A 144,179-nucleotide genomic window follows, 5' to 3' on the forward strand; every position below is an offset into this window, starting at 1 on the left:
AAATGAGTATTAGTTAAAAAAGCAACTTCACCAGGTTTAGATTTTATTTTGGGAAAAAACCACCAAGCAGAGCTGGCTGACCCTTTTTTTTATTTTGGTCCTTTAGTGATTAATAATTAAGTAGCTGTATTTCAGAATGTAATGTATTTCTGAGACAGAGTGGAAGCCACTGGATGGATATTAGAACATAAGTGATGTGCTCAGCCCTCTCAAGAGGAGGCCAAACGACACAGTGCCAGCCAAAAAAAATATGTCCAGTAGCCGGGGGGTGTTCAGACATTTGTCTCTTTATTATGTGTAGCATATAGTTTCGAAAAACAAGCAGTTAGTTTTAGGGCTGCCTTCTCATGCCAAGTTTGACAACAGTTATGACATGCTCCCTGTTTGTTGATATTCTTTCAGTCTTTAACATTTATCTTCAATGTGATTTAGGTGGGGAAAGATCAACAAATCACATACTGTTGGAGCCATATTGAACACTTAAATATAATTTGAAAATAAGTAAACTTGTCCTAAGTTAATTGTTATTTTTTATTTGTAAAATAAATTATTTCTGAGGAAAGGAACAAAATAGGGAGCCAACCTAGTTTAAAACTTCTAAAGGAACTTAAAGACAATTATTTTATTTGTATTTGTATGGTGACGTAGTAATGCGCCTCCCACAGCCAGGTGTCTATTTAATTTTTGTGAATTAAATTTTTGGAGGGTTAGGAGGCGGAGTGTAAACAGTTTTCCGACCGCACTCACGCATTAGAAAACACATTTAGAAACCATCGCATTAAGTGAAAATGTTTTTTTTTGTATTGAAAATAAGGAAAGTCAACCGGAGTTCTGTTTAATAAATATCAGAAGTGGATGAGCGTCTCTGTGCGTGCTTATTATAATGTGTGTCGGCACCTCTGCAACCTAACCTCAGCTGGCTAAAAGGACAAAAGGGATTAGCCACTTCACATACAGTATATGAAAGGCTCACAATCTTTTTCAAGCCAAAGACCCCTAACAAGATAGAGAACATACTGGGGACCACCTTGTTTCCCTTGGAATGATCTCATCTATTTTTTTAATACTTCTATCGTCTTAGTTATGTCAAAGAACAACAGAAAATGAATGTTTAAAGCACAGAACAAGTGAATATTCGCCTCAGGTTAACTTCCATTCTATGCCAGTGAAAGTTATAAATAAAACATGCATTTCCTGTGGCGAAGCAAATTTGCACTGTGTGGTTTCACATTTGATGAACTCTGACTGGTGATGTTGTAGTTTTAACCAATAGCCTCAGCCTCAGCAGGCAATGGTCAACTGCCCGCGTTCGCCCATATCTGATTGTGCCTCATAGAAGTATGTTTAATACATGTATTAAACATACTTACAGATTGAGTTCTAGATGTGTTAAACTAAAATGTAATCTATGAACTGTATTTATGATTTTAATATTGTTTGTTGAACTGTGCCCCAGGGCCTACACGATAAAGCACTTGGTTAAGGTTATGGAAAGATCATAGTTTAGCTACATAAATAAAGAGACGCATGAGACAGGAAATGAACTCTGCATAAAATGACCCCCACCTCCACACTTTTACTTTTGGTCTTGCTTCAAATACTTTCTGCACTGGCATTGGTATTGGACAGAAACCCTGATGTGAAATTGTCTAAATTAGATGTAATCAATAGAAATACTGGTCTGAAAAAGACTGCACACATACTGGTCAGGGTTCAATGTGTTTTCTGATCCGTCTACAATCATCTAATCTGACGTTAATGGTCCTAAAGTGTGTCTTTGTTGTGTCTTGAGCAGAGTGTTCTCTGAATGATTTTTAGAGAGACACGAGAAAGCAGAGAAGAGCCTCCATCACTACAACTTAAGTCACTGGACACAGTTTTTATTATTGTAATCAACAGGGACGGACAGAAGTGTTTAGAAGAACTCACATACTTATAGTGTTGTCTCTTTTGGAGTTTTAGAGTGTCTTCCATAAAGTTTGAATGGCTTTCTGCAAATTAAGACAAACCATAAATATTCAGTGTCATCTTGTCTGAACACATGCTAAACAAAACACTTTAAGTCACCACAGCAGGATGTAAATCCTCCCTCCTTTAAGTATTCATTTAAAGACTCATAAATTCAGCATTTAGTCAGACGAAAGCAGCCAGCCAGCAGATCACGCTGTGCGTTGTGTTAGGGGGATGAAGGCAGCACAGCGACAGCTTGTCATTGTTTTTTTCTCTTCCTAATTGTGGCTTGCTGACTGATATGTAGAATAGGCATCTCTTGCTCGGCCTTGCTTTTGTTTTTCAAGGAGGTGAAGCTATGCCTCGGATGTAGCTCAATAAATCAACTGACGTCAGTTAGAAGCTCTTCAAAGTGTCTTAATGGGAAAAAGAAATAAGTAACACGATGTTTAAGAAGTCTGTAAGTGTTTTCACTGAAAGCAGCCATGTTTTCTGAGGCCCATGTGTTGTTTACATATGTCACTGTGGTTATATGAGCAGGTTTTTATTAGTATTAACATGGAAAAAGAAGAAGACTTTAAAAAGGTGGAGGGGTATGAAGATGGGTGTCCTCAGATCTTTCTGGGTCCCCCTCAGGCAAAACAGAAATAAAGGTCTACACAGGCAGAGCCAGCGTATGATCATCACTTTTTAAGAAACTGTCACCGTTCTGATGATTAGTCAGGCAGATTTAGAGCCTCTTTGAATATGCCTGAGAGGGAGCGAAGCACAGCGGTGACAGATGCATGCCTGCCTTTCCCATCAGGCACTGTTTTAAATTGTTTACAATGAAAAGTGCCAAAGGTTGATTTGAGGGTGTTTATGTGGTTATGAATTCACGCTTCAATGAGGTTTATGTGAACCCTATTTCTGCATGTGATGCACGAACAGAAGCGGAATTGAGCTCTAGGCTTGATTTCCTTTTGTCATCGCTCATCTCTGATCCCTGAACTGTGCGTCTGTGCAGCCTCCACCTTCTGTGTTTCTCCTCGGGGCTTTTGCAGCAACAGCAACAACACAGGCGGAGGGATAAATATAATAATTGCAGCTCTTAAGGTATTTGCAATAAAACCTCTGGAGAACCCAAAGCAAGTCTCATTGAAATAAGTTGATTCCAAAGGCACCCACTTCAAGTAGCTGCCTTTTTTTTTCTTTCTTAGAGAGTGTGAAGGTGAAGGGGAAAAATATTCTTCAAACACTGTTGCTGAATGTGTCAGTATTTGAGAGTCAGCACAGCAGTAGTCGCTTGGAGAGGGAAATAATTGGCTGCACTGTGCAAAGGCTTACACGTCAGTCTTCCTCGGTGCAGCTATGGATGTGATAACGCCTATGAATTGTGCATCTTTCAACACTGGCTCTGTTTATATGTGAGTTTATATACAATAAATCCTCCTTAATGAAGGTCCACAATCAAAGAGCTATCATCTTGACGTTTTCACGCTGCAACTCAACAACTTCTTCTTTTAATCAATGCCTGTTCTTGTTTGCGACTACTAATGGCTGCTCAGTGTTGTGATTTGCACTTTTGTCATTAACGTTTCTATTATGTTAATCACTTGAGAGGACTTCAGAAGCCAGAAGAGTGGCTGAGATGGTAAATGACGTCTTTCACAATTTTGGTCCCAGTTGGTTGAATCGCCCGTTTGCACGTTTTCCCTTACTCGCTTCTTCTGAACTTGTTTTATGCCTCCATGGTGGTTCTCACTTTAGCAGAGAGAAAAGAAGAGGAATGGCTGATAACATTTTTAATAAAACAGGAACTGCATGTGTGTGAGAGTAAATGTGTACATTGTGTATAAGCTTCTGGCTCTTGTTTTGCTTTAATAGGGACGAAAGACAAATGCATTGTGACGCACACATTAGTTTTCACAAAATTTAACTTTCCTTTCTCTTATTACAGCAACTTGAAATATGAATTTAAGCAGCCTTCTCCTTCTTCCAGGCAAACTGTCAGTAGATACCATCTTTAATATCCACCTACACATTAATAATACAAATTACAATAACCAGGGGTATTGGAGCATAAATGAAGATATGGCCCCATAGGCTTCACTAAGTGCAGAATTTATTATTTTTCAACATAGTTCTCATCGCTCCTCAATGACACTTCCTCACCTGAAAGTGCCCAGTGGCGTTCCACAGCTTGTCAGATTGTCATATATGGAAAGTACCCAGAGCAGCAGCAGGACAGGAAGACACTAATAAGGTGACAAAATACAGAGCCAAGCATTTTCTACAGGGAGAATGCTGCCACCATGATTTTATATGGAAAAGAAAATTAATGTGCCGCGCTACTCCAATCCTGAATCTTATCTGTCCCCTCAGAATTTTTCAATAGTTATTGCCACCAAAATTGTTGGATTTCTTCAGGCTTTTTAGGAGGAAAAAAAAGTCGGTGATATACTCTCTATTTGCAGCTAATGCATAATGATTCAGAAAAATGCTGGCACTGTAAAATTAATCTTTTCATGACCAATGGCTTTTTCGCACTGGTTTATTTCAGGAAAGTGATGGAGAATTAGGATGCTGAGCTTTACAGGAAACTAAGCAAATGCTTAAGTAAACAAATATCCTAGAAACTCATTTGTGAATGAAATTAGATGTGTGTGTTTGACTTAAACATGCAAATATATCATAAGGAATACGTAAGAGTAGCTTTAGAGTGTAAATTCTCCCTGCCATGGTTAAAGCTATTATCCATGGTAGTTATAAATGGATTTTTTTTAATTGCTGCATCTTGATGTCAATTAAGAATCCCCAAGAGACACAGATGTTGTGAAATGTATTCATTGAAACAGAAATGACACGTGTGGGCCAACAGATAGAAGTAGCAGATATCTTTTTCTGTCTCTTGTCATGAACCGCTCCATTGTGCTAATGAACCTGTTTTCACTCTCGGCTCTGCATACACGGGAGAATCATTCCTTACACTGTACCCTCTCATCAGCGCTTCATGCTCTTCCACCCGCAGCTGTCAGTTTGATTCAAAACAGTCACTGGCTTGGCACAGAAAACATAAACGCTGCCCATAAATGTATGATTCAGAGGAACACGATACCACTAGATGAGCTATACATAGGAAAGCTTAAGGGAGAACTTCTCGAAAGGCTATCTGAAACACCTGCGCAGCCTCCTGCACCATCCATTAGATATAAGCTAGTCTCAGATGGCCTATTCTCAATTGGATGAGATCATTAGTTTTGCTTGAGCCCCTATCACTACATAGACTTAACTGTTATCTCACATGGGACTCCTACCTGCAGTCCTGTGCATCGCTCTCCCAGTGTGCCTCCTCCGCCTTTCCCCATTCCTTCTCTCTATGATGCCCCATCATCCTTTCCTTCCCTGCTGCAGCCTTTTCTTTCCATATGCATTCCATCTACACCGCCATTAGTTGTGCATTCCTTTATTTTAATCCTCAGTTCTCCCCCAACTTTCCACTTCTCCACTCACTCCTTTCCCTCCTCTCACCCCGCATACACTATGTCCATTTGTTCTCCTCTCTATCATCTGCCTCCCCCTGTTTCCACCCCTCCTCTCTGCTACTTTTCTAACCCATCTACTATTTTCTCCTGTCCTCTCCGCCTTGCTAAACAGAGCCCCACATTATCCCCCTCCTGCTTCTATCAGGGGTAGCTAGCCTGTCAGCCCCAAGCCTTAGTTAATCACTCAGGCAGCCAGGCAGTCGGGCAGCTCGCTGCTAGCTCCCTGGACACTAATAGCAAGACAAGCAGAGAGCAAGAGCAAGGAGGGGGGGCGGGGTGGACTCATTAGGAATACAGGTATTTAAGGAAATGGTCCATTTCAAATCAAAAGATAATTTGTCTCCTGCTCAAGTAAAGGCTTTTTCGCGAGACAGGCTGGAGTTCCATTAGGTCAGCTACAAATGTGAAGTGGCTGGGTTGTGCTGCTGGCTATGCCGGGCTGTTGACATTATCAATTTGAGGCTTGATAAATACTTCTTGTGTTCAGATGGCATATTTTATTCCCAAAAGAGCGGTTGGACTTGCTACCCGAAGGCGCTTTTTTATGCTGACTCCATGTTGCTGCCGCGCCGATGGGACAAGACTCGATAAAGTTGAAATATGACCTCGATTTGCACAATGACATTACTTCAAATAAAAAAAAAGGTTGCTGTCAGGCCTCTGAGGTGATCAATGCCTTTCAACAAATACCTCATCGCCCATTTTGTGTTTGCATGGCCAAATCAATACGCGTGCGAATAAAAGATTTATACTGTAGCTAACAGGCAAATGAAACTAAGGTGAATGACAACACTTTTTATCCATCGAGACGTAGTCCACATGACAACTTCTTGTCTTTTTTATTTTATATCCATTCTTTATATTACAAGGGGTGAACACTCACCCATGAACTGGGTTATACTGAAAGGTGTAAAGTGAGACTATGTAGCCTTTGAAAGGAGAAATAAAACAAAATAACACAGCTTAATCTTACTCCCTGCATGGAAAACACAGCACCCTAAATTACTGGAATGAGGCCAGTCCATGGACCCGTAGTGATGCAAACACAGATTCCACCAGCTGAAAAAAACTGCTTGTTGAACTGCTATGATTCGGTCAATTTAATGACTTCTCCAATGGAGCGGCCACAATCAGAATGTTTTTCCATGCATAATCAGGACAAGCAAATATTTAGGTAACACTTTACAATAACCATCATTTATAAATGGCAAACAGATAGTTTATTAATGTTTAATCATCATTTATAAACCATATATAGGCCATTTAGAATGGAAATACATAATTTATTAATGTTTAACTAACATAATTTAGAAAATGGCAAATAGATGGTATATTAATGTAAGTTTATAGTTACTTCACCATTAACAAACAATTAAATTATAATTAATAGTTTATTAATAGTTTTAGTTGCACTCATTTTAACATTTTTAACACCATATTAAGTATGTTAATGGTTCTTAAATGATTCATATACCTTTAAGAAATTGGTTAAAAACATTTAAAGATTAAATATTTATAGCACTTTGTAAATAGTTAATAATTGGTTTATAAACCATCTATAAACATTACTTAGTTGTTATTGTAAAGTGTTACCAATATTTATTGCACTTATCAAATCTGGATACGAAAAAGACAGTAAAACATAAAATACAAAGGCTACACAATGTAAGAGTCATAGATTAGGTTAGATAAAAATACAAAAAGAGCCATATCCAATTGATTTTGTGTAAAAGTCATGTGTGTGGAGAGTCAGCCAGAGATTCTTATGTTCATGCTCTGTGGGCCCAAAAGCATTGATGCCTGAAGAACTTTTTCAGTGTGCAGCTCGGTCCCCTTGTGGTCGCCCCTTCCACGCACTGTCAGTCAGGTGACCTAATGATGACATCTTTAAAGCAGCTGACTCAAGAGAAACTCTGGAGACAAAGAGAATGTGGCATTATTCTGTCAGTCAGTATAGGAGGCTCGGCTTTGCAAAAGTTACTCCGTCTTGCTACATAAAGGAATCGACACCCCAAATCAGATTTTGGACACTGTCACTGTTGACATGATACACTTGGGTGTTGTTATGGTGCACAGGTGTCCACCTCATACATTCTAAAACATGTGTCCATTATCAATTAACAGAATGAATAAGACTTGCAGTACAAAAAAATGCACTAGCACAGTGGGTGCAGAGGAGGTGGACCTGTCACCATGTTGACATCCCTGCTATTAGAGGAACATTCTCAGGTGCAGTGGCTGGCAGTCTCCAGTGTTTACCGAGGAGCATCATTAGCCCGGCGTCTCACAGCCTTAAAATGTCATATATCCACAGTAATGAACTGTGAGAGTGCACACTATTCCCAAACTTCCCCACTGCAGAGCCCACATTAATCCAAATGCTCAAACTCTGCAACTCGAGTCCCTCCACTCATTAACAGTGGCAGATATCAAGATAGGAATAATGAGAAAGTGCCCGCAAGTCAGGACATATATTAAAGAAATAGAAAGAGCAAGAGAGAGAGGGAGAGAATAAATCCTGTCATAAATGGGAAAATACCCCAGAGGAATGGCCCCGGCTTGGATGACAAACAGCATGCATTCATATTGTTTGGAGGCGGTGACAGCTTCTTCTTCTCGTGCCAGAAACATAATCATAAGACTGTTAAACTCTAATGTGTAGTCTAACCAAATGTATGTACCAAAGACTGCTTTCATACAGAGCAAGAATGTGTAACATACAGCTGTAGACGCTCAGGCAGTTGTTTTAGAGGAAAAATAAAAAATGTATTCAACTGCATTTCCATGTCCTGGTACAATATTTAGCTTGGTGCTGTGTATAAAAATACAGGATTGTTGAATATAGGTTATAGTACTAGTTCTGGTAGAAGATTTACACGGTAGCCCATAATGTTGTTTTCAGACACAATCCTCTGTTAATCAGTCTCTTCCAAACATATCACAATGGAAACCAAACCACAATGAATAAGGTTTTGAGAATATATACACTTTATCTGTCAAGAATAAATCATATTGTTACAATCTTTTCATGGAAAGAGGTAAAAAAATATATAAATATATTCCTACTGTATGGGCGACCATGTATTTCCTTTTTTTTTTTTTTTACCTGTCCTGGAAAAGTAAACAAATATTGTTTTTAATCCTGAATAACTATTAATTTGGACAAATTAGTTGTGATGGCCAAATTAAGCTTTATGAACCAGTTTCTTTAATGTTTTGATCCCGTTAGATGGCATTCTCTGTTTAGCAAAGCATACTGAATTTCCTTTACTTGAGCCTTTCCTTTAAATGAATTGCGCCATCTAGTGGAGTCAACGCATGTTTCACAAAGCTTAATTTGGACATCACTAGAAATCAGTAGGGTAACCTGAGGGATAAAGGCTACTCCTTCAAATAGCTATTCCTTTTTCTCACAATCTACTCTCACCAGCCACTTTAATACCTAATGCTTTAGTACCTAATAAAGTGGCGGTCTGTTCTTCATCTGCTTCAAGGTTGGACATGATGTGCGTTCAGAGATGCTCCTCTGCAGACCTTGGTTGTAACAAGTAGGGCTGGGCAATATGGCCCTAAAAGAATATCACAATATTTCAGGCTATTTTTGCGATAACGATATTCTGATATCTCTCCTTACCTCAAGGCTTTTCATCTCTCTAACCACCCATCCATTCATCCATCCATCCACTCATTTAGCCAGCAAACAGCCATGCATCCATTCATTCACCTATTTATAGATGCCACTAAGTCCCCACCATCCCATCTAATCATGCATTCGTCTTTCTATAAAGATATAGAAAATATGATTTTTTTGTCTGTATAAATATATGAAAAAACAAAAACCAAGCATAAATTTAAAATGTGGTGTAAAAATTGCCAGTCTCAACAGTTGCCAAATACATTTTTTTTTACTTTTGTCTCATGAGTATTAGTAAATAATTAAATATAACCATCTAAAGGGCACACTGATCTTATCATTGTTGATTTGAATTAAGTATCGTAAAGGAGAATAAGGGTTCTAGTATGTTTTATTTAAGGCATCTTATTTTGCCAGTCTGCTGAGGCAACGGCAACACAACCCAAAATAACTTTATATTATGAATAGTGTAGATATACTTTCAGTAGCAAACGTGACGTTAGCGCAGAACATGAGACTCTGGAGTCTACGTCATTAATGGAAACCCTTACGCCACTACGGCTAGAAGCAGGAATGTTGCCAATATCATGATATGCATTTTTATACTCATAAAAAAAATAGGTAACGCTTGAGAATAAGGTCCTTAATAACCATTAATTAACAAGTAATAAGGCATTGTTCTCGCTTTAGATCCGGTAGTTGCAAAAAGCATAGTTAACTTATAATAGATGAGCAATAAAGTATATTTTAATATCAATAAGCAAACAAAATAAGATTAATAAAGGCATATCAAAGACATAATGGGTGGGTCATGGGTGTTTGTAATGCCATTATTAACACTTATATAAGCTTATAAACACAAATAATAATTAAACACAAATAATAATTAATAATAATTAATGTTAATAAGCATCTTGTAAGGACTTACAAGGACCTTATTACTTGTTAATTAATGGTTATTACAAGGACCTTAATATAAAGCGTTACCAAAATATATACCGATATTATCGTGAACGATACGATATGGCACACCCCTAGTAACAAGTGGTTATTCGACTTACTGTTGCAGTACAGTCTGGCCATTTTCCTCTACCTCTAGCATCAACAAGGCAGCAAGGCTCACTGGATATTTTGTCTTTCTCTGACTATTCTCTGTAAACCCTAGAGATGGTTGTTTGAGCAGCAGTTTGTGAAATACTCAGACCAACAACCATGCAACGGCACCTTTCTTCCCCATTCTGAAGCCCGCTTTGAGCTGGGGTAATTTCAGAAAGTAAGGGTCCTGATCACTGATTATGGTGGTTTAAGTTTAATTTAAACCAACTGAAGGCTTCTACATTGCAGACAGGGCATTTAGGGAAAATAAATCATGTGTAAGAAAATCAAAAGTTTATACTAATACTAATATTCTTTGTCACTTTTTTCTTTGTGAAATAAATCTGCTTTATTTTTTAAAAATCACAAAGAATCCCCGTCTAGCAAGAACAAATATGTCAGGACATTTAACAGCTACACATCATGAATAATCATTTTGAAACTTCTAAGTGTCCTCGGCTGCACGGACTGATTACACGTCCATCCATCAACTGCTGAGATTATATCAATATGAAATTTTGCCAAAGCATTACTGTGCAGATATTGACTGAATATTGTTTTTCATTTCGGAGCATCACAATTTATTGCAACTCATTACACTTCTCCATTGTCAACACAATATGTCATGCTGCTCAGCGTTTCAGAATTATGGAAGCCAAATGGCCAGGGTCCATCTGTGACTTCAAGATTTATCACAAGTCCATTTTGTGCAACACATTTAAACAGACTATGTCACCTTTTAAAAGACTTTCAAATTCTAGTTTGACCAAGCAGAATTATGAATAAATGTTTCCTCCGTATCAATCTGGCAAAGTTTCATGTCCTTCTTCCCTCTGGCTAAGGAGGTAAAATTCAGGCAATAGGCCTTCTTTATTAATTTTATTATTAGAAAATCATATAAATAAAGAAGAATTGTCAGTGTGACATAAAAAATATTACTCGCATGCCTTCAGGAAGAGCTGAAAGTACAACATTTTCTGACAGTAGTATATTTATCATATTTCTAGAGGAAGCAGGACCATAATAAAATGATGATGTGCATTCATTATGAGTCTCAATATGTATTTAGACAGAAAACAAAGTCAATTCTTTGCCTTCTGTCTTCTCACAGATTTGACCACCAGACTGTTTGTGTTTCTTTTCTGTCAGCGTAACAAACATCAGTCCAGACATAACTAGTAATTAATACACTGTGTTCAGCTCAGCTGCTGAATGATGGCAGAAACCAGTGGAGTTGTTTTCATTTCCATCCAGTCTAACTTTTTCTTCTTGTCTTTTAGGTTTATGAAGCAATTTTACAAAGATGTCCCCATACAATTAAACTACATTATCAATTATGCAGGAAACATATTTTCTCCCCGATTGTGTTGACATAACACAAATTGTTATGAATCAAAGTCTGTGTTGGCAAGAGCTTCACCCAGGAGATTGCTGTTTGTGTCCCATGTGAAACCAAGAGTCATTGAAAAGTTGACTCATTTAAATAACTTATGTAACAAACAACATTTTAAAACTAGGACCTCTTCCTAAACCTTACCAAATGGTTTTGTTCCCCAAAGCTAACCAAATTGTGACTGTTTCACAATGTTGACCTCATGTTTGAAACTGCTTCCATAATCCAGGAGAAAATAAGTTTCCCTCGAACCGTAATAACTGTAAAAATCAATGCCTCATCAATTTTATTGTATTAGTAATGTCTGCCAGTCTCAAAATCTCTGTTCTCCATGAAGGCATGATAAGAACATTAGAACCAATGTTCATTTAAATTCAACATCAGTAGGATTTATGAAAGTAAAATCTAAAATAGGTAAATGTTAGGGTCATTTAGATAACCTATAGCACACGGTCTAAAGTGCATGGTGCAAGTGCACTAACTGCAAAAGTCACTTTTGCTAGTTACATGGTGCAAAGTAAGGCACAAGGGGCTTGTATTTAGCCTCTTCATTTGTCAAAGGTGTGTTCTGGGACATGAATTAAACCAATCACAGTGTCATCTCCCATTCCCATTAAAAGCCAGGTGTGCCTGCACCTGGTGGAGTCGTCAAACTGTAAAAGCCAGCAGACCCTCTGCCTCCTTGATGTATGAGGGGTTGGATGAATCTGTATGTTATTTTTTATGACCACTTGCGGTGCCTATGATTATAACTGCACTCCCTGTCACACCAGTGAGTAACAAGCAGTATACGTGTGCAGGAAAATACTGTGCCTTGACTTTAGACCAGGTTTTTGGTCAGTGTAAATAAATCAATCACTTTCAGCAGTCTCAAGAACAACCAACAAGTACATGGGTGCACTGATGGGCGCATGTGTTGTGCCCTTAAACAAGGGTGAGAGATGAATAAGAGAAACCAAAGATGCTCCGTTACTCACTCTTCTGTATTGAATGTTTTTCACATTATTTCAACACAAACACTCACTTTAACCCTAACATTAAACATGCTTATTCTGTGACAAAATAACCATCATCCACATATTTTAAGACATATTTCACAATCATCATTGTATTCAACATCAACATTTCAACATTCACTAGCTTAGATGGCGGGGCCGAGGGAGCGTGGCCATGCCGTCTCCAGGAGCTAGCTTGCATGTCGGCTAACATTTACAGGAAAATCTTTTAACAATAACAAGTCCAACATAACACAAAACATAATCTCTTTCATACATTACATTAACACAAAGAGGGCTATTGATAACAGATGTGAAAGACTTATGGTGCTTTGTACAGTAATGACCTTAAACAAGGGTGAGAGATGAATAAGAGAAACCAAAGATGCTCCGTTACTCACTCTTCTGTATTGAATGAGAACTTGGACCGCGATTCCCCCTACCCGAGTCCAAAGGCATTACTAACAGATCACCGAACAATCAACCCACTCATACTAAATCAACTATAAGAACTACTGGTACACTCTGACAACAAACAATGATAACAAATGGCATGAACAGATTATTCTGACAGTAATAAAGAACAATTAATATTAACCTGTCACACATGAGCTTCTTAAACCGCTTGGACACTGTGTGTTAAAATAACCACTGTACTGGTTTGAAAATGGTCTGAAAATGTGATGTGCACTGCGCCGGTTGTAAAGTGGGGCCCTTAATGCTAGACAGAAATAATGGTAATTATATCCTGTGAATGTCATCTAAAAACTTTTCTACCTGCAGACTTTGCAAAAAATGTCACATCGCACACAAAGAACGTGACAAGAAGACTGGAGTGTACAAACAAACTATGTTTGGGTTTCTCTTCATGCCGTCCAACTGATTGTGAATGACAGCAACTACTTATGCAGACCATTTTTACATCCAATCTAGACTCCAATCAGTTTATCTCCTCACACTGACAACTTGTTCCTCTTATCTCCTCGACACTCAATCTTCGGTGTCTCATGTGGCTGGAGTAAAAGGCTTACACTAATTTACATCCAGGACAGCGCTCAATCAGTTTGCTTGTTTTGATCACCGTGCTGGATTATTGTGATTTTCAGAAGAAACGCATCGCTGAAAAATGGCCTTGAGAAAAAGCGACACAAGAGTTTTTGGCTTTAGATACATTTCAGAATTGCTGACATACACTCATATTACCTTCTGCCTTCATTTGTTGCCCTGACACTGTGTGAGTCTCTGTATATGAGCACTGTTGTGTGATTCAACCTGCAGCAATGATTGACCAGATTTTTTTTGAAAGTCACAGTGCCTGTGCTCTGTCTTGCTCCAAGATCTCCACATCCCACGGACAGATGCCCAATTGTAAGTCAGGCAGCATCCCCCACATTACTCACTCCATTAGCTGCAGTCAGACCGAACTCATGGAAGTTTCAAAATGTTATCGACAAAAACACAAATGTTTAGTAACAATAAATGATGGAGATGGTGAAGGAGAGAGTGAGGAGGCGGAGAGGAAGCAGGAAATAGGGGTCCAGGGAGAGAGGTGATTGCTGATTAGGGCTGGCCGCGAGCAAAAATTGATTCTGCTATATTTTCACATTTCTATATTCCCATTTAACTTCTATCTTTAAAATGCTAGAATATCCGATTTTTACACCTAATTTCCCATTGTTAGAATATAGAACATAAATATATATATATGCCTGCTTTTATTATAAAAGATTTTCTGTGTGCTATCCCCAAACCAATTTACTTTAGAAAGCCTGCAACACCCATGGGTCTCAGTAGATGGTTGCTCTTAATAATAAAATCATTGCAAGAAGAAAGTTGATTAGTGATTTATCACAAGAAGAGCATTTATCATGATATTAATTAAAGACGAGGTCATTTATTGGATTTTACAATGCAGAGAGATTCTCTTCTGCCAGTAAACTTACTTTCACACATACACAAGTGTTATGGAAGTCTGATGATGCTTGATTTTTTCCCCCAGAAGGATCTTGCATTTAAGCTAATTCTCCTTTTGATGCTCTAATCTTCCATCCAAGATAGCGGATGAATCGAAATAATTTTCTTTGAGCATTTTTAAAGAGCTGGATTCAGTGCTCTCAGGCGACCGAGTTGATTGAAACTGACAAATCCTGACGACCAAAACCTCAGAACACGACGCATGCTTTCACCGCAGCTTAAAACACTTGAACTTTTCTCATTAAATGCCACCACAGCACCGAGAGTTGAGCTATAGTGGGGCATCGGCTCTGATTGCTCCCTGGCCTGGAGTGGAGCTGCAGACTCACACAGGGCGGCAGTGGGCAGGTGCAGGAAAAGGCCCTGATAATTGGCTGGCTAGTGTGGCCAGGCCTCCGGTGGGGCTGGGCTGTGACTCCTGAGGAAGACACACAAAATGAGCTACTGCATCAAAAATTGAGGTTGGCAACCTCCATGCACGTCTGGGCGATTTTTCAAATGAGCATTTCTCGGCCCCAGAGGAAACCACGGCGCTCCTGCTATCATAAGCAATTGGAATAGAAATGGACACAAAATACTTTTTTGCTGGCATGCATAAGTAGGTTGGGCAAGAGGGCAAGCTGTGATGTTCAAAGAGAGGCTGATAAGAGAGCAGGAACAAAAAGGGACGTGTTTTATTTTCTAAAGAAATGAGGTTAGTATATTTTTGTTCCTGTAGTTCTTCTTTTAAGCCTCACATTTCCTTTTCCTGTTCTTAAAAGAATGAAAGGAGATCAGAGGAACGGGCTCTGAGTCCTAATAAGAACTGTAAGGGCTGCGTGGTGCGTCCTGCTCCCACTGACAGAGCCTTTAAAGCCCCAAGCAGAAATAGCACAATTTTCACATCACAGCTTTGGAACATCATTTTAAAAATATGATTAATGTTGCTCTAGACAAGTGCGCTATCGGTTTCCTTTAATCTAAAGCAGCTATAATAGCACAAGGGTCTGCATTGTTTTTCACTTGCAAAGACACAGTGAAGTGGCAGTTTTTTTCTCTTTAACTTGAATATGACAATAGTTAGAGAAAATGTGAATATAATTTCAGGTGGGATTTGGGATTTCAATAGTTTGAAGTGTTGGGAGATTTGATGTGACGGCTCAAAAGTGGGAGTGAAAGAGAGCGTGGAGTCCACAGAGAACAACACTTTCACCCACACCTGGCTAGCCGGCTCTGGAGAAGGAGGTGGAAATAGACTGAGAAATAATTACAAACACTTGGAAATGTAGAAGAAGAGAAAAGAAGATTTTGTAAAAAAGTTTCTGCCAATTGATTTACAGACACAATTCTAATACATGATACAAAACTACGGATAATTTGATTGGAATAAATGTATGTTACTGTGTTTGTTTAAACTAGGCAAATGCACTATGCGTTATTCAAGCACCCTTAAGCTCTGTCTCCACCAACTCCTGAGGGTAATATCTACCTCTCAGTTGCTAAATGTTCCGCTCAGTGGCAGTTCTACACAGGGGCCTACAGGGGCCACTGCCCCTGTGAAGAAGCCTTGGCCCCTGCTGTGGCCCCTGTGTCAAACTAATAATAAAATGATCAATTTATAAAGATGAACAACGGAACAATTCTTACCTATTTTCTGTTCAAACAATATCTCATTGTACACAAAATGAACCCTGAATGTGAACATTGTATCATAGTTTAATTGTGCAATAAAAGCTTTCAAAATAAAAGTAATTGTGCACAAAAATGAGAAATGTCATTGTCGTACAAAAATAATTGTTATTGTTGGTAAGTCTAATTGTTTCAATTAATGTATTCTTATCTTTCCAAATATATTTAAATGAGATTTTTAAATAACCTAAAATAAAGGTTTTGAATGCTTTAATATCATCTTCGCCATTTTTTAATGTGCCCCCCTGATTAAACACTGGCCCCTCCTTGGCCCCCACAGTAAAACTGGTCTAGAACCGCCACTGGTTCCGCTGTGTTTGCTACTAGCATTATCAGAGCTTTTGCTAACAAGAGTGCTGGTAGTGAACCCAAAACAGTGATATCCCGTGCTGTAAAACAAAAACAATTAGCAGAAAGACATTTTAAAGCCATGTTTCTGGCATTATGGATTAAATACTTACTCTTTTTCTTAACCCTAAAATAACTCTTAAGCTAAATAAGTCTTACATGTTTAACTCTCTTCACCAGCTAGTTGATAACTTTGTCCTTCAGCTATCTACAACTCAAAATAAGGCTGCTGAGGGAAGTGTTCCTGAGCTGAAAACTAAAACTACAAGTTAAAAGAGACTTAGATGCCCATGGAATTAATTAACAATTCAATGTGGGTCCATTACTGCAAGTGATAACTTTCTCTTTGGTGCAGCTTTAAAGGCAGCCAACAGAACAGGACAAAAACAGCTATCGCAAAGTTTGCAGTTAGCTTTCTAATCTTTCTTCTCCATTGTCCTAAATTTGTAATTCACTTCAGGCCTACTCTGAAATCTGATGATTTGAGAAAAAAAAGGCTTGCCTTGGATCCAGTTTGTAGGTATGTCACGCATGAACAGCACTTGGCAGTTGATTGAGGGACAAATTTGCATTTGGCCGACCAAATCACTATTTTTATAGACCCCTTTTGCAATTACATATTCTCTGTGTTAATGTTACTTTCAGCTGGAATTAGTTCTTTATGTGCTCCGATGCTTGTAGTCCATTAATTTAGTTTTATTGCCGGTAAATTAGATTCACTTACCCCCCCTGGCAAGGAAGCATAATGTGCATAAAAATAACTTATACCCCTAAACATTTGTTCTCTAAATATTCAGCTCAAGTACAGTGTAGGTAGGCCACATGAATGTCAATAACCTTCAAAACTCCTTCATGTTTCAGTCATTTATTGTGATATGAACTGAATTACTCACTTGCCTTTTCATTCGAGTTGTTCTAAAAGTCACGGGCCGCCTCTGCCAGCCGAGGACACTGTGTCTCACCGCCTACTTAAAGTTTCTGAGGGAATGCTTTCTCTCAGGATCTGGCATTGAGATGATGATAATATTGTCACCTTCACCCACCACATTCTGTGCAGACGGCGCTCTTTCACTTTCATCCTTTAACATTATGTTTTAGTGCCACTATTAAGGCATTATGAGTTTGCATGAGTGTTTTCTTTCTGTTGGAGAAAGGGCTGCGACTTTCGGGGTCACTTTGGGAATTGTGTCAAATTGCAGCTTGTGTGGTGAACTATGAAGTACATTTTCAAAGAGCCGTACAGATTGCTCTGTGGGGAACTGCAGCCAGGACTGAGCTGAGGAGAAACAACACAATGCTGAACAATAAAAGCAAAGCAGGACACGCGTTTGCGGAAATTTTTTTGACTCTCAAATCTCAGAACATCTGTCTCTAAAGAAAGGTAAATGCTGAGTGGTAAACCCGTCTTTTAAAGAAAAAATTAACCCACTGTTTGAGTTGTACTAAGATGTAGACATAAAGATTTTCTTGCATGAAAAAGTATCTATAAATTAAACATTTACACAATATTCTCTAAGCTGCTGTTGCAAATAACTGTGAAAATCATATTCTGTGTAAAAAGAAGCTGTTTTTCATTTCTCTACATGTCACTTTGGTATTTATTTTTCTGTTACATTTACATCATTAGAGTTGGACTGATATCACATTTCTGTTTGTTTTCTAATAAGCTGTATAAATGTATTTAACCGTTCAGTGTTTCATCCCTCACTGCGCTGAGGTTAATGCTTGAGGGTGATATGAATGTGCTTTCAGGGTGCTACATTAGAGTGTGAAACCTAATGTTCAGCTGGATTTTGATCCGACAGCTTTGGGATGGATGACGGTAAACTGGAAGAGCCTTGTAGCTCAAAACATGAAATACAGTGAGAAACAAATAAATGTAATGTAAGTATTTAACACATGGACAATACATGCAGTACAGTTCTAATTATGGTGTCATATTTGAGTCATAAGTCGTGCAAGCGATAACAGATCTTCACGTGTTATTTGTATGATGTCCATTGTAAAAGGCATATAAAACAGTGTATGATTTTATTTACAATTTATTATATATTCTAAACCATACTATTATTAATAGTAGTCGTATTCACACGACAATTTACATGAATAGAAACAAGAAACATCACTTTTCAACCTTTTTATTACCAGTGATGAAGCGGAGAGTTGTGGTCGTGAACGTCATGAAACAACTGTTGTTGTTGTTGTTGTTTACATGATACCGCCGCTACCACTGAGCTTCCTGTCTGTGAAATAAGCTGTCAGCAGAAAACTGATAAGGCAACCACGTGGAGGGCTGGAAAATGACCAATCATAAAAGGGCCGGGGTCAGCCTTGGTCTCCGCCCCCAATGTGTCAAAAGTCCTTGCTTCGAGCGGGCAGAGCTCCATCGCGAGCAAGCACAGGGGGAGAGAGAGAGCGAGAGCTGGAGCGAGCCAGCGCGCGCAAAGTAGCTGCACAGTGTTGTTGAGCGCATAGATATCTATGAGAAAGGCTCGATGGCTCGTGGAGGAGTCACCAGCGTGTAAGGTGCATGTAGATTTTAGATCATTTTAAACCCATTTTCAAATGGTTTGGTTTGTTATAAACCTCAGAGTTGTGGTTATGTTCCTGCATAATCAAGAATAATTTTAACCATGGACTTACATTAATAAACATTAAGCAGATAGGTAGAGGAATAGCAATAGGCCTGTCTTTTTTTTGTGGTGTTTTTTGTCTGCTTTTTTGGTGTTTTTGTGTCTTTTTTTTGTCATTTTGTGTCTTTTTTTTGTCTTTTTGCACACACACAAACACACACACACAGCATATATATATATATATATATATATATGGTAATGCTCTACCTATCTGCTTAATGTGTATTTATGAAAGTCCATGGTTTGTCTGTGTTTAACCTCCATTTTCTTAAAGGTGCTGTTCACAACAATCTGATTTTCAATATAAATATAAATATAAAAACATTTTTGCTATGTAAATATAAAGTGTAGTACCGACGAGTGCGTACCACTAAGCCTGACTCCTTGTCGCAGCAGACCCGGGTTGGAATCCGGCCCGAGGTCCCCTTGCTGCAATTAAAAAAAAAACATATAATACAGGTTGGCAATGAGAATGAGAGCCACGTGGAGGTAATGTTGTGTACTGCCCCTTGCCTAAAGTGTCCTTGTGTTTAACAGGAATGTCTGAAGTTTTCAACCAAATATAAAGAAAATCTTTCATTCTGCTCACCTCAGTCTTTCATCTATTCAAGACATTAAATATATCGCAAATTATTTTTTTATTGAAGAATATAAGAAGCAGCTTTCGGCACTATTCGTAATTTAATTGAAACTGACAATTTCTGAAGACCAAAGCCTTGGAATATAAGGCATGCTTTAACCAAAGCCTTAAACACTTGAACTTTTCTCATTAAATGCCACCGCAGCTCTGATAGCCTCTCACCGTTAAGCTGAGCATGTCAGCTTTGATTGCTTGCTGGTTTGGAGTGGAGCTGCACATGGACATTTCATGTGATCTTGGAGTTAGTATTACTTTAAGGGGAAATTTGACATTTTTTTCCTTCAGTTTACATACATATAGGATAAATTCATAAAATACAAAAAAAAAAAAAAAATACACAACATTGTGACGTTAATTCTTTATCAGCATGCCGTGTGTGTGTGTGTTTAATTGAAACATATTCAAGAAAATAAGGACCTGAATTACAAAAACTTCTTTCAACCTTGCTCCCTTGGTATTAAAATTCAGAACAGTCAAAATCTATTTGCACATCAGAGCTACCTTAATCAGCATTCACTTTGAATTAGATTTCTGTTAATCTGAATGAAAAAGATGACTGTGTATTGGCTGCAGAGCTAAAGCGTTGCGATTTTTGTTTTCATCTTAAGGCCAGGATCTGAGTCCCCAAAGCACAGACAGGAACAACACATCATGTGGCAATGTCCTGAATCATCACAGAGAGGCCATCAGTGAGTCTGCTGATCAGTACGAGAGGTCGGAGAAGGATCAAAGTAGCAAAAAGACAAAATAATATAAAAAATACAAACTCTTTGTGGCACAAAACATGTTTGCCTTTATAATAAATCAAGATACTCCAATGGGAATTTCGTTACTTTAGTTATCACCTGCGATGAGCTTAATGTCCCCTTAACACTTGTCTTGCATTTAAACTTCCTATATTTTCTTTGTTCTGATGGATGTATTACGATGGCTGCCTGGGCATGAATAAATTCAATTTGTTGTTCCCACTTGGACTTGCAGTTTGATGAAAATATCACATTTTTGGTGTGAATCCATATCAAAGTGTTGGCATGCTCCGCGGTACACCGAGTCATAGAGCAAAACATTACACACAGACTGTTCTTTGATTGTTGTAATGCATGGATAATTTCAAACCAAATCACTATGCAGAAAAATAATGACAAAAGTAAAACACCCGACACTGGTGCATGATGGGGCTAACGCTGTGTTCCATTAAATGTTGGAAGGGGGAAATTCCCTGCTGGTGCGGTGTAATTACAGCGTTAGTATGCTACAGAGGTTTCGTTTAGATATGAGAAAATAAATGAATGAAACATTGATGCTAGTGTGATTTGATTTAACCAGCAAAAATGTATGTTTTCATGCAACTGCTCATTTTAATGTTATAAATTTGTCAGTACTCGCCAAATAGCGCTGCCAAAATGCATCTTCAATGGATATCTCTATCCATACCGTGGTGCAGCAGCATATCTCAGCATGCACCGGGCCACATCATTAAACTAAAGTGCAACTCTATATAACACATTTATATGTTGAGTGATTTAACATGCAGATTTGGGTTTGATGTTACAGGAAATACTAAAAATCAAAGTGCATTTTTAGGATGACAGATATGTTGTCTTTTATGCCGGTATTTTTTTTTTTTTTAACACTTTCTTGCAGTTAACATTCCACCTGTAATTTCCACTTGATCCATCCTTTCATTCCACTATCCTAGCAGGAAGGAGCGATTTGCATTTTTCTGACATCTCTGGCAGAAAGCATCATTGCGTCTCAACATGTGATGAGAAATACTCTGGGCGATTCAAGTCTCTGAACCTGCATTTCCACACTGACTGCTTTCATCATATGAAATGGTTAAAGATCAGAGAGGCGAAGGAGAAGGAGAATGGCTGCGTGTGGAGTACAGGGCTGCAAAATATACGTGTAAGGCACAATGTGATGCTTTTATTTCACGGCTTAGAGTAAGATGTAAACCTCCACAAATTACAACAGACTACAAACCAGTTAAAGAACTACCTGAGTTACCAGGCTTTGATGCTGCGTCTTAACCGCTGCCTCCAGCAGCCATCCATCTGCACAAATCCAAAAGAGAACAAAAGCAGTAGTATCTTCCTGTTACTTCAGAGCATCTTATGCAATGATGCATATCTGTTAATCAGCCATTTTGATCAGTTGGAGCTCTAACAACATACAAACACAACATTGCATGGATGAGATGCTTTGCAAAGAGCTGCCAGAACACAAGAAAGGCCATGTAGCAGTCTCAGTTCTTGGTGCACTAAGGAATTAATCAGTATTTAATGATTCACATAGAGCTGATATACTGTAGGCCTATGGAAAGCACCAATTACTGGCTCTTCTTGTGCAAAACAAGTATGTTAGATAACCCAAAAAAAGCAAAGTTTCACTCAAGAAATCATGTTTTTCTTGCTTGCTTTCAGAAGGGTATGGTAAAAAGGTAGAAAGGTTCTTATATAAGATGCAATTTTGCAAATCCATGGAAAACCTCCTAATTATATTCACCAACCACTATATTTTACATTTTTCCCCAGATGAAATCAGCCGGCAATGCAGATGTCTGAATTGTTTCATTTCATCTCTTGGATTTGCCACTTTTCTTTCTACCTTGAACAAGATCTTGAACTCAACAAGATCTCTAGAGTATTTTTCTCTTACTTGGTATATAAATATTAAAATAGCTAAATATATGTAACAGTATAAACAGACGATACAAAACTCAATGGATGGATTAGTTAAAACAGTCATCTGTTGTTTGAAACACTCAGAAACCCTGTCTTCTAAAATGTAACTTGTTATACTTGTAATTTGTAGAGATGCTTGAGCTGGTACTAAGGATCAATGCTCTGGCTGATGTGAACATATTTTAATGGAATCGTATTGGCTAAAAAATAAAAGAGCAATAAAAAAAAGACAGTCGTCTCTGCTGCACTGGTTTTTGTCCACCTCCGTGTTGTGGCACTGCTGTTTACAACAGCCGCCCTATAAAGTGCATTTCAGTTCACATGTGAGTAAAAATGAGTGTGTGAAGTACTGACTCAGAGACGACAATGAGGTTGGCGAGCGCACAATCTGCTAAGCTTCCACGGTAATTATCAACAGCAAAGACTAGGGCACAAAACATTCAGGTAGCAGATAGTTTAAATGACAAATCTCACTGATGGCAGGTCACATCAGCTGTTACTAATTATTGTTAATTCTGTGAGTAACCTGGTAACAGGCCAAAATAAAACTTGTCTGATTAAAATGCTCTCTGAAAGCCCGTTTGTGCACTCGGCCAAAGATCATTTGTGAGAGAAAAATCCTCTTTGGAACATTCATCCGTTCAATATCTGTAACCGCTCATTGTATTCGTGGGGCTGGAGCCGATGCCAGCTGACACTGGGCGAGAGCCGGGTTCACCCTGGACAGGGCGCCATTTCATCACAGGGCTGACATAGAGACAGACGGACCGATTCACACTCCCATTCTCACCTATGGATAGTTCAGAGTCAACAATGAACACTGACTTATAACAACTAGTGCAGTGCCCGTAGGAAGTATGTATTCGTATAGTGGGAGATTAAGTAGGTTTTTCAATTATGTCCAAATGAGGTTGTGTGTGAAAGTGGGATGTACAATGAGTACTTGTGTAGTGTTAATATACAAAGTGTATATTGGGTAATACATGGATGTACATAAAGATACACTGAAATAGTTATTTTAAGAAAAATAAACTTAATCATTCAACATGATTAGACAGACACAGATATATGAGGGAATACGTTTACTTGCAGCAAAAAAAGAGAGATCTGAATAAAGTGAGTAAGGGTTATTAGGTGTGTTGTGAAATGTGTAGATTGATGACTATTGTGTTTCATATATTGTGGCTATGCAGACCACTACAACGTCTGCAACTCCATAAAACACTTACTTTTCATAAGGTACGCACACCATCCAGCACATACACATTGAACATTGATATTCTCTTCAAATATTATTGGAAAATCACTTTAAAACTCTGAAAGATAGGTAGGCTAAATAGACTTACAGATGAGATGAGTCAGACGTGTAAATCCAGAGCGAAATCCTATCACACAATGGGGCGGAGCTCCCCTAAAAGGCGTCCGATTGGAAATAGTGAAATTCCGCAACACGTACTACGTTAATAATGATATTTTGAAAAATGAATTAAAAAATCTTCAAAATCGAGGATGCACACCTTTGTGCCATGCACAAGCCACATAGGAAATCTTAGGTCAGTCTGACTAACGGTCAGCGAGATATGCCCTAGACACACACACACACACACACACACACACACACACACACACACAGAGACGCTTCCTGCTTTTATAGATAGATGACTTATTAACAGAGAACGGCAACAAAATAAACTCCACGGTCGAGAGGATGCAGCAGTAGTCCCCACACCGCCTACTGCTGCTGGAACAATAAGCTCTCCTCCCAGCTGCACCTCTTTGGAGTAATGAAGCACACCTGGGCAGAGCTGCAGGAGAGAGAAAAGGGATGACAGCAGAAGGGAAACACATGCATGAACTGTGAACAGTGCTACATACAGCACATCATGCTGTCCTCAGTGTCAGAAATCTCCTGTGAAAAAGGTCTGTCACCTTCAGAGACAGATTTTTTGGTAACGCTTTATATTAAGGTCCTTGTAACAACCATTAATTAACAAGTAATAAGGCCCTGTAAGTCCTTACAAGATGCTTATTAACATTATTGTGTGTTTATAAGCTTATATAAGTGTTAATAATGGCATTACAAACACCCATGACCCACCCATTATGTCTTTGCCATGCCTTTATTAATCTTATTTTGTTTGCTTATTGATATTAAAATATACTTTATTGCTCATCTATTATAAGTAAACTATAAGTTAACTATGCTTTCTGCAACTACCGGATCTAAAGCGAGAACAATGCCGTATTACTTGTTAATTAATGGTTATTAAGGACCTTATTATAAAGCGTTACCGATTTTTTAAATTCATTGTCCTTCACTAACCCATCAATGTACACCCAATCCCCCATAAAAAAGACAGAGAGAAAAGAGGGCTTTATCCGTTCTTGCAACAGGAGAACAAACTGAAACACATAAGGCATAAGTATTCAGAGCCATAACTCAATATGTAGTTGAAGCACCTTTGGCAGCGATTACAGCATTGGGTCTTCTTTGGAATAATGAAACAAGGTTTGGACACCTTAATTTGGGGATTTTCTGCCAGTTTTCTCTTCAGATCCTTTTCAACTCTGTCAGGTTGGACAGGTATCGTTAGTGGACAGACATTTTTCTCTCCAGAGTTGTTTGATTGGGTTCAAGTCTGGGTTCTGGCCAGGCTGCTCAAGGACATTCACAAAGTTGTCCCTTAAACACTCCTACAATGTAACATAACTTAATGCAAAAAAAGAAAAGTGACAGAGCCTGAAAACTTTATAATGGTTGATTCTGTTGTGGTGAGATTTCATGCACATTCTCACGTATACAGGGTTTGCTTCTGCAATAACTGGTTGATAAGGGCACAGAAATGATTCATGTTAGAATTAATGACGCACAAACCTTCCAATATAAAATAAGCAGGATCAAGGACTATTTGTTCCATCATTTCAGTTCAGTTCAGACTGTATTTTATCAATTTGATTGTATTTTGGTAACCTTTTTCATCAAAAATTCTGCACACAGCTGTGTTTCGAGAACTCTTTGTTGTCGTCCATTGTTCCTAAAGATTTTCTTCAATAATTCTAACAATTAAAGGAGTACACTTGGAGAAACAATCATGTTGGGACAAAGACCAGGACTTTGAATTTGAAGATCAGGGTCACATCAGTAGTTTGGATGAAATAAGACTTTGCTTGAGGTTGTTTCTTATAGCGGATGCGGTCAGTAACTGATTAGAGTTTACCTAAAATAATGCAACATCACTCGGAGAGCGCGGACCTCAACCAAGGCCAATGGTACATTCATGTGCTCCTCAGCTGGTCCTGAGTTGGGAGGTTGTCTCAGTTAGCCTATAGCTAACAGTGAATTAGCCTGTGCTTTGGCAGGTTTGGCCTTGAGGAGTTGGTGCTCTGGCAACAGAGCCAGATACATTTGAAACCAGCTCAGAATAACAGAAACACCCAGGCATCTGTCAAATCCTTGACAATCAAGTCAAGCTAACTCAGTTTGTTCTTTGTTTTCCAGCCCAGAGATTTGGCAGCCGTTTGACATGCCATAGCTGGAGAAGTACAGGTGCTATTTATAAAGCTTATGGGCTGCAGGTTCCAGAGCCTCTGTGTTCTGAACTGTACACTCAAAAAAATGATTGAAGCCCTTCTTAGATGTGACACAATAATGTATTGTTTGTCTAATGAAAATATATCAATTAAAATCAAATCAAAAGTAGTTTAAGAAGTGTAACCTAAAATGTATTAATTTACTGCCCTTCCCATCAACCCAAAAAGAATGACTTTCAGTTTTCCAATTCTATGTTTTTAGGTTGAACAAACACAATTTCTTTATTTTAGCTCTCCTTGACATAAATGAGTTGAGGTAACTCAATTTAAATACAATACATACATGTTTTTAATTTGAGTTCGACCAAATGTAAAAAAGTGAGCTTCATTAACTCAAATACATTACATTGCATCGATGCACTTGTTTTGAGTTTGGGCTACATATATTTGTTGGATGGAAATTCTGCCCACAATTGAATTGAGTTCATCCGATTAGTTATTTTTTTTGAGTGTAATGCCCAAATGTTACGGACTCTATTAATGTATTAGTTACAGCTGCTGTGAAAGTGCTGTGTATCATAAGTATCTCTTGCATGAAAAATCAACCATCTATAGACCACACATAAAAATGTTTTATTTAGTGTATTAACAAATTGTATTATACATTTTATAGACAGCATTTTTTAAACTTTTGTTTCACAAACAACAGCATTATAAAAATAAAAGCACGTGTAACATATATTGTGATCATGGTGTCATTTTTTTTTTCGGGGCAAATCTGGAGTAATACAGCATCTATTTATTCATTTTGTTTAGGAGTTTTTTCTCTTTCTTACAAAAATGTGTAGTACAGCTTTAAGAAAGGAGTGAGTTGAATGGAAAGCTAAAAAAAAAAAAAAAGAGATGCCCATCATGTGCCAGGTTGAAAGGGAGGGCCATGATAGTAAAACAACTACTTTTTTATCTTTGCACCGGGGAATGAAATGTGATGAGAAAATGACAAACAAAAGAAACATGCTGGTGATGAAATGTTTATATCTGTGAGATGATTACATTGCTTGGGTAATACTTCATCAGCAAAAGCTTTTGTTTACGTATGTGAGCGATTCAAATTTGTGCAACCTACAAACGTCAGCACACTGGCAACATATCAGTGGTGGTAGAGTTTTAAATTCATATTATTATCCGTCAAAGTTATTATTTTCATCAGGAGAGAAAAAAAGCTATGAGGCAAGTTTGGTGACATCCTCCTTAATTCTACAATGTTGTACAAATTTATACGAAAAGCTGACACGAGAATCTCAAATGCACTCTTGAGATCCATGACGACAATGAAAATGTCCCCCAAATGTCCCTCGTTCGGCTCCAGAATTGCTCTTAACCATCATCAGGCCTGTGTGATAACTGCTCTGCCATCTGTGCACCTGGCCACCTGCCCACTTATTAGCTACATAATTTGGTTGTTTCGTATTCCATCGAGTTGGGCTGCTTGGCACTGAAAGTCTGCAGCGCTGCCTGGATCCTGGCAACGTCTGTGGTGGACAGTTTGAGCCGGTGCCGCAGCAGACAGGAGAACAGGTCCAGAATCTGAGCCCCAGGTGGGGAGAGCCTGTTGACCCGATCCCGGATCTCCAGCAGCTGCAGCAGGGCAGAGTCCTGCGATCCCTGAGTATATGGGTAGTCGAGCTGTAAAATCAAGTCCTGGATCGCTTCCGGGTCAAAGTGCATACTATAGCCATACACCTGGATGCTGTTGATCTTCATGTAGCCTAGATTTCGTCCCGGTTCCAGGTACTCCAAAGGTTCATAATATACAGTTCCATTCCCGTTACTGGAGGGCCCTCTGATCCGGCTCCGTAGGTAAAAGTGAACCGTCTCAAAAAACGTTTTCCACTTGTTGCCCAAAGTCAAAGTCCAGTTATAACAGTCATAGGGAATGTCTAATTTAGTCCTCTCCCAGTCTGGGTAGTTGTTCTGGTCAATGGGCATGATCCAGCTCTCTGAGTGGCTCCCCCCGAACGGATTGATATACACAGACAGCAAGGGATCCAGAGTGCTGTTCTTGGTAAGGCAGATCTGTAGAGACATCCCCAGGAGCATGTGGACATGGTTTGACTTGTATTTATTACTTTTCAGCGTCAGCAGCATCCTCTTCCTCCATGACGGATCAAACCAGTTATTCAGCCTGACGTCGTTGCTGACAAAGATCCCGTGGATGCTGATGCGGTTGTCACGTTTCTGCAGGAGGTAGCGCAGCTCCATGTCCTGCAGGTCCGTCTCGAAGCCGATGTAGTGATCGGTGGAGTCGGGCACTTCGTTGCGGCAGACGCCCTGGCTCAGCATGTGCCCCTGGTTGCAGGTGGCGCAGCGGGAGCGGTTCTCGTAGGAGCAGGAGGCGCAGGAGGTGCCCTCGCCCACCGTGCAGGGGATCACTCCCTGGCAGGGGGGGTGCTCATAGGGGCAGGAGCAGCTCCTGGTCTCCTCCAGGTAGGAGCCGATGTGGTTGTTCTCACTGCAGTACATGATGGAGAGGATGTAGTTCAGCCAGTAGCTGAAGGGTCTGCAACAGAAAAAAGAACAGCATGTAAGAATTACTGTAGATATAATTATATCCACATAATAAAATGAAGTTTTTCATTAAAAACACAATTAATTTTGCTCAGTGATTGCCATGTTGAGAAGGACTTCACAGAAGCTAATTTGAATTAAGAGACAGTTTCAAAGCTCCTGAAAATTAAGAGAGGATACATGTGGGACATAATTTGTCTCTAAATATAGAGCCTAAATTTTTGACCTTTTCATTCTGTGTCCCTTTGTTAATTAGTCAGTGATATCTCTATATTAATAATAAAAAAGACATACTCTTCCTGTATAACATGAAAACCTAAAATGTGATTTACTGTGGCCAACCAAACTCTCCTATTATATAAAACCAAACCAAATCCTTAGTTTCAGATGGGTTTGAGATATTTGTTTAAATATTAAAGGCACATTAACATGGCTGAGGTCCAAACCTGATCTCACAGCGTGGGCGAGGGCCGTATGGGTGAAGGTCCACAGTCCTCTACAGTTCTTTATTGCTTTTAGCTCTCCAGAGACTCTTGCCCACTGAGCAAGGCCCATGTTTAATCCTCTTCCATTGAAATCCTTTTTTTTTTAAAAATAAAAATCCTTCTGGATCACATATTTTTTTGTCCAAAACATTTCACCTTTCAGAATAAAAATTAAATTATGTTATCCAACTAAAAAGTTGAAACCAATTTGGATTCTCATTGCCATGTTCCTGTTTGGTTTGTTTTTCTTTTTGTCAGCAGGATTTCTGAAAATATATTGGCCCGATTTTAATGAAACTTGATGGAAGGGCATAGCATTAGCCAAGGAAGAAACTCGTTTCATTTAAGAGATCTGAATCACAGGGTGGACATTCACGCACATTAAATAGTGATGAAATTATATAAAGATAGAAAAATAACCACTATTGCTCCATCTTTGGCAAAATATACAATAGTGTTTCGTGTTAATGTCAATTCATGTCGACCTTTCATTCGTCTTCTGGGCTTCTATGAACATAGTTTAACCTCATAAATGTAACCACATAGATAATCTGATTTTAAAACATCAGCATCATGTATTTTTGATACACATTTGAGTCTCGACTCTGTGATTAGGACTACATAAAGTTACAATAAGACACAAACTTGAATGGTTATTCAAAATTCCTGACTTTGTTTATGCAAAAAGGAGCAGATGGAGCGCATGACAATACTGTAATGTCCTAAATCAGTGTCTCACTTTTTTTGTTCCACATCTGTCACATTTCAGAAACCCCCTTTGTTCTCCAGCACAGTTAGCAGTTTTGTTATTGTGGTCATGTGCAGCTGCCAAATTAATTTAGTGCAAACAAAGGCGCATGTATAAGTCATTTATATTCAAAAAACATATTTTTGAAGGAAACAACATTTGTCCCAACAGTTGTTTGACTAAATAATAGCTGGGCTTCATAGTGTGTGTGTGTGTGTGTGGCACTGGGAATTCTAACTGAATGATGAATATTAGATCAAAGATATAAAAGTCTGCCAACTTCACAAACCAAGTTTAGTGCAAAAGTAAGAAGCATATTAAATTATTTCATAATAAAAAGGTCTACCATAGTACAATTTAGACTGTGGGGGCTGCTGGAAATCATCATTATACAAGAATCGCATGAATAGCATAGTTAGTTTCATAATGTCATATTTCTGTATGCAATATGATTACATAGTAATATTACAGGTAACAGCATGTAATACCTTCACATTACTTATATTCATTTATTTGGTCAGTTTTGACTGCATTTATTATGGGTGAAAAGGCTTGACATGTTTTTAATTCCACATCCACTTAATCAAGTGGAAGAAACAAAGTGTCAACACATATATAATGTACAAGGTTAATTACACCTTCTAAAGGTGAGCCAAACTGTGAGTAATTTATATACGTACTTCTTTATTTTGTTTGTTTGTTTCTTTTTACTTATTATTGTATTATTCATGTGGAGCCAAAGTCAATAGAAACACTAGCACCTTGAACTATCAGGCCCCTTTAGTACTATATCCCAACATCACAGTGAGTGCAGTCATTAAGTGTAGCAGAGTGTGACGTCGAGGAAAACGGGAAAGATCAAGAAACATTTTCTCAAATCATCAGATTATAGCCTTGTGACATTTTTGTCAAAAGACAGTTGATACAATGTGTTAACAGTCTTAACGGCTGCCAGTTTTTGCTGAAACTCATCAGTTAGAGTCAGTTGTGCATATCTCACCTCCAGAGCGGAGGCTGTGCACAGCGAGGGAGAGGAAGCTGTCCCGCCATCATAAAGCGCATTGTGTCAGCAGGACATGTAAACTGTCATGGAGACGCAGTGTGCAGTACGAGCCAAAGAGAAGCCGGGTGTTCACTCTGCAATCTGTTCATTGTCTGTCAGCTAATTTCACACTGATCAATGCCACACACTGCTGCTACACACTCAGTTTTTACGAGCAAGTTAAACTTTTTTCTCCAAAGAAAATGCACACCATTTTTTCTATTAAAAGCAATATTTTCTTAAAACTTGGCAGCTCTAACACTGATATTCTGACACCCTGTATTCTCACACAGTGCAGCTCAAAACTGAAAAAAAGCATACTGTCCTTATCTATAAAGACTGTACGAGAGTGTTACAATAAAAACTCCAAAATGGATTTGTAGCGTTAAGTTACTGGGCATAGCATATTTTTCTGTTTGTTTTTCCTTCATCTGACAAAGACCATGATGCTTCAGTACATGAATAATGGCTGAAAAGATATAGGAATAGTTTTGTTATAAAAGGAAATAAGGGGGTGGGGATCCTCCATGAACTAGGTCATTGCACAAAAGTTAGTACAGTAAGAAGCTGTGGAATAAAGGAACTCATTTAATTTTTTTAGTTTGGAACAAGAAAATTGCATATTTTTGCACAGCATGTAATTACCTAACTTCTTTTCGGCAGATTTTTTAAATGCAAGTTTATGAATGATATATCCTATTAAAAATATTTTGACATAGAGGAAAATGTTAACCAAGGGAAGGGCTGCATCTTTTATCATACTGCTTGGCTTTAACCCCAGGCAATAACAGATTCTTCCTTAGACCTTTTTAAGCACCAGGTTATATCACAGCAGGATCCAAAATATCCAGTTTAAGTATTTACTTTCATCACTCGCACACTCATTACTGCACTTACTGCTCTCCCCAAATTTGCCCCAGATACTGTCCAGCTGAAGTGTTGAGAAATATTGAATATTAGATTTGATGCAGATGGTGCTGCACATATGGGGATGTCTTATTTATGGACTCATCTCCTACAAGTCACTCATTACTGCGTCATCTAATTTGTTTGTCATTAGTTATTTTGCGCTGACACTCCTGCCGTTCCACTGTGCATCTTAAAAAACAGATTATTTAATATGCAGGGCGATACTAAAAGTAATTTACAAGATGTTAGGAAATATCAGTTAAATAGCCTGATGTCAGCTCCACAAAGAGATATGTAATTAGGTAGGAGATTAGTGAAACTGTTAGGCTGTGATATCATCAATTTACAGAAAAAAATCTAGTCAAAGGAGTTCTAATAAATGACTATTATTGGCTCATTCAATCATACATCTCTTGAAAAATAGGTAGGGGAGAACCTGCAGGAAAACAAAAGATAACAGGGTGTTGCATTGCTGCTATTTTTATTCCTAAAGTAATGTTTGTAATGCATCTTTTAACTACAATTCCTCTCTGCCTCGGACTGTGTCTGGCTATAGTCTCACACTGGGTTTTCAAAAAAACAACAAAAAAAAAAAAAACAGTGTGGAGTATTTTACACCTGCAGTCTACAGTGATAAATCAGGTGTAGTGACTATTTGTAATACCAATCCTTTCCCCATATTTTACAAACAAGAATGCCATAAAATACATATTGCATGAGACCAAACTCTTATTTTCAGCTTCACTTTCATTTTAGTTGCAGGTACAATCTGGGTGCATTCTATTGGTAAATAAGAACAAATGCAATTTGGCTGTTTAGTGAGCTGTAAATCCTCAGTAAATATCCCATAAAAGTGTATTAACTCTGGAGCTCACTGGCTATGTGCTCTGTGTTAAAACGTTGCTATGTTGAACAGGCATTATGTATGTATGCATGGTCAGATAAGACGTTGTAGGTGAATTAATATTATACAACATTAACATCATAATTCCTTATTTAACAGGAGATGACAGAGGTGGGCGATGAGAGACTGTACCTGCAGCTCAAAATAACATTGCAGAGGATGAATGTTTAGTTTCTCACCTTAAATAGCTCCCAGAATAAACCTGGCTGCATTAGCTGCACCGACTAAATCACATTTCCTTCCAATAAGCCTGGATACTGCAGACTATATGACTTTTTATGAGAAACCCCCCCAAAATAGATTGAATGATCTACTGAGGAGACATGGAAAACTTTTTCTTTTGTGTCTTATGATTTCATCACAGGCCAGTAACCAACATGAATCTCCCAAACTTAGCATATTCCTTTAAAACACTGCAAACTTTAATTTCACAGGAGGATGGCTTTGATTTCCTGGAAGTAAAGGAGACCTGGACTGGGAGTGCAGCCAAGTCATCAGGTGTGACACTATAGCTCACTTCAATAGGACCTCAGTTGAATATCAAGGCGCTAATATATTGTGTGTATTATTAGCATAATGCATAGTTGAGGGGATAACAAAGCGCTACGCACAGAGTGGGCTGAAGAAAATAAATGAGCAGTGCCGTTCTCAGCTTGCTTGAAAGGACTTGTGATGTGGCTGCAGGGTTTGAAATTTCTTGCTTATTTTCACACATGCAAAACCACATGCAGGCATGCACACACACACACACACACACACACACACACACACACACATACACACACTTCCACAGCCGTATAAACAGAAAAGTCAGCAGGAATACTTATCAGCTTCTCACCTCTCCCTCAGCATAATAATTTTAGGCTGAGTTCGACACCTCTTGCTGAGGGTGAAGAGCTTGTTGACGATGCGCCGCGCTTTGCTCAGAAGCTGCTGGGTGCTGAGCTCCAGCTGTTTGTAGCGTTGGTGAATGGTCGGTTCCATCTTCCAGAAGTACTGGATGGCAGACGTGTTCAGGGCGTAGAACGTGGGAAGCCTTCGAACAAAGTTCTGGAACTCATCTGGAGGGCAGGGGAGAGATGCACAATGAGAGCAAACACTTCTCCCAATACAGGTCAAACAAACTCACTTTCTTCCAACTATATTTGGCTAATTCAGTCAGAGCGAATGAGAGAATTGCTTTGCAGAGGCCACACAGGCTCGAGAGCTGCAGGGCAAACTGGAAGTGATATTGTTTGACGTATATGCTAATGAGAAGAGGCAGAGCTAAATACGAGGTTGGGGTAAGGTTTTTTTTCTCTTCCATTAATGAACACAGCCAACAGCTTCTCCCGGGCTCATTCTGATGCTCTGTCTTTGGGAAAATAGTGTGGACAAGGAGCAAAGAGAATTTTATATGTCAGCCTTCAGAGCCGTTGTAAACACAATGTACAGCAAATAAATTACATTTCCAAAACATTCAATATCAATCGCATCATCATTGTAATCACGATTGGTTATATGGAAAATCGATGCGAAGTGCAACACTGATGAGAAAACGAGTGCACTGTTTGTAATTAGTTAACATTATCTTGATAATACAGCATCTTATTAGAAATCCAATTAAGTGTCAATGACTTCCCCAGTGATTATGCAAGGTGTATTACATGTTCATGTGAAATTAATAAATTGATTAAACAGCTTGTAATAAAATATATTGAAGGGGTATTTGGGGGGTGCTTCTCACGGCCTACATTTATAATGAGTGACGATCTCCTGAGATGAATAGAAACGACACTGTGCACCTTCAAAGTTTGTTCATTTCATTCAACATGGTCCATTAAGATGTTGCCTTTTGACATTTATATAGGTAGTTAATGGATAATATTTTGACTTTTGTCAACATATACCATGAAAAGAGTTCTTCTCAAAAAACCTTCCATCCAGTGCCTGTGCCATTCATTACTAGTTGTGAGTTAAACAGATTTTTTAATAGGGAAATGTATATATATTATGGCGAGCTTTTCAGGAACCTGAGAATATGTATATATTGAAACCTGAGAATTTATATTAAAAGTCTGAGAATATATATTGAAACCTGAGAATATTTATTGAAACTCGGAGAATATACATATATATATATATATATATATATATATATATATATATATATATATATATATATACTTAGTATTGGGACTGTCGCCAGAGAATGAGCATTTGGTACCCACGCATGACCCATTGCATTAATAGTACCAACACAACATCTATCTTTATCTTCTTTGCACAATTGAAATAAAAACATAAATATAATATAATATCAAAGAAAAAAAAATAGCTGCGATTAAACATATCATAGGGAAATTATAATACAAACAAAAGAAAAGTAAAAACAAATTACTAGTTTGCATGGCATCACCTGTCATTCAACAAATAACAACGATCTAGATAGTGCTTCATCATGTGGTTATTCATTTAAATAGTTATATGTATTACATGTGATCATCAATTGATTGTGTGTTTACAAGGATTTGGTATTGATTAATTACATACAGCACACAACACAGCCACTAAGTGTGTTCATGGTGTTGGGTTGCGTGGGGAAGGTGGAAACTGCAAGTTGCTGCTGAGCTCGGCCATTATTTTATCACCAAGACAACAATAACTCATCCCTGGAAACCCACTCTCTGCCCACCATTATTATCTTGTCAGCCACTGAACCCAGGAAGCTAACAGCTCTCCCCCTTTTGTGTGATTTTAAAAATAGAAGACCCTGTCAGATTTGGAGAAGCACAAGCCCTGACACATTCTGGGCATTGTTAAAAATAAATTGGGGTAGGAGGGTAATGATGTGTATCAAGAGGCTTATTTGGCAGATTATTCTTAAATTGCTAAATTATGAGGTTACAATTAATAAATGATGTGCCTTTCTTGTTGGGTTAATTTCAAGCAAATATCCTCATTAATTATATAAAGCAAAGGCAAAATATTGAAATGTCGCGTGATCAGGACTTTTTGGATCTGTACTTATTGTGACTCACATATTGCTCACTCCAGTCAATGGATCTTAATCTATTTCAATACAATATTATGAATATGACAGCATTATTCGTCTCACAGAAAACTGCAGATCTTCAGACAACTGCACAAAGCAGTGAAGACAGAAAGGAAGAATATAAAGATTCCTAATTAAAGCATCAATCAGTAGAAGGTCAAAGCAAATAATGTCTGCCGTCATCTGACTGTGGAAACCACAATCCCAGTTATGACTATTAATCTCTCTCTCTGCTGTGGATTAAGTTGTTCTCCATTAGATCAAATATACAAGTAGATCTCCAGGGGTTTGAAGCTAACTTACTTTTTTCTTTATTTAATACAGCACTGTTACTGCAGTTCTCAGGGCACCTTGCTGCTAAAGTTATTGCCAGCTGTGTGCTAATCAAGTTGCCCTTCATACAGAAGAATGGAGCCAGTTATAACACACTCGGACTGCAAGGTGCACAAAGAACAGCTCAAGTGATGGGGATTACTGAAACAGCTAGAGGCCCTCAGGGCCTGTGCATGCACCTCAGAGTCTCAATAATGACGAGAAAACAGAGAGGGAGCTGTGTTGGAACATTAATGAAAATATGTGACGCAATGTGGAGCCGCAGCATTGGAGTTAGTATTTTTTTTTATTTATTTAACCTTTATTTAACCAGGGAATATCCCATTGAGATTAAGAACCGCTTTTTCAAGGGAGCCCTGGCCAAGAGGCAGCAAACACCAAATACAGTTACATATTTACATAACACACAGACCTTAAACACGTCATGAGATGCAAGTGCATGTTGTGGAATTGGCCTCAATAACTCTTAGTTTGCATTTAGAGGTACCCAAAGAAACAAAGTCAGTTAATTTCCATTCTTTCTGGCGCATATTCTAGCATAAGGTGCAGAGTAAACAAATACCCTTTTACCCAACTTCGTACGAGCATAAGGGACAGAAAGCAACAATTGATCTTGTGAACGAAGAGAATAAGATCCAGCATTTCTCACAGTAATTAAGGTGCAAATGTATGAAGGCAGCAGTCCCAATGTTGCCTTATAAATGAAAGTATACCAATGACTAACCCTTCGAGAAAAGTAGTAGTCTTCCCAGTGCCTATTCATTAGTAAAAACACCTTTCAGGTGTGAAAGCTTGTACAAAAGCTCTTCTCACTCTCATCCTGAATGAACACTGTGAGCACAATGCTTCGCTGATGCGCCTGTTTTTGCCATGTTCCCCAGCTGACATTAAGTAAGGTGAACTGATGAAATGGCTACAACTGAACTGTGAAGCGTTACATCATAGCTTACATCACAGTCTGCGAACAGATTATAGCAACTGTAGTTTGTTTCTGGGGCATGACAGCTTCCCCCTGCGGTGCTGAAAAACCCTAATTTGACTGAATCACCGTTGACCTAGTCACATTACTGTAAGTGCTACCCTTTCATTTTCCGGGCACTGAGATTTGCACCGTGTAATTTCTGCACACAGACTGGCTCAAATGGTTGCAAAAGGTAGTTGTTTGTATTCTCAAAAAGGGGGGTCAGATGTTTTGACAGCATACGCTGTGAAATGACAAATTTGTCAACTGCTAGAGATTTTTCAACGTTGTTTCTCCTGAGTCAGCTATGCCTTTAATATCTCTGGCTGTACCAGGCCACTGAGGGAAATGTTTCATCAATAGGCAGGACTGCATTATGGCAGTATTGGATTTACACGACTTATTCCATCAATGTGATGAAGCACCTTAATTTATACATCGTCATTATCATCAACATTTCATTTAGCTGACAAGAAGTATATCCAGTAACAGTTGCAGAACTTTTAGAATATCACAATATATAATGATATTGTAAAAAGACTTACCCCCTTACTACGTTGTGTAACATCAGCTGCAACAGAGCAGGCTGATCGTATGAAAGGTTGGTAGTTATTCCTATTAAAATGCACTGGATTGTCTGGTAGCTATCGTACAAAATTGTGGCCAGTGATGAAGCAATTTGACAATAAAAGGCACATAGGTTGTATACTGAGTGGCTGGAGAGTCAGAACCATGTTTGTGTTCTTGGTGGAAGGTATGGGCAGAAAATGTGTTTTTTAAGCCTAACCTTAACCAAGTGTTTTTGTACCGAACCTTAAATACGTGTTTAAAACCGCAATCATCACATTTTAAAACATGTTTTGGTCGTCATGTGTTCGGATGGATTCTACTTGGGAGGCTGTCGTATGGAACGAAATGTGCTGCACAAGTTTAACAATAAGTTTAGGTTTAAGATTAATAGCTCGTTGTAATTTAATTATGTAAAACTTTATAGGCAGGGCGTCTAGTGAGTCATTGGTACCATTAAGTCCTTGCAGTGCAGCGGGTTCGAATCTGACTCAGAACCCTTTCATGCATGTCTTAATTTTTCACGCTGTATCTCTATCACTATCAAATAAAGCCAAAAAAAGGCCAAAAAACATTTATGTGCTCACCTGACAGTGGTACTTTGGGAAAATCCATCATATCTGTATCATTTCAGTTAATAGGCCTGAGATGCTCTTCTCTGTTGTTTTCGTATAATTTTGCAAGATGCTGCTATAAAAATTGCTCCTCTGTGTACTGTTGAAAACCCATCACATGGATGGGATGTAATTGCCCCTTGTTTTCATGGCCTTTCGGTTTTTGTTTTCTTTACCCATCGGCTTCTCTAACAATAAGGTCTAATTTGCTGTCAGTAGGAGGGTCACAGTCATTGAATGAGTGCATAAAAAAAAAACACTGACCTGACTCCTCAAAGTCTTGGTTGGCCATGTTCCAGGAATCCCGGATTTTCAGCAGACTTGCTTCCATAGCCCTCAGATCCACCTCCGGGCAATTACACTGTGGGTAGTCCACAGCGCAGTGGCACCAGCAGTCATTGTCTCGGCACACAAACTGGCCCTCCTCATTACAACCGATGTAGCTGAGAGCTGCCTGCACGAACCTGGCCCTTAGGTACTCTGGCAGTATGGCCTGAAGGCCTTAGACAGGGAGAAAAAATAGGACAAAAAAACATGGAAATGTCACACGGATGAATGAAGGGCGTGCTGTAAGCACTTTATGTATTGCAGGAAATGTGTTTGTATGGTTGTTGTAAGCTCGATCTGTAAATCACTTAGGGCCCGCATTCATTTTCTCTGTTGTTTTGCCATGCTTGACATATGCTTGGCGTCACATGCAATGTGCTGAGATTCACTTAAAGTTTTATTTTTACTGCACAGTTCGGCTACTTTTGTTCTGAATCATTATTGTCCGGGATTCACTTTAGAACTCTGCAAGCATGCATGGCAAAAACAGCAAAAGAGTGATTGAAGCTAAATTCGTTCTGACACTCTCATGCTGCAGTTATAAGCTTGCCAGCGAACAGACACTGTGACAATTCCATCAGAAATTGGGGGAGTTCAATTATGGATGGCCAACCTTGCAAATGAATCTTGTTTTCAGGGCTCTGAACCAAAACGGAGCTGACAGAGTCGAGGTTGTCATAGTTACTGCATCCGAGTGGGCCTGTCCTTGTTTCGGTCACCTAAAGAGAGGAAAGCAGAGGCACATAACAATAATCCATACTGAGAAAGAATAACCCTCTGATGGAATTAAATATACAGAGAAAGTGTGAGAAAGGGAGAATAAAAGAAAAGGAAATGAGTGTGCACACGACTGTCTTGCAGAAAAAGATTAACAACAACCTTTCCTTTCATCATCTCCTCCTTCAAAAAAACATATGACGCATTATTTAGACCACCATTGTGCAAATCATTACCAGGAGAACGACTCTGTGAGCTAGTGGGCTGGAAATTGAGTCGTGATAAGGATCCCTGGAGTGATGCATAATGAGTAAGTTGTGGTGTCATCCGTCAAATTCATCTCTGCATTGTGTTTCTCATTACAGTGCCCCCTGACACCCATAACATGCTAAAATCTATTGTGATGCTAGTGTAAGCATGTCCTATTCAATTATATATGCACCTGAGGATTCATGTAATAGCTCGGCGCAAACTTTAGCATGAGGTATGCATTATTGTTACAGGACTACGCCGGTTGAAATACGATCAGAGGATTGGCAGCAAAATCATCAGTCAATTATGGACCAGTTTTTAAATGTGGTTTAAAAGATCATTCCTATAATTAAGCATCACTCATGTCACATTGTCTAACTCCCAATGGACACAAAGTATCACAATCGATGAAGCTGAACCTGGCACCTACATCACCCACATTGCAAGTGACATTCCTTGAGGCAATTTAGCAGACTGTACACAGCTCCCTCTGGAGCAAAAACAGGCTTTACTTTTTATCCCCTTTTTTTAACTTACGTAGTAGTACTCTTCAAGAGCAAGAAAAATACTCTGATGTGTGAAATTGGCAAAGTTTCCATGTGACATGACGTTAGTCTGATATTTAATTATCATCGATAAGGCAGTTAGGTCCACTGAGGTAAATGTAATGTAAAGTTCTGCATGCTAACACACTCACAGTGACAATGCTAACATGTTGATGCTGTCAGGTCTTAGTTTGGCCGTGTTTGTAAACTTATATTTTCTATTAGAGCTAAAGTTAATGGGAATATAAGTTTCTTATGCAACTTTCTAAAAAAAAAATCAAATTTTTTGGTGCAATAGTTTGAGAAATTTCTGTCACGTCTGTACATTTCATCACAATCCATCCAGTAGTTCTTAAGATATTTATGTGTGGATCAAAGTAGTAAGCCACAGAGCCATGGTAAAAATTGTATTTACAAATCTATCTATACAACCAAGAAGCGTCTGTGTATGTGGCTTGTGCATGGCACAAAGGTGTGCATCCTCGATTTTGAAGATTTTTGAATTCATTTTCCAAAATTACATTATTTACGTAGGACGTGTTGCGGCATTGCACTGTTTCCGATCAGACGCCTTTTAGGGGAGCTCCGCCCCATTGTGTGATAGGCCTACACCTGGTCAGTAACACAATTCACTCTGGATTTCCACCCTGACTCATCTCATCTGTAAGTCTATTTAGCCGACCTATCTTTCAGAGTTTTAAAGTGCGCTACAAGGTTTGATTTTCCAATAATGTTTGAAGCGAATATCAATGTTCAATGTGTATGTGCTGGATGGTGTGCGTGTGAAAAGTAAGTGTTTTATGGAGTTGCAGACGTTGTAGTGTGGCATATAATGTACGAATACATACTTCCTATGGGCACTGCACTAGTATAAAATAAATGCAGAAATGTTGATGGTCAATGCCAGAAGCTCATTTCGACAAATTAAGATATTCCCGGAGGGGGGTGGGGTATGGGAAACAGTTACAGACTTCAGGGTATCTTTAAATTATCCCAGAGGGATAACCACAATTGCAATTGATTGGATGGATGGAGGAGGGGGAAATGTCCGAATAAGGCAACGAGGAAAGAAATAACAAGCTCTTTTAAATAAAAGACTTGGATAAGGAGGAAGGTGAAACTAAACCACCGCTGCCGAGCAGCTGACTTAAAAAACTAAATCAGGGAGCAGAAGATAGCCTTAATAAACAAAAACAAAACGGCTGTCAAGGAAGCCTTTAAATAACTCACGGAGCTTAATAATGACCCCGGGCAAGGAACCAGCACGCTAGAAATCACTAGGAATAACACTAAGCTCAGGAAATGGGAGAGGAGATGTTCTCACTGCCTCTGAAGGTGAGACAATGAGTCAGCACAGAGCTCTGGAACCAGCTACATACATAACCTCACACACCAAGGACCTCATGTATCAATGCTGCGTACGCACAAAAACATTGCGTGCGCTGCTTTTCCCGCACACACCACATGTATGAAAAGTGAACTTGTGAGAATGTGCGGACCGCTCCACAACCTTCCGAGGTGCCGTAAGAATGTGCGGTGGCACCACAAACTTTTGTTTGGCGGAAACTACTGTCTTTTATGCTCTATTTATTTCTATTTCTATGCTCAGACTTAACACAACTGACATTGGATTTACAGTTTATAGCTCTCGGAGAATGGGGGAAAATGCAGTTTTCAATAACCCGTTCTAAATATGAGGGGATAGATGATTTTTTTTCATCTATTATCATTTTTAGATTTCACATGCATACTGCTGCTTACTTGTGCAATGATATTATGTTGCAGTCTATATGTTTTGATGTTAAGATTGTATATTTTCTGAAGTCTATATATTCTGCTATTTCCACTATTTTTATGAATACCAAATTTCCCCCCGAGGATCAATAAAGGTCTTGTGATTCTGATTATGGGGCGCATACATTTTTCACAGTTAACCTGCCTTAATTACTGTGTCAAAGTGCCGATCACCGACTGTTTCAGCTCTGAATAAGATTAACAACGGTGGAGTTTAGAAGGAGTGTGTGTTCACTGTAAAAAAGCCAACTTGTATTTTTTGGCCTAAAACTGTGATTTAAGTTGGTAAAACTTGGAAATATAAATTACTGACATTTAGGGCAATAATATAAGTTAGCAAAACGAAGCAAGCCAGTTGTATGCTCAAAAACAAGTTGGTGAGTTGTTGTTACTTATATCTTTAAGTTGGGGTTCACAACAAGGGACAATAGTTCTGCTAACTCTTATTTCTTTGTTATGAAATGCGGGAAAGCGGTGAAATTACGTCAGTAGCGAAAGCTAACGGCTAACTGATGCTAGAGCCTAACTGATGCTAGCGGCTAACTGATGCTAGCGGCGCTGCTTGTTACAGCTACAAGAGTAGCCATTAGCGTATCAATGCTAACTCAAAATTGTGGTCGCAACATTAGCTGACATTTCATAGCAGCGTTACAATCGTGCCAAGTCAGCACATTGCAGAAGTTAGCAGAGGTAAGGATTAAAAGTTATTAGTACAATGTAAAATTATAAGTTAGTACAGTTGAGTTGACAAAAATCTGAATTCAGAGTTGAGCAGACTCAAAAACAAAACTTAAAATATTTAGTTTAATTGTCCAACTTAAAATTTTATCGAAGTTTGTTGCCTTGAAATTTTGAGTTCACCCAACTTTTCTTTTTTTTGCAGTGTTGAGGGACCCTTCTGCCATGGTGCAGGTCTCTGATCCGGCTGCGTTAACAGCCGCAGTGACACCTTGTTGCTGATCCCAGAGCTAAGGCAACAAAAAGTTAATTTTCCCTGCCTCCGGCCCGGAGATCACCACGTCCACTTCGCGCGCAGTGGCAGCATGTGTATTTGCCATTGTTTTGTCGATAATCAGCGGGCATGCCGGCGATTTATAGTCATTTGCATGTCATCTGCATATTCATTTTCGGGAGGGGCTGGGGCGTGGTTGGTGGCTCGTGCATGGGAGCTCAGTTCCACGCTGGTTGGGATGTATCAAGGAAAGGTGCTCTGAACCTGGTGTAAGCACAGTTTGATACATGTGGAGGTGAATTTGGTACTTTGGTACTTTTGGTACTTTTCTAGTTTTGTAAGTAAGCCAGTATGAAAGCCATGCACTCTTTGATACATGAGGCCCCTGGTCCCTATCCTGACACTGCACTGAGCTGATGAGTGGCAGGTGTAAGCACTCCTCACAGAATGTCCTTCACATTAAACATCCCTTATCTTTAACCATCATTACTTTAGCTTCATTTTAGGTTTATTGTGGTTGTAACTTCCCCCACATAAATTTGAACTGAATGTTATCTGAAATTGGTTCAAGGGGGTTATTGATGACTGCAAGATTGTGAATATTGACCCTCCAAGATCATTCCTTACACTATTTTTCCCTTTCTTATGGCTTATTCTTTTCACAAAGCTCTGTCGAAGGTGTGTGATGGGAGCTCACATGGTGTAACAAGTGATTTTTTGGCAATTTCGGTGCACCTGCGGCGAAGCTGAAAACAGAGCTACAATAGGATTATTATTGTCAGTAGGTGTGATTACTTCAATCATGTCAAAGTCACCTTCAGTTTTTTTTTCATTCTCTTTACAAGAGAGCAGTTGGCACAATGGTACTCTGACAATGTGGTGAAGGAGAGAACAGCACAGAGCAGGTTTCACCACAAAAACGTCCCCCAGAGGAAAATGATGTGACTGTGTGGGAGGTGTAATGTCTCCATGTGAGAATAAATGACGCCCCGTGTAAGCTACTGAGGGTTGGAGGATATCAAATTACTACAGCTTGAGAGGAAAAACCTCATTTGGTTAGCATGAGTTTGTCTTGTCCCAGGAGAACTCTTGTAAAAATCCAGGAAACGGTTCAGTGACACGAAGTGAAGCTCCAAACAAGCTGGCAGAAGTTGTTCGCCGTCTTATTTATTCACACTTCATGCGTCATTATAGCATTTCAGTGTGTTTGTATAATGTGATATAAGTCCCTAAACCTGAAGGACAGATTGTCAGTCCACAAAAAGTACTGGAAAGAAGGACTGGTCATGAGCACTGTGTCATGAGTGGGAGTGTTGAAAGCACCAGCTGGAGGCAGAGATGCAACTTGGTTTTACACACCTATACAGAGTCAGGTTAATTGACTCAGAACAGGTTCAACCACGTAGGAGTGGGAGAAGAAGAAAAAAAGTCGATGCAAATGCGGACAAATACGTCCAGCCTTTTCCCGGCTCATATTTAGGAAGCGAGTGTTTATTTGAGGAAAGATGTGTATATACAGAGGCCTGTGGACAGCCGCAGTGAGTTGTGTGTGCAGGGATCGTCGGATTGTCAAAAAGCCGTTGTTTGTCTGAATAAACAGGCACAGTAAACATCACTGTGTCCTTGTGTCTGTGCTGGAGAGCTGTGTGAAATAACTTTTGCAATTTGCTCGGTAAATTCACAAAAACAACACCTGTGATTTTGTACTCTTAGCTTTTCCAGTGGCCTGTGACAGAAGCCCAAAGCACCACACCAGTGCAGAAAACAAATTAAAAGAGAAAAGTAAGTGCAAAGCTGAATTTATGCATTCAGTGTCAAATGCTAATGTAGCATTTTGTTAAAGGAGAACTAAATGGCAGCAGACCTAACAGAGTGCAGACGACCAGATAACGTTTCGTCTTGTAAAGCATCTGTTGCTTGCGTGTATTTACTTCTGAACTAACAGAACAGACCTCTCCTCTTCCTATTTTAATAAAAGTACCTCCTGCGTGCCAGGAGAAAATGATTCTCTTGGACAAATGAGGCTTTTGAAGCTGTTCAGGCAGATAACTGATCCATAGCTCCACTCGAGCTGAATGTGTTTATTTCTATTGCCAGTTGGATGATCTATTAGAGCTCACAGCGCAGTCTCTGTTGGCATAATTCCAAAACAAATTCTATATTTACATTTATTCTAAATTAAAATGTTGTGATTCAATATGTGGGCTGACTGAATACAGTAACGGAAAGGAACCGAGACAAAAAGCCAACTATTTTTGTGGAGACTGCTTCAATTTTCTACAGCCATTAGGCTACACTCGGCTGTCAGAATTAATCAGAGGCTGGTGCATTAAGATACATCGTAGACAAAAGGGGTTTTAAAGCACAGTTAGTGTACGCAGGCTTGTGTAGCAGACGGATTATACTGATGGTGTTCCTCTTAAATGTCAAAGTTGACCTTGTAGCCAGACACAGTCCATTGCCTTACATAACACATTCACTATTAGTTATTTTTGGTTTTTAAATTTTACTATGCTTCAGAAAAATGGTCTAAATGGTCTGTGCTTAAAAAAATAGTTTATGGGGTTCATGTTACGCTGTCACGCATTCAGAAAGGAGAAAAAACTTTTTTGAAGCAGCTGCTGGAGGTTTTTTTAATAAACCCAGGTAACCAAGTGAGCTTATTGTTCACAACTGACACATAAATTGATTTTGAAAAAAGGGCAAATAGCCATTATTCCAAGCCAATATTTCATTAATTCCATAATTGAAGGAGTAACATTGATAGCATAGGCCAACATGCACACAAGCAAGACCAGGATATCTGCAAAATCAGTGAGGTAAGGAGCCTAATAACTGTGTGGAAAGTCAGCCAAATTAAGCCAAAAATAGACTGTCTGATGATAAAGGTGAAAGAGACATGCTGCCAGAATGAATAGAATGAAAAGTAATTGGTAAAAACTTGGAAGCAAGAAACAAAAGTTAGCAAGAAACAAAAGTTAAGTCAAAACAGAATACCTTCAGAGACAGGCATAAAAAGATCTCACAACTTTTGCCGCAAGTCTTGAAAGATGCAAACACGTCCATGGCTCAAAGACGTTACACCAGATTTGTGCTGATAAAACACAGACACAGTGAAAAAAGCACTGTGGAATCTCTGCTCTCCTTTTGAGCTCATGGTTAGATTGTTCACAATCTCAGCTCAATCATCCTTGACAAAAGCCTGATATATCCAGGCTCCACGGGTAGCAAAGATAAACTGCCAACCTGAAGGGAAATCCATCTCCTTCGCTGTCACTTGCGAATTATTGCCAAACACCATGACGGTGTCTTCTTTTAATATTTTCCCAAAGGTCCAATAAAAGTAACAACATCTCCTTGCTAGATTAATGACAGCCACCATGCTATCCAGCCAGGAGGAAAAGGAAGACTTTTGCCGCTGTGGGCAGAAAAGTTGTCTTTCTTTTGACATCTACTTTTGACAAGTACAAGGTCAATGAGGAAACTAAATAGAGAGAGACCTGAGGATGAATAAAAGCCCTGAGCTCTGCATGTACTTATGACACTCTGTGTCTCTGTCAGTCTCCTGCTACACAATACTTAACAGGGCTACTGTTTTTACATTTACAATGAGATGAATATTGTCTTTTAAATACAAAGATATCATCATTTCAGGCAGCAGACAGAGCCGCATGGGAGAGAGAGAGAGAGTAATTCACTTCCATTCTTCTTTTTTATTATTGACGCATTAACACAATTAATTAAAACCCGAGCAGCCTCCGAAGGGATCCGCAGATTAATTTCTAACACAGACAGATGTCCAACTTAAAGGAGAAAATTGACCAAATGCAAATCTAAAGATGGCTTTTCTATGCATAGCAATGAGACCATCTGCAAAAAGAACCCAGTGGAGCAGAGCATGTGTGCACAGTCAGCCTTCTCTATTAGAAATCGACCCCAAAAAGAGAAATCCTCTTTGTAAATTTCACTGTTTTCAAGACCCCATGGGGCTTCTTTTTTTTTTTCTTTTGGGGGGGGGGGCATACAAGCGATTCCAAAATCTGATATGCAAATGACATGGATCAGTTGGTGGGGGAATTATTAATGTGCCATAATTGAGTACAAGATAATTGTGCTGACTGTGTTGGAATAACTAACAGCTGCATTTAATGGAACATTTAATTGCACTTAAAGGCTTTCCTAGAATAAGCAGTTTGTGATGCTCACACATGCTGCAGACGTGACTTGTTTATCTTATCACCATGAATTCGACTTCGCCCTCTAGCCTTGCCTTTTGATGTCTTCTCACTGTGTAAATGCTGCTTTAGAATTTATTCATCCTGAAAACAGACCTTGCGTAACCTCCTGAGTCCTACAGTCTTTTTTAAATGTCTTTAGCGAGGACTGTTATGGCTTAGAATGAATTTCACTATAGCAATAGCAGTGTGTTTCTTATCTTCTGACAAATCAAAGTCATGGGTGACCATATTGATGTTCAGGGCTGCAGCGACCCTCGCAGCGAAACACAATTTTGATCAATCTTCATGAATTCACAAAAGCTAATATCATTTCAGTTTTCCATTTAGCTTCAGTCATTTTGTGCTGCCTGTCTGTCTTCCACCAATCACCATTGTGCACAGAATCCTTGAACTCCAAGGTTTTAACCTGGCAAATGAAAAAGCAAAGTTATCATCAGATCTGTGCTAAGCTCCACAATCTGCACACAGGCCTATAAAATATTGCCCCACAAAAAAGAAAACTGGCAAGTCCACTTCAGATCTGAGACATGTCTGGAAAAAGGTATCTTTTTGTGTTTGATCACCCTGAGCAGCTGCAGTGCTGCTGTGTATAGATTATCTAAGTCTCTGCTATTCATTACTCTCAGAGAGCTCCATTCTTTTCTCCTTGTGCTGAGGGTTGTGGAGAGTGCAGTCTGACACATGCATCCAAATCGATGCTCAACTGAGCTGAGATCTTAATGTACGTTAATCAAACCATTCACTGAGCTCTTGTGCATCTGCATTTGTCACCAGTTTGTATATTCCAGCAGCAAGCAAACATTAAATCCCTACTTCAGGGCTCACTTGAGGCTATCTTGTTTATTTACAGATTATCCATTCGTGGTTACTCGAGATTGCCAGTCTGGCAGTCCAGCTAAATTTAACACATATGTGGACGGTTTTTGGCCGGCTCCTGCAATAAAGCGTTTCCACTATAATCAATGAAACTAACCGGCCTGTCATCTGGCCTCATACTTGACATGCTGTCTTGCTGTGGTAAGCTTTTGCCTGATTTCCGATTGTCGACGCCTCTGTGTTACTGTCTGATATCATTTCCCCACTGCTCTGATCCAACCCAGTTTATTTTGTCATATTCTTTATAAAAGTGTCTTTTTCCACTTTATATTTTAACCAACACAGTTCTCTTCAAGCACTCATAGCTCTCTCCTTTTAGCAGTTAACATGCTAATCTGTTCTCTTAGCTGCTTTAGCTTGGCACACCTGTTGGCGTGTCAGATGTTTAGCTACTTATTTGCCTGCTTTAGTCTTCATGATACATTTGATAGTCCATTGCCGTGTTGGAGGCAAGGCTGGAAGTGTTGTTCTGCACCATGCATGCTAGCTGCTGTAGTTAGCCTGTGCGGTGCAGGCCGACCTAATGTAACCCTCTTTTAGAGCTAGATTAGGGTACTTGAAGACATAAAACCAAAACTGAAATTTCAAGTTTTGATCTTGAATTTTGAAAAATATATCAACATATTCAAAATAAAAATGAGTGGACACATTTTTTTTTTCAGGTTGAATCCAATTATGATTGTTATTCTCTGGTAACTCTGGTAATTCTTTTGAATACATTTTTTATTTTTATTTTTCACTTTCATATGTTTCTTTCAGTTGCATTTTTTATCTTTTCAGATTCAGATCTTATTTTTTACAGTTTAAAAAAAACGGTTTCAGATCTGTCTTTTCAGGTTCAGACTTTTGACCCAAATATAGCATGGGGGCGTGGCAACAACTGATAGGGGCGTGGCATCATGACAGACAGCTCAACCAAAAGGCTAGAGACCTTCCCCAGTCATGTTGCATTCAGGGAATGTAAGATCTAAAACCATTCGGCTACACCACATGATTGGCAGTGAAAAAACAGCTGTCAGTGACTAACTTTCACTTGCACACCATGCACGGATATTTTGCATGACTACAACTGTTTTAATTTCCACTGTATGGCCAAGGCTGTTAATATGTCACGTTATTAAGTTTTAATATTCTTCAATACGTGGTTAGTTCATCCAAATATAGCCTTTTTGAATTTTGCTCTGACTTTTTCAGAGATGTAAGACGTGGAAGCTGTTTTAGACAGTACTGAGGACCAATTGCAGAACAGGAGTGATAAATTACACCAGATTGTGTACTTGGAGAGCCACACTGTAAGTACTGAAATTTCTGATTCCCACGTAGCACTGTGAATGATGTGCAGTGTCCGCTGGCAATGATGGCGTCCAGGAGCGGTGCTAAAAGACCCAGCAACAGGTGAATAAAGTTAAATAAGTTTAGGAAATTGTGATAAATGTGAAAATGTACAGAAGCGTATTGCATTCACTGGATAAAAAAAAAAAGACACCTTATCTCGTAATGACGATATCATGATCTTGTTATTGCGAGATCTTTTTTCTCATAATTATGAGGTCAGGATCTCCTAAATGTGAGAAAAGATCTGACAATAACAAGATCAGAATCTCGTAATTACGATATAAGATAAGGAAAAAGGAAATGTCTGTATATCCTCTCTCAGTGGCAATAGATAATCTGCTATTACTACCTTCTTGGTTTGAGACACTGGGAAATACTTATGTTTCATGAAAATGAGGATGTTATTAATTAGGGCTGTCAACAAATATTTGAAAATTAAAAAAATATGATCTGAAACTGAAAAGATAAAACATGCAACAGAAAGAAACATGAAAGTGAAAAATGAAAATAAAAAAATGTATTCAAAATAATTACCAGAGTTGATCATAATTGTATTCAACCTGAAAAATAAATATGTACACTTGTTTTTATTTGAATACATTGGTGTATTTTCCAAAATTCAAGATCAAAACTTGAAATTTCAGTTTCAAATGTACAAAGTACAAAACTTTTGACCCTAATCTAGCTCCATACAGGAAAAGAGACGGCCAACTACTTCTTCATTAAGGATTTAAAATGAACCCGTCACTTGTGCTGATTAACAGCACTCAGTGGGCGGATATGCCACTTCATCACAAACATCTTCAACTGCACAGCAGGGTGCAGTTTCAAGAGATAACATCTAAGTTCTGATAAGTCATTAAAATTGCCTTAATGTCGTAGCGTAGAACAAACCAGACATTGATCATCCCTTCAACTGTTGTTGATCAGCACAAGCTACCCTGAATGCATCTTTAGCTTCATTTTACACTCCATGTCAGTGGAAATGTAGCTGTACCTGCTGCCGGACAGGGGTTGCTCAGGGAAACAAGGCTGCTTGAAAAACTGCCTTGCAGCCCAGCACACAAGTGCAGTGACACTGGATATGTAATTTAAAGTGTTAGAGCAGGTGAGAGCCAGAGCAGGTATTTGCCATCACCACTGCTACTGAGTTTCTCCAACAGGGGGAGAGATATCATGTGGAAGCTGAATAGTTCAAATACCGTTTTATTGCAAGAGCAACTACAAATCATTGCAAATTAGGAAAGCAGGATAATGAAAAACAGGAACATGCATACAACAAAAGTGCATTAATGTGTAAAATGTGACATAAAATAATACAATTATATAATAATTTTTCATTTAAACTTGACCAGGCAAAAAAATTGATGACTAATGAAACGTTATTTTATTGAGAAGCCGGACCTGAATATTTATGGTAGATTAATTGAATAAAATGGACATGATAAAAGGAAATGATGCTACAAGTTGGTAATTAAAATACCTTTATTATCTAAATGAGATTATGCCTTGTGTGCACAGTATATAGATGGATGATAGCCTTTGTGTTCTTGGTGTGGGGCCTCAGCAGGGCACCGCAGCACTTAGCCTGTTAACATGGTCCACTGATACACATGGCTCTGAGGCACATCCATTATTTAAATATGCAAGGCTTTAATATTATTATAAGACCAGTTAGAAAGATGAAGATTCATCACTGCTTGCAAATCCCTCAAATAAATAATTCCACAAAAACACATAAAATGTCACTTAGTGAGCTTCTGTTGTCAGATTGAGCAACAATGGGCTTTAAATGGCTGCACTTTGTGCTCGCTGCGGAAAAAACGTACAAGATGGCATTAATGTTTCATGGAAATCATCGTTCATTTTAAAACCGCCTCATTCGCTGCACCTTCAAGAATTGTCATTGGCTTAATCACCACGGCACAGTCGATTTGCAAATCCACATTTGCATCTGAGATACGTTTCCGGCTGTTTATTCAGTCTTTGAGGATTCCAATGCATGTTTTAAGACCACTTTGTTGCACTGGCTTACACTCTAATGTCAACCAGCGAGGGATAAGCTTATAAACTATAAGCAAGAAAAGGGGGAGGAAAATAGCATCAGAATGAGATTACTGTGTGCATGTGAGGAAAAAAAAAATACAGCTTGAAGCCACGGGGGAGCAGAGGGGAACCTTTGGCAGTATAAAGTGATATTTAGTACTGTATGTGGTGTTATGTTCACTGAAACTCTCAAAGGGAAACTATAAGTTAAGCTATTTTACAGAGAGTATGAGTCACTTGAAAAGGGGCCAAGAGAGCAAATTCTGTGTATTTATTTAGTATACTCTTCAGGCTTATTTTTTTTCAACTAGCTGCAGATTAACGAGTTGTAAGAAATGAAATTCTTAAAAATGTTGACATTTGGAGTCAGATATGAGACTAAAGCCAGCATGCTATCATCCATCTCTTTATATCACAGCAGGCTTCTTCACATGTCAAGAGAGGAAACCTATAGAGCTGGTTTAAGGTCAAACAGATTGAAGACATAGTGGAAAGACAAAAAGGACATTTATGTTCCTTTCTGAATAATGAAAGTGCCAAAAAGAATCTGCCCGTAATGAATTATTCATCCAAGCTTGTGATAACAGCGTTTTTTTATTTGGTTTTGTTTTGTTTATCCTGCCATCAAAACTGCCCCAAACTCAGGGAGCCGTGTTCTGTGCGAGCGTTCCTCAGCAGCCATTATCTGATTTCTGGAGCTCAACTCTTACTTGTGTTCTCCTCCACGCCAAACAAATGAAGCGGAACGCCGCACGACTGACTGAACACTCAAGGCTCGAACAGCAAATTGGGTCAAACATTCCTTATCACTTCTCCTCCCCGTCAATGATATTCTCCTCCCAACTTTAGTTTAATGAACCTTCAATAGAGAGGAGCTTGGGCTGCAAATCAAAGGTAAGCTCGCTGATTGATGCAGCGTTTCCTGTGGAACCGCTGCACCTCGATCCAGTCTGAATAAGGCCTGTCTGTCCTCGCACACGACACCTTAACTCACACCACAAAATGTTTGACAAATGATGGAGGCTCTCGAAGGAAATTACTGAAAAGTAGGGGCTTATTCATCACACTATGTAACAGCACGGACATATTTTTCCGCACTCCTATCTTATTTTTCCCGTCTTTGATTATTTGCCAGTGCTGCTGCACTCAGGCCTTAAGGCCAGCCGTTTCTACCATTTAAAGTATGTTATCTCTTAAAACCAGGGGACCAGAGCTCTTCTTAGAGGCAGTTTTGTTCTGGCATCCATCTTCATTGGGACAAGGTAAAACCCATGTTTAGAATTAAAGGCTGCTGACGTCGTGAATATTTTACATCAGTCACCTGAAAATGCCTCACAAACAAATGCACCCCAGAGGGCTCTTTCTCTATTCATCTCAATCAGAGGGGTTTTTAGCAGCACTTTGGTTCAGTGGCTGCTGCCAAATCAACTCTGCCAATTCACTTTAGAGAATGTACAGTTTTATCTCTGATGGACTGTATAGCGGGGCATCACTAAGGACGAGTCAATGAAAAATGGGCTGCAGCTCAGAAAAAGGCAAGCAATTTAGTGTTTCAGCTGCAGTTACACAGCCAGCATGAGAGATATAGACCCAGAAGTCTCTGCTTTCCAATGGAGTTCTGTCTGAGAGCTTGATACTCACTGATCACTACATTTTAGGCATGCAAATTAATGCAAAAAAATGTAAGATTGCATCACAGATAATCACAGGATATTATACTAGGGATCGGGAGTATTTTCACATTGCATGTATGATATGAAATAAAAGCTAACCAGTTCAAAATGTAGTCAGTGCAACAGCACACATGAAATATTCACAAGTCTTGCACAGTATGAGGTTAGCAACATGCTGTAGGACCAACAACTTTGTCTCCTGACAAAAACACCCATCATAATGCTGGTACAAAATCAAGTCTATAAATTGATTCATTTCTGTTTAAATAAAGCTATAAATTATTTTGATAATAAATTAATTGTTTTAGTGATTAGTCACGATTGGCAAAAATAACAAACATGCTCATTGCAGCTTTCTAATTGTGAATGTGGATGTGCTGTCTTTTTCTGATTTAATGTCATTGTAATGTGGACTGGGAAATCATGGATTGTATTAGTTTCTCACATTTAGTGCAAAATAGTTTGTAGAAAAAAAACAGTTTCAAGCTTCGATGTGTTGAAAATAATCATTAACGATATTTCTAAATTTGGTCATTTTTGGGTTTAGTCATGAGCTGAAAAACATTCACATTTTAAAAAGCTTAATTAAGCTTTTGAAAACCACTGCTCATCTGACAATATAAAAGCTTTTCAGCCGGGCTGATGTTTTGGGAATACGGTTTTGACAGGAATGCAACAAATAATACTACCATAAATTAAAATTGATACCTTTGAGTTCCTACTAAGTCAGTATTTAGGGGCAAGTTTGGGAATTAATGCAACTGCAGGTCTGTATTTGGATTTCATTTACACTTGTTTTGAAGTTTAATTGGCATTAGTCATTTGTAATTGTGAAAAATGCACGGCTTTCATCAGTGGGCCACAGGCTCAATCATCATTGTGTTACCTTATTTAAAGATTGACAGGCGCCGAACATTGAACATTTAATTAAGCTTTGAGATTAATATCTCTGGTCACTTGATAAAAACTGAGCCAGTTCGCTGATGAAGACTGAGATGCAGTTGAAAGCTCAAAAAAGCTTCTGTGTGGAACTTTGAGTACAGGCTATTTTGTCAGAAGATCAAAGTAGAATGATCAGGTTAAAAAGGTATTTCATCATCATTGTGTTCCTCCCACAGTTCAAAGACATGCAGCTTAGGTTTAATTGGTGACTCTGAAAGTGAATGAGAGAGTGAATGTTTTTTCTGTCTCTTGTCCAGAGCAGACAACACTATGGTCTCAATTGCTAGTAAAAAATCTTTTTCAAGAGAATTCCATGTTAATAGTTCAAATAATGGCCCCATTTAGAAGAAAATAGTGGATAAAGAATCGCATGATTTGGGGCGTGGCTACCTTTGATTGACAGGTCACTAACAAGGTGAGCCATCATCAGGAGAGAAGCAGAACAATGCGTATCCAAGGCAACGTGTCAATACAGTTATATATAATGTTATATAGATATAAAAAAGGATGTTTAGCAGTTTGGTCTCATAACTTTGACCCTTTCACTGTATTTTCACTTAATGATTATTTGAACGTTTTGTTCAGTAAAAATGTGTTGTTCAGCATTTGGTTGGACTAACAGACACTCCAAGGAGTCGCATTTTTCTGAGGTAAGTAACCTCAGTAAGTAAGTTGTTTTTGTTTTTTGCTAGCCAAAATGAACCTCCCAGTTAATGCTCCAGTTAATGCTAACATGATTAGCAGTGACTTCTCTCAGTCAGGTTGAGGTGTAGAGAGGCTGTAGTCAGTGATCAGATCCCTCTCGCTCCTCCACAGTCCAAATATGGTCTGCTCCCCGTATTGGAAACAAGATGGCGACGAGTGTAACGCTGAACTCGATACTTCCAATGGGCAGTCCACAAACCAATGGGTGGTGTCACGGTCACTACGTCCATTATTTATACAGTCTATGGTCCAGAGTGGATCCTGCCTCTTGCCCAATGAAGGAATGAATGTGTTCGTACAGTGCGATTCTATGTAACTTCATGCCATCTCAGTACGACATGTTGAAAATAAATGCATTAATACTAAACACCTGTAACAATAGTAATGTTAGCTTTCTTTCATAACGCACACACACACACACACACACACACACACACACATACTGGTTTTCATACATCATGGGGACTCATCACTTAATCATCACTTGTGGGGACCACCCTTTCTAGAGGTTGTAGAGAGCTGAAAAACATTTAGTGAACTTGCCACAGCTTAGTTAGCCTATACACGCCTTCAAACCTCTGAAATGATGAAGCAATGTTTTAATCAGGCTTTATGGAGACATCCGGAAAAAACAGTAAATAAGCTTTTAGGGTACATCATTTACATTAATTAGCATATTTCACACAGATTATTTTCTAAAAAGCCAATTCTATAATTGTGGAATTTGCAAAAAATAGTAAAACTTCAGTTCAAACCCTGAAGCAATCACACACACACACACACACACAGTTAATATGATATGATATCTATTAGTGGGGTCAGATGTGTTTAGGCTTGGTTCATCCAATAACAAAACCACCCTGCTGAGGCAGGTGTAATCACAGTGTACAGCACAAACAGACTGACAGTGTCTCAGATGAGTGTTTTTGCAGCTTGCTGATATTACCTACATTCTGTGACGTTAATCTGTTGTTTTCCACCAGCGAGTGTAAACACATTAAAGCCGCGTGAGGTTACAGCTTCCTCAGAAAGCAAAGAGAATTCAGGCTGCGGCGCGAAGGGCAAACTCAGCCGATTCAATTCTCTCTGCTTGATAACAACTGACAGAGTGATGAATGAACACACCCCGAAGGTATTAAGCAGTAAAAGATGCAAGGTGATATTTACATCATAAGCATATCTTGATATGCATAGCATGCTGTTCCATAGAGGAGCCTGTACACACATGAAAGAGCGAGGAGATAAGTAAACCGTACTGCTTGCTTCATCTCTTCTTTTGGTTCATTCTCATTTGCTCATTGAGTACATGTTTACAATGCCACATCAAAGCACTAAAACATGCATGCAATTCGAGATCAGTGAGAGAAAAAAACGACATTTCAAAAATAACCAGCTAAATAAAGAATTCAATTTCAATTTTCAGAAAAAGCCATTGCCGCTGCAAGATTCATTTTGATTTCCTTCCCTGTTTTTTGTACAGTAAATTATGCTTCACTCTGTCAAAAAACAAGATGATATTTCCATTTTTGGGCCACTTTAAGGCTTTAGTGAGTGGGATAACTATTTTTGTACGACATTTTAACCCTCATGTGGTCCTGGGGTCCTTTTTGACCCCAAATAATTTTCATCATACCATTAATATAGGTTAACTGGCACAATTGCTTGACATTTTCAGCATATGTGCCCCTCCTTTATAGATAAAATAAATTTCGACTTCGTACATTTTTACGTGTTTTATAATTTTTGATATTAGACTGGTTTTAGGACACATAGAAAAAAATATGAACAACTTTTTTTCCCCACCTTCAATGCAACTCATGACCAACAAATTTATGTATTTTAGTCAAACATACAAAATTAGGCCTCATTTCAAGAGAAAAAAAGTAATAAAACCTGAATATTTTTTATACTTGTGTTTTGAAAACATTGTACACTTTTAGATGACAGCAGTTTTTTAATTATATATGTCTTATTATATATATATCAATTTGTTGATCATGAGTTGCCTTAAAAATTAACATTTTTTTCCTACATGTCTTGTGTATTGGGGTCCTTTTTGACCCCTGAGGACTGAGGGTTAAAAAGTATCAAAAGGTCAGGTTACTCAAAGTTGGCGGTGACAAAAAGACGTTTTTAGGCACATACGTTTTCCATGTGCAAAGTAGTCAAACACAACATCCGTCAGAGCAAGCAACGGGAAAGATTTGTCACTGTAAACATAGCTCAAAGAAACGCTGACACATCTCAGTCCTCAAGTCTCAGATGTAGAGACCTGAGCTAACCAAAAATAAGACTGTACAGTGGAAGCTACTTGGTACTTTTTCGATTGGGAAAGCTTTTATCACTCCAGAATGGGCCCCAAAACAACATATTTATGTTGAAGTGACAAAGCCTTCCAGCCATCATGTGAATTATGAGTCACGTCCATCCAGAACAAAGGATGAAGTAGTCCGCAGAGGGATGATGGATGGGTCAACAAAACACTGGACTTCACCACGGGAGACAGCTGTTTGTTTCCTACAGACTGTCAACACTGCTGTCTTTTAACCATAATGGCTATTGTTCCATAACCTTTACCAAGTTATTGTTGTAATCATGATGATAAAGGTCCCCTAAGATGAATGAAGTTACTAATAATTCCCCGACCCTTACCAAGTTTTTGGTTGGATTAAAAAAAAAGTTATTCCTGCCGTTTTGAAAGGAACTGTCCTGTCAACAGTGAGGAGAAAGGAAGTGAGCTCAAGAGACACCTTGAGACAAAACCCTCTGTAGCCAACAAAGATATTGAATACCTCAACCAAATAAAAAGTAAAGGAATCATTGCATGATGTCATGTGCTTTTTCCTTCCAACTAAAATAAATAAATATAAGAATGATACTTGACTGATAGTATGCATTTTGGAACATGGTCTCACAGGAATCCGTGAAATAGCCACGGATTCGCTTAACTCAAAATCTGTGGAATAGCCATGGAATCACTCAAATTTCCGTGAAACCGACACAGATTTTGCTGCAATGCAAGTTAGTGACAGTCATATCCTGTGACTATTCCATGGATATTTTTTCCTATTGGTTTGTATCCAAGTCACGTGACTTTCAAGGTTCCAGTGGTCAGAACAAAAAACATGGCGGACAGTTCTCTCATTTTTAGTGAAAAAATCAATATTTTGACTTTGTGTCTGCATAAAAATGGATTTTGATCACATTTCTAGCGAGAAATATATGTTTTATTTTCTAAATATTCACTCAGTGAATGTACATAATCACTTTGTATGTTGGAATAGCCACGGGATATGACTGTCATTAACTTGCATTGTAGCGAAATCCGTGTCAGTTTCATGGAAATTTGAGTGATTCTGTGGCTATTTCACAGATTTCTGTGAGACCATGTTGGCATTTTGATGTGGTTTGATGAATGAGGAGAACAAAGTGGAGAGGTGGTCATTCAATGCACATTTAATCCACACAAGCTCACATTCAGTTCTGGCATGCTTCAGAATCATAGACTGTACAAATAATGGACGTAGTGACAGTGACATCATCCATTGGTTTGTGGCCCGTTGGAAGCACTGACTTCAGATTTCTAATGAGCTGCAACTTCACAGTTTCTAAATTGCCACTGAAACTCTCAAAGTATTATCATTAGGCCTTGGAAATTATGCTATGTTCACAACTTTTCTCCACACAAGGAATTACTTTGGAACAATGGTCAAATTACTATTAAAAACAAAAGTGTTTATAAAGAGAGCTGGATCGAGAGGGACATAATGTTTGTGACAGACTTGTTTGACGATAAGGGAAGTCTTTTTAGCTACGGAAACTTCCTAGTAGCTAAAACCTTTCCAGTCAAATACAGAGAGTTTGTTTCTATTGTAAAGACCATCCCCACTGGTATGATTGAGTTAATGAAATATCACTTAAATTATCAAAATTTTACTGTTCAAATACCTTTTCTAAAAATTTGTGGGATTGATATAATGGATAAAAAATGCACAAACAAGCATATCAGAAAAAAATTGCAAAGACAAAATAAAATTGCCCCCAGAGGAAAGTTCTTTTGGGATTCACAATTGAATGGAATAAACCGGCGTAGAGCCGGTTGTGTCCCTTCCAATTCTGTCTCTCAAATAAGATCAGAGAGGTTCATTTTAAAATTTTGCATAATATTTATCCATGTAATAAATTGATTTCCAGGTTTGCTGATGTTGGCAAAATGTGCACTTTTTGTGGAGATGAGCCAGAGACAACTTTACATTTATTTTATGTTTGCCTATCTATATTTTAGAGGGAAATGGAAAAATACATACTTGATAAGACTGGACAGCCCATCATTTTTTAACCTAAATATTTAATCTCAAAATTTGAATCTAATAACAAAACAGTATGCTATATATCAAATCTTATGCTTCTGATGGGTAAGTTTCACATCCACAAGATAAAGTTTTCCAAATCCCTACCTAACTTTAGTATTGAAATGTTATATAGAGACTTTAGAGTTGATGTCAAATAAGAAATGTGAACACACTCTGCTACGCTTTAAAAGCTTATTTTCAGAAACCCCAGAATAGTATTAAAAGTAAGCACCTAATACCCTATGTGCCTTATATATTAATATTTTATTTTTTATATATATTCTAATCTACAGTTACTGTAACTGACATTTTTCTTTGTATGTCTTGTTTATATCCTGAATGTCTGTATTTGTCTCGTTGTTAATAAAGATCTGGGGGAAAGAAGCATTGAGTTCAGTGTTACACTGTCGCCATCTTTTGTCGCCATCTTGTTTTCGGAAACCGGGAGCAGACCATATTTGGACCATTGACACTGACTACACACCTCTCTAAACCTCAACCTGACTGAGAGAAGACACTGCTAATTCATGTTAGCATTAACTGGGATGTTCATTTTGGCTAGCAAAAACATTTTCACCTCTAATGTGAAGTAAATCTATTAGCTGAAAGAAGTTTGAACTTTGGAAATATTTATTTGGCTGAGTTCTGCTCCTAAAGTAAGCAGAGATAGCCGTTTAACAGTACCACTATTGCCACTGGGTTCTTGGCTAGAACATTAGGTGAGGTCTTAAAGTGCATTCACTATGAAGCATTCATTAATTAAAAAAGGTGAGAGAAGCAGCTCAAGTTCATCGTTCCATATAAAGAGTTCAGTCTGCTCTACGTCCCTAAAATTGTGCTTTAGTAATCTGCAGCATGATAATATTCTGCATATGAAGTAGGACAAAGTAGCCCGCTAAGGGCCTATTGATGGGTCGCCAACTGCATATAGCAATTGGTGGTAAGTGGTAAGTACTTGGCAAGTACTGACCACTGGAGAATGGGCTTTTCTTAATTTGTTCCAATACTTATGCATAGAGGGAAGCATGAGTACCCTTATTATCATAAAAACTTCAGCATATAAACAGCACTAAGTTATATTTTTGGCCCTGTAAATACAATACTTGTCACCTACTGCATTGCATAAAGAAAATTGGACACATCTTTGTGTCTTGTACCAATACCTTCTCTCAGAATGATAATCAAAGCTTTAAAACTACAAAACCAACTATGTGAATGTTATAGCATTCATAAGGGCACACAATGTGATTTAATATTTAACGGAAAGACCCCATAATAGTCATTCAGAGTCAATTTTCTGTCAAATGAAGCAAATTCTTTGTTTATGTTTCTGACGTTGGTAGTAAAAAATAGTTGAAAGGGTATATTCTGATAGACTAAATCCACAGAGAATGGCAAAAACTTGACCCTGATTTGTCAGCAATATTAGCTCAACTCATTAAAATGAGCCCAAACTGCTGATTGTAGGGCTTCCATTCAAACACTCCACACTCGGCATGATTTAATGAATTCTTAAGTAAGTGAGCTACTCAAGACAACTTGCCATGTTTTGAAAAATACGATAATTAGGTTTATCCACTGAAACTAAATCTCATGTGAACAATGTCTCCTTGAAAAAAAGTATCCAACAATGGTGGTAAGTCAAAACTCTGGCAAAATGAGCACCTGGTGTTCTTTATTGCTTTTGTGCTTGACTGAGAGCAGAGAGCTTTTTACCTTGATGGCAGTGGAGGCGATCTGGATGTGGTGCAGCTTGTGCAGGGTGCTCTCCCTGTCGATGAAGTAGGAGGCAGCCAGCTGGTGCAGAGCTTCCAGAGTCACAGCTGTGCCATTGGATTCACTCACTTCAGACGTCCGACTCAACTTCCGCTTGTCCACAAAGATCATTAAAGACTCTTCCCCTACGAACACAGACATACACGCGCCTCATTAACGCCACACATAATGTTCTCAGTAAATATTAACCCATTAACACCTGCCAGCGCTCATTATACGATCACACAAGCAGATAAAGAGTTCGTCTGAAGGTGGAAAGCTAATGAGAAACTTCGCAGCCTCTGGTCATTTTATACATTGTGCTAATTTGGTAATAAGTCTGCAGCTCGAGTATAGTGCACAAATTAAAATGCTTTATGGAACGAGTCTTTCAATACAAACTGAGCCAAAGCTTTCAGAGGACAGCTTATTGACAAACGGTAGAAAGAGTGAAAAATCGATAGAAAAATCCTTTCTAACAGCATTAGGTTTTATGGGGAATGTGGTTTTAATTTGGAGAGACATTAGAACAAAAATACAGTACATTACTACTGGGAATAGAGAAAGGTTAGCACTCGTCTCCACCACAGTGTGGAAAATAATCTCAATTTTAATAACTCAATGAATCTATTATTGAGTTCTTGAATGATTTAACAACCATTTCTTTCCAATACAAATGAAGTCGCAGGAACAATACCGAATAATTGTCATAATCATGTTTATTTTAAAGAAAACACTTTGACATAAAGAAAATCCTTTGAAGATGAAGTATCTTGCAAGTATCTTTTCAAATTATAATTACTATTAATTATTAGAACAAAGCATCAGTTTATTTCAAGATACACTGATGTTAAAACTGGTTAAAAGGTAATACTGTAGGTTATATTAGGCCAGGCTCTCTTTTTGTTTGCAGCACATGGTGTTCAGGATCTCTGTCTTCACAATCTGGTTACAACATTGTTGGTATTCATCAAGGCTCTGAGAGTTTATGCACCAGAGAGAAAAGATGAAAAGAGCCAGCGGAGGAGCTGGGAGCAGATTGTGCAGCAGATAGCCACAGGAGCTTTGCAGCGCATTACACCACTCTGGCTAACTAACATCCACATAGATTTAGATTGTACATGTTGAATCAGAGACTGGGAGCTCAAACAACCACAAAACAATCCCACAGTCACAGCTGAGACAACATTTAGCCAAATATTTAGGTGTTTGAGCACAAGGAAAGCTTAAAGAGCTTCACATTTGTTTAACTGCTCTTTGAATCATTTTATCCTCTTTGCTTTATCATTTTATGAACATCCACCCTGATGATGTAGCTGATGGTCTACAGCAGTATAGTTCTCAACCTTTTTGAGTCGCGACCCCCAATTTTTACATGCATGTTGTCCGCGACCCCCACTTACTTTATGTTTTATTGTAACTTTTAATCTAAGTCCTTTGCTATAAGTTTAAAGGTTCATTCTGACCTCCTGAGTGTGTAGCAGTCAGCTTCAAGCCAGAGACTCCTTGGAAAGTAATACATTGCTACTTTGAGATTTGTCAGAAAAGACACAAAATTACCCGTAAAATAATCAAATTGACCACAAAATGACACAAGATGATCAAAAAAGACACAAAATGACCAAAAAATTACATAAAATTAAGCAAAAAGGGACTCAAATTGACCCCAAAATGACACAAGATGATCAAAAAAGACACAAAATGACCAAAAAATTACATAAAATTAAGCAAAAAGGGACTCAAATTGACCCCAAAATGACAAAAAATGACCACAAAAAGACACACAATGACCAAAAAAAAGACACAAAATGACTAAAAAAAGACACAAAATGACCACAAAATGATCAAAAAAAGACACAAAATGACCAAAAAAGACACAAAATTACCAAAAAAAGATAAAAAAAATGACCAAAAAAGACACAAAATTACCAAAAAGACATGAAATGACTTGGCGACCCCCAGAAATCATCTCGCGACCCCATTTGGGGTGGGGACCCCAATGTTGAGAATAGCTGGTCTACAGTACAAATGATGGACAAGCAGAGAAAATGTGGATCACAAGGTCCCATCTTAAGGCACTGGGGTTGCGCATGTACACTGGCTCTTTTCAACCAAATAGTTCCAGGAACAGGAGCTGCAGGAACTACATTCTTTCCCATTTGTGGTTTCCACAACATGTGAAGGAATAATGGGGTAGATATATTAATCATAGAAATCATGAGTTATTTTTTATGCCGATTCATGACATAGTTCTTTGAAATTTATTTTGGAAATGAGACGTTCAGAGGTCTCCATCGTGGTAGAAGTTCTGGTGAGTGTTTGAAAGCATATACAGTATTTTGTCTTAATCATTACCAGTATTTCAACTCTAGCAGGGGTCGACAACCTCTACTACCAAAAGAGCCATTGTTGACCAAAAGCAAGGAAAAATTTCCGAGTGGAGCTGCAAAACTTTTTTTGAGCTTTATAATGAAGATAGGCAGCCTATTTTAGTCTAAATAAGCCTACCAGCATTACCAATAGTTCTTAATGAGCATTTATTAATGTGTTTTTGTCAGAATACAGCAAGGACCCAAGTGCCAATGGGACGCTGGACACCGAAGAGATATCTAAAGCTAGCCTAGCTAGAGACTCTAAAAACTAGACTTGAAGTTAGCACAATTTAAAGGGTAAGGCGTTTTTTAGTTGACTTTTAGACTTTTAGTTGAAAAAAGATTTAATGCCGTGTATAAGCTAAACATTTTTACAATTCAACAATACAAATTGCTTTGGTCCTACACCAATTATAAATGAAAATATAAAGAAATTTTCACATTATTTTTTGTCACAGCCACAGGGAGCAACTGCAGCCGGCCCAAAGAGCCACATGTGGTTCTGGAGCTGCAGGTTGCCTACGCCTGAACTAGAGGAACGAGGGTTTAAATTTAGTAAAGTTCCTCAAGTCATAAACACGTTCTTGTTGTGGGAAACAGTTTGTCCTGGGCTGTCTTCATCACACTTTCTTTCTCCCTTTCTCAACAAAATCAAAAAGGAAATCGTCTACTTTATTTACCTCCTAGTGTAGCGGAGAGCAGGAAGTGGGTTCCGTATTTCCTGATAATGTTGTCAGTGATGGCGCTGAGACTGGGCCTCCTGCCCAGCTGCCTAATGGTCTGGAGGAACTCGGGGTCCAGCGGTAAGGAAAAGCCATTGTTCTCTTGTCTCTCCAGGGCCAGGCTGTTCACCTTCCAGCGGCCAAACTCCCTGCAATGTCACAGAAACACATGCTAAGAGTAAGCAAAGGACACGAATCACATGAATGCTGCATGCAGGCACATTTGAGAAAGGACACGGGTCCATCAGAGGACGGAGTGGTTGTTTTTCTGCTTCTAAATGGAGGAAAATGGGGCTCATTGTTGTGTTGTTAAAGCAGACAGGACACAGCTTACCACTCACAAGGAGGCTCATAATTCTTGCCAGGTGTCTGCACCTCCATTAAGTGAATCTCATGTACCACTCTTTTGAACATGAATGGGTACCCGTCCAACCACAGCGCCTCAAAAATGCAGATGAAAAAAAATGAAAAAAGATTGTGCTTAGAAGATTATTTAAAATTGGCTGAAAAACACAATGTTTTTATATGGTGCAAGGTGATTCTCATAGCTGGAGGAAGAAATAATCTGACGAGTTACATTTTTTCAGCTGCATATTCCAACAGTGTTCTCAACCATTATATTATGGTAGTTAATATTACGCTTAAAAATGCTCATTGTGGGCTGTGACTGACAAATGGTGTCATGCTATTTCTACCTCAGGCTCGGTGAATTGCCTTGCCACATAGCGAAAAACATTGTGTTTCTCCACCGATTTTAAATAATAGCGCAATCTTTTCTAATCTTGAGTCACTATTGGAGGCGCTGCGTTGAGACGGGGCCATAATCACAGAGAGAGCCTTGCTGCTTTCAGGACCCCTTTTGGACAAAACACGCTTCATATGAAGTTGTTTGATATTCAGCCCGGCCTTGGAGCATGCCAGCTGCCTTTATCTACAGATTGCAGACTGAGTGCTGCTGCTTGATGCATAGATTAGCACTATTCAGTTGCAGCTGGTAATAAATGCAGTTCTACTTGTACCTAGCGGGGGAAAAATTGAAGACATTTAAATCACAGTTGGGTAGGTGGTTGACTTGTCTCTCCGTTTGTAAAGCTGTAATTGGTGGGATTTACATGTGAAAATACAGCATGAGTGGCAGCAGCACTAACATAACTCTTCTGATATGCAGAACATATCTCAAAATATTCTACACCTTGCCTCCTTGTTCAGATAAAATGCTTGGGAGTCAGATAAAAGAATATAAAGTTACAAATAAAAAGAGTAGATATAAATAAGAAAAACAGAAAGGAAATGTCTTCAGCTGATGGCTGAACCTGCCCAGCCTTTCTACTGCCATTGCACAGTCCAATAGTCCTTTAAGCTCTGGTTTGGTCTCCACCAACTCTTTTTGATTGCTCGAAGTTCCACTTTTATTTCGCCAGCTTGTAATGACTTTACCTGCCCATCGCCACATGGCAGACAGTGTACATTGGGTTTATCAGAGCTTCTTTGCTGAAAACATCCCTGCTGCTGTTGGAAACACGACAGATGATATCAACACATCACGCCCATCTTAAATCTTTGCAGTGGTTACCCGTTAGAACAAGAATCAATTTCAAAATACTGCTCCTGGTTTATAAAGCACTACACGGCCTTGCACCTCAGTACATCCCCAGCAAGAACACTTCGGTCAACAGGCAGTGGCAACTTACTCATCCCTCACACCAGATCCAAAGAAGGAGAAGCAGCTTTTAGTGTTTATGCCCCGCGAAAGTGGAACGCCCTGCCTGACACAGTTAAACATGCCACATCAGTAGCCATTTATAAAAACAGAATAAAAACCTATCTTTTTTCAACAGCATTCGGTTGAACTGTGTGGGAGTGGGTGCACATGTGTGAGTAAGTAAGTGTGTATGTGGTGAATATGGCATAGCTTGTCTACCTTCACTCTTCAATTAATTTGTAATTGATTTTTTTCTAATTGTTTGTTTGTTTTTGTTTGTTTGTTTTCTGTTGTTTTGTTTTGTTTTTTAACTGTAATTATGTATATTCATTGTGAAGCACATTGAGTCTGCCTTGTGCATGAAATGAGCTCTATAAATAAAGTTGAATTGAATTGAATTGAATTGAATGATGGCACTGTGACTGAACTATACAGTAAATGTGTGTGTGAGTTGCAGGTAGATAATAATCCTCTGTGGGGTGATTGATTAGTGAAGGTTTAATAGGCTATCTCTTGTTTTATTAGGTTGATTTTTTCTGCAATGTGAAGTAAGTTTAAATGTGTCAGGTATTTAATTTACTGGATTAGCTAAAAAGACTTGCTTTTTTAAGTCTCAATCGTTTTTTGCGCAACATGGCAGCATTTATCTACTATTAATTAAATCACCATTACTTTACAGCATCCATCAACAAGTTGCTCATGAAACAGAATGACAGAGACGATCCTATGCAAGGTGGCTTTTGAGAGCACAGAACTGCAATAGTGACATTGAAGCTTCTAGGCATAATGCTGACAACCGCTGCATACCTGAATGCCACTTTATATGATTTCTGAGAAGTAAAATTCCTCAGACGTTCAAAAATGTAAATATATTTTCTGTCAGCACTGCTTGCTCCTCCTCCTTTGCATAGGCGGTTTCCTGTTTTTCTCTCTCCAACATATATAGAGACCCAAGCACCCTACAGACACACACACACACACACACACACACACACACACACACACACACACAGCTTCTTCGTGCAAAGACACTTGCCCACACACATGCATTCACACACCCTGCAGCTGCAAACATCCAAACAAAGCTGCCCTTGCTGCAAAAACTTTGCTATCGCCCAGAATATCGCAGAGCCCCCATGGGTGCGGGCCAGCTGCCAATCAATTCCTCACCAATAACAATGACCCCCTGAGAAAAATACAAAACAGAAAACAGCTCATTAAGGCGTGTTTCATGTCTGTGTTCCTCTATAACGAGCGGCCATTAGTGTTTCTCTCCGTCCGCTGGGGCCGGCTGAAGAAGGGAGCAGCGGGGAGAGAAAGAGGGAGAACTTAACTGTGATCGACACCGTGCCTCACTATGCTGCTCGATGATGGACATTTATGAATGTTGCCACAGCTGAGCTGCAGGACACAGCACACACAGACCTGTCGACAAGGGCTTCAATTTAAACCTCACCTATTACATACACACACACGGAAACAAAAACGTTCAATGGAAGAATGCAGGTTTATTTCATCCTTAACTCCTCTCAGGCTATTTCATTCACTCAACATCTCTCACAAACACACACACACACAGGTTTATTTCACCTGCAGCTTTGTGCAGCAGGGGGCTCGCTGCACATCTACCTGTCAGACCCCCCTCTGAGCGAGCCGGAGCGCCGTGCACCAGGAGGTGCGGAGCTGCAGGAGCTACAGGGGCCGCCGATCAGAGCAGAGAAGTCGTACCCTGCTATCTGTCCATCACAGCCCGGGTGTCTCAGATCCATCACAGCGTAAAGGCCCGAGGGCGCTGCTTGGTGCCCAACATAACAAATCAGGAAATCAACCCGGCCAATAACCAGCTGATGCAGTTGAAGCACACTGCCCAGCATAGCAACGCAGAATGTGTCGGTTCAGTACAGTATGTGATAGGGTTGTTAAAAGTAGCGATACTCAAACAAGTATCGATACTAAAACGTTCCGGATACAATACTCATATTCAAAAGTATCGATACCCAGCCAAGGGAGGAACACTTAAGTTAAGTTATTGTTATTTTTTTTATCAAGCTTTCCTAATATTGTGGACATCATACAACCTCAAAATATTGTTATAATTGTTATAGTTTATTGTATTTATTTATTTATTTGCACTACGTCAGACCTTAAGCTTGTTATCATAGTTGCAGTTTCTTTTTGCACAACTGTTTTTTATTATAAATATTTAACCTGTGGTTCTGTTCATTTTAACATGTTGCATTTTTCTTGTTAATAAAAATATTTCTGTGAAATTTTGGGGTCTTTGTTTTTATCCTGGTGGTATCCAAAATGGTATTGAGTATCGAATATTTTCCTGAGTATCGGTTTCGAGTTGAAAATTTGAGTATCGGGACAACCCTAGTATGTGACTGAGCTGGCCAGGTGAGTGTCTGCGGCATGTTCACAGGGAAATTATTGTGAGATGATCAAATGCCACACGCGACACATAGTGGTATATTTTAAGAAGCAAAATCAATGTTACGGCAGCAATCTGAAAATGAGAAACTAAACTTCAGCTCAAAGGACCCTTTGGTAATTTAGTTTAAACTTTTAAGATTAACTGCTATAAAGAAAAGCAAAATGACTCTTAATTTCAAGTCAAGTTCCAGCAAAAATTTTGATTACCTAGATCATATTAAATAAGACACATACACATATTGTTTAGATTATCCTTAAGGTCTATATAAAGGCCTTCTGAGGGATGAAAGCCTGACCCTCTGGTTAATAAAAAGCCCACAAGCTTTGTCACTTCACTTTATAAACTTTGCGATGCATTAATAACCTCATTTAGCAAGTTCTTTTCCTTAATTTGAAATCCTTTCAGGGGGATTTGCACATGAATTCAGTTGTTTGCTCCTATTTGCTTGAATAACTCTGTGGCCCCTTCATAAACTGAGCCGTCAGTGAAAATGTGACTGGAAAATGTGAGGACCTCATGTAATTGATGCATTACAGAATAATGACACCGGCTGAAATTGCCATCGTCTCTGATGAAATTGTATGAGGTCAAAATTGTGCCCTATGCTTTGCATTAGCATAGATTCATTTCTATACATTTGAAAAAAAATATATATATAATTTAGGGTTCCGTCTCAATCACTCTAAAGTTAATGTGGTGAGGAGCCACAATGAGTTCACATTTTAATTCATCATAACAACATTTGAATGACAGAGAAAGAAGAAGCAGAAAGCAAAAATAACTCAAATTGTCTTTGCAGGTGTTCAGATTATTTGCATGTGTTTCCGACAGCGAGCTGATTACCTCTTAAGACACTTTTCTTCCATCTCTTGCTGTTCTACTCAGACACTGTATAATGACTTTACAGCAGTTAGGTCCAGATCATTACTCTAGATATCAGATCTCTGGATTCAAACTGTGATTCTCAAAGCAAATAAACAATATTTACACACTGGAGAAACTGTGGATTGCGGCGCAGGCGTTTTCTTTTATTCTTATGTAAGTAATGCACATTCATTTAAAGCCGTATCAGCACTATAAAGGGAAGGAAGTTAATTAAATTACATGACTTCAGAGAAGTGTAATTTTACCTCTTCCTTCATCATTGTCTTTTGTTGCTCGATAAGAAATCAACTTTATACACTTTTAATTTTGTTTTACCAGTTAATTTTTGATGAGCAAGATAACTGCTGGACTGTTTGAACACTTTCGCTTAGAAAGTTTTTCGACAAATTGTAGGAATTATATAAATAACACTTTGTTTTTCATCATGAGTCCCACATGATGTTCAGTTTAGGCCACAAAAGCTCTTAAGTTCAGGGTTTAGTTACATGCTAAGAGAAGAAAAATGTATTCAGCTTCACACTACGTAACTTTTTCAATTTAGAACCAATCGACAACCTCTGGGCAAAAGCAAGTCAATCTCAATTGACCCCTATGTTATAATGCTCAACATTACAGCTGGGGGTAAAAAAAAAAGCTAATTTCACCTGGGAGCTGATTTTTTGATATTATAACTCAGCCATTTAAATGATATTAAGAATTTAAATTATGTATGATTAAGGGTGTGTCTGCTTTGAATGACAGGTGGGTGTCATCACAGGTGTGTTTTAGCCACCAAGCCCACCTCAGCTCACTCACGCTACACTGTAAAAAATGTTTGTAGAAATTACAGTAAAACACTGTCAAATTGCATCAGGAATGGGGCGTAAAATTAAAAATTGTGTATCACCGTAGTAGACACTTTTAATTACCGTAAATCAAGGAATAGCACAATTTTTACTTTTACTGTCATGAACTGTAGGAAACGCACAGTTTTGCTGTAGAAATCTAACATTTTCATGTAAAGTTAATGGAGATTTGCCATGATGTGTGAATGAATGACACAATTACCTTAAAAATAACAAGAATATTCAGTCTAAATTAGTTTTTGCTGATATTTAAATTTACAGTGGAAAACCCCCTCACTGTATTTTTTACGGTGAAGTTCTGGTAACCACAGCTGCCGGTAATTTACCGTAAATTTAGCAGATTTTTTTTTACAGTGTACACCTCTTTGCCCGATTTTGGATAAACTGGGAGTTATGTGGAAGTAACAGCCGGAGCGACCACGCTAAATTTCACAACGGCTCCTCAGGGTGGCTGACTCACAGAGACTACGTCCATGGTTTTTATATTTCAAGTACCTAATTTTAACCAAGCCTAAACATAACTATGAACATTGTAGACAAACTATTAACAGATATGTTTTGGAAACGTTGGCAATTAACATATCCGGTAAGTTGCAAAACGCAGACACAAAACGTCACAAACAAAACTATAACTTATTTATTTTCTCTCCATCATTTCTGGCAGGCAGTATTGACCTGGGAAATCTGTAATCAGTTGGAAAAAAAAAGTTTGATTAGTTAAAAAAAAAAGGCATTTGTCAATATGTAAAAAAAAAAACAAAAAAAAAACAACAACTACCAAAGTTCTTAGAGGAATGTATTAAATGCAAGAAAATAGGACAAGCAAACAAATGGCATCAGCTACAATAAAATCATTAGATTTATTGGAACTGGTTTGCATTCTTCTAAGTGGATCTAAAAAAAACAAAAAACACACAAGCTACCCAACATTTACCTTACCATGATAGACAAACATTTGCTTATGATCAAAAAGGCCTGGCTGAGAACATATGTGTGTGTTTGTAGCTGGGTTACCCTAGATACCAAAATAACCCGTTGTGCAAAACAGTTGGTTGATGTAGACTCAATGTTATTTCAAGGACCTCCCCAAAGAGAATTGTGCAAAATGGGAGAAAAGTCCTTCATGCTTCGTTCAGGAAGATAAACCAAATTACATTTATTTTGGAAGACCTTGTAAGCAATCAGCAACTGCTCTGCTTTTTTTGTTACATTTTGTTCTTTTTGCTGCAGTTTTCTTTGTCTTCTTCTTTGTTTAATCTGATGTGACATCGATCCTTCTCAATATGCGTGCGCCATTTCTAACAGATAAATTATTTTTTTCTTAACAAAGAAGCTTTTCATTTGAGCGGCATCAAAAGAAATTCTACACATGCCAGTAGCATATTGAGCATTTTACTGAAAGGCACCTTGATAGTGCCAAACATAAACTCTGTTAATTGAGCTTCTGATGATCCGGTCTTAACAAGAAGGAAAGCTGCAAAGTCGAATAAGAATGGAAGAATGACGGGGGGAGAAAAGATGGAAGAACTCGTGTCTTTCAGTAAACCACCCACCGCAGAGACAAACAGGGAATGAAAGCGAGATCAAGACGAGAGAAGAGTGTGTAATGATGTAGTTAATAGCTGCCAGTTGTGAACGCTTCACGAAATTACCACCAACAGTTTTTCCAACAACATCAAACAAACATCAGACCATTAATTTGTGAAAATCCTATTAAACCAGCCGAGAGGTCCTATAAAGAACACAGCATACTGTTTCCTGCTCATTTCACTTTTTCATGCCTTTGATGCTGCTAAGTGTTGTTCAAGAACGCATTTCAAACACTCGATTACTACCTAAGACTGTGACCACTGCCACAGACATTCTCAAACTCTTGTAGAGGATTAGGATGCAATATGGTGGAAAGAAGAACCCAACCAGGCATTTATATTTCATTTTCTGGCTTCAGTTTCACAGAAAAACTCTTATTTTTTGAAAGTTTATTCTATTCTTTTAAATAGTTGCTCTGGGTCTGCTATGGTTGTTTAATTGATGTTGTTTTGGTCTTTTGAATCTTGTATGTACATTTTTATTTTATGTTTATGTTATTTTATTTTGTTTTATTCTTTTTGACTTGTTTTATCCTCTGTTAATTTGAAGCACTTTGTGACTTCTGTCTGCGAAAGGTGCTATATAAATAAAGTTTACTTACTTACTTACTAAAATAACACTCAACAGATGGGCTAAAGGGGAGACGAAAGTCACTCATTATTACTCATTATTTAGGAAATCTCCCCTGGTTGCCTGGCAAGCCCACGATAACAAAACAAGAGCCAGAACTGTCCTGCTCCCGGCCAACAAATAGCCTATAACTCCAAGTTAAACCTCGTCTTTGTGTCTTGCATTTACAGCTATATTCTCATTTGTGTTATTCATGTTAAAATAGAACACGTTAATTAGCAAGTTGAACTATGTTTTGTTGTTGTCATTTCCCTTTGCGCCCAATCTTTGCTTTTAGACAGAAAGTAACATATTTTCACAGTTTTTTTCTCTCTATCCTTGCAAGGAATCGGTTGACTAAAGGAGGCTGGAAATCAAACACAGTAAGTCACTAAGTCATCTCTGAGAAACAAAGGCAGAAGATGAACCCCAAAACCTCTTTGTGAGGGTGTCAGGGTGACCGAGCACCGCACGCACACACACACACACACACACACACACACACACACATGCACACACACACGTTGCATACAGCAGTTAATGTGTTTTAGTCTTTTTGGTCATTTAATGTCTTTTTTTGGTCATTTTGTGTTTTGTTTTTTTTTAGACATTTTGTGTCTTTTTTTGATCATTTTGTGGTCAATTTGAGTCCTTTTTTGCTTAATTTTTTGTCTTTTCTGACAAATCCCAAAGTATCAAGTTATTACTTTCCAAGGAGTCTCTGTCTTGAAGCTGACTGTTACACACTCAGGAGGTCAGAATGGACCTTTAAACTTATAGCAAAGGACTTAGATTAAAAGTAACAATAAAATATAAAATAATATATATAAATGCACAGACAGAGAGATGTTTTAGTTGTTGTCTGCTTCATTATTTGTCCAAAATTTGTCGTATCAACTGAGTTTGTATGATCTGAACTGTGCGTGTGAGATTGTGTTCAGTGAGCGGACAACATGCATATTAAATTGGGGGTCGCAACTCAAAAAGGTTGAGAACTACTGGCATACAGGATCCAGTTTAAGATTCTCACTCTTACCTACAGAGCATTGCACGATCTGGCCCTGGCATATATAACTGAGCTACTTCACCCATATCCCTCTGCACTGTAAAAAATTATTCTGTAGTCATTTCATTTTACTTAATATATTTGATAAAATGTATTAAATATAAATGCGTCCTTGATTTTTAGGTAGTTGTTTAAGTAACTTTAATATAAAAATGTTTGAGATAGAATCTACTTATTTTGATCACATTAAATATAATCTGTATGTGTACTGTATGTAATTCTAAATCAAGAGAATTTTGAATGAATCCAACACAATAGAATTAGTCCGTTTTTAATTGACAGACACTTCCTGTTAAGTTGTTATTAACTCAACTTGTAACGTATAGTTAGATTTAATTAATAATATTGTGTGCAATCTGTTGCCTCTATTTTATTGAGTAGCTATTGTTTGTCTTTTTTTATAGTGTGCTCGCTCCCTCCGATCAAACACCTTAAATTTATTGTCTGTCCCACGCCCCCGCCTTAAGACTCAGGTCGAGTCTTTGAATCAATAGTTCCCAAACTTTGGAACACTTTGCCTGCACCATTACGGTCCGCGGTATCTGTGGATTCTTTTAAATGTCAGATTAAGACATATCAGTCTATCCACCACATCACCCCTGTCCTCCAACAGCTCCACTGGCTCCTGGGTCAGTTCTGTATTCAATACAAAGTCCTCCTGGTAACTTTTAAGGCTATTCACAACCTCGCCCCCCCATATCTGTCAGACCTCCTCCATGTTCCCACTCCCTCCACTCTCACCACCATGGGGAGCAGAGCATTCAGCCTCTGGCATTCTTCTCTGGCACCCCAACTCAGAAACATTGATTCACTCCCCCATTTCAAATCACAACTCAAAACACATCTCTTTAAAAATGCCTATTCCCTCTGATGCCAATTGCCCTATCTAATCTATTGTATTGTACTGTTCTTAATTTTGTGTATTTTAATGTTGGTTCTTTTTTCTATCTTTTTTGTATCGTGTCCTTGAGTGCAAAGAAAGGTGCCTTCTAAATAAAATTTTTAAAAGTATTATTATTATTATTATATCTGTTTAGACAGGCATTTGGTTTACTATGTGTACCTGGTCAACTAGACGTCTAGGTTTTAATTATGTTTTCTTGTTGTGTTGTGTTTTTCTGTGTTTGCCTGTATGTTTTTTTTATGTCCTTGTAAAGCACTTTATGTTTTTTTTTTCCTGTGAAAATCCGCTTTATAAATAAAATTTAGTTACTTACTTACACACACCTTGTCCACACCTTGTCAGGAAAAAATGTGTTGTCTGTTTTAATTACATTTCATCTCATCTCATTTCACTGCAAAAAACAACCAATAAATCATAGTTGTTGATAGGATAATTATAGATTAGAAAATAAAATCACAAATCACTGTGTTTTTGTTATAATCCATCATACTTTGACTGTATTATTGGCATCAGCTGCTTCATTCACGCTCAACCATCAGTGGTTCATTCATCAGCTGCAGGTGACGAGTATCACCCGGTCAAATTTATACCGAGGTACACATTGGCCTTAATTACCTGACACTCATTACTATACTGATAGATACCGGACACTGCCAACACTGTTTGCTGCTACAGCTCCCTGCACCACTTCAGCCTCCTTAAACGTAATGTGTGTGTGTGTGTGTGTGTGTGTGTGTGTTCTTGTACTTCCTACATAGTGAGGACCGAAACACGTTTTTAACCAACAGAGTGAGGACATTTTTGCAAAGTGAGGATATTTTGGCCGGTCCTCACTTCTTTAAAGGCTTGTTAGAGATGTCAGACTTTGTTTTAAGGGTTAAAGTTTACATGATAATGATAATTAACTGAAACTGTATTGTGTGGTTACAAAACTAACTAAAAATATAGTGAAAATGTCCTTTGTTTTAATCTTTGTCAACTTTTTTCATACATAATGAAGATGGATAAGACAAAGGAAATAAAGGCAAAATTTACTGTGACCTCTTTTAATCTCCCACCCAACAAATACCCCATTATAAAAAAAGCTAAAATTATGACTAAAACTAATAAAAAGTAAACCAAAAACTAGCAAACTCAATCTAAAAACTCATTAAAACTAACTACATTTGAAAACAAAAATAAAAAAAAATTAAAATTAAAACAAATGAAAAACTATTCAAAACTATTATAACCTTGCAAGTAAATTCACTGTTCCAATGAGGGTCCTCACAAAGAAGGAGTACAAGGATGTGTGTGTGTGTGTGTGTGTGTGTGTGTGTGGTGAGAGAAATCATCCTTATTGCCCTGATTCTTTGAGAACTCCCTCAAAGCCTTTTCTGCCAAACGGTATAACTATTTGCTATAAATTCACTTCATTGCCGTAAATGTGTCTGACTGAACTGATTACATGCTTTCACTTCCCAACCAACAGCATTTTTACTGCTTTACACCATTTTAAGTTAAGCTTTCAAATAAAATGGTGGCCATCTCTTTCTTTCTTTCTTCTTCTTGGCAAGGCTTTAACATTTAAATTTTGCCTGGAAGAAAAGGAAAACAACAACATGCAATTTTAACCATTTTACGGTATTTTAGCCTATTGAGGCAATTCAAACCGAGGCCAATTTTGTGAAACTGTGAAATACTGCACAGTGTGAAAAAAAGACAGCTAAAATGTTGTAGGAGGGTGTGTTTTGTTAAAAAAGCAATTGCTTTATTGATTTGCAGCTCCCATGAATATCACTACACCTCTGATAATAGAAAGCAAGGGCAAGTCGGAGAGAACGAGAGGGAGCGTGATTTGCAGGGGGTTTGCTGACATGAAGACTACTGATCCCTTTTGTACTGCTATTTGTCATAACACTGTTGACAAGAGACTTCTCCTCACACAGAAAACAAGGAATGCCTGGAATCACATTGTGTACATAATGAGGCATGCACATACTGTTAATACATGCTGTGCATACACACTTAACCTCACAAACACACACACACACACACAATAACAAATGGAACAGAAGATAGAAGAGCCACCAGCTACGCTAAATCCCGCTCTTCATGACACAGTTGCTTTCTGTCAATGACATGCCTGCATGAGCTTTTTGAAATTATAATCACTGTAGCTGCACACAATGTGCCACCACATCCATGCATAAGCTCTATTTTTATGCCTCTGAACTGGCAACAGCTACAGCCATGGCAGCAGGCATCATTTCTTGTCCGGCCGTCTATCCCATTCTTGTTATTTTGCGATATCTCACATGAAGAGGATTTCTTCATTTTGGCACAAACATTCACTTGGACTCATGTTAGAAATGGAGTCTAAGTGAAGACCACATTTTTCTCACTGAAAATTGTTCACTGCAGTTAAAGAAATCAATACATTGGCAAAAGATGCATTTAATACAGTTCAATAAAGTATCTCTCCTCTCTCTCTCTCTCTCTCTCTCTCTCTCTCTCTATATATATATATATATATATATATATATATATATATATATATATAAACTTTACCATTGCAAGGTGATTATTCTAGTTTTTAGCTGCGACCAGGTCACTCTGGCTGCCAAAGTGTTGGAAAAATACTCTGTTTTTGCCACAAAAGGCTGAAAATTGCTATACAGATGTGTGAGAGGAATGAATGTGATGTGTTCATGTCAATTGCCAAAGGGGTTCGCCAGTGCGAGTGGCCTATCCCAAAAAATTGCATAACTTTAAAATGGATTCGCATTTGAAAGGAATGGAATAGAAGTGAAGAGGAGGCAAATATTTACAGATGATAGGTTTGCAGATGTGTAACCATGCCCTGATAAATACCAAGTGTTAGTCATTCTCCATATATGGCAGCCAAGTCTTCTTTCATAACTCATGAACTTTTAATTTTAGGCACTTCTGGGAGACATCATTGGTTTATGTTCACGTTACAAGTTTAAGATTAAGATACTCCCTTATTGGTCCCACAACGGGGAGATTTTCAACCTCTTGCATCCTTTGCCACACCAGTGAACACACACCATGGTAAGGGCAGCACATCACTTGCTCGGAGAGCAGTGAAAACTCTGACCTCTCAGCCATGGACTGCCCAGCTAGCCACGCCCCCCTATATTTTGCCATGGCCCCTATCGTAACTAATTGACTGTGTAGTCCAGTGATGACTCACTCAAATCCAGAAACACACAGTCAGAGTTCCTTTTCATTGTTAACAGTTGGCTCCACCCCCTGTACTTTGGCCACACCCCTTCCATCGCTCATGAACCATTTGTCATAGACACTTTGACTCAGTAGATTCATTTTTTATTGGTGAAGGTTACATAAGCCATGCCCCCATTTCATAACTCAGGTCAAAGTGTTTGAGAGGTTGTGTGTGTGTGTGTGTGTGTGTGTGATTGCTTCAAGGTTTGAATTGAAGTTTTACTATTTTTGCAAATTCCACAATTATAGAATTGGCTTCTTAGAAAAGTATCTAATTTTCATTGTTTTATGTAAAAGTAGGTCCCCATTAGTCACCAAATAATCTGTGTGAAATATGATAATTCATGTAAATAATGTACCCTGAAAGCGTGTTTACTGGTTTTTCCGGATGTCCCCATAAAGCCTGATTAAAACATCACTTCATCATTTCAGAGTTTTGAAAGCGTGTATAGGCCAACTGAGTTATGGCAAGTTTACTCAATTTTTTTCAGCTCTCTACAACCTCTAGAAAGGGTGGTCCCCACAAGTGATGATTAAAACTGGAGTCCCCATGATCCATGAAAACCAGCATGTGTGTGTGGTCACAGCGTTCCAAAATTTGCGGTTGTTTTATTACATATTACATTATTTAAATTAACACCAATATACTTTGCAAAATGTGATTATAATTTAGAGGAATTATGCCATCAAAAATGAGATCTAGATTAAAATAAAGCATGTCAAAGTTATCACTGGTATGCTATGTTACCAATATATCGATATTCAGTACAGTGCACAGGCTAAGTAACATGAATGGTGATGGAGACTGCAGGCTTTTCTTCACTTTCAAATAAGTGTTAAACAATTCACAAAGAAGAAGTCATCATCAAAATAGGGGTCGAAGAGATTCCTTTCGAGCTAAAAGAGGCAACTTTGCACTGTGGTGGCTCAAAACTGTGATGATAAATCATTCTTAAATTCCAGAAGTTTTATAGGACTTTGCTGCCAAGACATCATGACAAGTCTTTATATCTTTGCCAAGACAATAAATACAGTGAAGACAGTTGGTGATACTACACTCCTAAATTTTTGAGTCTTGACTTCCTGTACACTGAGAAGATATGCTGCCATGAACCTGTTTCTTTAACCCTCTGGGTTCACTTTAATTTACTACCCTTTCGAGCGATTTGGGCTGAAAATGTTTTTGACCTCCAAAAAAATGCTATAAAAACTTTACAGATTAATATTTTTTTCTACTCTTTTTCTGCATAAACCTCTTAAACAACTTCTGCCCTGCTCAAAACTATAAAGGGGTTTTTACATTTTAAATCTGACACTACACAAAAACTAAAAATGCATCAAAATCAATTTTGTTCTTAATCTTTGACATATCCAAGGCTGTGATAAAAACCAATGCCCCAGCCAAAAAATATTTATTAAACGGAAAATAACTAAAAAAAAATTGTGTTTTTTCTTTGAAAAACAGTGACATTGTGCAATCAAACTGGCATTTGAAGGGTTAAAATCCTCCAAATATTTGAATGTTTGGTAGTTTCGAGCAGGGCAGAAGTTGTTTAAGAGGCGTATGCAGAAAAAAGTAGGAAAAAAATATTAATCTGTAAAGTTTTTATAGCATTTTTTTGGAGGTGGACATTTTCAGCCCGAATGGCTCAAAAAGGTAGTAAGTTTGTACACAGTATATTATAGAGCCATTAGAAAAAATTAAATTAGAATTTCAAAATATATCAAGAAAGAAATCCTTCTTCCAAAAATCATGTCATTTGCAGTATCACAGCCAAAATCATTGCCAAAACAAAAGTACAAAATGACAAACGTGGCTGAAAATGTCCCTATTGGGCGCAGAGGGTTAAGAATTCTCACTATTTAAGTTAGGAGTGGGATGCTTTCTCCGTTTCAGACTCAATCTGCAATGTAAGATTTGTGTTTTGATGTAAAAAAAAATCTTGGTGAACTAGACCTTTAGGGGACAAAACACAAGATAAACTGCTACGCAGACCATACCCCACTGATCATAGCTCAGCCCATCCATATAAAATATAGTCAAAAACTCATGTGGAGTCTCTCTTTCATAAAAGCTGCATCCGTGGACCTCTGGCCCTGATAACTCCCCCATCTCACACTTGTCAGAAACCATAAGCTCCGCGCTGGATGAAGTCCTCGTCACTGCCATCGCTGCTGGTGATCAAGAGGAGGAAGCTGCTCTACTTCTGTCCTGGAGACACATTCAACCTCTGAGTGGAGGACAATAGACTTGTCTCCACCACCACTCTGTCACTGAACAAGGCATTCACCCGTGATAGAAAACTGCAGTTCAATGAAAACTGTATCACAGTATGCACTTCTGCTCTCTCTGGGCCGGTTCTGCCGTGTGATGCAAAAAATCTTTACCATAATAATTCCCAGACACCAAATATACTGATTGTCAACAAACAAGACCGTTGTACTGAGAATCAACAGCCTCTACCTGCAATGGCATTCTATATTGTGTACAACAAGGTCAGATTTGATTCGGTTAGCCTATGAATCAAAGTGGAGGGGCAGAGGAGAAGTGCTGGATTGTGTTCTGCATTTTAAGAAACACAGCACGAACAACAAATGAAGTGTGAAATGAACCCAATGCACCAATTGGCTAATTGTTTATTGTAATTAAATCAAGGTAGACTAGTCAGTTCATTTACCTTTTTTTCCTTGCCCAGATATCTCTATTATCCTCAAACTGTTTGAAATAACCTGTTTGTGAGACATTCCTTGTCAGAAAATGACAGTCCTGCAGTTATTAACGGTCTTCTCTTAATTTGTCATGTTGAAGCCAAAGACCACAGTTCATGTCCCCTTCATTACAGCACAAACCATTATGGCAATCTCCCCAACAAGTCCTCCAAAATAAATAACGATAAAAGATTTATATTTGCCCTGCCAAGTGTTTTATTGACCTGGCATCCCTGACTGATTGTGCCTAAACAAAGAAAACTTTCAAATGAAACCCTGCTTGGTCAAGGTTAGGAAAATGACTTTCTGTAAGAAAAAGGGAACTTGGGAGTCCTGCATGGCAACTTTGAATATTTTGCTGACAAAACTATCCTCCTGGATCTTTTTGACAAGATGTTTTGTGGTGTTATACAAAAAACACCTTGCATCTGTTTGTAGCTTGAACGCTTTAGGTCTGCAGTGTCTATCTTGTCTATTGCTGTTGCTATTTTTGTTATTTATCCATGGTCCTGGTGCACAGCTTGACAACTAACAAGTCCTCCAACCTACATTATGATACAATATAATATGATCCACAGGAGTCTGTTCTAAATTAGCGCCCTCTACAGGTGGCAGGAAATTCACAAAGTTAGCCATGTGTTTAAAATTGCAGCCGCTACATCAAGGTAATGAGGTTGTGTGAAACAGTTTCAGTTTGCTTAAGTTTAGGCAACAAAACTACTTGGGTTAGATTTAGAAAAAGATCATGGTATTGGTTAAAATAAGTGTGATTTCATCAATAATTACATAACATACTTGTATAGGCTATATAACTGAAGTAACAGAACAGTCACATATGTAACATAGTTGCGACAACAAATGCACTTAAGGTAAAATAACAGTGACTTTTGGTTTCAAACAGGACATGAACAGTGGTCTTGTGTTTGAAACATTCATCGACTCTTGTTCCTACGTGGACTTTGTTGGTCTTTACATTTTGTCACCTGACTTCCTCCTTTGCTCCTGTCATAATTACGGTGATTATGGCAACTAGAGGTCGCCTACAGACAAACCAGGTAGGTAAACATGGGGTATAATAAGTTGCATTAAAAAACGACCTATGGGGTTGTTTTTTGGGCGGCAGTCTAAATGGAAACTGTAATGCATTGTAAGCATTTAAACATGTAGCCGATGGTGTTTGTTTTGGTGAGGGCTGCCTCTTAATTTCCTTTACTTGACCAGACCAGAAGCATTATTATTATATAGGGCAGTGTTGAGCTTTCTTGTCAACAAATCATTGCATTGAGGTCTCGGAAACATGTTGAATGTTATGCCTTAGTGGTGTCCAAATTAAGCTTCATGCACCATTAGTTGTATTTGTTGAAGCCACTAGATGGAGCCCTTGATTAAAATTAAAGGCTTGAGGAATGGTAATTCAGTGTATTTTCCTTTCATGAACAGAGCGCCAGCTAGTATGCTCAGAAAAAAAAAAGAAAATTAACATTCTTGTTCACATTGCTATGCTTCTTTTCACGGTATACTGATCAGCAGTAAGCAGCAGTATTGTGCAGTCACCCCACATACGGAAAATATTTCCAAAAAATGTAGCTGTTCCCTTGATTAAATAAATTAGATTTTTGAATAATAAATGCCATATGTTCAGCCTGTCTTTCAGTTTTTAATATATATATAATTTCCTGTACACTTACTGTATTATCTTTGGTCTGGTTTATTGTAGTGTTAATGTTCCTGTGCAGCACATTGTGATATTTTTGCTATTGCACTTTTCTTCTTTCCCTGGCTTCACATACTCCACGCAGCCCATTCATTTTGTCCCATTTTATAATCTCTTTTAAATGTGAGCATTTAAAAAAGCATTCAAAACACAACAGCCAGACAGATAAAGCACAATACTTCCTCCACATCTAAATGACATAATCACATAAGAAAAAATACAGAGGCATGATGTTACAATACCTGAGCTGCACTCTCTGCAGACATGTTTGCATATTGAAACACTAATCACCCTATAATTAAAAGAGATGACTCGTTACATCACATGGAGTCAATGTAACAGCCAGTGGGCTGACAGGAGAAAAGAGAGGAGAAAACACAGGAGATGAGGCGTGGTATAAAAGTTATGGCCCATGAAGAAGAAGAAAGGAGGAGCTGACATTTTGACTGATATGCTCGTGTCTGTGGGTTGGGCTCGAGTAGAGAAATCATGAAGCAGGAGCATCTCACGTTCACAGGAATGACTTCACAACACTGCAAGCTTCTAAATGATTAAACAAAACATGCTTTTGTTCATTTTACACCCATTTTCACCTCTGAGACACGTGTAACAGCAGCAGCATGAAAATATCTCTAATTTGAACTCTGTGTGAACAAGTAGAGAAGTCAATAAATAAATAATATTAATTGCTTATTAATAGTCATGTCTTTGTCAGTGTACCCAGGTAAAACCAGTGGATGAAACATGCAATAATCTGATTGCATTCAGAATGAAATGAAAGCAACAAAACTCTTAGGTGATTTGCAAACCTCGCCAGGAGAAGACAAAGAATGAAAGAATGAATAGGTGTTTTTAAACTGCCATTGTGTCTGAAATAACAGGTGCATTTTGCTGCAATCAGAGAGGAAGTAATATCGATAAGTGCCTCCTATTCCTCTCTCACTGCTTTGAATCCACTGAAAGCATTAATTTATCCCTCCCATTAATGCATTTGATCAGACCTTGAGAAAAGAAAACATTTCACTCAGAGGATTTGCAGTTTGAAAATCACGTTATTAATATTTTCTTCTCTTTTGCTTCACAATTCTTATATTACATCGCTGTGACAGAAAGCTGTTATTCTCCAACCTTTCAAATCTGTCTATTTAATACCCATCGGACACATGCTGAAAGGTTGTTAGTGTAAAAATTAAACACATTATAACTTCTACTGTGAATAATACTCCATTAAAATTCACATCTTTTAAATTATAATTAGAAATGGTTACCAGCTGTTCCGGTACAGTGACCGGCCAGCAGGGGGGGATAAAGCTACGGTTCCTCTCGTATCTGAAGCTCCTCCAGTCCTTCCCCTCATCCCCGACTCCCTCTCCCCTGCCCCCTGACGGGAAAGGCCAACTGAGCTCTGGAGAATATTTATGAGCGAGGGAGAGCAATTGGTTTGAGATCATTCGACAAGGGAGGGAGGGAGAAAAGGGGGGTGGTGAGAGGGAGGGAACAAAATAGAGATGTGGAGATAAAGGCAGAAACAGAGGTTGGATTTTATTGTTTTTATTTAAACTTCGATTAGCCTGGTGGTAAATTAAAACTAATTACTCATTATAGTTCCTCTGCCTCTGTGTATGTGCTTGCATTTGTGCACTTATAGCCTTTTCTACAGCTACAATGACCAGAAATATGCACAGGCATTAAGAAGAACTGTCCAAACTGAGGACATTTTGGCTGCTTCCCAGTTCAATAACGGACCAGTTTGGGTTTTGGACTCACATTTAGAATTGCAACATGTAGCGGTGACATTTCGATAGCCAATAACAAGATTTTTACCGACCCATAAAGGACCATAATGTGTCTGCAAGAAGCACAGCAGTGTTGTTGATCAATACAAATAACCCATGGATTACTTCGCAGAGATTTTTCTGGCTTTCACAATTTATCAGTCTGTTTTGGAATTTTAAAAAAGTGTGCAGCCCATTGCATTTTGAAGGCACTTGTGATCTCTTCAGTTCTCAGCTAACTGGCTTCCTTAACTGCTCAACGATGGATGACGGTGCTTCGGATACAAGATATTTAAAGCCTAAAAAGGCTTGTTTTTTAAGGCAAGGGAAGCAAATGACAGTGCCGGAACTTTATTCTACTTTTTAACACAGTGGTATTATTTCTCTTCACTTGAGGATTTTTGCTCTAATTAGTCAGCTTACTTTTCTTTGGAGGAAACTGAAAAGGCCACTGTAACTCGAGGGAAAGGGAGGGTACAGACTTTTTAAGCTTGCATTTCTGGATATTTGCTGATAGAGGTCAAGAGAAGCCAAATTGTAGGTTACAGAATGCTTCAAAAATATTTAGTGCTTTAGTTCCGAAAAAGGAAAGCAACCACACAATACTGCCCTACAAAGCAAAAAGTCAGTAACTGCATTTTTGGTCAAAAATGAGTTATTATCATTTTCATGACTTTCAAGGCATCCTTTGTTATGAGACAAAACATCTTATCTCAAATGTGTGTCGTTTTGGAGAAAAATGGTAGTCGTTTGTACGGTAACTAAACGGCTGCATTACAGGATAACTTTAAAGTCATTTTTCTCTGCGTAGTTACTGCCTTTTTGCTTTGTAGGGCAGCATATCTGTGTGAGTTTTAGTAAAACATGTTTATCGTGTTTATGCAAATATCTGTTAGATTTTCATTCCAGGGGTGTGGCAGGAAGACAAAAACACCAGAAGGGAAAAAGGGAGGTATAAAGACATCCTGAGAGACAGAAAGAAGAGGCCAGCAGAGAGGCAGCGAGGGAGGAAGTGATGGATGTGAGGAAGCCAACAGCGCTACATTCTCTATCTTTGCCAGGCATTGTCACCCCTGTCAGCTGCTAAATGCCAGTGTCAGTCAAACCTCTGTTCAGCTGGCATCAGCCCCTCCACTTCACGGCTGTGGATGCTCCGCCAGCATGGCTGTCATCGACGGGTATCACAACACTTACCTGGCACAATACACAGCCACAAATACAGACACTCAAGAATGCACGCCCAGTCACGGTAAGCTTACTGTTGTTGTCAGCTTCAAACAGTTTATTCATGTTTCATAAATTCAGGAAGCCAAATTTGCTTCTGGCTAGTCTACAAGAAAAATGCATTTTTAAAAAGGTTTTCACCAGATTTGAAAAATGGACCTCGACACCCGAAGAGGAAAAGCATGCAAAATGTACTTATTATGGCGATTTGTAAACCAAACGTGAATATATAAGATGACATATCCATCACGCAGTATGTTACCCCTACAGTCATACAGTGTGAGTGGGTCATGCTGCCTTAAACAGACACTGAGCCACCGCCTAAAAGAATGTTATCAGTCTGAGTTTCGGTGTTGAGCTTAAATGCTTCAGAGGCGTTTCCATCCTAAAGAGAATAAAACTCAGGGGAAATACCAGCACAAACACACATCCACGCTCACATACACACACACAAACAACTCACAAATGAAGAAAAGCCTGCTGGGTACAGTTGAAGTTTACAGTTGTTACACTATGGTTTGCTTATGCCCTTGATCATTCACTTTATGTGGTTGGTGATCTTTGGCTGAATGTGTGAATAGACAAAATTGTTTATTTTGAAATGAAACATTCAGAACTGCATCTTTACTGTTATTTTATAACAGCATTCATCTTATAAAGACGATTATTTCATGCACTATAAACAAGATGGAAAACTACCTAACATTTGAACTGTTGTGTGTTTGCATGTCAAATTTCTCTCCTGTAATCCTGTCATGTCACTCTCTTCTCAAGAAAATGCAGGGAAATGTTTCGGTAGTGAGCTTACAGACAATACCCCGCTGCTTCTATACACACACCCACTATACTTCACACCGCACACTTCTGAAGCCATCCTGTCTACCCACTGTCACACATCAACTGGCTCAGTCAGATATCTGTTACGTCCCGCTGCTTTGCTCAAACCCTCCTGCGGTATCTTCACTTTGAGTTTCCACAGATATGCAGCATTCTGAGTTTGTATCGTACTCAAACCATATGTCTCTGCTGCCCACAAAAAGAGAAAGCAGCCCAGTCACACCCAAAGAAGCTTGCATCTGTTCAGAACGCAGGCAGAGCTTTCATTTGTATGCAAAACTCCACTAAGTAATCGTCTCAAAGCTTCATCCCACAGTTTGCCACCTACTAAATCTGCATCTTTTATAGTCTGAAGAGAAGTATTATGTGATCTCTTGCCTATGCTTTTCTAAAGATCTGGCAAAGACGCCTCCCCCTCTCCAAGTAAGGCCACAAGAAGGCTTTTCAAGTAATTATGCAACATTTCTCCATTTGGTCCATTTCACAAACAACCCCTCAGCTTTACAGACCAGTCACATCACCCCTGACCCTGCTGTTCACTCTCACCTGTATATCTTGTACTTTGTGGTGAATCCTTGCTGGTAGCGCTCTGTGAAATCAACAAACTCCTGGGAGTGGTGAAAAGGACCCTTGTCCGACAGGAGCCAGCCCAGTGGCCCAGCCGAGCCGCTGAAGCCAGCCCCGGCAGGGTCCGCAGCCCCGGCCCCTACTGACACCCAGCTCTGGAGCAGGCTTAGTGTTAACCACTTCCATAGAAACATGAGGGCCGTCAGTCTAATGGAGATGCACGGGCCACTCATGCTGCTTCCCCCGGCCCCGGTGACTCCTCATTCTCCCTGCACTCTGGATGAGTCCTGATGGAAGGAGGAAGGAGAGGAAGAGGAGTTAAAGCAGGGCAGATATGCAGAGGACAATAATGTTCTAATTTTGGTTTTGAGTAGGATAAAAATAAAGTGCATTTCTCCAGTATTACTGGCATATTGTAGCCTCCATAATAAGGCACATTATATATTTTAACTTGAAATTGAATGAAAGCAAAGCTTCAATTTGTCAAATTTGGTTGTTGTTTCATAAAGATTTTTTTACCTTATTCTGTAAGTATTGTGGTCCTTCACTGGTTTGAATTAGTCTCCGCAAAATCCCCTGATAGGACCGTGAAGTTGCGTTCGGTTCGGCGCAGAGACGCGGCGACATTGGCAAAGGAGTTTCTTTCGAGAAGGATTATCGCCACAAATTCAAACAGACGCACAATTAGGGGCAGCGCAACTTGAGCGAAACAGAAGATGACATCCAACCTCCTCAGAGCGCGCTCCTCTCCTCTCCTCTGTGTCACAGTGGCATATTTCCAGCCGGAGAGACGATGCGCAGTAGGAACTGTAAGGTCCAATCCAACGGAATGAGCCGTAGCGGACACGCACAGGGTCAAACCTTCCAGGTAGACGGAGTATTTAAAGACACCAGTGAGTGGATGTGCAGAGACCAGATGACCACCCGCATGCGAGGACCCTCGCTAGCTGCCGCCCTCTATGTCATATCTGCTCGCTATTGGAGACACGCGCTCAGGGCGCATGCAGGGCGCACGGAGAGCCGCTGATGCTGCTGACTGTGCCTGGACTCCCAGCGCACTGAATGTGTGAATGGCATTCACGGAGCTCTCTCCCTCCCCCTGTACCATACCGCCGCTATTTAATTTATTCCAGCAGCGAGCACACTCCCGGTTGGCTGAGACGTAACTGGAGGAAGTGAGAGTAGGAGGTGTTGAGGGGGGTTGGTGGGGGGCAGATTGGATGAGGATGATGGTCAGAGGATGCCGATGTGATGGAGTCGGATGCCTCATTTTAAAAACCCGGCAGAAGTGACCTGCTGTTGAGATTAATGAAAGCAGGATGGAGAGAAAAGAGGAAACAGCAGGAAATCTGGATAAAAATCACATTTATCAACTTTAGAAAGTCGACTGCTTTTGCATTTACATTTTTATTCTTCTTTAATTCCGTGAATAGATTTGCACTGCCAATTTTGTAATAACAAATAAACCGTCGTGGTGAAGAAAATTAAACTTCCCAAACAAACAATGAACTGTTCATTACGATATAATTGAATCTATTAATTTTTAGGACTACTAGATGTCGAGTCAATCTGCTAATTATAAATTGTTAAAATGGATATTATCTTAGAGTAAATTAATCTTAATAAAAAGTTTGAATCATTTGAATAATGACTTTAATGATGGTTGTGGTGATGATGATGACGATAATGAGGAGGAGGGAATGGTGTATTCAGCCCCCTGCAGTTATTCTCGTTATCTTTTTTTGCCCTCTTCCTCCTTCTCCTTTCTTCCCGCAGAATAATCATCACTTTCACCATCAGCAAACTTAATTAGATCTGCTCTGTCCCCGCTCTATCCGAGCGCCTGTGCGTCGGACACTGAGCGAGGATCAGAGAGGCAGAGAGCAGGCGAGGGGAGGGATATGTGCTGCCTTTCAGCTTTTCTGCAGACGTTCAAAGGGAGGTTTTATACAGGGATTGGATTAGAGAAATGAACACCATTGAGTCGCGAGATTCACTGGATCCAAAACTCAAAGAGAAACTCAAATCCCGTGGCATAGCGACTTGCAGATTCCGGAGTGAAAGAATGAGTTGATTTGTCATGGTTTCATCATCATGTCTTGGGATTGGGTGGCTTTTTTCCTGACCCTGCCTGGCAGCCATGACTTGTGAAGGACAACTATCTAATAGGAACAGACAGTCTCTGGTCCATAGTGTTGTTTTTGGATGAGGATTTTTGCCCGTTTTTAAGTTGCACTGAAGCTGACCATTTAAAGTTTGTCAGCAAGCGCAGGTTAAGGTTGTTGTTTTTTAAAGTTTTGAATAAAAGATGATTCTTGGTGGAGAGTGTCACGGCTCATTACTTTTATGGATTCACATTGCATTCTAGGCAGTTTTTAGAACACTGTTTTCAGATTGCAGAGCCCCACAAGCTCATGAGCAGAGTGGAAACAAGTCCCTGCAGCTCATATTTACCGTATCAAATAAATCATTCATCAATTCGTGTGTTTGTGTGTGTGCAAGATGAGATACGTTCACATGTTTACTGCTCAAAAGCTGCTGTGCTTGTTTATCTCTTTTTAGGAGAGACAGTCAAGGCAACAGAATTGATTGCCATTGATGCAACATAAGGATGTCCATGCGAGACCAGATGTAAACCAACAGCACAGGAAAAAAATCAAAGAGAATGTCACAGCAAAGGGCTCATTATGGCTCCAGAAAGGTGCAGGAATGGTGTAGGTCACCGCAGCTGAGCAGTGACCTATAACAAGGAGTCATCCTTCATGCTCTTTGAGGCTACAGCAACCAAAGATTGCAGAAGTGCAACCTTAGCAACCATATTGAGGATTGGATATCTGTAAACATTGAAAGTGTTGCTTGGAATTCTGCAAAGTTACTACGAATAGCAAAAAAGTTTTTATTCTTTACATCTTGCTTGGAGCCATGATTGCGCCTGCAGGATTTTGCTCCCATAATATTTTTTTTTAAATTCACTTTCTTGTCCCTTAATGATGTAGAAATGTTTTTTCAGTATTGTCTTGCAGCCAGAAATAGTGCACACTAAATGTACACAAACTCAAATTGCAGCAGAAACAAGTTGAACACACAACATCACCAACATATTATCGTCTTTTAAGTCAAATAAAAATAAATAATAAAATATATTTTTCTCATGTGACATATTTTACAGAAAATGTATGACATTATATTACCAGCAACATTGGACCTTTCTGTATAAGGTTCACTGTATGATGTTGACTGTTTTGCTGAAAAATGCAATATTTCACATTTAAAAAAAAAAAAAAAAGATCCAATCTGATCAGTCAGGTCTGTGAAGCTGCTCTAATCTGTTATCATGGGCACTTTAAAAAAACAGGTTCTGTGATGTCCATGTGCTGCTCAGGCTGGCAGTGTGGAGCAGGCCTTATATTCAGTCCTAATGAGGACAAGCTGCACAGTTTTGGGAACCAAAAGTTGAATGTAAGTCCAATATTCATGTTTTTTCCCCACAGAATAGTTCACCTGCTAATACCTGTGTATGTCTGCTGGTTGGTGCTGACCAGTTAGAGAGTGAAGTCAGTGTCCTAGGTTCGTTCTCCGACCATGGCAGTCCACATGTGGAAGTATCCTTAGGCCAGATACTGAACCCCAAATCGCTCTGAATGGATTATTAATGTTGGCAGGTGGCACCATGTAGAGTATTCTCAGCCACCAGTTGTGTGTGTGAATGGGTGAATGATGATCTGTAGTGTTAAAGCGCTTTGCGTGGTCGCTATGACTAGAAAAGTACTATGCAAGTGCAGTCCATTTACCATTTGCTGCTGCAGAAAACAATTAGGGATGTGAATTCCAACACAAATAAATTCACAAAACCTGGAGCTCATTTTGCCACTGTGTGTGTGTGTGTCATCCAACCTCATTATCAAGGCTGACCATTGCAACAATAAATGTGGGCTTTATATCCTATCCCAGAATGCACTGGGGCAGCAAGCAAGAAGACAACCTGTGCAGGTCATCGTTTGCAAACATGCATAAAGAGATGCATGCTGACAGCTCAGATTCTCTCAGCCACTTAAGATGCATTTCTGAAAGAAGCAGAAAGAAATATCCTGCAGCTCTCTACAAGCAGAATAGAGATATAGAATCACACTAACGTTCTTTTTTTATTATTCAGCAACACGGTGCACCACTGAGCCACCGCGCTGCCCAGCAATCATTACGCACAGCAAAATAATAACAACCTGCAAATGGTCTAGTGTCGACACACAGCTGGTACACAGACCTCGGCTGAGGTCTCGCCTCTGCGTGAGTGTGTGTAACCTTAACGAGTGGCGGAGAGGACTGAGGCAGTTGCATTTACTCAGTACCGAGACAGATAGTCATTAGGGGAGGTAAACATTCACTTAAGCCTGAGCGTGCTCATTGATGCCACTCAAGGGTCTCTGTGAGGAGTGATCAGGGAACAGAGTGAAGCTGAGGTTTTAATTAGCCTGAAAACCTGACAGCCTTTGTCAGTGCTTTGTCACAGCACTGTTGGCTTTACTTGTTTTCTCCTCGTGAGCTTCGGGATGGGAAAAATCATGTGTGTGCCTGACACTTCCAGATGTTTGATGGAATGCACGCCTCACTGTAGTCCGTGCATATGTGTTTATGCTAAAAAATAAATCTTCAAAGTTATATCCGCCTGTAAGCTTTGATGGATAAGACTTTGCATCTTCTTTGTTTGGATAAGTAGCACTAAGTGGCACAGGATGCCAGTTTACTGCTTCCTTCTCTGTAAATGATAAATTGCTACCAGTCGGCCGTGAAAAAAGAGAATCATCCTCACTTAATGTTGTCCGCAGTACATATCTCAGTGAGGTCAGAGGCATACATAATGCGCTGATTAAAAGAGCCAATAGCCTGACAACACTTTAATCAGAATCTGCATTACTTATTGCTCATGTGGGTCACCAAACTCGCCATTAATCAACTTAAGAAAATGCTGAGCATCTTTAAAACTCGAGCAGGATTGCACAAGAATTCAAGGTTGCTTTTTTTTATTTTTTTTATTTCAGTACAATAAATACCCCATTTCTAATTAGCTGTCTGGTTCACGGGGAGGTCTTGTGTTTTTCTCAGGCTGCTTGAGACACATCATTGTATTGTGCACAAAGGAGAGTCAATATGAGATAGATCAGTGCGGTGCGGCTGTTTCAGGGATTAACAGATGTTGGTTTTGGCTTCAATGCATTCATTTTTTTTCCTGTCATGTAACTGCTGTTCTTTTCTTTTCTTTATTTGTTAAAACAATTGTTTTAATTCACTTTTATTTTAAAATTGTTTGTTTGTATATTTTTTTAATGACAGGAGATCATTGTCTTCACACACAGTATTTCTATCAGATAAGTGCGTGTGTTCACTTTTCTCCAGAAGTAAATTATTAACTATCAACTAATTATACAAAATTATAAGTTTGTTTCTGTGTGAAGATCTGAGGAATTAGGTTTGGAGGAGAAGTTCGGCATCTGCTGTGTGAAAATACATAAACACAAATATCTGCAGACTCCATCCTCACCTGCCATCAGCTCAGAGAGAAAACAGATGTTTGATGAGACCCTGTAAAGCCATTATACAGAATATAAATATATATTCACAATATGTGCATCTACATGTGCGATTCAGTATACTGAAATAGAATTTCTGTTGTTGTGTATTATTATATAGCATTATGGTGTTGTTTCACATTGTCAAATATGTTTTCAACCCTGTCTCCGACAAAATAATAGTTTTATTTAGGTGCAAATGTAATTGCCGCCTGGATAATATTCACTTTCACCTTATACTCAGGATTACTTATGCAATATATTTGCTAATGCAACTCGTGACAATATTCAGGAGACAATTTTTCTCAGAGGGAAAACATGTTTAATGTCACCCTGTGGAATGTATAAAGTATGTAAGAATAATTTGCTCCTGCAGAGTACCTAAGTATATGTGTTAATGTATATTTTACAAGTTTTGCAATTGCAATATGTATGATGCATTTTCAACTGGACTTATTTATGTTATTATATAATGTACATCTTATGTTCTTATGTCATGTGCTTGCTTTACAATTGCTATTATCCACCCAGGCAAATGTATTGGAAGCAAGATAAAGTGAGAGAGAAAGAAAGAGGGAGGAGAGAGAGAGAGAAATAATAAAATGTGTCAATCTGCCCACAGAGGGAGAGGCTCACACCGCTCCTTACAGCCTCCCCAGATGCTCAGCCTCTCCCTGTTGTTGCTTCTCTTACTGAATGATTCTGACATTCACATATTCTGTCAAGAATGCAGTGACAGCCGGTGCGCTTGTGTGTGCTTGTGCATGCATGCGTGTGTGTATATGATATGATAAGGAGCGTGTGTGAATTCATTCCCTACTGTTAGGGCTCTGAGACTTTTCACCTCATCAGGGAGTTGAGTTCATTTGCAGGAGCAAAATTGTTATTTGCAAATATGGCCACTCCAGTTGAGAAACCATTAACTTCAGAGATTGAAATATATACCACGTCGCATAGTAAAGAGTAAACATTATTACATTTTTATTGAGTGAGAAAACAGTGGGCTAACAACCAGACAGCAATCTCCAGCATGTCTGATTTTAAAATGTGACTATAGCAATTTTACAATATTCTGTCTTTCTTGTCGATGATTGTGTCTGTACCTGCCAGTATGACACCCACAAACTGTTGAAATGATGTTGCTTCACCTGCTAACAATGTTCATAAAGATGGTGCAAGAAAACAAATATGCTGCTCTATACAGAACATGCGCACTATTATCACAAGAAATCATTAGAAAAAACAAAATGCACACAATAAGCAATAAGACACTAAAGAGTATCACCTAATAGAATGAGTCAGCGAATACGTTTGACATAGAATGTCAGAGAGGTAATGCATGCATCTAATTACTAATTCAGCTTTGCAGGAATGTGGAAAAGTCTAACATCCCTACTTAACACAATCTTTATCCTGCCATGAACCGCAGCATTAGTTAGCAGTGACTTCTATTTGCTGACTCATAATGCTGGCTTATGTAATGTGTTGGTTTTAAATTCCCCTGTATCAAATTGCGATGTTTCACTTTTAAAGTGTGAGGTGCAGCTCTGCCTTTAACAACATTTGCTCATGATGGAGCTCTGGATCCCGTTATTGATTATGGATCATTTAGTCTGAAATTTAATTTGGTGATCATGAAATTATTGTCATTCAAATGTATTATCATGCAGAACGACAGAACAGATAGCTTATGCAACCACAGTCAGTCCTGAAAAGTTTAATTAGAGATAACAGTGTGGATTTAACTGATTTCTGATTCATGTTCACCTGATTAAATGATAATTCACACTTGTTAAACATGAGCTTATCGACTGAAATATCCCTTTAATGTGTATATACATAAATAAACAAAAAAGAGACATACACAAATGGCTACTTATCTCTCTGACTAATACAATAGCTTGCTTTTTTAGCTTAGCAACCAGTTTCATTTTTGTCCAGCCGTGCTGAATGCTGTTAAGGGTCTCATAAAACATGGTAAGACTGCTTATCTGACCGAGCAGAATGCTTGGCTGGCACTACCTATTGTATAAACCTTGTTAGCGTTATGTTTTCCTCCCTCTTCTGTTTTTACCTTTTCAGAGTTATTCCCCCTTGATGCTGGTCTGCATTTGCGGGGGGGGGGGGGCAAGGACGATTCATTCCCTCTGGGGAACGGAAAGCAAACAATTCACCAGTGATAGAGAGACTTTTCCAGAAAAAACACAGTCTTAGTAGGACATTGTCTGGGTTTATAGAGAACGTAGGTCAGGGATAGGATGTGCCCAGCCTCTGCCTGTGGCGGCTGGCTGCTGATAAATGACCTCAGCCAACAGCCTCCAGTCTTGTGCAGTGTCCAGCTGAAATACCCAAGAGCTCTGCTCCAATCCTCTCCATGCGGCGAACATATTGTATACAAGCCTGATTGGATTGCTATTGCTCACCCATTGTCAGTGTAACTGTCATCAGAGTATGCAAATGGCCCAAATGGCTAAGTGCAATCAGTCTATTTTACACGAGTGTTAAATAGACTGCAGTCGACACTGCATGGAAGATGTCTATCCCGTTTTTTGTAACAAAGGGGTAGTGAATCCCAAAAAGACAAAAAATAACTAAATAAATAAATATGAACAAAGAATTACTCTAATAATTCTACAGTTTCAACAAAGTCCAATAAAGCCAAACAATGGGGCTTTAAGTGTTAAATGTTCTTTTTTTCCCTGCTTGATCCTTATTTTATCAAAACAACTTTGTGGCTTCTGCGCAGGATAATGGTTAGCTGCAGCCCCAGTTGTGTAATTTCCAAAAGGTGCTTGTTTTGTGAGTCCTTAACCCAGAGAGATGTAATTAAACCTCTTAAAACTGCTTATTTCCACATTTAAAAGGATGGAATCAGGTTATTTGGAGAAAAGCAAGAGCATTTTTGCTTGTTAAACCATTTTATTCAATAACTGACTATCAAAGTCGCTGTCAGTCAGCTTTTTGTTGCAACACTACAATTATCAGTACCAAGCATCAAACTGTAAACAGGAATTAGTGGAAACTAAGGTAAAAGGAGAGTAAATATCAGATTTAAACACAAATGTGACTCTGAATTAATGCTAATGTTGCTCCGTATGTACTGGTGTTAAACTGTTTTCTAACACAATTGCCATGACAACCCTAATGAGGTACTCTTATGTCAAGGTTTTATTCCATTATCCCCCAAGTCCTCCCCAAAAAGAAATACATTTATTCGTGAAATCAATGCTAATTTAAATATTCAGACCTTGGGATTCTCCCACTCCAAAAGGCTGACAGCTGTATGTGATGCCAGACAAAGCAGTTTCTCATTTAAAAATTGATTGATCCTGTGAGCGCCTGAGACTGAAAAACAAAAGCCAACTTTGTTATTTTAAGTTAACATGATTTACACTTTACGTCACCTAACTACACCATTTCTGGTAGTAACATCCACTTGTTGTCCTGTTTGTTTGTTTTTTAAACAATCTTTTGCAACACATGTGAGGATGAGGACCTTGGGACCACACTGGTTGGATTAGATAACTATGGAGAAAATGATTCCTGCCAGAGAATCAGCTCATGGAGGATTGTTTAATTCCATTTACAAAAATGAATGCAGGGTTCTGAAAATACAAGAAACAAAACGCTTTAAATGACATTCTTCCAAACATAAACATTTATAAAAACGTAATAACTTTACTTCTATGAATGAATATCTCACCAGATTGTTTAACAAGTAACCTGCACTATGTATTATCATATAAACTTTCTCTACCACTGTACCTGATCTACTGGTACATCTCAAAAAAATAGAAAATCATAAAAAAGGTTCTATATTTTTTGTCAATTATTTCAGAAAGTGAAACTCATACATTATATAGATTCATTACACAGAGCGAACTATTTCAAGCCGGTTTTTTTTGTTGTAATTTTGATGATTCTGGCTTACAGATAATGAAAACCCCAAACTGTCTCAGAAAACTAGAATATTGTGAAGAAGTTCAATATGTGAGTCTACAGTCAGTGGTGATTTGGGGCCATGTCCTCTGCTGGTGTTGGTCCACTGTGTTTTTTGAAGTCCACAGTCAACAAAGCAGCCGTCTACCAGGACATTTTACAGCACTTCCTGATTTCATTTCTCAGCAGGACTTGGCACCTGCCCGCACTGGCAAAGGTACCAAAAGCTGGTTCAATGACCATGGTGTTACTGGGCTGGACTGGCCAGCAAACTCAGCTGACCTGAACCCCATAGGAGTCTATGGGCTGTTGTCAAGAGGAAGGTGAGAGACACCAGACGCAGGGGACCTGAAGGCTGCTATAAAAGCAACATGGTGCCGTAGGCTGATCACCTCCATGCCACGCCGTATTAATGCAGTAATTGATGCAAAAGAAACCCAATCAAGTTTTATTGATCTTATGTAATATTCTAATTTTCTGAGACACTGAGTTTTGTGTTTTCATTATTCTGTAAACCACAATTATCAAAATTACAAAAAATACAGGCTTGAAATATTCCACTCTATGTGTAATAAATCTATATAATATATGAGTTTCACTTTCGGAAATAATTGACAAAAAATATTTTTTTAGATGTACCTGTACTCACGCACACAATCGCAAATTAGAAAAGGAAAAGGCGTTAATTGCCTCTAATAATCATAACATGACTGTGTGTCACTGCAGCAGATAATGGGTTTTGCCTGATCTGCGCACTCCCGATGCATGCAACAATCATCAGGTGGCACATGGAGGGGCTTTTGTACAACACCAAACCATGACATTTTTAGTTTTAGTCATAAGGTTAACAAAGTGTTGAGAACAGCACCGTTACGTGTGAGGATGAGTTGAGGTCCTGTCAGTGTTTGGGGCACTAATTTAGGAAAAGCTACTGTGGATCGTATTATAGGATAGGAATCAGAGACGTTGTCAAGCAAAAATCTGTTTTTTATCATCTGATATCACAGAATGCTTTTAGTTAATTCCACTTGAGAATATCAAGTCCCCCTGCCCCACCAAAATCTGTTGGAAAGGAGACAAAGTTGGACTGAAGATGGAAACAGAGTGTACGGAGTTGACAATTCCCTCTGATAAAGCAATTCATCTTCTTCCTAATTCTACCAATGGAGCACTAAGCTGATTTACCCCACTTGGTAGCCAAAATAAATACGAAAGGAGCTACTCCTGCCTCAGGATTATATCATGTTTGACTAATAAAAAACTGCACGTCATATTTATAGCTTTGAAATGTGGAAGATTGTGCTTATAAAGAGGGCATGAGACTGCTGCAGCACTTTCCCACTGACAGCAGGGAAACCAGAGCATTGTGACTGGGGAAAATCTAGGAGATAATAAGGTAAATATTGGACTTTTGAATACTTTGATTGTGCTGCACAAGATGTTTGCAGTAATTTTATAGTCATTGTTTGCTCTCATTAGATCTCAAATGACCTCCTTATGGGTCACAAATGTTTTGGGGAAGAAGCTTCAGCAGCTGGTGTAAGTTATAATGACGTGCAAACTTAATCTTTGAGGATTTTTATTGTTGGGTAAACTAATAACTGTCCTTGAAAGCATTGCATTTAACCTTCTCTTCTCCTTTCCTCTTCTCTTACTAATTCTGTAGTCATACCAGATGAATTAAAAAATAATTTAAAAATTCCTTAGACTATTACCTTAACAAATCGTGGGTATAGCTCAGTCATTTGCTGCAGGCTATATTCGAGAGAATACAGTGGCTGAGGATGGAAATGTTTCAGAATCTTAATAGAATGGAGACTTGAGATTTTGTAATGGCACTGCATCCTGAAGCTGTGAATATTACAAACACATCATCACATCTCTTGTGTTCTGATCCAATTTGTCCCAAACACAGTTCATAATTTATAGATTTGTATATCTTTGCTGTTTTCGTGTTGTCTGCATCAGTTAGGAAAGAGAAATTTCTTGAGTTACGTTTATGAATCGATTTTGATTGTTCTCCTCATATGGAGCAGCATAATATCATCATTATATCAGAGACCATATGTCCCCGCAATTCCGAAATTACACAGCAGTGAGATTTTAAACAGAAGACAACAGACTGCAGTGAGATTTAATGGAATGACTGCAGATGGACGAATTGTTAGAGCTAATGCAGCAGTGAGACGGACTGAACTGGTTAAATATAGTATATTCAGCGTGTGTGTGGCAGTTTGTGTGACAGACCGTGTGTGTGTTTGGCTGTGAGGCATGGCCAGATGCTGTTTTGGGACAAGCTCTCAGGAGAATAAAAGGCTTGGCTCTCTAAGACCTCATCAGCTGCCATCAACACTGGGACAGTGCAGAGAAAACCAAATTACATGTGATCACAAACACTTACCGAATAAATGGAATGTTGTGATTTGAGGGTGTTGCTGGAAAATGACTGACACCAACGGAGGCTGCAGGGACCTAAGCTGTCACATGTCTGGCCAGGGAGACGTAAAAAAGAAAGAAAATCATAAGAAGTGTGGGAAGAAAAATGTTCTGCACTTAAAGGGCCATTTTCTACCTTAGCAGACAAAGCCCTCAACTATTTTGCCTTTCAATCCCACATGCGAGGTGTTGGCCTGCCTCATCTGCAGCACCCAGGGTTCAGTCTCTCGCTTGAGGACACTTTGACAGGAGAAGCCAGGGATCAAACGGCCAACCCTGAAATTAATGAACAGCCCTTTCTACCTCCTGAGCCACAACCTAATATTGGAAAATATTAGAACAATATTTTAGGAATTTGCAGGGCAACACACACTGTTGTGGAATTATTTTTTTTCAATGTAATCTAATTTTATGTCTAATTTAAAGTATTCATCATTGCAAATTGTATCATGCTGATGTACACAAGTGCAAAAGGGTATTTTAAAAGTAAGAGCAAATGCTTTCCTAAAAGTAGAGATTTTTCTTCTTACTCGTGGTTGTTTATCTCATGATATTCACTGACTCAAGGTCATATTTTTCACACCTTTTTGATGCTGCATCATTACCCACAGGGCACACACTGGCCGTATCCTTACACTGGGAATATACAGTATGTGTTTTGCAATGCATGAAAAACTTTGAACATTGCTCATGCTCACCTTCCCCGCATTAGACTTTATTAACTAAGTGCCCGTACCTCTCCATTATTACTATTTTCAAATGTCTTTTTTCCCTTTGGCTTTCATGAGAAAGTCTGAAAAGTTGGACGTGAAAGTCCTGGTTGCATCCACCATAATAATCCAAAAGAGCAATTCAGGCAAGCATCAACATTGAGGATTTAAGATCTCATTTATTGTCCCCAAGGAGGAGAATGTTTTGGACATAGTGCTGCCAAATGAACTGATAAACAGTACAAAATGTATCACCACCACTAAGAGCCCATAAAGTAGCATTTCCTGTGTTTTTTTTTTGACTGTTAGTGAATGCGGCACTGCAGTGTGACCAGCAGATGTTTTGACACCCTTCCAACTCCTTCCTCTGCCTTAATATTCTCACAAGGGCCCTCTCCTGGTTTTATTTTTAACTGGCATGAATAAATTAATTACTTGAGAAGGAGCAACAAATGAAGCTCCTTTGTGAAAATAATAGCATCACACACCGTACTGCTTTGCCCCAGTGCAGCACTTTCAAGATCACACACACAAACACACAAATATATACATACAAAAACATGCACCTGCTCATAAATCTCTCCCCCGCCGGGACCTACTGTAGTTAATTGCGGTCATGTAACTGGTGTGTAGCTACGCTGTTTAGCCTGAAAATGATCAGTGCGTAGCCAGCAACAATGTCACAGAGATCGCCTCAGGATTTATATCCAAAGGCATCAACTACTTTAAAATCTATGAGGGCCAAAGGCTTTTAATACCGTTGAAAAAAAGCAACATATTCTCATGAATGTGTTCGTGAAAACCTTTGCACAACAGTTTGAAAGTTATCCCAAGATATATGCCTGTTTCAGGTTTTGAAACCGTCAGTGAAAACACAGAAATTCTTGTTTAGTTTTAGGAAAAAGAAAATTAAAAAGGTTAATGTAACCCCTCTTCGCCTTATGAAGTTACAGGTATTTTTGGGTTTCAGTTTCAATTCACAGTTTGGACCAGTTTTCAGGATTCTAGGTTAATGCTCATGAAGCCCAGGATGGAACATCAACACTGACGACACTCACACAAAATTTAGTTCTAAAAATATATTGTTAGTCATCAACATGAACAATATGACATTCTTAATATGAAAAATAAAATGCGCGCAAAATAAAATGAAAAAATTGAAAAATGTATCCTTTGTTCTTTTTAGTCTTTATTGTCTTTTCTTTCTTTTTGCTATGAGCTCAGTTTATTTTTGTATCGTTAGGGTCCTTAAATCTTTGTGTGTTTCACTTGTCCTACCACACCGCAGGTTTGGGAGGTAAGTTCAGTTGTCCTTGATTCCTCTGTTCCGGCTCGCCATCTGGTTCTCTGGATCCGTCTCCAGCGGATGTCCAGAAGCCGCCTGGTGGCTATCCAATGCTGGGATTCTCTCTCTATCGTCGACTACTGGTGTCGCTGATGTCTTCTCTTAATACCAAGTGTCACCGGATCACATCCTCTCCAAAAAACCTGACCTGTAGAACAGGCCACATTCATTCATCTCAGTAAATTAAATTACTACAGGCCATAGTTCCTTAGTTAAAATAAATAACATAAATATGACCTTTTTATTAATTTAATAAAATTAACAAAAATATCTTATTCTCATTTTTTTACTTTAACAGTGTAAATGAAAGAAAATACTCAAATAACTAAAATTAGCCTTTTAGCAGTTTAGCATTTTGTCTGAATTACCCCACCGTGTTAGCAATTAACTTGTTCATTAGCTCTGTTGTTAGCTGAGTTCAATGCTAGTTCACACTGGCGGCTAACACACGGGGTATCAAATTAGCAGTTAGCGACTAATTAGCACTGACGCTATCACAACCCTTACTCGACACTATTTACTCAAAATACACATTAAACTCACCGCCGAGCGGGCAACATCAACCGTGGACTCTGTGGAGTCAGCTTGCGGTGTTTTCCGACTATTTCTCTCAGCTTTAACCACTTCTGAGTATTTTTTCAGGCAGAGCGTTCCTCCGTGCTAATTATCTCCCAGAGTGCTATGTGCACCTGCAACGCTGCTGCACCGGGACGTCATGACGCATGTCTCTCTGCTCTGTACGGCGCAGTTAACCCTATAAATGCCAGCTATCTCTCTCACACATTCATACAGACTAAATAACAGACTTTTACTCCTTTTCCTTTTAACTTTTCCACAGCTTATGAAGCCTGGGCTACATTAAGGTTAGGAAAGAAAGCCAGGGTTGGGTTAAAATAACTAATTACATCCGTAACTACTGGATGCCGTAGCCTAGGTGACATAGACGTTAATGTAGACCATGACTTATTCATGTGCAGAAGTTTGTTAACAAATTTGCTTAAAATAAGAAGTTGACTTTTAGTTTCATATGGGACATGAACACCAGTCAGTAGGGTCAAAATGTTGTGTTTGTTTGACCCAGCTTGACCTGCAAGGATTTGATCGGTGTTTGCATCTACCACGTCGCCCTCACTTCCTGTTTCACTCCCGTCATATATTACAGCGGCCACTACAAATAAGTAGTGGCGCCTCCTGGCTAACAGTTGTATAGGTTCCCTATGAATTGCAGTGCAATGTAGTTTCTAAGGTAAACCTACAAACAGTGGATGAGAAAAGCCTGGAATATGTCACCTGGGTTAATAGACTCCACAGTATTAGCTTATCTAGGAAAGCTGGAAACTGATTGCCTGTTCCCTATCAGCAAAAAACTCAATGTGTCCACTTTTGCTGGGTCTTCCGCTTCCTTTTTCTATACATTAAAAAGACAATGCCTTGGAGTTTCGGGACTATTATTTCCCAAACATTCTTTGTGATAATTGAATGCACATATTTATGCTGATGACACTGCAATCTATTGCTCTTTACCTACCCCTTGAATTAGTCAGGCGGCTTAGCTAAATAATGGGGACACGCTGGACAAAAGCACCAAATTTTGTCCACATGCTCTCTATCACCATAGGTTTCAATTTTTGGTAGGAGCCACTTCATCAAGATTGCGGATCGGAGATGGCAGCCATATGAAGTCTATGAGAAACAATATATCTTTCAAGTCACTTAGAAGGTCAATCTTTATGTCAAGATATACATTTTCTGGGTCAAGGAATCATTTAAAGCTATTGGGAATATCACTAGATAATGATTTGATCAAATAGATATGTTCATTTTCGCCATGTTTTTACGTAATTTCAAAGTTCCTAAGCAGTCAGACATAATTGATATAGGTCATATACAGTGAATGAATAACATGCATACATTTAATTGAATTTTATTAGATTCACTTGGTACATTTACAACTACAAAGATATTTGCAATATCTTCATTCCCTATGCCATTCATCATTGCCTATGATATTCCCTTCAGTTCAGCTTATTATAACCAAAAATAAGTTGGTCCTAAATGCGGACACATTTATTAAGTTACCAGCTACCCTCCCAGGCCCTCAACTGCACAAAGAGTTGAAATGGAAATGGTCTTAATAATGTTCCAATGATACTTTATTGGCGAGGTCTCTCTTCAAATTAACATCTTAATCTCACAGAGACTTTTACCTGGTTATATAAATGTGAAATGAAAAAAAAGGGCAGAAGGGAAATGTACAATAGAGTTTGTCTTTCAGATCCATCATATCTGAAGATTTGAGGAAGTTTAAATATGATAAAGTTTAAATTGAGAGGCTTCGACTGCAATTTAAAAGCATACATAGAGCGAGGCATTGCCCCTCAGTTAACGTGTTACGCTTCAGTACAGGATAAGATATGCTTTCATCAGCACCAACTTTTCCATTATTTTTTACACTGCATAAACACTTTTAAAGCAGATTTGATTGAATCTGTGTTCCATTATTAAGGAGTGCATTATGAATTCATCCTCTACGACTCACAGGCACTCAGTCACCCTTGACATAAAAATCTTCTAAGACACAGTCCATTCGGCGAAGGATTGTTCAGTAAATTAACCAAATCCCCGACTGCAGAAGTGTCAGGTAATGATTTCCCTAATTACACTTTAATTCAATTTTGTACTATATTGACACCCTTCAGTGCATCTCTGACTCTCAGCCTGTCTCCCGGCATTACTCTCTGCTCCCTAAAGAGGCAGGAAACAGCTCAGCACTGATGTCTTCCCTTCATGGTCTGTTTGTAGCTGCTGCAGTCTGAAGCCGACTCTCTGAGCTCCTGTTTTGAATCAGGGCTCCCTTAAAAAAAAAAAGGAGATCAAGCATTTGGAGGATTGTTTGATTGCAAATGTGTGAACATCAGCCATGTCCCCTCCTTGATTTGTCTCTCCCGGGCTCCACCATGACACTATAAAAACTTTTATTACCAAGACTTATGCCTTTGGGTCATGCTAGTGGCTTGTACGTTTTTTATTGCTTGAGAATGCTGAATTAAAAGAAAAAAATGTTTGCCACCCATCCCAGACTGAATACTCAATACAGACTCTATTGACTTTGAAATGAGCATTAGGCAAAAGTCATGCACGTCACTGCTTTCCTTTTACGGTTTTTGTTTATTTAAATTTTGTAAACAATGACAAAGCTGAAAGTTATAACCCTTTAACCCCTGGGGAGAGTAGTGCCAGTATTAAACTGCTGTGTCAGGGAAGATTGTTGTTCAATATCTTAACTCCACTATACCGTTAGCTGCTGTTTGGGCTGGAATTATGATTTTTTTTTAAGACGCAGGTCTCTGCAGGTCTACAAGTGGGTGTGTAAGGGTGTCATGGGGACTGTATTAGGTCACAGAGGCTCACATAGGTGCTGACATGCACACACACCTTTTGTGTTCATACAGTTCCTGTCGAGAGGTGGGTTGAAATGGAATACAACAACAACAAGTCAAACTTCAAGTCAGTACAGGTCTTAAGGAAACAACCATGCAAACCTATACGACTGAGTGGATAGAACAGCAGCTAACCCAAAAGCCTCTCTGGACTGCACTTAAGCAAACATGCACACTGCTCAGTCACTCACAAAGCAAAACTGTCGACCTCGAGGTAGTTTTAGGAACAGCAGTGTTACAAAACTTTGTGAAACATTTACAACATCCATATCGACAGGACGTCTGGCTGAAAATAGTGTCCAGAAACCATTTAACCTTCAGTCTCTGTTTCCTACCAGGAATTGAACATGTGTGGGTTGCTGCAAGTTGGATTGTTGCAACAAAAGAACACTGTATAGATAGAAAAAAGATGCCCCCAAAAACTAACTGCCTAACTTTGGAGTGTTACTTAGTCCACTTACCGATAAGATATCATGACACCAATGGATCTTTATGTGATATAGTTTCAAGGAATACCAATATCTTCTCTGCAGCTTTTACGTAGTGCAACTACAGGCATTTTAAAGGCAAACCGTATTTCCTCAAATAGTAGCCGGGGCTTCTATTAATAAAAAATCAATTTGGGACCCGGCTAATAATAGGGGCAGGCTATTATTTGAAGGAGGCTTTTATTAAAAAATGAAAATCAGAGCAGCTCTAACCGGCACTTTTTAGAGTGTTCTACACAGCGCATTGTAGCCAGTTACCCGGATGTCGGCCATATTGGAAGTACTCGGATGTAAACAAACAATGAAAAGTACGCTAAATGTCATTTTAAGCAGGATTTAAAATGTCTAAACTACTAAAAAGCCCAGAAGAACGTGCGTAAATGGCTCAACTTTACACAGAATGACTAGGACAGCGGGAGAACAACGATAGTTACCTACAGTACTAACTTGTGTGGCGAAACTTCAAAATACAGGTGTTGTGTCGAAATCTGTTACCATCAAATGATGTTTCCTGAATGGTGTCCTTCGTAGCATCACCTCCGCGGTTGGAGTTAGGATTTAAGTTAGGTTAGGCCTTGTAGAGAGAACTGTTTGGGGTTAAGGTAAGCTTGGGCTCATGTTAACAACTTAAAGGAGGACTGGTTGGGGTCAGGGGTCAGGTTGGTGCAGGTTAAAGTAAGGGGGACACATATCGACGGGGGAACAGACTTTGACATAACACCGGTAAGACACCCGGCTTATAAAAGAGGCCGGCTTTTATTTACTAAAAATTGTTTTTACACCCGGTTACTAAATGAGGCCGGTCATTAATAGGGGCCCAGCTTTAAATTGAGTATGCGGTAATACGGTATGCAAATTCAGGCAAATGACCATCACCTGCTGAGACAAAATCTGAGCTGTGAAGGATTTGACGGATACCAGAGTGCTGGCTTGTCGTCCAAGCGAGCTAACAAACACACGTCTTCGTTATTGGTTGAGGCTCCAAAAACGCTGGTCAAAGATCACTACAGTTGAACTCTCTGTGATGCAAAGACGCAAATTTCCTTTGCAACCAAAAGAGAATGTTTTTTTGACCCCATGACTCACGTAGAATGGAAGTGAATGAGAGGTGAATATTCACCATTGTTAAATTTGTGTATGCGACCAGTATGGCTGGGGTAGCTAGAGCAGAATGGGTTTAAATCACAGTTATCCACTGTATTTAATCATTATCATTATCCATCCCTTTAAAGATGCATTGATCAGCTGTGATTGCTGTTGTTAACACAATACAAAGTATTATTATAGAGTATTACAGATATGCAACCACACATCGATCATCTGCACACTGACATTAAGCAGTATACCTTTTTCTGTCACCTTCATTTTCTGTTGATGCAACAAAAGTAGTCTCACTAATTTGCAACCTTTTATTAAAGCCATATATTCTATGAATTTTATTGCTCTTATAGAAGACCTCCACATTTGGTTACATATCATTTAAGCTTTCTTTGGTGCTTTAGAATTTACATTTTCTTTAGCCTCATAAAACCTTGGTATATTTCTTTAACCTGCCTCCCTGCCTTCCTCCCTGTCTGCAAGTGTGTCGGCCAGCTTGCCCTCTGCAGTAGATCCCAATCTTTATTCCAACAAATCTCAGAAAAGGGGTTGCTGAGAGCTCCATGTCTGGCACCACAGGCACTATGGGCTTCCTCTTACGCTGCATCATGAGAGCCATAATAAACTCAAACTCAGCTGATCTCGGAGGAGCGTGCAAAACACATTTACATAGAGACAGGGAAGAAGAAGAACACACTCTGACATATGGATGCCCACAAAAACATATGCACGGTGTTGTGTATGCAGCCACATTTTCTCGGTAACAGCCAATATGTTTTCCTCACCCACTTTATTGTCAGGAAAATTAGCATAGCTCCCTCAGTAAGTTTCCACTATATTTTCTCTAAGACACACACAGAGAAACGACAAAATGCCGTGGCAAAAAAAAAGAAAAACAGAAAAGAAAAGAAACGTGCTGGGCAGAGAGACAGATGGAACAGGTGCAAATATTGCACACAAAGAGGCCAAACAGAGAAGCCAGTGTCAAGCACATGGAAGCGTTTGTGCAAGAGCAGAAATATTTAGAAGGCTAAAAACAGTGGTGGCACTTAGACTCCACATCCATCACAGAGGAGACTGCTGTGTTTGTCCAAAGGAGAGGGCTGTGCGGGTGTGAGCAGACTGTAAAGTTAGCGAGCTAGGTGGCTGGCCAGGAGACGAAAATCTTGTGGATTACTCACAAACACGTGCACACAAACAGACACACACACACCAGTCCAGTGTATGAGGCTTTCCAATATGGTGGATAAACCTGTTGGGCAGTTAGGCAGCCAGAAAAGACTAAATCCCCCCGGCAGTTTTAGACATTTTAATCTGATTTCAAAAGAGGCAAAGCATATTAACGTAAAAAACAGCAGATCAATAGTCTGGTAGTTTATAAATTGCTGAATGAAGCAATAGTATTATATTCCTAGTCCCATATATGTATGCTGTCTTCTAAAAATAATCCATCTATTTATTTAATTTGCATTCATTTACTACCCACTTGCAACAGCAAATGTTTTAAAAGAAATAAAAAGCTGGCCACATTAAATAAAAAAAATAAAATCAATTATATGAGGAAACATTTATCTGTATCTGCAATGTTGCAACATTTTTATGTTGATTGTTCCTGCAAATCGCCAAATGTCAGCTGGGATCGGCTCCAGCCTCCCACGACCAGAGTTCGGATAAGCCGTTAAGTTTAATTAGTTAATGAATGTACCTGCAAAACACACACTCACCGTTTCATTTATCTCTCTAAAATATACACTTGTGGCAGCGAGAGCCTGACTAACTTTAATGTGGTTTTGTTTTGGTGATATAGTATCTATCCATGCAACACAGAGTGGATGCTATTTTTCTTTTATGAATGTTAATTTGAGGTTGCTGCAGCTGTTCCATAACATTTATTTACGAACTATTGTTGAGTTTATTTCATCAACAAAAGGAAGTTGTCTGTGTGTTTTCTGCACTAATCCAATTGTATGCAATTTTGTATTCAGATGTGCAATCATTTAAATATTCATGAGTTTGGGCTGAAGGAGAGATGTGGTCAGTTAAGTGCTTTATTTTTCATATTTGTATACTTTACTGTTTATTGTATGGTCCGTTGATGTCATTTAAGACAGCATTTTTGACATCATACTGAACTGCGGTCTCTAGTGTCAGAGTCACTAAAGCCTAAACTCTCTGATATTAGGTTGTCTTGAGGTAGAAGATGGATTCTGTTTGACTCCTATAATCAAGCTGTTGCTGCAGTTTCCAGAAGGTCTCTGAAATGTCACTGCTTTCAGTGTTGAATGTCTGCGCTCCGACTGGTGCCATTACAAGACCATTTGTTAGGACGCAGCAGCTCAGCCCGTTAGGGTTTCTGCTTATCTGGATCTCTTCCAAAGTTGTCAGTGTTTACATACATGGGAGTCCCACTGACAGAGAGTGAGCAAGATATCGAATCTCTAGTTTTCATTCATTCATTCTCCTTAACCGCTTATCCGAACTTGAGTCGTGGGGGGCTGGTGTAATGACCCCAGACACAAAACTGGTGGGACTCAAATGCACGACTCTCAGGCAGTAGTGGGTATAACAAAAAGTATTTACTAGGGAAAAAAAACAATCAAATCAAAAATACACTCACAATGAGGATCAAAGTACCAACAAATAAAAACGCTCACTTGGAGGATCAAAAATGATCACAAACTTATATCAAACCTAATAACATGAAAAACGTGGCTGGGGCATTGAGACAAACTGCTGAAGAAGACAAACTGGCAACAAGACAAAGGGAGACAAGGACTAGTTATACATGAGGTAGGGGAAGACAGGTAAAACCAATCAGGGCAGAAATATGGTATAGCCAAGGATAATCCATACGCCCGTATGGAGAAGAATCGATGATTCCTTAAAAAAATCCCTCACAATGATTTTATTGATGCCAGTAACATTGAGATACATAGCATATAAGAAACTGTTCAATGTGATTTGATTATAGTTTTCCCAAACAAAATGTTCTGAATGTTCTGAAGACAATCACTGTGGCGGGAAATTCACACAAAGGGAGGAAGTCAGGGTCTGAAACGAGAGGGAGAAGGTAAGTACAAAATAAAACAGGAAGTGCACGACGAGACTAGATATGAGTGACTTTAACTAAACATAAAGTGCTCATGACAACAAAGGACTAAACATGAAACTAAACTAAAGCATGACATAAAACATGAAACACTAAACATGAACATAACTTTCTGTGGGAGGAAGCCAGAGAGAACCCGCGCTGACACGGGGAGAACATGCCCCATCGCTAGTTTCAATGTTTTGTTTTACTATATTTGCAACTATCTGGAATGTACTTGTATCAGGTTTTACAGCTGGAACAACTTATCACGATTGTAACCTGATTTTTAAGCTGAGATAGCACACATTTGTAATGATTATCATTATATGCATAGTACCAAGTGACACCAGAAAAATATCAGTTGTCGGATGGTAGAATGAATAAAATTTTCATGAAATTAAAAATATTTTTTCCTGTTTTTGTCACATTTGGTTTGCTTATTCATGATGGTGATCCAATCACAGTGTAGCTATGTCTTTCAGAAACATGCAATTACAGTTTTGAAGTCTAAAATCAAAGAAAAATGTCCCATTAAAAAAAAGGTTCTGCAACTCAGGACTCGAACTCAGTCATATTTGCCTCTTCTCGTTTCCTAACATTTCCAGATGTGTTTTTATTTATCGTTTTGAAAATGTTAAAGTTAAATCTTTAACTTCATTTTTTTAATCCAGCTTCATCTGCACTGAGATATTCGCATCCAACTGTAATGTAATTTTCCTCTAATGCGGTTTTCCTGAAAAACCATGTGGGGGAGAAGAGAGAATGAATCATTCACTGAGCTGTCTGCATGAGGAACAATATCCCTCCTTGACATTCAGTGAATAATCTACTCTCCAAACAGGACGTCCTTGCTAGATAACAAAATGCCACGCATGTCAAATTGGTGAGAAAATGACTGTCCAGCAGAGCACAACAGGCTAACAGCCAACACCACCACGAGGTTTCTATCACCATTCCCATCAAAGATGCCTCCCCGCCCCGCCAGAGAGACGTGTGCCAACACTTCTGTTGCCTCCGAAGGCTTTTGGAGAGCGATGGGATGAGGAGAAACTGTGCAGCTCTCATTGTGATGGACGGAGTTAAAGTCTTGGCATAATGGTCAAGTCATTTTCACAGCATATGTCATAGAAAATTACAGCTGCCTGCAGTGAACACTGGAGCATTGTGCTCAATCTTATACAAGACTGTTGCCCACGAATGTGTGCATGATGAGAATTTTTAGCTCTTGGTTGATTTGAATTCGTTCTCCTAGTCGTGTTTCAATTTGTACTTGTACAGTTGTTTGTTTACCTGTATTATTAGTATTAATGCAGTATACATGCAAGCTACTCTTCAGGAAAAAATGACCCAGAATGATTGGTTGATGATTGGAGACTTGAGCTGAGTTCCATCTGCCACTTCCAAGGCTATGCCAATGCCTCACCTCGGTTAGAGGTAAGAGTAAAGCACCTCAGAGAGAGACAGTGGGAGAAAAGAGACCTTTCCCCGTGACAATAAATAAATAGGCTTCTGTTCTTATCACCTTGATATGTGTTTTGCGAAGGTTTTTTTGCTATTAGTTTTAACATAGTGCATCAGAGGAACAAGCGTCAAGGGACAGTGGCTTAATGAGCTCTTTGTCTTATGTTTTCAGTGTCCTATATATTGCCTTTTTTCTTTTTACTTTCTTTTTTGTTGCATTGTAAAGTGGTTGCACATTTTGGCTTCCTATTTCTACGAATAATCAAATAAGTGCTGCACGGTCCCCCAGGAAAATAAGCCGTGTTTGTTTTCTAAATAGAGCTTGCTCATTATTTATTCTGTTATTTATTTGTTCTGTGCGCTTATCTTTTGATACCGGTGGTGTAGTGATGAATAATTGCGGGTAACTTATGATTATCACAGGGCAAAACTGTCACAAGTATAAGTAAATATTAGTTCTTTTATCCACAAAACTTTTTTAGATTAAAAACTCACGAACCAGTGCTCATGTAACTTGCAAAACAACAAGTTTTCATAATTAGAAATTGTGTTTGTTGGTACTGTTGAACTTTATTAACTGCGTGGGACACAATCTGTAATGTTGAAGAGAACTTACAAACGGGTACAAAATTACAACAACAAAACATTGCAGCCTCACACAGCATCCTCCACTCTCCCAAGCTTGCGTGAATGAAATGCCTCACCTTTAAAATCTCACCCGACTTGAACATACCACCTTCCCAGGTAAGTATGGGGTGAATGAAACAAGGATCTAACAACAAAATTATTAAAAAAAATATTGATGTAGGATTTCCAAATTACAGCTGACATCACAATGTTCCCATGGGCACACATACACACTGATGAGTGCATCAAATTTGATAGAATGAAATTAACAATGGGACTATTTTACCTATCTTCCTCCTCCTCACTAAGAGGACATAATGATGCAAACCTGTTTCCACTGGCCCTGACTGAGCAGTGGCTCTATCCAACTGCCCTGTACTGTTAGTGTTGGGGAACAGGGCCCAGTGGAAAGGGAGAAAAGCAACCTTTTCACAGTGTCATGTCATGCCCACTGCCCCCAAAATACATTCCCCACAAAAAACAGAATTGTGAATTAATAAAATGTTTTTTGTTTGCTTCGCCTCAAACCCAAATCAGCATTTTCCATCCCTCCCTGGCACCAGTTGTCGTGCATTTTCCATGCTCTCTCCCTATTGCTGAACACAGCTGATTCAACTCGTTATGAACTCCTGAAGCTGCATGATGGCAAGCCGATCATATAACTCAGCTGTGTTGAAGCAGTGGTACTCCAGGAGAGGTTTGGGAACAATGACCTTAATTATGCTATTCATGGCTGTGAGAAGCCAGGAAGTCAGTGGACAAAGGCTCAATGTGCAGCCCAGTCGCCAGCAAAAAATGTTGGCATTGTACGTTTATGCAAACCACAGACACATTAATCTGCAACATTTTGTTTGTCTGGTGACGAAGCAGGATGGTGTTAAAAGCAGCGTAGGTCCACCGTAGAGACAAAAGTTTCATGTAGCAGTAGCGTTTTTGTGCCTATAATTAGTGGTTTAAAGCCTAATCCTTCTTACCTAACCCTAACCAAGTGGTTTTAGCTTACCTTAACCAAAGTGTTTAAAACAATAGTCACATTTCCATCAAGGCATTTCAATGCAAATTTTGATGATTTGCATAAGAAAAAAGCTTGATGGAAACACCAAAATCGTTAAAAACTTTCGAAAATGCACATATGATTTTTTACGCTCGCTTGAGGTGGTTTTCGCTTGAGGTGGTTTTTGTCTTTTTTGAAAAATGGTTAATGGCAGTTGGAAAAAAATTCTCTAAATATGTTCTGACGTAACGAACATTAAGCTCACCGTCACGTGCTTGAGTGTTTAATGCAGTGGTGGTCAAGTGTCAAAATGAGAACAGGTTGCAGCAATTCAGAAATGTTCATATTCAACATATTTGTTGGGTCAAAAATGAAGAAACATTGTCAGTGGTTTGCAGAAGCCTACAATGCCAGCATTTGTTCTGGTAAATGGGTTAATACAGGCCCAGAAGTGTCTGAGGAAACATTACAAAAAATACTATCAATGCATGCACCAAATGGGCAGCTTCCATTGTAATGGATGTGCTCAATGTTATAATATTTAATTCAACTGGAAGAATTCTATACACTCAGCAGGTGTGTTGTATAGGACCCAAGGACAGGTGCAGTGTTAAGTGCATGCTCTTGAGATCTAAGGAACATTTATAAGTTTCCTTCCATCTGCCCAGGGAATACAAATAGCTCAATCTGCAATAGAGCATATTTTCTCTGGAGATAATTATTGCACTTGATCTCTTATATAAATACATTTAATTACCTAAACTAGTAGTGTGTTATGTGCACCACCAAAAACTACTCAGGTATGTTTCGGCATCAGAACAATTTGTTTAGGTTTGGAAAAAAAATTTGTGATGTCGCATGTGTCACAAAGGTTAGGTTTAAATAACTCAACGTTGAGCAAAAATTTTCAGCCTCCAAGCCAACCTTTCCTCATTTTTTGGTTGAATTTAATTCACTTTATAAATCCTTAGCCCTGGTTAAAAATAAAAAGAATACACAATTTTTAGATTACTATGAAAATATATTTGATGTACTCTCTCTCTCTATTTTGTATTAGCTATTAGTATTTAATTATTTTTTTTATTTTTTTATTATTATTTAGGTTCTATCTTATCTGAGACTTTGGGAATATATTCTGTAAATTAATTAATTTAATTTATTGACTTTTCGTTTTTGTATCAAGCCCAATCTTCCCCTTCGTGGACTTTGTTGCCCTTTATACTAAGTCACCTTACGTGAATATGGGTCGTAATAAGCTGCTTGCATAGATGACCTATGCTGATCGCTCTCCATTGCTCACTATAGTACATTTAAGAAAAGATCAGATAAGAGATGTTACATCATATCCAACTGAAACATTTCAAACATAAGCAATGAAGGCTTTTGTTACTAGAAATACCTCAAAATGTTGAAAGCTATGAAAAACATCAAAAGCAGATGCATATTTTGCAAATCCTTTTCAATCTACATTCAGTTGAACACAGTACAAACACAAGATATTTAATGCTTAAACTCATAAAGCTAAATATATACACTAATTCGGAATGCAAGGCATTCTGTTCTTTTTTAGGTTTTGCACAGTTTTTTACTTTTTAAATCAGGGTTGTAGAGAGCTGTTTGCAAACAGCGTGTACACGCCAGCATTGCTAAGGGACACAGCTATGTCATGGCAGGAGTATTGCTCAGGACCTAAGAAAGCACAGTGTCGAGTGTGTTTGGATGAGCGCTTCTAAAAAAAGCTGCAAGCAGCACTGGAGGCCAAGCAATTGGCCTGTTCCAAACAGGCACATTTTGAAGGGGCACTTATCTAGTCTTAATACATTCATGGTACGTACTACGAAGGTGAAAATAAAAGAAATAAAAGTATGTTTCCCTTTAATCCCATTTATCATGATTGCACCAGAAAGAGGATCTGCAAAAATAATAATCCTTGCATTATCAGGATGACAAAAAATTCCATCTAAATTTAGTTCTCTATCTAGACCTACATACTGGTGTGACCGAGCCATTAGTGTTTTTAGAAGGTGTATAGACGCCACATTATGGCTGCATCCCAAAGTGAAGGAAGGATCCTCAAACGGCTGAATTTGACTGATACTACGTCATCGACATCCGCCGAAGGAATGTCACAATGTCCAGGATCCTCCAGAGGACAGAATCCTTCTTTAAAGCCTTGCACCCACCGATCTGCCAGGAGATTTAAAAAATGGCGAGCAAAGAAACAGCGAAGCCGCCGGTGCAACATGAATTTAAATATATAAGTATTTTCAGTTTACACTGAATGTTATCACATAACTTACAAAACGTGTGTTCAAAGTCAAGCAAAACATACGCATAAACAAATGCCAGAATATTTAGCTAAAATATAATAAACATCATCTTGATACATTTCCAGTTAATTGATGACGTCTCAGTCGGCTAAAGTTATTAATTGTTAATTCATATATATATGCGTCAGATGATGATGTACTACGTCGTGCACGTATGTATACATAGCTATGTCATTCAGAAAAGTTATACATGCTTATTGTGTTAACAGACCAACAGTCCGCTATTATCCGTTATTGGTATTTATAAATAACTGTTATTGTATTGTTCTGTAAAATAAAATAAAAACATCACAGAACACATCTCCATGGTGAGTTATGCGCATGCACATGAGACTGAGTAGCGGGCATATTCATCCAGTATCAGTGAAATATTCAGGTTTAAACCACTTTGTGGCTTTTTTTTTTTTTTAATTTTAAATCGTGGAAATTCAACCTTAAAGCATCTTCTTCCATTTCCACATTATCAAATCAAATCAAACTTTATTTATATAGCACTTATCATACATAAAAATGCAACACAAAGTGCTTTATAAAAAATAAGAATTAAAACAGACAATAAAAATGACAAAACCCACCCCTCCCTCCCCCACATACACATCTGTAAGTAAACATACACAAACATGCACACACAAGCATTTAGTCATGCACGCACACAAACACACACTCAGCACATATTGATTGACAGTGTAGAGACATGGCAAGGCACCGAGGATCCAATATGTGGAAGACTGCTGATGCTAAAGCCACATCCATGTTGTGAACTGGTTTTGAAATTGCGGCGCTGTATTTAAGCAGAACGTCCAATTATGCAATGATGCACACCTGCACACTCAGAAGGCTGAGTCACTTTGTGTGTTATTACAGTGAATAATCTGCCTCCTCTGTTGCACTGAAAGAAAACAGGTATTTAAAAAGAAACTGAAATCTTTTTTTTCTACAAGCTGTACATTTTTAAATGTTGTTCTTACCTTTTTCTTTCATTTTCTTACCCTTTTTAGGTTTAATGTAATTGACTTTACCTGTAAATGTATGATATGTTGAAGATATGTTTTTCTTCTGTATATTCTGTGTTGTTCCTGTGGACCCCAGGAAGACTAGCTGGTTACTAAGGTACCAGCTAATGGGGATCCTTAATAAATAAACAATTAAACAGTGAAAGGAAGGATTTTGGCCTCGTCTCGGGAGGACCCGACTCTGAAGGAAGGATCCCACCAAGGAAAGATCCTTAACTTTGGAATACAGCCTACACTGTAAAAAATGTTTGTAAAAATTACAGTAAAACACTGTCAAATTGCATCAGAAATAGGACGTAAAATTAAAAATGTAATATCACCATAGTAGATGCTTGTAATTACCGTAAATCAAGGAATAATGCAAAACTTTTAGACTGTAGACAGTTTTTTCATGTAAAATGAATGGAGAAACACCATAATGTCACAAGGACACAATCACCCTAAAAATAAAGGCACTACTCAGTCTAAATTACAGTTTTTGCTGATTTTTACATTTAAATTTACAGTAGAAAACTCCCTGTATTTTTTACGGTGAAATTCTGGCAACCACAGCAGCCGGTATTTTACCGTAAATCAAACAGATTTTTTTTATAGTGTATTTCTGCTTCTGCCACCGATGACCCTTGACCTCCCCATGTCTGCGATGAGTAAGGATGAAGACCACAAACTGCATTAAGACTGCCTGTAAGAGGAAGATTAAACCGAGAAAATCTTAAGACTGAATGCTTTGCAGCGCAGTTTTGTTGGCAACTTCATCACCACTATCAGCACGAGTTGCTCCACCACAAATGCTTCTCCTGACCTTGTAAGCTTCCACCCCAGAGGCAAGATTCAGCCTAATGCATACCGCCTCTGACACACTATCCTCTGGGGGTTTGACTCCTTCCACACTAGACCTATATAAAACTGCAGAAGTAGATAGGTCGGCAAACTTTGTCCTCCATCTCCGCACGCACAGCCAACAAGCTCTGCATGATACCTTGGTTTTATGAAATACAGATAGTGTTTTATATTATATAGACCTCATGAAATGCAGCTTGATGAAACAGTAATCTTCTTTACTGAACATTCAATGAAATTATATGCTGTTGTAGATGGAGCAAGGTGGTTTTTTCCTTCTTTTTTATTGCATTGTTCTCCGCCGTCAAACAATACATTTTATTTGGCTTCCTCGAGTGCTTCCCTATGCTGTCGTTTCTCTTCATAATAAATGAAATCAAAATGTCATGTCTTTTGCCGCAGTCATTACTTTGTAAACTTTTGGATTTCCAAAGTAAATAAAAGTATCTCACAGCAGCATTTATACCTGTCGTATTTTCTTTTTCATTTTTCATTTTCACAGTCCACTCTCTTGGATTCTTGCCCTCGTGAAAATAATACCGCCTTTTCCCAGCGACACATACTGTATTTTCCATTTGTTTGTAAGTGGTAGTTTCAACATTTGAGGGTGCATGAATTCACTGGGAATAACTCATGGAACTTACATTTCACTTAAAGACAGAAAACCGTTTGAAGTCAAAATTGAGATCATGCTTCGCAGCATGCACAGACTGCAATGAATATTGGAGAATTTCATGCTCAGGCATGTCTGCAGAAAATCTGTCAAAAGAGACGGAGAGCCTTGACACAAAGGTGATAAGTGTCAGAGCACACAGATGGAGCCGTATAGGTCAATTTTGTTGCCTTTGCTGGGAAAGATTTTCTTCTTCATGGTATACAAACACGATCCTGCATGAAAAGACTCGGAAATGATGGTTGAAATAGTGGATTTGAAAAGGCTAAATTGCTGTACAACATTAATCCATTTGGGTTTTGTGTTTGCATGCTACGCTGTCTCCCCTTAGAGAGGTTTCAGTGTCGGCTGTGCGGGCCCTGTTGTCTTCATTCAGTGGTACATGATTGCTTTGGACACCTGTTACGAGGCGTGCTCTGTATATCTGCTTTCCGACTCGAGTCTAGCAGAGATGTTTAAATGTTTCACCAGCCGCGCCCAGCCCGTTTCCAGCCAAATCCATTTCATCCTCTCTGCGAGCTCAGTTACAGACAGATAGATCCTTTCATCCCCCAAAGAGGTGCCCTGCGCTTCAGTGAAACAGCGTGACAGACAAAAGCTTGGGGCGACGCCCGTGGCCAGCCTGCAGTCTCATCTCCTATCCATAATCTAGCCTGCCTCTGCCATTGCAGATTACCTCCATGGAAACCAGCGGTGCTTGGCTTGTGCTGGCGAGCTGCTGGCAGCGATGGCAGCAGCATATGTAATGACACCGGCTGTCTCGTACTGACAGAACAAGATAAACATTCTCTTCTTTGCAATCCCATGTCTGCGTGGTGCCCAGAGTTTTTGTTGCTGGGTGCTTCTCAAGGTGAGAGTGAAAGGTTATAAAGTTTCTGTACGGATGAGGACTTTAGTCTGCCATACGTGGTCGTAATCCGCACTTCCAAAGAGAAAGGGATTACTGGAGATGAAAGGATTCGGAACAAGAGATTTTAAAAGGACTAGTAATGCCACCATATGCACAGAAAATTACAAAGTCACACACACGCACACACACATATAAATAGGGTTTTAATATTGCTGCCTCTATATCGATATTGAATTTTTATCCCCTTTCTTCCTCTCTTGTTTGTCCTACTTCCTCTTCTCCTGCTACTACACATCCATATCATTACATTCCTCCTCTTTTCCTGGTATTTCTTTTCATCTCCTTCTCCCATTCCATTCCCCCTTTTGCTTTTGTTCACCTTATCTTTCTATTTCTCCCTTACTCTTCCTTCTTCATTTTCAGTCTTTCCTCTCTTTTGTCTGAATTTCTCGCTTTCCTTTTCTGTCTTCCTTATCTTTTGTCACTGTATTTTCCTCCTCTCCTCCAGGTCTTATTTTCCTTTCCTTTCTCTTTTCTTACCTCTTATTCCGTTTCTCCGTCTATGTTCCCCCTTCTCTCCCAAACATGTTTTTCTTCATGTCCTTATCTTTCTTTTCCTCAGTTTCATTTTCTGTCCTCTCCTTCTCGTCTTTGTAGCCTTTCTTTTTTCCCTCCTCATTTGCCTGCTTCTATTTGTTTTAAGTGCAATTTTCTACCCTTTTGTCTCCTTTTCTGTATCTCCCTCTCAATTAAATCTGCCTCTCTATCTTATCTTTCTCTTTTATTTCCTCCTTTTCCATTGTTCTTTTCTCTCCCTCTCCTCTTCAGTTTTCTTCCTTACTTATTTCCCTCCTTGTCCTCTTCCATTTCCCCCTTTTTTCTAGTTCCTTATTTTTCCAAATATTATCTCCTTATTTTCTTATTTTACTTATTATTACCATTATCAATATTAAATATATATTTCCAAGTATGTTCTATAGTCACTATTATTTTATTTGGTTCCTTTTTTTAATATAGCTGCACCAGATATAAAGATTATGGGGATTTTCCTTTTCTTTTCTTTTTTTGCAGATACTTTAACATAATCAAACAGCAGCAGATTGAATATTGACAGAGAACATCAGCTGGCTTCTTTCCATGTCTACATCCAAACCCAAGCAATTACAAGTAACAAAAGTATATAAATGTCAGCAGCTACCGAGTGTGTTTACCTTAAAAACATTAAAGTGCCAATCACGTTTATATGGCAATGACAGAGAGACTGAAACTCTGAAACCTACAGTATTATAATACAAGCATGCTGATTAAATAACCACCCAACGACACTTCCGACAGTCTGCTTGCTCATTTATTTTTAGAGGTCCCTGCAGTGTTGAACACACTGAAGCAATAATTCTGGCAAAGCCTGTGCTTTATCCATCAGAGCACTGAAAAGCCATAATAGATATTGCATTTTATTATATGTGTGGCTGCGTATGTGCGCTTGAAAATTAATAATTCACAAAATTAATATGTGCTGGTGTCTGTTTACTGTGTATCCCTCTGTGAGAGGATAAATCCTGCTGATGTGTTGCTGTGATTCATGTACCCGCTGTGCTTTCTGCACGAGGTTGATTTACTCTGGAGTTATGGGTCATCGAGGAGGGCACGTACTGTACTATGGCTTCGGAATGATAGCGTATGAAAAAAGACCAGCGCGATAGGGGCTGACAAACTACATCCTGAGCACTTTTTGTTATTAATGAACAGCTAACAAGACAAATGCACAGCGAAGGACAGAAATGTACACCTCAATAATCAGGACTTCCCCACACACACACCTTCTCACTCTGTAAGTATTTCCAGCATCCTTCATTCACCTGGTAGTTTATTGACAGAGGAAAATATTTATTCTGCAGGGTGTAAGCTGAGGCTGGCTATGGTAATGCACCATGCCTTATTGTGAAATACATCCTTTAGCAACACCGATCCTTCAGTAAGAATGATCTCTGAAAGGCTTCAGAAAGGAGGCACTGGTGTTATTCACAGGGTACAGAAAAATACAGAATCAGTGAGGAGGGGAATCCTTCACTGGAAAGTAAAAGGAGCATTAATGTGCGGTAGCGACTGTGTCTGACCGCTATAAAACGTCTCCTGTGAATTTATCCTTCTTTAGTTGTGCATGTACCCAACTACTCACCGCAAACAGAAAAGACGTTTTCTCTCATACATTTTACCATAAACCTTCTGATATAATTCTTGAAATCTTCAGGCACATCCTCCTGGGGTTGTTCTACAGGCTGTTTGAATCAAAAGTCTCACTAAAATCCAACTGTTACACTTCTGGTAGACAAGCTGTGGACCCTAAAGCAGACATAACAGAAAGTAGTTTTAAAGGTTATTTAATGGCAAACCTGAAAGTGTACCTGTTGGCAAAAAAGAGGCAGGTAAAAATGGAGAAAGATATATCAGCCACAGGTAAGACCGAAAGGTAGCAAGACATTTGATTGTTGAGATGTGATGCAGTCCTTACACTAATGGTTTATTGTAGGATTAGGCTGTTTAATGGTTAGCAGTCTGAGTTCAACTGTTAGCGCTGAGAGCTCATCTCAATGCTAATTTCCCATCCTATAAGATAAAAACTCTTGGAAACTGAAACTTTTTAACTCATACTCGAGTTACGGTCATAAATGCCTTTCATTTCTAAGTTTCTCTGAACAGGATTAAATTTAAAATAACAAGAGATTGTAAAATATGAGCAGTATTCACCGCTCAGTCCTACTGCAATGAGATTTAGCATGATCCCACTCTCTGTAGGAAAGCAGTGGTGCATGCTGTTGCAAAGTGATTCTGCTGGTGATCATGTATGGAGAGCCTGAGGCTGTCTGAGGATGTCTGTGTCCAAGGAGCAAGGTGACCATGACACTAAGTTCAGCTGGTAGTACTATTTTAGCAGCTGCACAGGAAGAGCCAGACAGTACAGAGTGTGGATTCATGGTTAACTTTATCAAGACCCCTGATGAATCTAATCATGAGGACCTAATCTGCAACATGTTTTGTTTTAAATATTTCATATTGAAAATGTGGCTGTCTCATCAACAGTCACAATTACTTTATTTTTTTTCCAGCTGTGAGAAGCTCCTGGAGTGTGAATTCCTATGTCGGACATTCATGCCACTATAGCGAAAATAGTGACATAATTATCTTCTTTTTGTCATTTCCCAATGTAAATACAGTGTAGTGGAAAAGTAGAATTACTATGTGGTTTAAAATAGTGACTTACTTATATCTATCAGCCACTGGGAGCTAAAGGACACCACTAAGGGCAGAAACAAGATTATCCTTTAATAACATGACTTACTCCCACTTGACTCTGAAGCTTTACAAATGAACTGATTTCGTTCACCTAACACATACAGCATAATACACACACCCGGGGCAAAAATCCACCAACAAATTTCATTCACACCTGGCCATTATCTTGTGTCCTGGAGGTATAAAGAGCTAATTAGAAAGAGTACAGGGGTCCTTATGAAGTCCAGAAAGGTTGCAGCAGTTTGCTTTGTAATCACCCACATCCAGTGTGTACACGCTCTCAGGGATATGCCTTAATATCAAACCAATTTTGAAATGATTTACCTGCAAGGGAAGTAAACAATTTTGCAGCGGCTTTTATCGACTGGGTAAAAATTGCTTATTGTGCAAGAAGAAATGTAACTTGAGCAAACTCCATTAAAAAGAATGTGCAGGCGGCGTTTTCCCTCCCCCTCCATTGTTATCATTACTCCTCATTCTCCAGGTCCTCTGTGCCTGATATTACCAATAATAATTCAGCCAAGATAATCCTTATTTCTTTGTAGCTACTATAAAAAAAAAGCTTGGCGACACTGTAGCATTCCACTGTAATTTCTCCTTCTGTATTTATCTGTTTCTGTCTCTGAAATCAATCATCCGTAATCATAACAACAGAAAGATGGCTGTCTGATATCTCTGACCCTCCCGGTGTGTGAAACACCTGCAGATAAACCTCAATGTCTCTCTTGTGTCTCAGCAGTGAATGGTGAAATTGCAATGGGAGAGAATGACCTTTAAATCCAGGTGGCTCCATGTGTAGTGTGACACTGGCTCACAGCAACAAACCTTTTTCACATGATCTAATAGAAACTGTTGCAGCTACCTGGAGGAACAAGCAGGATGTTCTAATGTGGGGAAAATGCCAACATAACCTTTACATTTTACTTTAAAGATTCAGGCAAAGTATGATGGATAAGGAATTCAAAATAACAAAACACCTGAGATGCATTTTTACCTCCAGACCTCTGGTGAGGTATTGACGCTGAGGTAGATAATCAATCAAAGAGACAACAGCTGCTATTGCAATTACACTGGTATTGGTTTCTTTTTTGAAAAATATAGACAACTATGTGATGTGGGTCTTAAACTTTCAGGTATCATACAAGTAGGGCAGTTTTCATAAGTGAAGCTCAGTCATTTGGACTGTTGGTCTCCCTTTCTGAAGGCAGCAGAATATTTTTTCTCCCTGAATAAGATGTAACATACCTGACATGACAGTAATGACCCACATTTAAGCAGATTTTTTAACGGTGCCCTCAATTGGCCGTTCTAATTATAACAGAAACCAAGGGGGAAATTTGGTAACGGAGACTAAAAGCTATGGCGGATATCAGGAAATTCAGCATAAAGAATGACAAGGTCCACTTAGAGCAGGGGTGGGCAATTCATTTTCCCAAGGGGCCACATGACCAATACCACAAAGGTCGCAGGGGCCAGACCAAAACTCTGAACTAAATTCTGCTCAATATTAATTTAATCGCTTTATAAAATATAGTGAATTATCTGGTTTTGAGCTGCTACTGATAAGAATACATGTTATGATAAGACTGTTAATGTGGAGTAAATCAAATATAGCAGTAAAAAGTAGTAAATACTCCAATCACTATATCACTTTTCCATTTATTTTAAACACAACTGTAAATGACCTTTAGCAAGGTTCCTCTTGGTGTTTTTGTATTATATAGCTTGTTTTTCATGTTTTATATTTTGTAAGTGTTTTACAATGTTGTGATGCTTTTATTTTGAAAAGGTGCCGTCCAGTGTGAAACAGGTGCTTTTACTTTGAAAGGTAGTGACAGGAAATAAAAGGTGGAACGGTAAAATGAAAAAGAACAAACGATAACGAGTGCGTTGTAATTCATATAAAGTTGATATAAAGTACCAAAAAGGCTTCTATAGTGGCTGGCTGACAGGACACAAGGTTTGTTAAAGTTTATTTTCTTCTGTCATATATATTAGTGGCTATATTTGTTGTCTTAACTGTAGTAAAAGTGCGTGTTGGCTCAAGTGCTAATGCTAATGTTTGTTATTGTTTTTCCACCTCGTAGCTCTTACGGTGGATTCACAAGGTGACCAAAGAATGTCTTATTTTTATTTTCATAGAGCTACGATTTTAAATAAATCTTGTGAACAATCAGTTCGAGTTGACCGTCATTCAGCCAGGAATGCTACTAAACATACATTCAAACCACAAGGACAATATAGAGCATGTATATATAGAGCAGTAAACCAGTAATTTATTAACCTTATGCAAAAATCAATACATGTTTTTGACAAGGTACCTAGGTAACTCATTGTATTTTGTGGAACGGGTTTCTTTGCAGGTGGGTATGCATACAGGCAGATACGTAAACCGCCTTCAAAATAAAAGCACTGCGGTTGTGTGATTTCTAATTTCTGGGTATCCTCACGCGGCTGGACAAGGACAGCCAACAGGCCGGATGTGGCCCGCGGGCCGCACAATGCCCAGGTCTGACTTAGAGTGATTGTTGGTGGGGAATAGGTCAATCAAACACAAGCTTTCACCCAGGAGTCTAATTAACATTTACAATGTTTTCTTAACCTGACCAAACTCCGACTATTTAAAAAATATTAATCATGTTCAAAATGGGGACCTTTTTGTTTAAAGACACACAAAAGACACTGATATTTCAAACTTTCGTTGTTAATGTCTGTGAAAAACAATGTCTGAATTTGGGTATAAGACCTTGGCTTTTGAATCTGAATATGTAAAATGTTGAAAGTAAAAACAATTATTTGAATATCTATTTTTTTTATGTCTTCTTCACGAATAAGTACTTCCTGTAGCTACTAGTCAGTGCTGTTACCCCTGTCTTACCCCGTTTCTCTCCATTGCGTTCAGTTTTATTAAGAAAACTGCAATAAAACACAAAACTTCCAAAAATTCTTCTCATTTGACAATGATCCCACTAATCCTGTGGGAATTGGCTGAACTTATATCACCTCTTTGGACAACAGAATCTTAAATTTAAAGATTGAATGTTCACAGCCACAACATTTGTATGTATTACCTGTTGTTCACTTTGTCCTAACCTGCACTCCCTATTGACACTTGCAGGAAGGTATCCACACAGGAAAAAACATGTTTTATTTCCTCAGTTGCATGGATTGTTTGTCCGCAAAGCTTGAGGACAGAGGCCATAGCAACTGATTTGGAAATGATGCGAATTCAAACTTTGGCTATTAGTGTCCTGCAAGTCAATCACAGATAGTCCCACAGCTGAACAATGTGGACAACACAACTCAAAATTGCTCAATTCAGAACGGCAGTGCGCCTCAGTGCATCCCCTTTAATTCGAGCTGCATCATCAGAAACCTGTTACGATGGGACCAGACAATAGCTCATCATACATAAGTAGTATTTGCATACAGGCGGAATACGGGAGCCAGATTTATCCTATACATTCAACAATATGCAAATAATATTCCCATTTAAATTCAGGTTTGTTTCGTGACTCACCGGAACATATATAACTGCCAGTTTCCGACTCTGTGTGCGTTTTTTATTGCATCCACAGGCACAGTTATGGCTATCACACCTAATCATGATTCACTGTGTCCTTGTGATTCACCATGAAAGGCAGGGGATGACATTTCAGTCCTCTGGAGGTACTAAACGCGTGTGAATCCAGTGACCCATGCAAGGGTCAGAGCCATAATGTTCACACTGCTGAAGACCTGCTAGGATTCCTCCAGAATTAGCTCACAACCACACAGATAAAGCTCTATATGTAGAGCAATGTGCAGGACTTGTCAGCCAGGTTACACTATCTCTGTACCGCGTAATGATGTGTGAGCATCTCGGGCTCCATGCCGGCTCTTTATACTGCAGAATGGAGATTCGCCCAATGCGAAGGAAAGTCATAAATTACTCTGGCAAGATTTGAGTTCTGCATAAGTCAGGAGGAGCCACCACGGGGGAAACAGATTGTAGATTGTTTTGTGTGCAGAAAGCGAATGGGGGAGGTTGGTTGTGGCGTTTAGATTAATGCATCTGCCCGCTTTACAAAATGCCTTTGAATCTGCAAGTGCAATGTAAGCTATAACGCAAATGTGAAATACATTATATTCAATACTGGATGTATGACTTTGGGATTAAGCAGTGATTTGCCTATTTTGTCAGTGGGTGGAAACATTACTTACTTTGATATTAAGGGAGTACAGGGGCCAGTTCTTTGAAACTCATTCAGACGTGGCACATGCATGCAGCTGTTTATGATAAATGCCATTACCCTGCGCACTACTGGAAAGAAGTGCCTTGCGGCTCCGAGCAGCAACAAAACAGAAAGGAATCCCTTTTGCAGGAAGATTTCGCCGATAAATAAAAGTGTGACATGGCAAACCAAGAAAATGTATTCTTAAAACAAATGTTTTATAAAAATGATATATCCCTACATACAAATATGAGTATATTTATCAAATCAAAGTCAAGGCAATTTCCTGATAGTGAAATTAATTAAATCCCTCATCATAGTAAATGTCAAAACCCTGGATATAAATTATCAATCCAAATTAATCAATTAACTAGGACCTCTCTGCTCCAACTTACTGACATTTAAGAAATGCTTCTGACATATGACAATATTATTGCTTTTTGCAGAGAGAAAATCAACGCAACACATTTGAAAATGTGTCTAGTAAATGCTCAGTTCAGCTGCTTTATGTCTTTACAGCAACACTGGAATATACTGAGTTGAATCATGGCCTTCAACACTTAATTATTTCAAAGCTATTAAGGCATGTAGAGATGAAAACATTGAAAAACCCATTGTATTGTATTGTAAAGTGCAGTGTGTTTATTTATTTTCTACCTGAAAGCCTCTTTCCTTAAAATGATGCCAAACCCAAGCAATGTCACTGGGAGGACTTTCAGAAAATGTTAAATGCTCCAAGGTTGTTGACCTTCTTACAATATAGTTATTCAGGATTTTACCTTGAGGTCAAGAATCTGTGGTTTCTGAGGAGAAAAAAAGATTGTGCATGAAGATCTAAAACCTGAGAGTATAATGATTGTGGACCACTTACAGGAGCCATTGAGGGTAAAAGTAATTGACTTTGGCTTGGCCTGTGAAGTCTCTGAAGCACAGAGGGCTTCACACATTCAGACCAGGTGGTGTAGGTAAGTAGCTGGCAGCATGGCAGAGCTCTGGTAGCAACTTCAATAGACATCTTCGACAGAATATCTTTGCATACCTGTATGTCCAGGACCGATAGGTGGTTCCAATCATAAAGTGTATCACATTTGGACTCGCTGGTCTAAAAACCAGCTCCAAATGCTTGATTATTATTATAAAAAAATATATATATATATATATATACAGTATATATATTGTCTTATTATATGGGTTGTCACAATACTAAAATTTTCAACTTGATACTGATACTCGATACTATTCGATACTCGATACCATTTTCGATACCACCAGGATAAAAACAAAGACCCCAAAATTTAACAGAAATGTTATATTAACAAGAAAAATGCAACATGTAAAAATGAACAGAACCACAGGTTAAATATTTATAATAAAAAACAGTTGTGCAAAAAGAAACTGCAACTATGATAACAAGCTTCAGATACTCGATATTTTTAAAAAAATGAGTATTGTATCCGGATACAACGTTTTAGTATCAATACTTTTTTGAGTATCGATACTTTTGACAACGCTAATATATCCAGTACATATATATATATATATATATATATATATATATATATATATATATATGTATATTGCATTCAGATTAACAGGATGAGGTTCAAAATTACTTTTTTCTATCAAGAAAATATGCCGACAACTGCACAAGTTAACTTTACAGATTTTACTACTTAAGAACAGTTTATTCTCTCCTGTTTCCAAAATCAATAATGAACTGTTCTCTTTACTGAATGCTGTCAACCAAAGGCAAAATGCTTTCAAAATAATGTGGGGTTGAGCCTGTTTCCTCAGAGAGGCAGACAGGAAATGTGAAAGAGAGAGAAGGAAGTGGATGACATGCAACACAGGTCCCGAGCTAGATTGGTACAGATGTTATCGGAGGAAAAAATAATCAAATTCTGGTTGTTATTTCCAACCACAACCTAACATGAATTTCTTTTAACCAACCACGGATTTCCTTAACCTTTATTATGTGGTTATTATTGTAGCCTTGGCAACGAAGATTCTCTTACTTTGTGGTTTTGTTTGAATTAACTTAAGCAATGTTTCACTAAACACTGCTATCTACATTTTGTCATGTATTTGAAGAACTGTTTCAATGACTAAGTGAGTGGACCTTGAACTAAGATTGTTTTGCCAACTGCTGTTCCAATTTTTCTTTTAACTGCACTGCGTTTAAAAAAAAGCATGAAAGTGAAACTCAAGGTAAAGTCTCCATCCACCCAAAAAATGTGTATGTTGCCAAAAATGATTGCCATTGACTAATACTAGCAAAGTTTCACACAGAAGCGTTTCCAAATTCCATCTAGCTTTAAATTGTAAGGGAAGTGCACAAACATATGTCAAAACAATCTAGAAATGCCATTCAAAAGGAAAAAAGTTGTGTCAGCTAGGGCTGAGTGATTAATTGCATTTGCAATTATATCGTCTACAAAACAAAAAAGTTGTCAAGACTGCCAACATATGCACTGCCTTTGATGTCTTTAACATGTAATCTTGCGTCTGTTTATTTTATTATTTATTTGTTTTTGTTTCATTCTTTTCCATTTAATTATTCTTATATTTTATTTTATGTTTTAAATATTATTTACTTCTATTTTATTTTTTGCATTGTTTATCTTTCTGTAACTCGTTTCTTCTTCTTTGTAACTGTGCATTGTATTGCTGTTTGATATAAAAATACAATTTTGCAATTATATCGCCATGATAGAACATGATTTTATAATTTTATAAATACCAGGTAGTATAATTCACGCAATTAGATTATTTTCCCAAATCGTTCAGCCTTAGTGTCACTGTCTGCTAGTTACAAGCTCACATGACAAAAGAAACAACAACACAAAGATGCCAACTACACTTTAAACTCAATTATACCCAATTTTTAAGCAAAACAGACCCTTCATCTGAGTCTGGAGGCTCAAACATGTATGACTTCTTTCTGTGATGGAGGAAATGGACTAGATATTTACACTACCTCTGCAGATATTATAAAACAAGATCTCCTACCTGAACCTCGCGTTTCGCGGATAGCTGTACAGCGGTGTATTCTGAAAAAGGCTGCCGTTTCTGTGAATTTATGCTACAAAACCACTGACCTAGGTTTGGGGCAAAAAAAAAATCCTTGTTAGGCATTATAAAGGATCGTTTAAACAGTAAATAAATGTACATCAATGCCAGAGGTGATACGACGGTCAAGTCACGACTACCGCAACTTACGTAAACAACGTAACTTACGTTAAAAATCCTTCACTTTTGTTTTCACACGGGACGTGAACTCTGTTCTCCTGGGTGAAATTCTGCAAGATGGCGGCAGACGTATTGCAGGGTACGGTGTAATATTGCTAACATTTCAGTGTAGCGGCTTTGTACTCTCTCTCTCTCTCGTGCGTTGTGTAATTTTATGGCGAGACGAAGAGATCCAATTGGCATCCAGCCGTTTATTCTGGTACAGGAATCAGTCAATCAGTTGCTCTCTCACACACACACATAACATCTGAAAAATATAAAATTAAAAGACAGTGCAGGTTAGCTAACTTGTAGCAATAGCCATTTTGTAAATAAAAATAAAAGAAAAACACTGTCAACTTTCCACGAAAAAAAGAAGGGTTCAGCAGTAAGGGAGCTATATAACAAACAAACACAACTTAAACTACCCATCTGCAGTAAAATTAAATTAATTAATATTAAAAAAGACAGCTCATAGCCCGTCAACCTACCATGGAGCCACAAGGTCCGACTGTTGCTGCACGACTCTAAACCACAGGGGTGCTGCGTTCAATCACCATGGTTATTGAGAGATGCGTTTTTTATACATGGCAAGTGGAATCAAATTTCTCATGAACTCATTAACTACGTTACACATGTACATACGACCTATATTGACGTTTTTGAGGGGACAACAGGCTGGAATTATCAGTAGAGTAGATTTGCTCCTAGTCCCTTACCAAGGATTTTTTGTATTAATTAACTTATTATACTGGAACACCAAGTTAAACTAAATGTAAACCATAGCAAATTATTTTTAAATACTTTTAAGTTTTTCCAAGAATACTTAATGGTCCTATACAGACATATTTTATACTGTAGATGCTACTGTATGTCTTAAAGCACTTTAAGATTTAATGCCCATAACTCACTCTTTATTCAGTTCTAGTGATTCAAGAGCATGTCCCGTGTCCGGTTGGTGTATGCCTAAATAGTGCTAAAAGTAAAGTATCTATAAAGGTGTCATGCATTTTCTTCTCACTGCATACATCTTGCATAGGTAATACGAATTATAAATCCGAGCCAAGTAGCCTGCGGGTATGATTGATACGTCGTTTGGCATCCAATATTACTTATCATCAAAGCAGCGACCTGACTTCACCTCAGGTCTATGTTTGCAGTACAGAAGCTCTCAAATGAAATGTGGGCCTAATTACATTTTATCTGATGCCCCGCAGCAGGCCCTGCCCTCTGAGAAATTAATATCTGAGTGTCCACTGCACCCAGTCTCAATTACATTTCTTTTCAAATTCATCAGCTGCCATCCTTCTTGTTAATGTGCAACGCAGGAATGAAAGTGTATACAGTTCCGAGTTATTCATCATGCACCAAAGACCGAGCGAGGGGCTCGACTGCATGTGTATGCATTTAAAAAAGCTCTAACAACACAGGAAAACAAGCGTATTCACTTACATTTATGAGCTGCTGAACATTTTACTTTTACTTAACGTCTTCCTAAACCGTCAGTATGGCATGTTGCTTGTGAGAACGGTTTTCCCAGTACAAGCTGTCACAGGGTTTGAAGTTACCCGATATTTTCTTGCCCTTCCCTGTTGTGAGGGGTTGATTTGAAGTTTGTCACTGCAGCCAGATTTATGAAATGAGAAGCGTCGTGCTGAGTGTTTTTGGCCTCCTGCTGTGGTCATGCTGCATATGTGCCTCACTGGCTCAAGCTCTTCAAGTCAAGCTGAGAACCGTTCACCTGCTGGGGACATCTGTGGTGTTCTCGTAACGTACAGTACCTACACAAAACAACCGCTGCTGGTGGTGGGACTTGTTGCTTGATGATGAATCACAGGCCTGTCGATGATGACCCTGGGTCGCTCCTATGGAGATGAGCGTGTTTGGATAATGAGCGTTATATCTCCATGGTCACCTGAAACAATGTCTCTGTGAATATTAAGGCTAGAGTGTGTGGGGGGGCAGAGAAAAGCAATTGCATTAATCCACAGCAGAGGAAATTAGAAATGTATGATATGCATGTGTATGAGTTTTCCATCCCGATAACTGTGTGTGTGTGTGTGTGTGTGTGTGTGTGTGTAAAATAATGCAATGAATAGTGGTGCATCTGCAAACTTCATTTTGAATAAGTCCACTCGGCATCAGGGTGGACAAAACAAAACAAAAAGCCAAATCTATGTAATAAAATAATTGAGATGATTAATAAAGGAACAGAGGGATAGCACACAATGTAATAATTCAAATTTACTCCATGTGGTCAGCACCACATTAGCGTAGAAAGGCTGATAACCGATAGGCTCCTATACAACTATTTAACTATGCACCACCATACATAGTACATTATATGTTTTATTACCATTTTTCAAATGCACACTATAGAATAACTGGACTGTTTCTAATTGGAAAAATCTGTTGTGTATTATTAAACAACAATAATGTAACTTGGACAAATATGAATGCATTCCTGAAGTTTCAAGTCTATGATTTCCATACAGTACCACAATGAATGTGTCTGTCTGAAAATTTGAGTAAAAATACACCCAAATGCATCTTCCCGCACAGTTTGCAAAACGTTTAGCTGTGATGTAACATACGACATGGTTTGAACCTTTAGAGACTAAGCTGGCAAATCCATCCAATAAACTGTAAGCTGTTGATGTAAACAACACTCCTTGATGTGAGGAAAATATATATTTTTTCAAGGATTAATGTGGTTGCACCCACATACTGTTGGTCAGGAGGGCTGTCTGACAACTTTTATATTATGAAACCACATCAGCGTTTTGCCAGCCTCCACAGCAAGTACGCCCTCATGTATGACACTGCTGTCCGCCCTGTGGTCGTCAAAACTTGCCAAAAAAGACAAAATTAATGCCAGGTTGGGTTCAGCACAGTGTACTGTACCTGCATATACTTTAAGCTAAGATATACATTTTTTTAAAATTACCCTACAGTCCAAACTTGGTACAGACTGCTATATAATTTAAAAGGCTGATATTCTTCTTCTTTCTACAACATGATGAGTCAGACAACTGCAGGATTCAGCTGAAACTTAGAAAATACTTGGAACCTGTGGACAACAATCACTAACTGTATGAATCCCAGGATGTTGTTGCCTTCTTTTCCAGATTTGGTGAGGAGATTGGTTTTTACCTGTCAGAAAGCTACAGCAGATGTTAAACACCCACCCCAATAATGCACACAACAGACTGGCTATGTATACGGTGAGTGTACCTGTTCACCTCTAGTGTTGGGATTGTTGTATTATTGGGATTATGCCAATCGGATGTACGAAAATATTAAATATTTTCTCCCTTTCTCTTAAACTCTGTTGGCCCATGACTGGCTCAAACAGGTTAAAAGTTAACCCAAGAAACCTTCAAAGTTTAACTAAATAGAAACAAGAACGTAGCCTCCGAATATACCTACAACCATTCAGAGCAATGAAACGTAAAGTGAAGCACTGGACAACAACTTCTTCAAATAACAGGTCACTAAAAATGTTTCGGAAAACATTTGAAGCGAGAAATAAGCAAAGCAGTAATAGAGTCTTGATTCATGTTTGATCAGTGCTGCCTAGTTTGACATTTTGATCTGAGTTTCGTGACTTGTGCTGAACGTCAGTCATCCAATCAAATACACTGATTGGCCCGTCAGGGGCCAGGCAGTCTGGGAATCAGTCTGACTGGGAAAGGATCAGACTCATCTGTCAGACCAAGTACCAATGAGCTCAGCAGATTTGTCTGGTTGCCAGACTAAGAAAAGACTAATAAATAAATAAAATTAACGGAAATCAAAAAAAGTCTACTCTGAAGCCCTACTGCCTTTTGTATGATGAATGTCCAAGAAGATGAATCCAGTTAATGATTGTGATGTTAATTGAGAGGGTGACGAGATGAAAACTTGATTGGGCAGATGAGACAGTAGATGGAGGACGAATGTTCCAAGAAGTTCCAACTGAAGAGCTCGACAAAAAACAGCCTTCACACATGCAGGACAGTCATGAATCACAAGTCCATCATAGAGGCCCACTGAGACCTCCTTCACCGAACTTCTGATCCATAATGTTTCTTTGTTCCATTTTTATTGTTAATTAACTCATAACAACTGCTACAATCTTTACAGTAACCTATAAAAACTATATACATACTTTTGCAACTCAATATCCCAATGTACATGCATCCACATAAATACTAAAAAATGAAATACAGCTTTGTGCAACAGCATGAAGTGCACCTCAGTGGAAGAAACAGTGGCCAGCAGGGCTCCATACAAAGATACAAAGCTGACATGAATTTAAGCAGGATGAGAAATTAAGCTTGCATTAACACCATTTTGCAGCACCTAGCCAGTTGGTTGTCAACCATTTTACACACAATACCTATTTTGTATAGCAACAGCACACAACACAATTATTACATTTTCATTATTTTATTGATTGATTATATATATATATATATATATGTGTGTGTGTATGTATTTCTAATGTGATACATTCAAACATGTTATCGACCACAGTTGTCATGTTTTTCACCACTTTGTAATTTAAATGCTTATCAATGGCCAATGTCATGTTAATGACCAGAACAACTTGAGCTGCATCTCAAATTAATCTTCAGGTTCACAGCTTTCAGATGATGTTCACCACTGCTATGTGGCATTTATTGTTGACCTGCTATCTCCCCCTAAACATCCACTGCCCACAACCACCAAAAAGGTCTTTGAACAACAGGTTAATCAATCTCTTCTAAATATATCACAATGAAAATGAAACCACAATTAACAGAGAATTGTGTCTGAAAACTAGATTCAAATTCCAACTTTATGGGCGGCTCCATATATGTCCATTTGTGCAAACTGAAACACATTTTTGTCACTCTTGTGTTTGTTTGTGTATTGTTTTTTCTTTCCTTATTTTCCATTTGGCCCTCCAGTTTCTGAAGTTTTTAAACATTTGCTCTAATCTGCATGCTACATTACGAGACTTTTAATGCTATATTTTATAACGCCTCACCAGGAAGTTTTTTGCCCTAACCCTAGGTTAGTGGTTTTGTAGCCTAAAATCACCGAAACTGCAGCATTTTTTACATCTGCAAACTGTACATGTATGTATAATGACATTTGTGCTGTTTTTAGAACGCTCTGCTGTAACGTCATCGCAAAACGATAATTTTGACAAACGCTCATATGTGTCGTTATCAGTGGGTCTATTCTGTCATTTAGGCTGGAGATCTTCTTACACATTACACTCACTTAAAAATAGCTTGCACCTCCTTCACCAGTATGTGAAAATGATCAGTTTTGATTTGTTTGTTTGACACAATATGTATTAATCAGATGCCAAGGCTTACAAATGTCAGGTGTTTTAGCAAAAAACTTTTAATGGGTGTTTTATAAAATGTCAAATAATCCTGGCCCACATGCACTCTGAGAATTTATGGTGTGTCACATAATAATTTGAAATAACATAATGGAGAGTATATGTCTGGTCATGTCTGCTGTTATGTATGACAAAAACCCAATCACAACACAAAAAGTGTGTGGTCCAAACAGCTTGTGGCCATGTTTACATGACAGTGAAGGACAGTAACACTGAAGCAGAATTGCAAGGATTAAAGAAATAACCCGTACAATCTTTGAGCCACTTCTTAATCCGCTCAAGTAAATACCTGACACTCAATTTCCAGCAAGGCTTTCGAGAGCAGCTATGACGGCTGTTGTCAGCACTAGGGGTTAACTCCATCTGCTGAAGGACATGTGGGGGTGATGAGGTGGCCGTGGCCTTTTCTGTGTCCCTCACCCTCACAGCAGAGCCTAATACAGCGCACGGAAGGCTGCAGATTACAGATAAAGGCTGTAAATTCTGCAGATAGCCACTGTGGAAAGAGTGACAATGGCTACAATATGGAAATACTGTATGTCATAGTGTATAGCTTACCCTCTTGGAAGAAATATGGATTGTTTTTTATGAACAAAAAGGAAAAAACAGCAGTATACATGAATATATAGCAATTGCTTAAGAATGCCTTGTGTTTGAATTTGTTTATTTTTAATATTTGTCCACCATTCTGTGTCTCCTGTGGCATAGTCGTCCTTAATTACTTGTCAAAGCATGTGGCACCGCTTTTCTTTCTTTCATTTATAACGCCACAATCAGAACTTCACACTCCCTCTCTGCCATTTCAAAGCACAATTCATATGCATTCAGAGATGAAAAAAGAGGGAATCTAAAAGGGTAGAAAATATCTTGAGTGGAAGCTTATAGCGTGACATAAAAACACCTCTTACTCACCCACTGTGCTTCTCTTGAGACTTTTAAATCCTGCATTCAAACAGAGAAGCATAGCCACAAGCTTGGAGGGGGGAGAGAGCTTTATAAACTCAGGGTTCCAAGAGCAATGCAGGCTCGTATTACTCTTCACAGTTGCTGCATTTATCCCCTAATTCCTGATTATTCTGCAGTGAGCTGCTAGGTGTGCTCAATTTACAACAGAATAGAAGACAGATTTCATCCCTGGGGGCGCAGCGGCTGAAAGCATTTCTTCTTCTTCTTCTTTTCTATTTTTTAATTAGAGCTTAAAAGTTTAACGGTAACTGCTCAACCATTTGGGGCAGTGGTGGTGATTATCATGGGCAAAGTATTTTAATAACAGATCATTTAGCATTTTTAGTTACAGGATCCCAGTAAAGGGAGTTGTTGAGCGCTGGCGCTTTAGGCAGTGTAGAGGAGGATTTCTACTTTATGGATGTAGCTATTTTAACTGTAAAACAATTATTCAGAAGCTTTGCATAGTCTCATGTGGCTCAACTAAATAAAAAATGCATTTATGCGATTTCTATAAAAGTATATATACCTAAAACTCTAATATACCTCATCTATAATTCATAATCTACTTTTTTCGGTGATCTTTTCTAACATCTATGTTATTTTGGTTTGCCTTTTTTTTCCACCTTGTAATTTAAGTTTAGGCCTTTTTCTTTTTTTTGTTGCAATTTTTACAATCTACTCTACAGTTAATGTCGGCCATTTGCAAGGTTAATGTACAGGTAATGTGATGCTCGTTGCTGGTGTAGTCTCACTGAAGTCATGTTTTGATCAGCTGCAGAATGAGCCCATTATCTTCCATGGATTTGTGATAATGAGAGTGTAAAATGACACTTGAAATTCAGTGTTACGAAAGAGGTTAGAATGTGTCATCTCACTTTGAACAAACAGAGAAACAGAAGTTTCCAGTTTAAACTTCTTTGCTTGAAATGCTTTCTCTAAGGACTATCAGGTTGTATAAAATTATACATAGAACCAGTTTAGACACAGATGAAGCTGCCACTAAAGTTCCACATTTTACCTACAGGAAGTCCTATTTTTCTTTGGAGGAGTTTTATCTCAAACAGCACAAAGCAGCTTGCTCTTAAGCTCTCATTAGAACAGCGTCTGGTTTTTGGCCAGATAAACAGTGAAGAAGACTGATGGATGGAAGGATGGACAAGTGGGTTGGGCAACAGTGGTGGGGACAATAAGTTATGTTCTATTGGCAAGGACTAATTCTTCATTCCTCTAATTGAAGAAGTAAAGGTAGATCAGTACGTTTCACCAGGGTGCGCTGTTCTGGCACGCTCTGACACTATAGGAAAAGACCAGGCGGCACAAAAAAAGATCTTTTATCAGCGACGGAGCTCAGTGTGTTTACAACACATCCCTTATCTTTCAAACTCCTATCTGTCCTGGTGCAAGGAATCCAATTATGTCCCCAATATTAACCCCTGTAGAGAATTAACCCCACACACCACCACTCTTTGAACAAATAAAAGTGGGTGAGGAACCTGCTGCCAGTGTTAAATGAGGAAATAAATAATGGATGCTGGCTTTGCCTCTCTCCCTCTGCGCGCCGCTGATCCTACCCACCTGGAGGGCTTCTAAATAAGATCCTACGCTGGCTGAGCACAACACAGCAGTTCATTGATCCCCACCCTGTGGTAAGGCCTCTTCCCTCAGGTGGGCATATGAAGGTTGAGGAGAAAGGGCATAAAAAAACTACACAGGAGCCAGACACAGAAATACACATACGTGCAGACGGTGGAAGGCTGAATGACTCACTTGCCCTCTAGGTAGTGAGGTAAAGATCAAAAGAGCCAGCAGCTTGGATGTACATGTACAGTACAGTGTGTGCTACTCTACTGATGTACTCCAAAGGAAATCGAATGTGGCATGTTCTCAAAAGCAGTCAAATTGCTGTTGAATCTATGCAATTAATATGGTCTGTTTGTTTAATGGAGCTAGAGCAGATGGAGCAGCTTGTGAGTCACAGTGAAAGAAGATTGTGGCGGTGAAACTGGAAACACACAGCCCACAGAACACATGCACAGGAGACAGTATGCAGGCAACCGCAAGACTTGCTGACCAGTTCCAACTTAAAGTGTAATCAATGGCAGTAAATTAGCAATATTTTGACGTGTTTGGCTGCTCATAATGAGGCAGAATTGCAAGTTAAGACCAAATGAAGCATGCTAAATCACAGGAGCTTAAGACAGCATCCAATTGGTTAAATGGCAACATCAGCTGTCTGTGAGCACCAGACCAAAATTGGTCACAGCATGGACTGGACAGAGGTCAGAGTTGGGGTCAAAGTTATCAACCAGGAGTCAATAGACTGTTGGAGAAAGGTTGAGAAAGCCATTCACATCTGGTGCCAGGGAACAGAGAGTTACGATCCTCCAATACATGACCACCTGTTCCAGTTGCATACTTTGCTCAGTTGTCTCTATTAGAACTGAGCAAAATCAACCTGATCTCACAAAATTATGTGAGATGACCAACACCTTTTAACACCGACTTACGTGCTGGTAGCACATAATGTGCGAAATTATGTGAAACAGCAGAGAGTCTTAAAAATAGCACACATCATTACGCACAAATGTATGGTTGTCAGCTGTGAAAAAAGGCTGCAAAATCGGTAATTAAGGCTACAAAAACACTGAGCTAGGTTTCCTGGTAGGCGTTATAAAAGACAGTTTGAAAAGTTAATAAATTTGCCGGAAGTGAACCCACAGACGTTACGTTAAAAAACGTAAACAACTTTTGTTTTCACACAGGATACGAAGCCAGTTCTCCTGGGTGAAAGTCAGCCATTTATTCATAAAGTTTGGATATTTTGAACACATTATGTTTTTCAAGGTCAAGAATTAACTTTCATTTACTTTCATAATTATTTTTACACTACAAAATACTGCTGACCTTAGTGTTTGTGAGGGAAAATGCACGTGTTGATGAATGTATGCATAACACGTGCCAAATGTGTGGCCCACCATGGAACTAATTGATTAATTAACTACAGCCTCTGCACTTTCTCAACCCATGTTCATAAAATAATGAAAATGGACTGGATACATACAAATGTGTTAGGTCAATAATATACACTTCATTTCTTCTTCATGCAGCAGAGCAAATCTCAAAAATGTGTGCGCTGGAAATTCATTCAAAACCTCCCAGTGTAGATTCCATTACTGTCTCCAGTGGCTTTATGGCATGAAAGATTTAATCATATGGGCCGATCACACCCAGCCTACAGATTCTGCACCCGCTGCAATACTTCTGAAAATGTGGACACACACAGAACAAAGTTATTTTTATACCGAATGAGAACAGCAAATGCTTGATACTTGCATCATTGGCAATTCAGAGATGCCTACTTACTTTATTCAATGTTATATTAATCATGCGGACAATTTTGGCTCATACCGAACCTGACAGGAAGTCAGTATTTTAAAATCAAAACTGCCCTTCTCTTTCATGAACATGAAGCAACACAGAGACGCTGATCAGACTAATTTGTAGCTACAGCTCATCAATCATCCAACTTGATGAAGGAACTAGTAAACCAACAGAAAAAGGCAGGTTTCCACAAGCCTTTGTTATCAAAGAGATTACAGGAAGGAAATCCACAAATGTTCACTCAATCTTCATCAAACAAAACCTTGAGAACCAGTTTTGTTCTTTTATGTTGTGTCTCAAAAACTGTAAAACACAAAGCAGAAACAGTTCGCTCGCTGCCAAAACTGGTTGCCATTAGCAACGTTCTGTGGTAAGGTAATACATCGGCCAATACAAATATTCAACCATACATTACTAGTAGCTTGTTTTATTGGTGTTACGGCCACAACAAATGGCAAATTTTAACTTCACTTTGTGACCACAACATTTAAAAAGAACTCCAAATCAAGGATAATGCAAATCTTTTAATTATTTTTTCTATTATTTAATTAAATTTAATAATAAATGGGGCTACACGGTAGTATGTAGCCTCACAGCAAGAGGGTCGCTTTGACTCTGGCCTATGGCTATTCTGTGTGGAGTTTCAATGTTCTCCCAATGTCAGCGTGGGTTCTCACCGGCTTCTCCGGCCAGTCCAAAAACATGCACTTTAATTGGTGACTATGAATTGCCCGTAGGTGTGAATGATTGTCTGTCCCTATGTGTCAGCCCTGTGATAGTCTAGAGACCTGTCCAGGTGTTACCCACCTGTCAACCAACGTCAGCTGGGATCAGCACTAGCCCCCCGCGACCCAAGTGTGTGATAATGAATGAATAAATTAATAATAATTTCATACTGCCGTTTCATGCCGGGACATTTAAGGCTCGGTAACATCGCCCTCCACTATAAACGTGACTGAAGTGGGATGCTGGGATCAAATGATCCCACCAATTTTCCACCTCCAGAGGTAGTCACAGAAGCGGAAAATTGGTGGGACTGTTGGAAGCGAGACCACTATGAACGGGACATCCCGGCAATATTTGATGTAGCGAGTGACGTCCAACACAAACCTCCCACTTGGTCCGACAGTCATCCAATCACTGCTCACTGCGGCCGCCGTTGCTAACTTGGCACAGCACCTATAGCTTTTGGTAAACAAAACACATCCTGCTGCAGAACACTGTTTAGCCTATTAGCTAACTGTGTAGCCTATTAGCTAGGGTGACCATATTTTGATTTCCAAAAAAGAGGACAATCGGCACGGCCTCGAGACACAAATTCAGACAGGCTTCTCGGAGGTTGATGAATATGCTTTATTATGCTTCAATGGTGCAAAATTAACTTCTGTAATAAAATAAAATGAAATCTGTAAAAACTTGTAACAAAATAATAGCTCTCGTAGACTCTTTTCAAATAAATGAATAAATAATATGAAATAATGTTCTAAATATGAACTCTTCTGTTAGAAAATCTAGCTTCAACAATATATCTCTTAATAACTGCAATAAGATAAATAATAGAAGAGTCTCACAAAGATACTAACTTAACAAACAAAAAGGATCTATACTTTTCATCTTTAGTTGTCTTTGAGCTTTGAGCTTTGAGATCTCCAGCACCTTTATTAGACACTGAGACATATGTGCCAGCATTGCACACGGTGCACTCCGCCTCCCACCTGTGGCGGTACGTCGGAAAATTTTTTTGCAGTTCATCTGTGAAGCTACACTTCACGCTACACGCTTCGGCATTTCCCGTGCAATGTTGCTCCGCTGTTCGATCTGCCCTCTGTCTGCTCTGCTCTGTCTCTCTCTGTGTGTGTGCGCGGCGCTGACCCGCCCACAAGGCAGCCTCTTGGTAATTATGTCTCGCAAAATTGTGTGCAAAGCGCCGGTCAATTTACGTGCACGTGTACTGGTCCTATGAAAAACAGTGAACACCGGACATTTTCGTGAATTTATAAAACCCGGCCGGACGCCCCGGACAGGACGTAAAAAGTGGACATGTCTGGGCAAATGAGGACGCTTGGTCACCCTATATTAGCTAACTGTGTAGCCTATTAGCATTGTGCTTCTGCGCAGCACTGCTGCTACTCTGTCGCAAGTCACTATCGTCTCCTCCCACCTTGTTCCGCAACGCCGGAATGCACTATGAAAGGGCACGAATATCACGCCTTTGCGGGATCACTATGAACGCCCAAAGGCGAGAAGCCGGCACAGATCTTTCCGGCAATATATCGGGACATTTGTGGGACGGCACTATCAAAGGGGCTATAGATTACCAGAAATTGACAAAGGTCTATCAGAGCCAGAACTTCCCTCCTTCCCTAAACTCAAAAGAGGAACTAAACTAGAAACAAAAACTGAACTACCAGGCTCTCATCTTCAAAAAGAAAACAAAGAAAAAGAAAAAAAAACAAGAAAAGAAAGGAAACAGCACAGCCGATCAGGTGGCTGGGTTTTATGAAGGACAGTGAGCTTCTCTTCATGCCTCCCTTAAATATTGGGCGGGGACAATCAGCTAACCAGGAACTCCTGCGAACAAGACAGAACAGAGGACACGTCAGCACGAAGAGGGAGGAGCGCATAACAAAGGTGATAAACTGAAAGGAATATTTAAGCTGTGTACTTGCCTTTCACCCTGACTAACATGATAACATGTTCAGTACTAGAGGCCCACTTGCTGCTAAAAGAAATACAGGACAAGAGGAGAAACGTTACAAAGGGGGTTAAGGTGCTAATTGACAAAGCAGCACAAACCGAACATTATTTGTCTTGTTTACAGTCTGGTTTTTAATAAAACAGCTTGGACAAATGTAACAGCCCTCTCGCTGGATATCACAACTGTGTCTGAATTTAAAAATTGCAGCCCACAAGTGGCACAGAAGGAGGGCAATCTACCTCTTCAATTTCAGTTGTTGATGAACAAAATTGCCCCTAAAACTGCATGCATCTCAAGTCTATTGTCTGTCACTCTTGGCACATTCGATTATTCACAGAACTGAAAAGTGTATTTTTTTTTCTTCATCAGAGCCTTTATTTTGCCAGATCCAGCACCACTAGCTCAGAGATTTGCAGAGTGAGAGCCAGGGGGTCGTCTGAACTGAGATGGAGAACATGTTGAAAACTATCAAGGCTATTGCTGAAAAACCTTGCTTTTTTGGCTGGTACTGTATGAGTGAGTGCCTGAGTTGACATTCAGCTATTCTATAATGCACTCAACAATCCTTGTGCAAACGTGCCCTTGGTTTAGTTGCAGTCATTTTCTAGCATCATGGTTTTCTGCATGTGTGGCCAAGAGTGCTTCTAAATTGTGCACACAAGAAGAAATGTGTGTGTTTATTCTTTAGGCCGAGACCTGCCCTCTTGGAAATGAAATGTGCTCATGAACTTTTCAGTACTGTTGGGCTTGCATTAGGTCTGATTTACTTTGTTTGTGTGTTCCACTTGAAACTATCTTCTTTTGGATAAAAACTGTATGTAGGCTCTGCACCAAAATGCGTCGGTTGATTAAATAAAGACTCTTCTTACGTAATATCTGCAAAGGTATCTGTTCTGTTACTTTGCTTAACTGATTGCACACTGCAGTCATTGTCAGTTCAGTGTGTGAAAAACAGAATGTACTGACTACAGATGACGGGGCCAGATAGACGGACACCTCAGACATGATGGATTTACACACACCTGTATGGAGGCAGCCAGTCGGTTTAATACCGGATCAAACAGTATGGGATTTTTTAAAATCTTATCACTGTTGCTCGTCTCACAGGTTGACTGTCCCACAGGGAAAACTCCTGCTTCTCCAGATGGCAAGTCCACCCCCGACTGTCTCCATTTTCTTTGACGGGAGGAAGGTATAACAGCACATCTAAGACGAAGAAAAAAAAATGTACAGCTGAAGTTCTGAGTTCTATTCACACTTGATTGATAGACCTGTTTTTGCAGAAAAACTGGAAGCAAAGTTAGAGCTTATAAAAAAGAGATCTGCCAGCGTTGTGCATATGTTTAAAGTCACAATATCTGCAATTATTAGAAATCCCTGAACACCTGCAGGCCCTTTTGCTCCCTAGTGAATGATGCCTATAGAATCTTTATGTTCCCAGTCTCACCCTCATGCCTGTGGTACAAAGGTCTGTCAAGAAACCTATAATTTGTTCCTTCCTTAAAGGACAAAGCGCCGGGCTGTGCCAGTGATGGGGAGTTGGCGATGTTCTGGGGCGCATTCAGGCCCACAGCCACAGCTGGAGAGAGGCATACATTCATCAAAACACACCCCCACACACATCCACTTGCTCACACAAACCATTACTTCTACACCCTCCAAGCAACGATTGGGTTGCATAGACTCTGCCTCTAATTTAATGTAATTTCATTTATCACTCTGAATTAGATTTCATGTTGCTACTTAATAATTTAAATCCCCTGGAAAGCAATCTTGGCTTTCATCTCAGTATCAGGAACACTGGTAGATGACCCGAGGTAATGGCCACTACAGTGGCCGTGATTTACTTTGCAGTGTGGTACAGGCAGTATGTGGAAACAAGAGAACTTGTGCACCATGTAAATGCAAAGTGCAAAATGATGAAAGTGTGTTAAACTTCAGTGAAGTTCATTTCTTTCTCATTGAATATGTTAACATGTGCACTAAGGCTACGGTCAGACTGCAGCCTGAAGTGACCCAAATCCGATTTTTTCGCCGATATGCGACCTGCATCTGATCTTTTAATGACAGTCTGAACGACAAAGATCAGATTTTTTCAAATGCGATCCAGGCCACTTGGATATGTGGTCCTAAAACCGATACATATCTGATCTTTTGACATGCGACTCCAGTCTGAACGGCCAGGTCGCATTCATCATACATAGGCTTACTGCTCGCGGGCATATTTTCCGCTACATCCGTAAACATTGAGCACACTCGCTGCGTGTGACGTCGTCGTGTCCTCCAATGCGCATGCGGGAAACTTTTGGTACGTTTAAAGTTCACACTGGAGATCACATACAGGTCGCATTCAATTGGAAATGGAACGATCTTGCAAAAAATCGGATTCCACAAAAAAATCTGAATTGATCATTAAGCCCTGCTGTCTGAACGTAGCCTAATATTCCATTATTATTATTCAGAATTAGGGATGGGTACCTTTCACATTTGAACCGACCGGGTATCGGTACCGGCACTCAACGGTACCAATTTTCGAGTGCGATCATCAGCATGCTTGTTAATCAAAGACGTCAAATGAAAACAGGTTGAAATCAATGATCAGTTTAAAGTTAACGCCGTTTAGGTACCGAAACATGGTGCCGTTTGATTTTACATGAGTCGGTAATCGGTAGTACTGATGGAATTCGGTCGGTACCTATAAAAGTACCGAATTTGGTACCGATCCCTATTCAGAATATGATAATATCATGAATTTCATACAGGCTACGGAAACAGCATATTCCATTTGGATATTCCCAATAAGGCCTTATTTCAAATGTAGTATTTTCTAATTATGATGTTTGGGATATGCAAATATTTGGGTTTTAGGAGCATTCTATAGACACGTATATAACAAATTAGGTGTCAGGGGATGAGGTATGGGACACAGTGGCAGACTTGGGGTATCTCAAAGTTATTCCAAAGAGATTAACACAAAAATGCAAGTGATTGGATGGGAAAGGGGGAAATGTCTAAATGAGGCATAATAAAAAGGAATAGCAAACTCCTTTAAATAAAAAGGCTTGGATAAGGATAAGGAGAAACAAATCCACCGCTGCAGAGCAGCTGACTTATAGGTAAATGGACTCAGGAGGCATAAAATAGCCCTTATAAACAAAAACACGAAAATGGCTGTCAAGGAAACCTTTAAATAACACAAAGAACTGGATTTGATAACTACCCAGGGCAAAGAACCAGCACACTAGAAGACAGGAGTAAACACTAGGGATAATCGCTAAATGCATGAAATGGAAGAGGAGATGCTCTCACTGCCTCTGAAGGTGAGACAATGAGTCAGCACAGAGCTCTGGAACCAGCTACATACATAACCTCACACACCTGTGTCTCAATTGAGAAGCAAAGAAGTGTCTCCAGCTGTTTCTCTTATCCACTTTTGACGTGATGCACACTTTTTATAATCATGCCTTGTACTACTTAATATATATAATCATGTTAATATACATTATAATCATGTTAGGATGAAAGACTTCATGTTATTCTCTGTATAAATGCTGTAATGATGTAATTGTGTAATAATTGTTTGATTTAATGTGGACCCCAGGAAGAATAGTCTTCACCTCTATGAAGACTAATGGGGATCCAAGGGATACAACAAACAATAAACAATAAAACAATGTTAGGTTAGTATGTACTGCTGCATGTATTTTGATAATTTATTTTTCTAAGGTTTCATTGAGAGCGTTGTTTCCTTTTTGAGGCCCGCTCTCATCACACTCACTCACCGTCGGGTTACACATCTAAACTTGAGAGCTGCCTCGTGCAACTACAGTCTGATCTATTGGCTATTGTGCAGTTCAGGGTTAAGGGCCTCTCTTGAAGGCACCACAGTGATGAGCAACCGCTGTTCTTTTACTTTCCCTCTTCCTGCTGCTCGTAACATTTAACCACTGACCTTATCGGCCACCACAGCCCAGGTAGCTCAAGCTAGCTGTGCTTAGTTAATTGAGACTAAAAGGATGCTTAATGTGAAACACTGTGCACAATAAGCACAACTCACTCAGTCTACTCCATTTTTTATCTGTTCATTTAGTCCGTTTGACAGAACAAGGTGAATGTCAGACATTCAACAGATTTATCTTCTAATGTAGGCAATTGATTGATGATCCACTGTGGGCTTGCCATAACAATTGCATAGTTATGTCAAG

General features: G+C 38.9%; 1 protein-coding gene across 1 annotated transcript; it reads right to left on the bottom strand.

Moving 5' to 3' along the window:
• Window positions 1-26,682: 26,682 nt before the first annotated feature.
• On the bottom strand, window positions 26,683-86,965 carry LOC131978157 (BMP/retinoic acid-inducible neural-specific protein 3-like). The gene is made up of 8 exons (XM_059341685.1): window positions 86,452-86,965; window positions 85,912-86,219; window positions 63,799-63,989; window positions 60,708-60,892; window positions 39,178-39,283; window positions 38,502-38,738; window positions 33,567-33,789; window positions 26,683-28,632 (listed from the first exon to the last, which is right to left on the bottom strand). The coding sequence occupies exons 2-8, from the start codon at window positions 86,163-86,165 to the stop codon at window positions 27,516-27,518; spliced, it is 2,313 nt and encodes a 770-aa protein (XP_059197668.1). The 5' UTR covers window positions 86,166-86,219; window positions 86,452-86,965; the 3' UTR covers window positions 26,683-27,515.
• Window positions 86,966-144,179: the final 57,214 nt, after the last annotated feature.

Source organism: Centropristis striata, chromosome 9 (assembly GCF_030273125.1).
Source record: "Centropristis striata isolate RG_2023a ecotype Rhode Island chromosome 9, C.striata_1.0, whole genome shotgun sequence".
NCBI lineage: Eukaryota > Metazoa > Chordata > Actinopteri > Perciformes > Serranidae > Centropristis > Centropristis striata.

Excerpts from the sequence above, each read along its gene's own strand:
- LOC131978157 (XM_059341685.1), bottom strand. The coding sequence starts at position 86,165 with ATGAGTGGCCCGTGCATCTCCATTAGACTGACGGCCCTCATGTTTCTA. Across the intron at positions 39,284-60,707 it reads TCGCCTCCACTGCCATCAAG|GTGACCGAAACAAGGACAGG; the intron begins GTAAAAAGCTCT and ends TCCTCTCTTTAG. Across the intron at positions 28,633-33,566 it reads ATTATTATGCTGAGGGAGAG|ACCCTTCAGCTACTGGCTGA; the intron begins GTGAGAAGCTGA and ends TTTCTGTTGCAG.